Raw genomic sequence first — 144,179 nt, 5'->3', positions numbered from 1 at the left:
ACTGCTGCTCTTACGATGGTAAATATATAACGGTAATGTTGATGTGCTAGTGTATGTAATACAGGACTATTATTGATGGAAAGGATAACAGATAGATAGACGAATACACTTATTCAGTAATAAAGGCCATCGACCCACAATACAATATCATTTATAAGGTAATATCTGCATAAAAGGGTATTTTTATGAAATTAGCGTTTCCTCATTTCAAAAATCTATGCTAAATATAGTCCAGTGTTATGCTGGATATATGAAGAACATGTGCGGAATACTATTCCCAATAATTTTGATCCTATGAGACTCTTCAGATTTTCTTTGGGGAAATTCATTCATTCATTCATTCATTCATTCATTCATTCATGAGCTGGATACATTTTTCAGTTGTTGGTTAGCATCGCAATTATTTTGGATGTCTTTTTTGCTTTTATTGATAAGTGTGTTCACATAAATGTCTAATTTGCTGTGGAATATTATTGTTTCTTCCAATCTCAACACATCATCTAAAGTTATTATACCTATTTTTATTCATTAACTCAATATAATATTAGTGAGATATGTTTGTTTGTAGATGTGATTTAACACTGAGCAATGATAAATATTATTAATTGTTGTTGCACTTTGAATTTTCCAAGGATGAATGCCAGTCTTCATATAAATAATAATAAGCTTTTGTTGAAATTCACTTAAACAAATGTCATTATCTCCTATATTGTGTTGCATCTTAATATACGAAATCCTGAGCGAAATAAAATATTCTTAATTGAAGTGGCCCATATGTATACCTAAAGCATCATCAATGATAACAGAATGTTGACTCATTATCGCAAAAAAAACATTTGAACCAAGATAATATCACATCATCGTAACGTAATTACTAAACGTTGCCCTAGTAGAACTCATAATGCCCTTGTATTTGTAAACAAAATCTATTTAATATGTCTGACCATTGAGCAACCAAAGTTACCTTCATAGTAAAAAAGACAAATACATGTATTCCTTTGGGAGCCGAGATAGTCTTGGTTAGCATTATATACCGTGTGACGTTTAAAATGTTATATGGGGACGATTAGCAGTCCTACCGAGCTTGAGGTTGATTTATTCCCCAAAATCCCCCTTTGTGTGATGTATCAATCTGGCAGTTGGTAGTTACTCGTGTTACACACAGAGAATGACTCAGTTTTACATTAGTCAGCAACTACAATATCGTGACATAGTCTTGAATTGAGAACCCGATTGTGTCCCCCTTTAATTCTGAAGATCACATGGGTTTTTCCGTGGTGAATACTTGTATATGTGAATAGTTACCACTTGTTGGTTGGCTTATTGCAGGGACCAATTCTTGCTGTACAACTAATACATCAAGAACCACAACTATAAAAACATCGACAGCACCAGCAACGGGAAGTTCTGAAATGATGTCCTCAACAGACATTACAACCGAAGGTGGCATGGACAATTCATCAACCTGGGAGACAAGATCCCAATCCTCGACCAAAGTGACAATCATACAAACAATACCAACAGAGAATGCTACTCCAGCAACTACTTTCAACACCACGAGTTACTCTTCTCAAGAACCAGCAGTCATTTCCACAACCCCGCAAACGTCAGCATCCCAGTCAACTTTTGAAGAAGTATCTATGTCAGATTCTACTACAACTCTGACAACAACGTCTACTGAAACGACAGTACAAACAACATCACCAACTACTACTGAGACGACAGTACAAACAACATCACCAACTACCTCTGAGACGACAGTGCAAACAACATCACCAACTACTACTGAAACGACAGTGCAAACAACAACAACAACACCAACTACGACTGCCTCTACAGCTCCAACGACAACTGAGAAGCCAACCGTGTTTGAGCCTACCGCAGTGTACAGACTGATGTTTGAAGCTGTGGAGGAGGAGATGGAGGGCGAGGAGGAGAATCTGGTGCAGATTCTGAAGCTGGCCTGGGAAGAAGCTAATGCTCTAATCTGTAAGACAGTGTACATGTTAAACACAGGCCTGTATGGGGTTACAGTATGTTTTTGAATATAGATGTGCAAGTCCTGGAAATGCTGTTAGGTACTAACAATATAGGAATATGAACACACAATGCCATTTAGAAAGCGGTCAAATGTAACTAGAAAATGTACTTTACTAAGAAAGTGTTATCCCAAATATCACATTTGTTAAATATAAGAATATAGTGTCTTTATTTATAGTGTCATATAATTTTCTATTATTTGACGAATTTTGATATACGAGTACTAGATACCAAATGACACTGGGGAGAGATTTTGATGATTGTGCAAAATCATACTAAGGGTATTAATTTGAAAATCAAGTTCATGTTTGAGGTCATCTTAAAATTAATAGGATGCATCTCAGCAAAGGAAAATATCAATATGCACTATTTTAATTCGACTGAAAATATTTCGATCTTTACATTTTATATACAAAATCGTTATGAAATCACTTCTTACATATTGCATTTGTATGTGGATCTAAATTTAAGATTAAGTGGACGAAAAGTCTCGTACACAATGTAAAGTTGATCAGACATTACACGTGTTAAGTCATTCATGTGTACGTACACAATGTAAAGTTGATCAGACATTACACGTGTTAAGTCATTCATGTGTACGTACACAATGTAAAGTTGATCAGTTGACACGTGTTAAGTCATTCATGTGTACGAGAGGCGTCGCTTGATTGGATACTTTCACTTTCACATTAGGTATCGAGTATACCATCAAACCGTGGTGATATGACAATGTTGCAACATGTTAAATTAATTCTTTTCACAGTTCCAGATCAACATGGCTACAACATCAGCATTTTGAAGATGAAAGGTGCCATAGGAGAGAAAGGGTAAGTATTTCTAAAATCTCTTTATACATATATAACATTTTGAGAGACTTGTTGACAAGAAAAAAGGGCTCCAGAATATTTTATGATAAACTCAACTAAGCACAACTAACTTTCCTTTGATGTGTGATAAATGGGAAAATGAACTTAATCAAAGCATTTTATAGAATAATGTTTTCTCTAATTGTAGAATGTGTACCAATGATGTTAAACTAATAGATTTCCAGTACAGATTCATAAATAGAGCTCTATATACCAAAAAGGAATGATTGAAAATGCATTATTGTGAAGGAATTTTGGTTAGAAATTGAAATGTACCTTAACACGAAATTTGCATATAATATTCATATTACCATTCTGGATAAGTTATTATGCTACAACAAAAACAACTACCTTTTCAACCATATATATAATTCTTCTTGCAAACACATACATTCACCAGTCAAACATTAAGAAAACTCCATTATGCTTTTCTTTTTTCCTAAAAATATATGTAAAATAGAAACAATTATCGCAATGAAAAATAGAAGTAGTATTAGATTCGACAGAAAATGGAAGGAATTATCAGCCAACTTATTATAATTTCTCATGCGATCAGTCAATCAATATAATATTTTTTTATGTACATACCCATATCTGATCATGTTTTAAGATTCAATGAATTGCTATACTTACATATCTCATGTACCAGTGTTACATTTATGTCTACTGAATTGAAATAAAAACATTTTTGAAAAAAAAGAAAAAAAGTATTTCTAAAAACTCACTTTCTGTAAATAAGTGTGTCATTAAGAATCTTACATCTTTATATCTTAAATATACGTCTGTTTAAATTCACCTGCTTGAAATTATAGATGTCCTTTAAAAATTGAATTATAAAACATAAACGTGATTATACATGTGGTCATTGATATCTAATGCCTTTGAGAGGATCTATACAAGCATTTCGACGTAAGGAATATGAAACAAATATCATCAATTGCAGGGTTTTAGTTGTGGAGATCTCCTACACTGTAAGCATCAATGTTACTGAAGTCGACGTCAGCCGCCTGGTCACACCAACCAAAGCTCACCTTACCAAGGCCCTTCAGGGACGCTACCACACGGAGCTGTATACCGGCGTGACCATCCTGTACCTGGAATACAGCTTCTCTCTCTACATCACCGGGCGGCCCCCATTGGTCGACCAGTATCTGGAGATAAACCAGGATATTTACGACATATGGAATATGACAATGGGTATGTTGGGTTTCATCGTCGTATAAACATGTAGTATAACGGTGATCTTCGATACGTGGATTCTGCTGCTGGTTGAGGCATCATTGTACGTTACCAGTCACCATCAGCGATTCAAACAGTCAATTAGAGTGCCAAAATAAATGGATAGAAATAGATCCTAGTACTGATATTTCTATCTGGATAAATATTTCTATTATATATTTCAAAACACTTTAACAATACAGTAAACCCGCGCAACAGTACATCAACAAAATTATATGTTTATACAAATGTCTTAAATGGGTAATATACATGTATGCTCAAAAGGTACAGACTGAAGTAAATTGGTTTTAGTTATTTCAAGTCATGTTAGTGATGCTCACTGAGAAGTGACTGAGTTAAAATTTAATTCTTTTTTACTAATGTCAGTGTTTATTGTATTGTTAAACTGTTTTGACAATATTCTATTATGTTATTGTTTGAAACAATTGTTCAATTGTTTGCGCAGCATACTAAGCAGCATGACCAATTTAGCAAACGTGTGTTGATAAAAGAATTTAAGATTTGTAAAACATTGCCAATCATTCCTTCAGGTACAGAAACCTTCAATATAACAACATCAGCCGTAGAGGAATACATCGGAGTCAATGGGTAAGAGTATTTACTTTGCACTACAATGATCCCACTCCATTACCATGGAGTGAGTGAGTGAGTGAGTGAGATTTTAACAATAGTGCAGTTATATTACGGTGGGGGACACCAGAAATGGGTTTCACACATTGTACTCATGCGGGGGATAGAAGCCGGGCTTTCGCCGTGACGATTAAAGCACTTGGTTACCCACGGCCACAATAGAAAGTAATGTGAAAGGTAAAATGTAACAAGGAAACGAACCGTAACATATGAAGGATGCACATGGCTCGTACCCTGTGTCATCACTTCCATGACAGTGTTTTATGTGTGTGATTATATTAACTTTGGCATCAATTTGATAAGGAACGAAGTGTGATTTCAAAATATTTTGTATATTTTCCTCCAAGTAAACATAAAAACGCTGCATAGTATTATATCATCATACATTTGACACATACAGCTCACTCAACTGTGTGCACCTTTCAGGGAAGAGATAACGAGAATCTACTACTTCCTGTACGCCAATGACACCATGATACACCCGGCCGTAGTGACACAGCCAAACGTAACCTCGCTTGTAACACTTGGCCGCTATGAGCTGTATCAGCATCAAGAGGTCCGCAGTATTGTCCGCTTCAGCCTCACCTTCAGTATCAACATCATAGGAGAGGTAACCAGCATGGACCAGGGCATCATTAGGGACAGGATTCATCTGACATGGAACGGTGGGTGTCATCTGAGTTTGAGTAAGGCAGTAGGGTTTGAGGGCTCTTTTAGCAATATACCAGCAATATTCCATCGGGGAACCCGTGAAGATCTGGGTTAGAATTGGCCTTCAGGCGACTATCGGCTGGTCAGGCTCGCTGACGTGGTTGATGCATGTCATCGTATCCCTACTGCGTAGTTCAATGCTCAATCACTGGAATGTCTGGTTCAGTAGCGATTATTTACAGACCGCTGTCATATAGCAATATGGTCGCTATATGGCTGAAATAATGCCGATGCGACGTTAAACTTGAACTCACTCACTCAATTACTGGATTGTCTGGTCTAGATTCAATTATTGACAGAGCGCCGTCATATAGCTGTAATACTGCTAAGGAGGACGTTAAACAACAACCAACCAACCAACCAACCAAACAAACAAATGAAACACAGGGACACCTGAAATGGGCGTCACACATTTTACCCCCGTGGTGAATCAAATCTGGGCCTTCAGGGTGACGGGCTACCCAACTCTCCATCTGGAGTATCGTCATCGAATGCACAACTACATAAGATGATTGCATGATTACCATAGCCCAATATTTCGGTAAGCAGAGGGAGGCTGTTACCATCTGATCCGGTTGTTTTCATTCTAAAGAGACTAAAGCTACTTAAACGTTATATTCAGTAAGTTTATCATGATGATTGATGTTTTCTTTTTCAGAAACAGACATGCTTATTACAAATGTGAACATTATCTTGCTGAGGTGTGAGCGGTACATTGAACCTAATGGGTGAGACATAAATTAAATCGTGTGTGGTAACATTTCTATGATGTAATATACATCACAATACCCGGGTTTGATCTTTTATATACATGTAACCCAAAATCAGTGTCACAAATTTCCTAGTTTTAAAAAAGCGGTCCGATTTTCGATCAGCTGTAAAATATAAAAAATCTGTGTGAATAAATGGTGGTCGTTTTCTGATCATTCCAGCGATTTCATCACAAAGGTGATCTACAAAGTAACATCTGAGAACTCCACAGTATATTCAGTGCTGCAGTCGCCCCCTAACACAACAAGATTCGACGTGAATCTGAACGTCAGCAACACACGTGGAGAGGTCTTCAGACTCTATCATGAAGTGGAGTTATTCCGCTACTCCTTCCATCTTGGCCTGTACGTCCTGGACAAGATCGACACCACGCATGACATCGACAAACTGGTGGAGGGGCTCGAGAACGCCTGGAAAGCGGAACTCATTACACAAGGTGTGGAGACAATTAGTACACTGCTAAGCAAAAGAAAGTATACACTTGAAAATTAGATTTGACCCCAACTATTAAAACGTTACTGGGATGAAAATAGTCGCCGAAACACTACAAACGTTAGGTCCAAAACACAATGGCCGTATCAAATACATCTCCATCCAATTACCATTTCTTGTTTGTTTCATTTGGACCACCATCAAACACGAGTGTACAGTATTTTCTGCCCGGCAGTTTACGTATCTTGTAATAAGGCTGTCATTGTCATAACTCGACATAAAATCGAGCTTTCTGATTTGGTAGCGTCTGTAAACGTCTGCAGGTCGGACTGTACGAATACAACGACGTCATTTGTTTGATAAGACGTCCCGAGAAAACCGTGGAACACGTACTGAATACTTCGGTATGTGTGTCAAAAGCGGACAAAACGAGATGTTACAGGAGTTGAGTTTCCATGCTCCCTTTGACCTCATGGTGAAAAATAATATGTATATCGTAAATTCCCGTAGACATGTCTAACTCCTTAAATCTTATTTACTTAATATTATCTGTGTCGATTGAAGAGAGCTAATGACCACTGAAATGGCCAACTCGTCACCCTATTAAACGTAATCAGTAAATGATAAAGGAAGCTAGTGACTGACATCCAAGGGCTGGAAGATCTAAAGTAACATGTGACCTATATACACATCAACGGCACTCCCCTTTCTGCAAAGGGCACAAGGTTGTAACTGCCAGTTAGGACATATGTGTAGAAAACCCTCGTGTGTAATATGTAACCCTCTTTAGAGGGTTAAGCAGCTCTTGGGTTAAACACTCGATGGCTACCTTTAGAGTCCTCATTATGATCCATTGATATTAAATCAAGATGCTGCCTCAACACCTGGTGTTTTATTACTTAACCTAAAGTACCAGGCAGCTCTGCTCTATTAACATTGACTAAAACGGCTACCTCACCCAACAGACTGTGAATATCCGTGAGAAGCGACTATGCTTGTCGTAAGGGGAGACAAACGGGATAGGGTGGTGAGGCTCGCTGACTTGGTTGATGCATGTCATCGTATCCCAATTGCTTGGTTCGATGCTCATGATGTAAATCACTGGATTGTCTAGTCCAGACTCGATTATTTACAGACCGCCGTCATATATCTGGAATATTGCTGAGTGTAGCGTCACACAACTAACAAACAAAACGTTGCCCAATAGCGGCAGGGTGAAAAGGCCCACCCACGGACACAATTACAGATCCTGCCAGACATTGTGTGAGTTATTTATGTGTACATGGCGTTTGAAACTACAGCCGTGCACACAAAAATCATATCAAATGTTTGATTTATGATACAGTTAGGAGATGCCTTATTTACTTATTTTGACATAATCCTCCTGACTGTCACAGGAGAAGTAGACATTAAACATTCGAGCCTTTCATTGCAATCCACATTTGTATCCGTTTCAAACACTTGTATAATAGGGAGGTATTGTTAAAGTAAATATATAACATTCCGTCACAATTTGTAAAATGTTGATCTTACAAAGAACATATGTGTTCCGCAAAAGAATTTGGTACCGAAAGAAGGTAAATATAACAAATAAAACGATAAAAGAAAATACAGTTATATTTGCATTAGCTGATTTCAATTGGGGTAGATTCTGTTCATTCGGTGACGACCTCGCGGTATATCTGAGTGTATGCATTTATATGTGTTAAATGATAAGGAGATTTAACGTTCATCGGACTTTCATTTGTAGTTAAAACTAAGTTATAACAAGCGCATATGAATACAGTGTATTGTCTACGTAAGTGTATATGTTGATCGTCCTGTTTGCCCAAGGAGCAATAAAACATTGTCACAGGAGTACACCATTTATTCAAACGCGTTGTGGCTGTGGTGGGTAAAGTGGGTAAGACGTTCGCTATTCATGACGAATGCCCGGCTTCGATTCCCAACAGAGCTGCATATGCCATGTGTGCTTTGGGTCCCCGAAAAGAATTTTTTTGAATATTGCGAAAAGCTAAATAAAATCCCACCTACAAAATCACAATAAAAAACGTTGCAGGCTATATCCAGCCAAAAACTAGTTTTGGACACAGCATTTTGACATAAACCTAATAATATTCCGATGTCATCTCTATGTTCTAAGTTCTCTGTACACAATGACCCTTCAAGCATTGTACATTACACTTGAATACTCTGTATTTCCCTCACCTCAGGGAGAATGAAACGTTGTGCCGGTAGAAGAGGCAACTGAGCCATTGATGTAAACGCAATACAAAATAAACCTGTATGAACAGAATCTTGTTACAAATGAATGTTTGCTGCAATTAAAAAATGGGATTAACTCGGATTTGAGGGCCACTCCTGGACTATTCACGGCGCAAATATCTTTTTTGATAAGTTTCTTTTTTTTTGGTATCAATCCCAAATTCGGAAAACGTTCGAAAGCGTTCGCTGGTCACGCCGAAGACCCGGGTTTGATTCCCCACATTGGTACAAAGTGTGAAGCCCATTTCTGGTGTTCCCCGTCGTAATATTCTGGTATATTGCTGAAAGCGGCGTAAAACCATACTCACATACTTACTCTGAACGTGATGGTTATAGTAAGTATAAGAAAATAGTATTTATCCCCTGAATGAATGAATGCCTGAATGCCTGAATGAGTGAGTGAATGAAAGAATGAATGAATGAATGAATTGTCAGCCTGTCGTCATCAATATTCTAGCTATGCTACGACAGTCAGGGATGCCACTAGTTGACAGCAAGATCAACAATCCAAATTTCATGTCAGTCGGCTATTTTGGCAACCAAGAATACGAGTAACCTCACATATTCTACACGGAATTCCTATGTGGACGTGTCGTTACGTGTCCATTGCCCGTTTTGTACATGTCTTATCCAGACCAGATGTGGGGGAAATATATGTATCGGAAACCACATTGTTTATGTTTTGTGATTCAGACTGGGATATCAGAAACTTCAAGGTCCGCTACGTAACGGTGAAGCAATACATTGGCGCAGATGGGTAAGTTGATCTTTTCAGCATGGATATATTGCGACAAAACCCTTATTTTCATAACAGTAAACCATATCTTTCTTTGAGCATTTTGACACTTGTTTAGAAAGAATGAAGTGTTTAAAATCAAATATTAAATCAGACACAATTAATTGTATATGAAATGTATACTAGTAATGTTTATCTACCTCGTATACAAAAGATAATAGAGTGATAAAGATATAATAATAACACGTATACTTAAGAGACATTTCTAAAAGTATAATTATGATAGACTTGTTTTTTTGGGTAATGTTCTGTTCGGGAGTGATGATGAGGATGTGGGACCGGGATGCTGGTCGAGTGGGTGTTTAAACCAGTAGTTATAGCGATGCTCATCAAGCCAAAACCCGGTTTCGATTCCCTCGATTCCACGTGCGCGTGAAGCCCATTCTGTTTGTCAATCTTCGTGATGGGACCCATTTACTCAGTCAGCCTTCCGTTCATTTTTGCAGCCGTTTCGCTGACATGTTGCTGTACTTCATGACCGAGAACCACCAGCTTGTAGACGGAACCCAGTACAAGGAGTTAGACGTCCCAGTGCTGCAGAAATACATTCAAGTGACCAAGATGAGCGGTGAGCGCTATCAACTGGTTTCTGCCCAGTCGGCGGACCTAGTCGAACTGAGGCTACACTTCACCATCACGTTACAAGGTGTCGTGCTGACACAGGACAGGAAGTTCCTGACGGGGGTCATATTAGGAGCATGGAAACAGGTGGAAGGAATAGCAGGTACACACTGAATTCGGATAAACGAAGTGATTTAATTTTAAATTCGAATTTCAACGTCTCTATAAGTTCCCATATGCGCTATTCCAAGAGGGGCAATTTTCAACAACAGTTTTCTGAAGTTAACACACGGACTCCAAGAGAATTTAGTTCTCGTACATTATTGAAATAAATATGTAAGAGGGTTAGATGGATTCGTTTTTTATGATGATACCTCATCTAACAAATTAAATATGTAACATCAAAGCCAGAAAGAAATCAATTTCAATTATCTGCCGCAACAGATTCCATTGGCCGTTAAGGGCGGTCGGGTAGCCTAGTGGTTAAAGCCTTCGCTCGTCACGCCGAAGACCCGGGTTCTATTCCCGACATGGGTACAATGTGTGAGGCCCATTTCTGGTGTTCCCCGCCATGATTTTGCTGGAATATTGCTAAAAGCGGCGTAAAACCATACTCACTCACTCATTGGCCGTAAATTCAAACTGTGTTGTAAATGATATGATTGATCCCTAAAATTCCGTTAGGACGCCTGGTGTTCGCGAAATTAATGATTCACATGATTCATAATATGGAAAACATTTAAATTTTGATAAAGGGTCAGTGTAACACTTTTATCCCTTTCCAGCTGTACTGAGACACGTGTACATTCGTGCAGTGGAGGAGATGGTAACGGAAGAAGGGTAAGTTAGCCAGGACAGGGGAACGCATGGCACTTTTCCAACAACCTATACAATGTCAGATGGAGAGTTCTGTATGTTGTTTGGCGCTTGTATCACTCCAGTTACAACACATCGACCTGTAAGTAGATCCACACTCCATGTAGAGTGGGATCCACGCTGACCAGCGCTTGACAACATAACAGCATTAACAACATGACCATCAGGGAGTCAGGGCACGATGACACAGGGCCTGTCAGGGCCCACATTACAACCATCCAATCATGATTAAGCACTCCTTACAACCAGGTGGTGTCATTGGGGACATTCCAAGGGTGTATACACAGTGACAGAAGTCCGTTATTTACATTTGAACGTTATATGAGACCTAGATTAGATAAAGAGCATGTTAAGTAACTTCATGTTTTCCATAATACATTTAAATGGACATATTTCCCTTCAAAATGGAAAAGCTGCGTTAAGTGTTTGAATATCTAAATATGGAAAAAAGACATAATCTATCGAGTGGTCGCAGTAGATATTCTACTGTTGATGAGCATCCTCTTCAATAGCAGTGGAGGTACATTTACGCGTCTGGTTCTTCTTCACAGGATGATTGTATCACGTCTCTTCTACACGTTCACAAGGACGGAAGCATCGCTGGTCAAAATCACCAATCCACTTGAGAAAGCTACAGCAACAGAGGGATTTTATGGAAAAGTTAAAAGGAATCTGTTTAGTCTGAGCTTCAACAAACACCAAAACTACAACTTGTACATGGGCAAGGAGACGTTATACTCCAGGAGATACACCTTCGATCTGTACTTTGAGACGGAGTTAGCTCGGTTGGATTTCGTTCGTGTTGAAGTACAGCTCAGCAAGTACCTGCAGCAACATTTGAGTAAGAATGTTTATAGATACTTTGTTGCGTTTCCAATAAATAGTGTTATTGTTTCTTGTGAGTGGTTGGGTAACCTAGTGGTCAAAGCGTTGGCTAGTCACGCCAAGGATCCGGCTTCGAGTATTTGATTCTCTAGATGTGTAGACCATTTAGTTGTTCTCCCTCATTATATATATGCACCATTGTACAAAACAGAGACATTCTCACTCTCTCTATTGATTTTAGTAAAGTATTGGATTACCTAGATAAGTGAAGTGTGAAGACCATTTTAGCATCCCCATGCACTTCTATGGCTGGAATATTGCTCAAAACAGTCACCTTCTCACTAGCACTATTGGTCTAATATAGGATGAGTAACACTTTGGCACACATAATGATATAGTGTATGCAGTGTTATAGTAGGCATATATCCAGTATGTAGGTGGTTGCATCTTTTGTACCAGATAGACGTCATGTTACTAACCTTCGGAAAATAAAATCGATGCAAAGTCAATGTAGAAGAAATGAAAAAGTGACAATGGACAGTTTGAAATACATTTCGAGGCAGGATCTTGCTTATTCAATAATCCAATTCGGTGTCAGTACCAGTGTGTATGCACCGCAGTGTTGGCAAAATAACATTACGTAAAACATGTAATATATTCATAACGAATATATTTGATGTCATTGTTTTGAATGTTAATGACAATTATCTGTGATTATAGACCTCACCAAGGACGTGAAAGTGAAGATAATAAAACAGGAGGAATATTTTCTTCAACAAGTGACGCAGTAAGTACAGTGTGTGGAAACAAAAAACTTACTAGAACCACAAGCACTCAATAACGCATAATTGTTAATAATATAAAATTCAACATTTTTAACACGATTCTTACAGGGGGACTGATCAATTGCATAATTGCTCTTAATATCAACGTGGGAAAATATTTTTGCTATCTTACAACATCAGTTGCTTTTTATATGCAACGCTTGAAGTTAAGATCGAGTCACACTAAAAAAAACCTGGAGGTACTGAGGAAACACGTGGCCTATATGCATCATAACGGAATTCACTTTCAGCTGTACAACACTGCAATCTAATGTGTTTAACAAAACAAACCATTGAATAGAGTAAACATTGTACCTCCATTCAGTTTTGTAACACAGCGTCTGCACAAGCCGTTAAAGAAATGGTCCGTCGATGGCTAGCTTTAAGTTGACCCTTTGTTTTTCAGGACGAGTGGTGTGGCCAGACCACGGCACTGGAGAATCTTCTATGTGATCCACCAGGATTCAGCTCTGGTGTACCCAGGATTACACAAGAAGGTGCAGGTGAAAGACCTGGCGAAGTCCTTCAGCGTCCCTGGGATCACCGGCATACTCTACAAACTGTACCAGGGGGAGACAACTCACCTACTAGACTATTCCTACCAATTCTTCCTTCATTTCCGCGAGAGAGTGTCTCCAAAAGATTGGTTTAAGATCAAACCCCGACTCGAGAAGGCTTGGCTGATTCAATGTAAGAATTATGATCAGTTAACACCAATCCCCGTACCCTAAACCACGAAACAAACACCATCGGAATATCCAAAAACATAAAAGTGTTTATCAGTCACTATCAAATAGTGGTGATACAAGGAGACCGCGGAAAGGTCAGCGTATCCTGCCCTCAGTAATGTTTCTCAACCCCAAGGTTGATCTCTTTAATAGCGAGGGAGGGAGTGAGTTTGGTTTAACTCCGATTTGAAACGTATGTCAGTTATATCACGGTGTGTCAGCTTGGTGAGAAAGGAAAGCCCGAAGTGATGCAAGTGTTGTACGATTACCACTTTTGTGAAATCCATGAGCATTAGTATGGTACTGACAAACCTAATGGACGCCATAGATGACCCTCCACCCCCTTCCGTTAGTGAGTAAATATCATTTGTATAGGAATATTGTCTGTTATCGAATATTCGAAAATAGTGCTGTCTCATCTTTTTTGCGTTGACAAGAACAAGTTTGTTTTCAGTTGACGTTAACGTTTCTGTGCAGATTCAGGAGGTGGTGGAAGTTATAAGTACGGAAGGGTAAGTTATCTTAATCACTGTTCATGTTGATGTATCCAGGTGAATATATACATTCCTGGGTGGGTTATCATTTAGACGTTATTATCAGTAAAAGACTTCAAACTTGTAAGAGCAACATCTTTCTATTATTTGTAACGACGTGTCAGGGCTACCTCTTGCATCTTTGTTTTTTCTTGAAAATGCCTGTCAAAGACTATGTACTTTAATATCATTAGAAAAACATTTTTCCAAGTGCAAAGTTTGCACATACATAATTATGTTTTACAAAATGTACAAACTACTTCTCATATGAGGAAAACATACTCTAAGGATCGACGTTTACAAAGTATTTTTTGCTGGTGAAGAGTTGATCAATCAAAAGCGAGATACAATGATGACTCTTCTGTTCCGTGTAGCGTTTCGTACTGGAGACTGGTGTATTGTATGACCGATACCTCCACCAACACATCCATATATCCTGGAAACTGGAAGAGCATGAATCTTGAGACTGTGCACTTGGACTTCACCAACATCTACGGATATACTTACACTGTTGTGGATTATACGCGTGTGCTGAGGCGAATCTCAGCCGCCTTCCGGTTGATCGCCAGTGAATCTGTGACCGAGTACTCCTCGAGTGTTAACAAAGCTCTCAGTAAAACCTGGTGTGACAAAATAAATGGACTAGGTAATGCACTGATGCATAATATACCTTGCTAGCAATAGTGTAAATTTAATAATATTCACTGTAACTGTAGAAAGGTACAATTGTTAGTCAGCTTTGTCGGTTCCTAACACTCTGTTCCTGTCTGTAGAAGAGTATCTTCGTACTGAGTGCAAGATTCAATGTATATTTGACACACTTGAACATATTAGTAATTAAATCAAGATTCAACATATCTTTGAGAAATTTGTTCAACATGTTTTATTCGTTATGTTGCAGGGTACTACCTTTCTTGTGACCATATGGAGATCGTGCTAATCAGGAGACCACACATAAAGTTGTCATCAGGGTAATAATGTTTTCATTTTCATAACTCTGTAGATCTAGTTATCTATCCTGATAAACTAACCACAATTGTGTTAGTGTAATAGCTAGCGATTAATATTAGAGTTTGTTATAATTACTTTTCACGCAACCCTTTTCACGCAATCTAGGATTTACATTTGTGAGGAAATGTATTGAGAAGTACAGCCTTAATTATATGTATGATCGTATAGTTCCTTCAATATTTTGATTTCAGTTCTTACTCAATTGGTGTTTCAGCATTTCAATATGGCGTTTATACTACTTCCTGAAGTATGATGGCATCAAAATTGATTTCTTGACGTGGCCCAAGTTCGACCTTGAGAAATTTACTCTTAACATCGGTCAGAGGTTCCCGATTAGATTCTACCATTGGTTCGACTTTGACCTCTCCTTCTGGAATTTCCAGTTCTTTCTCAGCTTCAAATCCAGAGTGGAGAAGAAAGACTACCCTTCCGTCACAGCAGCCATATTGGAAACGTTTAAGAAAACCAATGCAGGTACACATCATGTGTTGCAAATTCTCCATGTAACTTGAACACAGTGGGAATGTTGGGTTAGAACAGATCCCATCAACCTGTGCAAGAGGTCGTAAGTGGCGATTTAGTGAATAGGTTGGTCAGGCTCGGTGACGTGGTTGATAGCGTTTCAACGTACCCCAACGTCGTGGATCATTGGTGATAACATCAAATCACTTCATTATCTGGTTCAGAATCGATTAGTTAAAGACTGCTGTCATATAGCTGCAATAATGCTGAGTATGTGGTCAAACAACAAACAAACAAAACACATGTAACTTGCAGGCTTAAAGAGCTTGGAAACGAAATAATTGTGCTATACCGTCAGCCATGATGTCATTTTATCATCTATTCTTTTCCAGAATATTCCAATTCAACAAATATCAAAGTTGTTGTTGATACTCAGAATGAAGTCCTCACAGAGACAGGGTAAATAAATCACTGAATAAATAATACATTCACGTGCGTGTTAAATATATTTATGTAATTATATGTAAACCAACAGCTCTATTAACATAACGTGGAGGATTTTAGCCGTGTGTATCAGTAAACAGATTCCTCCTGATTAAATGGACCTGAGTTAGATAAGTAAATAGAAATGAAAGGACCGTTCTGTCTCACTGAAATAGAAATCAAATACTTTGGACAATGTAAGTAAGTACACGTTATCGCAGAAAATGGGAGTGGAAACTCGGCTACCACATTGAGGTGAATGGGGCAGTCATCAAACCTGAAGAAACTCACGTCAACACGACACAGATACAAACCATCCTGAAGACATCTAATACCAGCCTCGAGATCAACGTAGAGTCATCGGGCAGTAACACGTACACATCGAGTGAAAACCTCGGATCTATCTACGTCCAGTCCCCCATACACAAGGAGGACTATGCCAAGTTTAAAGCATCACTGGAAGAGTACTACAGGAACAAGACTGGTATGTTATCAACGACGCGCAATAGAAACGTCCTAGATAAGTCAAGGATAAACTTATGTTAATGTCTTTGAGTGAGTGAGTGAGTGAGTGAGTGAGTGAGTGAGTTTGATTTTACGCCGCTTTAAGCAATATTCCAGTAATATCACGGCGGTGGACACCAGAAATGGGCTTCACACATTGTACCCATGTCGGGATTCGAACCCGGGACTTCGGCGTGACGAGCGAACGCTTTAACCACTAGGTAACCGACCGCCCCTTATGTCTTTGAAGGGCATTTTGAAGTCATACATATAAGGAAGAGAATATATGGATGTCAACTTCTTTATTATGAGGAACACTAATGTTAATTAAACATGAAATTGCAATGCTCGTCTATTAGTTCCAAATTTAACCGTTAAAACCAAGGTATATAGACCTATAAGATTATCATATGGGGACGTCTATGACAAAACACCAGAAATTCACGACACTTTTCATTCTTTAAGGATTCATGTCAATCCGTTTCAGGTGCATCCTCCAACATCTCCATTGTTGTTGGTCCCGCAGAAGAAGTGATAACGATAGATGGGTAAATGGATCCCTTCACACTTGTTATGGTTATAATATTAAATATTTTGAGTAGGTATAACCTAATGGTATCTTTACTATTGACTTACTAAAATATATTACTGATTAATGATTAGGACAAATTGTTTAAATAAAATCTAAGGCAGGTTTTAAAAAACACCTTTTTAAACTTGATTTTCTACAAATCATCCATTTATTTCATGTACTGAATTATTATTTATGAACTTCTCAGCAAGTCGGAATGGAAACTCACATACTCCGTGAAAGAGAACGGAAAAACGATTCGCCCATCACCAATAAACACAACAGAGGAGAAGGATTTCCTGAGATGGTTTCATTTTAAGTCCAGATTCGGTTTGGAGTACAAGTTGAAGTTCGGCAGTACAACCCATGTCCTCAGCAAGAAAACAATATTTGGAATCAATATGAAGGCCAAGGTGTCAACCAGCGTTTACTCAGATATTGAGACGAAACTGAGCCAGGTCATCGTCAAAACTAACCCAGGTGAATATCACAGTTAACTCTCTCAGGCATTAGTTAGGTTGTGAACAGGGATTTCAATTATGTCGTGGCTTGTAAGGTTAATGTCGGAGGTAAAGCCCAACCACAAATGTAGGTGTTTACCATCTCACGAGACCAAGGCCATTGACGTTAATCAACTTTAGATAACGGCCACTTAGACAAGACCTATCAACAAAATCGTGGTGGGAGAACTGAGTAAGTTATTCATTGATGGAGCTGTACATTTCCAATGTATGTTACCGTTTAAGAATAAACAGCAACTTATCAGCTTATCAAAACATTCGCGAGACAACCACGTACTGACTCTGAATGATATTTACCGAATTCTCTGATCATTACTATCATTGAAATCAACTTATAAATAGGAAAGCATCTTGGTAAATGGTTTTAAATCTTTTTCAAAGACATCTAGAATAACTACTATCTGTCATTTATGTTGAAATGTCATTTTGATAAAACCAAGTTTGAAACACTCGGATAAGCTGCAAACCGGATAAGCAGCTTCTGTTGTCTCCTACCCTTTTTACGAGAGATGACCGTGTTTAATTAACAATGTTTCAGACCTGATAACGTCTAACACTACAAAGGTGTCAGTGAAAATTCTTGGCCAAGAGGAGCTGGTTACTGACTCAGGGTAGGTAGCACTGAATACGGATATGAGGAGTCAAAACAACACCTGTGTCCTGCTCCCTCACCTGATGAAGAGACAAGATGTTAAGAACTGAAACGTCACAAATGAAAATAAAGAATATGTTTTCAGCTAAGCTTTCTTATGATTACAGGAATGGTTATCCTAAAAGTGTCAACTACGTTTATAACGAACACGCTTATAAGGAACTGGCGGATATAGCGAACTTTTCTTGGTCCCGTCCATGTGCTCTATATATTCTGTATATACTAGCATATTTGCTTATAACGAACTACGGTTATAACGAACAAAAATTAGTGGTCCCTTTGAGTCTTTATAACCGTAGTTTACTGTATATAATTCATTTGGATAACACTGAGTAAGTACGTTGCAACATATGTATCTAACATACAGAAATGCAGAAACGGACGGAAACGTTCGACACGGCTTCAACAATAATCTCTGTGACAGTGGGGGCACAGGCGCCGCGATTCGCTGTACAGAGTTGCGTCCCTTGGGCACGCGAGAAACCTATGATTGTGGGTTCGAATCCCGGTTCGCCCCAATTATGTTTCTAGGTTTGTCAGCACCATACCCGTGCTCGTGGGTTTCACCGAAGTGGTAAACGTCTGAGACCTACATCACTTCGGGCTTTCCTCCCACATTAAACTGACACGCCGTGATATAACTGGGAATACTGTTAAAAGCGGCGTTAAACCCAACTCACTCACTCACTGTGCCAGTGTCTCTTCACTTTTGCTATGACTCTGCTTATTTCATTATAACAGAGATACTAAAATGGATACCTCTGGGTTTTTTTCACTTATTGTCACTTTTTGACGATTTTCATATTGTGTTTTCTTCCATGTTCCAGTGAGACGGTGTGGCGTCTGAACTATGGCGTGTACGTCAACGGTGCCAAGGTGGACGCCTCTTACCTCAAAATCCCCAGTAGGAAAGATCTGGAGAAGCTATGGGTATTCAAGGGACCGAATGGTATAGAGAACGGTTTGTCCGAGGTCAGTGTCGCAGAGACTCACACAACCGTCTCGCTCCATGAACTAAGACTCAACTGGCCAATGACACAGACTGACGTCACCAAAATCTCAGAAGCAGTACGGGCGTCGTGGGCTAAAGTCCTGAATGTTTCAGGTAAGATTTGAAAGTTTTTATAACTTTGTTTTCTCTGTTATCAGTCCTTACTTAATCGAAATGTTTACAGTGGGTTTTATTTAGATGTTCTATTGCACTGGCTGTCGAGACACACGTTTGTGAGCGACGAAATGTTGTATTGTGCCCCGGTCACCAATATTACAGTCACGATAAACAAGATGAACCAATGGTTGATAGTACGAACATCAACATTTTCAGCCAGTGATCTCCACATCCAAACTTTGCAACGTTTAAACATAGTAATGTAGACATAAGCGTATCCATGTGTGGCATGTGCATCATAATAAATATATCAATGACTCTAAATTATGATAATGTCTTTCATGTTACACTAGTTTTTGATGGCCAACAAAATCAGATGAATTTTGTTATGTTTTTCAGAGTCCGAACTGCTGATTGATTTCAAAGCATCAAATGAATACGTCATGAAGAACGGGTAGGTGTAATTTGTTTGTTTGTTGTTCAACGCCGCACTCAGCAGTATTCCAGCTATATGACGGCGGTCTGTAAATAATCGAATCTTGACTAGATAATCCAGTGATTGACATCATGAGCATCGATCCAAGCAATTTAGATACGATGACATGCATCAACCAAGTCAGCAAGCCTGACTACCCAATCCAGTTAGTCGCCTCTTACGACAAGCATTGTCGCCTTTTACGGAAAGCATGGGTTGCTGAAGACCTATTCTACCCCGGATCTTATCGGGTCGGTAAGTGTGACTGATTATAGTACCATATATTCTACACTGCATGTGAATGTATGTATTACACATGACACTAGAATGCTGATCATAATAGGTTTGAATGTAAATCAACACCAGTTTGTATTTAATGGCGGGTTTGTTTAAAATAACCATATTGTTTGTATACACGCTTCCCTTTACGGCACTTTTACTTACAGGAAGTCATCTTGGGGGTGGACTTATTCTCTGAAATGGAATTCAACAATTTTGACCCGCACTGACCTCTCCATCCACGAGTTGAAGCTGAAGCAAGAGCTGAAAGCTGGACTCGTGGCTGTTGTTACATCAAGAGGAGACAACTATACCTTGGTAGATGAGACGTCCAGCTTAGAATACGCCAAACACTTCCCGATATACTTCAGTGTAAAAGTTGCACAAAAAGACATTGAAGCGATGAAGGAGAAATTGGAAAGTGCATGGACCTTAAAGAAAGGCAAGTGCCTAAACTATGCAAGTGTATGTTATACACGTAAACGATAATATGGTGTATTCCAAATACGCAACTAGGGGGCATGGGTGGCCCAGTCGTCAAAGGCGCCGCGATTTGCTGTGCAGTGTTGCGTCCCTTGGGCACGCCAGAAACCTATGATTGTGGGTTCGAATCCCGGTTCGCCCCGATTATGTTTCTAGGTTTGTCAGCACCATACCCGTGCTCGTGGGTTTCACCGAAGTGGTAAACGTCTGAGACCTGCATCACTTCGGGCTTTCCTTCCACATGAAGCTGACACGCCGCGATATAACTGCAATACTGTTCAAAGCGGCGTTAAACCCAACTCACTCACTCACTCACATACGCAACTAAAATATACTAAAAACAAGTTGAGGATCACCTAAATCTTTCATATCGCTGTAGTTAAAAGCAATGTGAAGGACAGTGTTCCAGACCGAGGCTGGTCGTAGAGGTTACATCTTTCTTGAAACGAGCATTGACACGGTGTTACACGACCGAGGACAACTTTGAACAACTTTGTTTCAGGAATCAACGTAAGCATTGACATTTCTACCCAAAAAGAAGTGATCGACAAGTCCGGGTAAGTCGTAATTGTCTAAAGACTTTTTTAAATGAAAGTATTGGTAAAAAAAATGATGTCCTCAAGTAATTGCATTAATAAATTAAAATATCTGCCACATTGGAGATTCTGGGTTAGAAGTCGAGATTCCCTAGTAATCCTTTCTTGCCGCCCGAGACGACTTAATGGATCAGGTGGTCCGATGTCTGGCGGGTTGATACCCCGCGTTCCCCCTTAGCGTGTATCACTGCTCGAAATATCAAATGTCTGGTTCAGACTCGATTATTTACAGGCCGCCTTCAAATGGCTGGAATATTGAGTCCTTTAAACATCAAACACACAAAACAAATGACAAAACCTGGGTGATCATGACTAAATGAGAAAAGACTACTCTTAATACTGTGAACATTTCAGCAAATCGTACTGGGAACTGGTATACTTCGTGTCCACCACCAACACAACGGACACTGCAGTTGTGCTTGACTCAAGAGTGGAGGAATACAAGAATGTCACCACTCTACTAGCTGAAGAAATCGCCAGTGTGACAGACGTAAACGGACAGTCGTACACTGTGGTGACTTCTGTTGACCACCTATTCCGGGCAGACCAGACCTTCAGTCTGTTCCTCAGTGCCAAGTTTGACAAGAAGGTAGAACTGAAGTTCAAAGAAACAATTGAGAGAACAGTCAGACAGCAGCTGAAAGGTACATTCCCACTTGTGTTGGTATTCCTATTTGGCAGATGTGTGAAATTAAACAATGCTTGCATATCACCGAGGTTGGAAATAACACTGCACTATCTATACGCTTCAGGAGGCGTTAGCCGTTTTAATTCAGTACCGATCCTATTTTCAACTGGCAAAGTGCTTGGTTCTTAGAGTAGTTCAATCATCAGACAACTTAAATACATGACAAATATTGTCAGAATGTCATTATAGGGATTGCATTGTATCACTTAGACATTGGTGGTAACCATTGATAATAATAAATAGCAGAACGCTGTGGTTTGTTTTCATACTTATAAAATATTTCCACCTCTCTTTTCAGTTATGGAGAATGCAAGTATCACAGTGGATGTCCTGAAACACGAAGAAGTGACAACGAGAACATTGTATGTTTACCCCAGTTCAGTCTACTTTGCTGTACTTATTTATCTGAATTTCAAACTATCGCTGCGGTATGATGTGCATAGAATCCATGCTTAATATATGAATGATGGTCAAAATATATCAATTCGATCCTGAAAAAAAATGTTGTCAGGTTCGACATGATAGCGGTCTTGAAACAAAACACTACGTTTGGGGAAGCAATGGTTAAAACAGTGTCCTGACTAAAAATCTCAAGCCCATTTCCTGCCCCACTAGTGAAACCCGCCACAAACACATGTAAGGCAAGCCAAATGTTCACATGAAAAAACAGTCAAAATGGGAATTTCGATCAGACATAATTTTTCAAGAACCCCCACTAAATAACAGCAACAATTGCACTGATACCTACACTAACGAATTATTGTAATATTACTATACTTAATTTCGTGAAAAGGGTCTAATGATGACACGTTTACGTCTTGAATAGACACTCACACACCTACACTCCCCCCAAAATATGAAATGGTCGATCCGTTATCGTTCATATATCGTCTCCTTCTTCTCCTATAGCGAGAGTGCTTGGAAGTATCTGTTCTCAATCAAGGTGGATGGAAGGACGCTGAGCCCCCTGTCTACCCTGAACGGGACCTGGCCCCATTTTGAGCTGGTGACGTCCACTGGCCACCGCGTCACTATACTATCAAACCAAACAGCCACTTCTTACTTTGACTTCCGAAACAGCTTCTCATTCTACATGGAGAAAAATGTGTCTTTCTCTTCCTGGTTAGAGATAAAGTCAGCCCTCAACAGATCATGGTCCACCCTTAACGGTAGGTCCATGTTTTAAATGCCGTTTTATATTTGGGGTTAATGATGTAATTGTATTTTTAACACAACGTTGTTTGTATAATTTATATGTAAGCGCTTCATTGCATCGTCATGTGTCTGCAGCAATATTTAATAACTGGTTGATAATATTAAGCTGATTGTTTCATTAATGTACACGTATAAATAATCATAATAATTGGTTTACTATTTTAATACTTCAGAGTACAAAGCGTGTGCATGCCTGGATTTTGTTCTTGGATCCATACGTGAAGTTATAGACAGCAAGGGGTAGGTACCAGGCATATATGGCAAAAATAAACTCAATAAATTGAATAACAACGTTTATATGTTTATAGGTTGCGCATAATAGTAAAAGAATGACAATGATCTCTATCCATCTCCGAAATATTTCAATTCCACAACTCTGGCGTTTCTAAATTAACGGGCAAAAGAAACGCCACCAAAAAATTTCATACGGGTAACATTGTGCACATGTTGCATTTTTTAGTGATTAAATTCACTTCTCTCGCAAATCACGTGAAGCACGTGCACATGTTCACAGGAAATAGTTAGGTTGCATTCAGCTATGTGTTCCCAACTGTTTCGTGCTGTTTGGCAAATTTGTTGAAAACTGACGACCATTATTTATTTGTTGGCGTTTCTGTTGCCCCCTAGTTTAGGAAACGCTTCCAGTGACAACTAACTCTATTAACACACGGTATATACCGGTTTCCTTGCATTTCCTTTACTCGCTTCAGAAACACATTCTACAAGGTCCTCTACTTCATGAAACAAAATACCACAATGGTTGACGCCATGACAAACCGGAAGCTGAGTACCACCATCTTGAAATCGGAACTGAAGAACATCCGGTCAGTCCAGGGTCAGCATAACACTGTTGTGGAAGTGGTGGCTGGCGTGACCACAAGGGTAGATACTCTGTTTGGATTCTTCTTGAAGAAGAAGGTCAGGATCGACCATTGGTCAAGGATGGAGAAATCGATTGAAAAGGCTTATGAAGTGGACAACAACAAAGGAGGTATTTTATAGTATCTCAGTGTTATGGGTTTTCCGTCATCTTAGTGTCTAAAATATCTGTGTGATGCTGCACCCCCACCCCATTCCCCCGTTATAGCGCGACGAATCGCGATAATCATGGCCGTCCCAAAACGTACTATGTCCGAAAACCTATGATCCGATGATATATTCATAAAAATATGTGTCATGCAGAAATTCTGCCACAGCATAATTACTTCTGAAACAATGTGAATAGTTCCTAAATTTCAAATGAAGTATACTCTTCAAAAGCAATGACAATCATGATGAACTTTACAATTGGATAATCGAGATGTGACTCTATGTATGACAATGTATATGTCGTTTCCGTTATCAAATTACCACAAGTAAAACATTCAGTCATATCATTATAAGTATAACAATAATAAATACTATTTTGAAAATTGAAATACGTCGGGTAACTATAAAGCTACAGTGTTAACGGATTAATAAGCTAAATTGTTGTTTCGATTATTGAATTGTGTTTGTATGTCTATTTCCCTCTATTGCAGAATGCTGCACCTCAGTTAGGTTTTTGAGGCAAATTCCATACATTACTGTCAAAGGGTAAGTATTATCCATCTTTGGTAACGCTGGCAACATCTTGTCATAGTTGTTTAAGAGATTATTATTCAGTTTGTCAGTTTTGCTATTGAGTCAAACCTTCAGATAATAATCGATTCCAAATGGATGTATTTCAGACAGGTGTTGTGGAAGGTGGAGTATCAACTAGTGAGGGAAAACGTCACACTGGATGCAGAGGTCACTACTGGCGTCAACGTCACTGTCGTCCAATCAGAGATCCATGCTACTTTCGCTTCCGCTTCCGCTTATACTATTGAGGAATTGCAAAAACGCGAACTGATCGACTATCGTAACAAAGTGGAACTTTATTTCTCTGCTCCAATCGCGGAAGAACATTTGATTAAAATCAAACAAGCTGTCAACATTTCATACAGCGTAACTGTCAGTAAGTAAAAACTTGGGTTTTATTTTACCAAAATATATATGATTCGTTTTGTGGATTACCAGTTGCTTAACATTTAAATATGAACCATACCTTTTATAATTTTGAGACATGCTTACAGTTAAAGAAAACACCCTCATCTTAGTATTGTATAACTAAACGAGCGATACAACAGACTGAATACTTTTATATGCAGAAAATATACAATAGCTTTGTATCCCTATATAACTTTGGATAGTATACTATTTTCTGTCACCTTTCGTCTAGACATTATCACTATTGATGGTCATGTTTCAGCTGACATTCTCATCCTAAGCAACCAGGAGATGATTGACATCTCTGGGTAAGTCAATTTACACGCTACATGTATGTAAATTAAGTTTTTCAAATAGTGACTAGACCGCCTGAACCTCACTTTCAGTGCTCCGTGTGAAATGGAGGCATGTCCCAAACAATTTGTCGTGTAGATCATCATGTATTGACTAATTTCGATTATAAACCTTTATGTAGCAGTTTGGGCGGGGTCTTCTATATTCCTGCATCCTACTTATTACGTCATTCAATTTGCCAAACCTAGACCAAGTTCTTCTGAGTGTCTCTCAAACCATTCACTCCAGTTACAAGGATCTGTACACATGTTTTTGATTTCTACCATGGACATGTGTCTCAGCCATCTTTTTTTCACATACTACCATCTATCCATTTGCTGCTTTGATAATTCGATCGTGGCACATTATACTCCTCCAGTTTTCCTCTTATTCGTTTAACGCCCATTTGGGTATTTCCTGTTGTTTTGTTGTACGCCTGCGTGACACGGTTTTCCTCAGTTATACAGAGTTTTCATGAACTGATTTCAGGAAGTCGGTGTGGAAGCTTTCAGTGTTTATTTACGAAGGTGGTAAGGACAACGTTGTGTCCTATGTTCCTGGCTGGGGGCTGGCGACGGTCACTATCAATATGACCCGGCTGATGTCAGAGGTGAAGAGTCTGAAGATAGAGGCTGTCCAGGGAGTGGTAGAGATGCTGGAAATTACCGGAGAGGGATTGTGGCTCTATGAACAGAGCCTCAGCATACTTGTGAAGAACGTCATCAAAACAGTGGACATCGTCAACATATCAGTGGCACTGACAGACCTGTGGACTACAACGTTAAGAGGTTTGTGTGTGAGTGAGTGAGGTGGGTTTAACGCCGCTTTTAACAGTATTCCCAGTTATATCACGGCGTGTCAGCTTAATGTGGGAGGAAAGCCCGAAGTGATGCAGGTCTCAGACGTTTACCACTTCGGTGAAACCCACGAGCACGGGTATGGTGCTGACAAACCTAGAAACATAATCGGGGCGAACCGGGATTCGAACCCACAATCATAGGTTCCTGGCGCGCCCAAGGGACGCAACTCTGCACAGCGAATTGCGGCGCCATAGACGACTGGGCCACTCGTGCCCCCTTTAAGAGGTCGGTGAATAACTTGTCTTCACCGTAATAAATAATATTCCATATTTTTGTTTTATTTGCAAAGGAATGAGTGTATGTTGCCTAACATCTAATGAGAAATTGAAATTATGGACTGTGAATAACCAAGTCCAGGCATATCGTAAGCTGTAATTATCGCCACACGGGAACGATGACGTAATCATCCAGGTCACACCTTGTCAAAACAGGTCCTTGTTTTATGTTTGACAGAAACATATATGATACGAATTAAAAAAAATATTTGATAAAAATCAAAGAGAAGGTTTGCTACAAATCATTCATGCATGAACCTACCATTTCGTTATATTCCCCCAGAATCAGTAGAGGAGAAAGCTATTACTGTAGAGGTGTCAAGACAGGAGGAACTCGTAGACATAGATGGGTAAGTTGACCCCATTAATTCGGAAATATTGTTGTCATGGCGACTATTTTAAACATGTCTAAGTAGTATACCATGCACACGATTCGTCACTCTGGAAAAACGTTAATTCGAACGATTTCACGGAAACGAGTTTGTTAAAGTATGCGTATTTTGATACGACTTGGTGTATATCTAACTGGTAATTAGGTTCCCCCGCACGTATCGCTGTTCTTAGTAACCGGATTTTTGGAATGTATGTCATATCAAAACTTCCTCTTTCAGGAACACTATATCAAGACTCGTTTACTTCCTCAAAATTGACGAAACAACTTTGACCGCGGACGAACTCCCACCTCAGAACGAGACGAGAATACAGGCAACACTGACATCATGGTTTAAGGAGAGGTATGAAGTTGTCATGGAAACTGAAATGACGCTGTTGCGTTACGAAAGTTTGTTTGCGTTCTACATGGCATCGCCCGTCCTGCTACGGGACACGCACGAGTTTCAGCAAAGACTGGAGGTCGCCTGGAAGACAAAGTTTGGTGAGTCTTAGTGAACACACAGGCCAACAAGGCCTTCAGACAAATCACAACGCGTAGTGGTATAAGGGTACCTGCATTTCTCGATTATCGGCCGAAACAGATTCCATTAGGCGTAACAGGCAAAATAGAGGCTGAAATAATATGAATGAGTGAGTGAGTATGGTTTTACCCCGCTTTTAGCAATATTCCAGCAATATCACGGAGGGGGGCACCAGAAATGGGCTTCACACAATGTACCCATGTCGGGAATCGAACCCGGGTCTTTCGCGTGACGAGCGAACGCTTTAACCACTGGGCTACCGACCGCCCCTGAAATAATATGAATGGATCACCGAAAATCTGTGAATACACGAGGTGTTCACGAAACGGGTAAGCAAGTCCTTTCGTACCTTAAAAGTAGACACTGGAAGAAGATTATATTTGAGTCTCGCATACGTAAATACGTAAGTACAATTAAAGAGACTCGCATACGTTTTGGCGTGTCTAACGATCCATTTCAACAAACCATGTAAACTATATTCAACCACACAGAAGGTAAGAAGTGAATATTCTGTGAGATGTCATTTATCATTTCAGCATCAAGTAGTGTGGTTAATGTCACTTCACGGATACTCCTACAAGAAGAGCTTACTGATGGAATGTCGTTAAGGTATAATTATGACATGAAATAACTTCCCTGTTGACATCTCCTTGTGTATTATTACCAAGGTCACCGTAGCCATTGTCACTTGGTGCTCCGCTAGACCTCTGGTTAAATTTCGAAAGGTGGCCGTTCAGAAATACAACATGTCCATGTCCAAGCTGTCCATGTTAGGATGTAAATTCTAAGGGACGTAACTCTCAATGGCTGTTCCATTATTATTCATTTGAAGGTCAGGTTGTTTGTTGTTTGTCTTTTCTACAATATCAGATTGTTAGTTTGTCTTCAAGTGTTGGCAGCAGTAAAACTACTGTCATTAGATATTTGAATGGCATTTAGAAGTGATACAATGAAGTTATGGATCTCGACTTCTTTACAACGTTTCGGGGTATATGCTTACTGCTTCATCAGATGATGTGTGAGTAAGAATATACTCCGAAACATTATGTTCCTAATAATATACAAGTTGGCATACATAAAGTATCTCCTAGGATGTCGTTAATAGAAAACAACAACAAATATAATAACTAAAGACGAGCTAAAATTGCACTCTGTCGTTTCCAGTAAAAAGTTTTGGAGAGTGTCATACTCTTTAGAAAGAGACTCCAAAAAAGTTGACTCAAGATCAGAGGTCGGACTCAGCGTCACTGAGATCAAGGCAGTTCTCAACACCAAATTCACCACGACGTACACCAACTACTCCCATATCCTCCTGGGTGTGACCGTTGCTGAGACAATGTACCGCTACACGGACCTATTCTGCCTGCATATCAAAAACAGAGTGGCTGCCATAGATTATACAAAGTTCGAGACATCCCTTGCGATGTTCTGGAAAGATGACATAAAGGGTACTGCAGAACATAAGAAAGATAAAGTTTCTGTTAATGTTTTCACAGGGAGATTGGCACCGTTGTTAAAATTCTACACATTCACCAACACTGTAATTATGGTACCTTAATGATGTGACTGGAAAACTGTTAAATTGGGCGTAACACACCACACCACCCCATCACTGTAGATTACATAAAATATATGCACATGACTGGCTATATTAACGCTACCAGTTGAGAAAGCCGTTGTAAGAAGCGGTCGTACAATGTACATGCAAACGCTGCACCTCAAAATATTTCAACTTCGGTATTTTAAAACCAACCAACCAAAATTCTATAGGCCAAATATTTTAACAATTGTCGCACTGACAAGTCAATATCTAAAACCTATAAGATATCGGCTTGCATGAATAATGTTTGTATTGTAAATACCTAAATACACTGGTCCAGTCAATGTCCACCAAAGCACTCCAGAAATCCTCAAGAAAACGTTTCCTAATCTGATATATATTCAACAGGTGCCACAGCTAAGGTATGCAAACAAGAGGAAGAACTCGACTCCCACGGGTAAGACAGACAGCAATGGAAGAACCTTGTTCACGCAGACCGCATGACGGTTTAGTTTTCGTGCTAACGATTCGGAAACATTTTATGACAAAAAGCACTGATCTTGCTGTATGTTACATTTTGCGGGTTTAACGAGGTTTCGAAATGTTCACTGAATATTTAATGACTAGTACCCACTCCTTAACAAACTTAGGTCCCCGTCAAAATCACTTAAAGAACCATTATGGTGTTGTAAACAGACTTACTCTAACGTGAGCCGCGCTCGTATCGTTTAGTTGATCGGGGGCTTCAGATTTAAACATAATAATATGATATATTAAAAAAATATGAAATCAGCTGACTTTTATGTTTTCTGGTTTTTTTTGTTATCGGCCATAAGAACATCTGTTTTCACACATGTATTTGTTCGTCGCCTTCAGAAGAAAGCCATCGATGTTCGCGTATCGTTCATATTTTACTGTCTGTCGTAGTGAATCAGTGTGGAAGCTATCATATGTCCTAAAGAAGAACAACACCTTGGTATCGTCACAGAAGATAGTGCAGGCCTCAGCTGACGTCATAATGAAGAGCGTGAACGTCACGAGTCCTCGTGGCCTGACGTATACAATAGTTGACGTCACGGAGACGGTGAGGATGGAGGAAGTGTATCAACTATACGTCACGAGGAAGGTGTTCCGGGATGATGTCACTCATTTTACAGCATCTCTGCAGGAGACCATCGAAAATATTGTGCCAGGTTTGTCGTAATTTTGTTATTTTCATATCAATATCACCGAACACATATGACCTGATGTCGCTATGGCTCTTTATGTAAGGGTTTAGACTGATGGGAGCTTCATACATCATTGTAGTCGGGGATTAATGTTCCTTATGCCTTCTTGGAACCTAAATGGTTGGAGTATATTCGGAAAAGTGATCAAAACTTTACACTAATCCATCAAATATATTTGTTTAAATCCGCTTTAATGGATGCAGCTCTTCTTTAAATGTTTCTCAAAATCATTAGCACCAGAAGGTTGGAAATTCTCCAAACTGACTGGGAATGTCATATATATCTTATTCATCATATTTCACCAGGTGACAACTCAACTGACATACACGTTGAATGGAAGGGGCAGACTCAATTTAAACACAAAACGGATTCAAAGTAAGTCATTGATGTTTATTTCCATATATATTCTAACTAAACAACAATTGCGTCATCAGTAAAGACAAGGTTGTTTATGGATGACAACTTCTTTATTCTATTATGCTGGTTACCAACTTCTAAAAATGCCAATCAAACAGTCAACTGAGTCATCTACGAGACGACCAGGAGAGCTACTGAAGCCCTCATATGCTAGTTTTGACGTTTATACCTGATTGTCTATTTGTTGTTTAACGCCGCTATACGACAGCGGGCTGTAGATACTAGAGTGTGTCCCAGACAAACCAGTGATTGGTATTTAGACCAACGCCTCGTGCCTTCAGGGTACGGCGTCTCGCAATCACCGAGTCTGACCACGGGATTTATGTATGTGCCTCGAATGTCAAGCATTGGTTGCTGGCGACGTATTTTAACCCGAAATCCCCATAGGTTTATCAACAAATAACAACCTCGTGGTCTAGTGGTAGAGCGTCTGCCCGGAGGGTGGAAGGTCGGTGGTTCGTTCCAAGGCCACGTAATACAAAAAGACGTTAAAAGATGGTACTTATTGTTGCTCTGAGTGGTTCGTGGCATTAACGGACAAAACAAGGACAGGACCCTCTTGCACAAAGCGATCTTAGCGCTAAGATGATCGTAACTCCTTTACTTTAACATAGGCTTACGATAGTCTTAGCGCTAAGGTTGCTTTGTACAAGTGGGCCCTGGTCAGCTCGGAGACACTATACAGTGTCTGAGTGGGGTGTCCATGTTAAACTGCGGCATGGTATGTCAGTGTGTCGGCACTGAAACCGGCGTGAGTTTGGGACTAGCACAAGCAGCCACACGCGCACACGCGCACGCAGTGTGTTTATCATGCACAGTGTGGCTTGACAATGACATCTTACTGCATATGCAGAATAATGATTTTAGAGTGATCAGTGGTTAATATTAAGGCACAGTGATCATGTGATTGGCTATAAAGGTTTGCTAATTTGATTTGGACCCCTCTCTTTTCACACAGGAAATTCAGAGACTTACAGCTTCAGAAGCAACAATGATTCCTGATCGAAATCATCATCAACAGTGTTACTTTAGTTATTTTACTGTATCACCTTCTGGCGATTGGATGACCATTTTCTCTGTTTCAGGTCGACAGCATGGCGGCAGTTATTCCTCGTTAAGATGAACAATAAATACATCACACCCCTCAACTACGGTAGTCTCAACAAGGAAAAGATAACTCTCAACTTTACGTCGATCAGGGGAGATAATTATGATTTAATCAACAGATCGTCAGTGTCAAAGTATTTTGCTCGTGCCGACAAGCAGTTCAGTATCACAGTTATAGGTCGTATCAAAACCAGGGACCAAGTAAATGTGAAGATGGCATTACAAACGTCATGGGATAGGATATACAGTGAGTCGAATAGATAATTATTGATTATTTACCTTTTGTATCATTTGGATATGTATCCAAGAATAAGGAATACAACTGGCACCCAACCTTCTGCAAAAGGAAAATAGTCATGCTCATTTAAAAAAAAAAATCAATTTTGGTTGTCCTTTAACTCATGTCACGTATCACGCTTTCTCACATTTGAAGTAGACAACACGGAGGCTGTGGGTGATAATCTTGTGTTCAACCCTTGCTCTCGGGGAAGACCCGTGAAGGTCCGGGTAGAGAATAGGTCTTCAGCAACCCATGATTGCCGTTAATGGCGACTATGCTTGTCGTAAGAATCCACTAACGTGATCAGGTGGTCAGGCTCGCTAACTTGCTTGATGCATGTCATCGTATCCCAATTGCGTGGATCGATGCTCATGATGTCAATCACTGGATTGTCTGGTCCAGACTCGATTATTTACAGACCGCCGTCATATAGCTGAAATATTGCTGAGTGCGGCGTTAAACAACAAACAAACAAAACAGACCACTGGGGGAAACAGATAGTGTTTTGACTGGGCTTACTGATCTAACTGATCTTTGACTGACAGTTACTTTTTTTTAAAAAGACTCCCATGTGCAGGTTACATAATGCGTGCATAGTCTTTTATCAATATTTCCATATTTTCTTAGCATATTTCCCCAACAATTCAAAAATCTACATCTTATATATATTTACTTCTTAAAATTATCCATTTAATGAAAGGAGATCATGTCTACTAATTTCCTTTATACCATAACGCAGGGTGACTAGTCATGATTGAAGAAATGCATTATCATTTTAATTTGTCTATATTCCGCTTCCATTTACTTGTTGAAGGAACCTCCCAAATGTTCAAAACAATTATATTAGGATTTTGATAATGGATGCGCTGAAACAATAGTATATAATATAAATAAAAGACTCTATATGTCGGAAATCTGCCTTCTGTTTAAATCAGTTGAAATCTATAATCTTTCATTTTACAACTTTTGTTTACTTTGACTTGACCTTTCCCAGGTAATGACACTGTAACCATCAATATCCAGTCAACAGAGGAATACATAGGAGACAACAGGTGGGTGTGTCATACACGTTTCAACAGTAGTGTATTAGTGAGCTAGTTTGGTTATCGCCGCTTTGTAAGTACTTCGGTGATATGACGGTGTGTCAGCTTAGTGGAAAGCAGGTCAGAGACGTTCATTACTTGAAACCTAGGTTTAGGTTTCTGGCAGGCTGAGGGTACGGTGCACAGTTATTTGCAGATTATTACACCACTGGACTGTACATACACAAATATTGAATTTAAAATAAGCAAACAAAAATGTATTATCTCAAAAGATTAATATGTCATTTCAGAGTAAACACTATGGACGTCCTACCTCGTGTCTTAAGCTAGCCGAGTCTTTATTCCTTGTCTTATTAATATCATTTCATACAATATTATATTTCCTTGCAAAAAATGTCTCATCTTCACAAATTTCAGCATTATCGTGACACGGCTGTCCTTGTTCGCTCTGAGAGGGACCAACGTGATTGATCCAGACACAATGAAGACCCCCTCTTTACATGACGTCCTTGGTGCCATGAATGGAACAAATGGTCCTTCCCTTGTGGCTTACACTGGTCGGACGGTGGTCAGATACCAGTCCTGTTTCACGTTACTGGTTAAAGGAACTCTAAAAATGGAACAGCAGACAAATCTGCAGGACGTTCTTAAGCAAGCATGGCAGTATAAAACAGGTAGGTGTCCACTAGGAATCACTTCTAATATGTCAATAACGGTAGTCTAACTTTCGATCGTGTTCACCATGTACTAACTGGTTCGAGCCAATGAGGGAGACAAGGTGCAGTTAGTGGTTGAACAAGAGCACAAGCAAGTACATGTCACGTGTTTATATCAATCAAACAAGAATCCTTTTATGAATAGTGAGTGAGTGAGTGAGTGAGTGAGTATGGTTTCACGCCGCTTTTAGCAATATTCCAGCAATATCACAGCGGGGGCCACCAGAAATGGTCCTTTTATGAAAACATATGTGAGTGAGTGAGTGAGTCAGTGAGTGAGTGAGTATGGTTTTACGCCGCTTTTAGCAATATTCCAGCAATTTCACGGCGGGGGATATGTCGTTTCATACAATGAAGTTGTAATATGGTATATAATTATCCTTTGTGACAGGTGTGTACAACAAAATGGAGATTCTTGTCCACAAAACAGAGAAATTCGTCGGGGAATTCGGGTGTGTATACTAGTTACCGTCGTAATAATGTCATCTATACAATATAATGTCTGAAGTTTAAATACCGTGTGGCCAAAGAATGTTACTGTTCAGGGAACATAAGTTTCTATGGCAACGTTTCATAATGATGTACCTGGGAAACAAATTCCCAACGATTACCATTAAGGGACCGACCATTTGATAATCTGGGGGGTGGGGGCCTGTGATTTTGAAGTGAGATTAGATATATGTTTCAGCAACAGCTACAAAACCAGATATTTTTTGTATTCAAAACAATACGCCTGAATAGACTGTGAAGCATATTTTTTCAAGAATTTTTTTCGAAAAATTCAACTCATTTACCCATATTTCAGCGTTGGGCTGACCCAGGTGTTGTACACTGCAAGAATCAACGCGCGACTCTCAGAAGCAGATGACGACCTTCCGCCAACCAATGCTGACATCGAGGCTCATCAACCGGATGCGAAGTCATCTTGGAAAGTGTATTCTGGGAAGGTGTCTTACAGACTTGAAGCAATGTATAGCATTACAGTAGAGTCACTGATAATGAGAGAGGTAACATCACAACAAATTGTCAAACTGGAGAAGGCTCTACTCGGCGTATGGACACAGCAGTATAGAAGTAAGTATCTATTGCTCACGACGAAAACATACTAGTATCTCATGCTTCAGATGAACTTTGTTTCATTGGCGATGACGCACACGATGTTTTCTCGGTATTAAAATATCCTGTTGGCAGCGACTCATGAAAGTTTAGTAGAAACGGCGCCTGACAAATCCATAGGGTCTTATAAGTCTACCCACAAGAGATCTACTTGGTTTGGCCTTAACTCTCTTGCTATTAGATGAATTGGTACAATTTTCAACACATGTACGTTACTTGCAGATGAGTGTCTATCCTGCCAGATCCGCGTCGTGGGTGGGACATCATATTATGGATATAACAGGTACGTACATTCAAAGGGTTCTTTCAGTGCTTACACACTCCAAAGAATCCACACAGTTGGTTCGAATTACGACACGGCTAAAATTACTGTCGAGTATGCTTAGCTGTTTGATGGTGTCCATCTGGTAAGAGCGACTTGTAGCTAGCTGCCTGTGTGTCATCGTACCCATACGGCATGGATCGATGCTCACACTATTGGTCACTGGTTTGCTGGCCTAGACTACCGTAACCTGGCTGTAGCAATCGTACTGCAGCATAAAATGACACTCTCACATCGTGGTGACAATGTGTATTTTGAGTGATCTTTGCGCTTTGCAGCCTAGGAGGTGGTGGTTAAAGCGTTTGCTCGTCACGCCGAAGGCCCGGGCTCGATTCCCTACATGGATACAATGTGTGAAGCCCATGTTTGGTGTCCCCGATGTGTTACAGCCAATCTATTGCTAAAAGCGTCGTAAAATCATCTAGCTTACCCACCCTCTCTTTTTTAACCAAATAAACTGGAGTTAGAGCGTGTCTGTTCAAGCGAGTGACCAAAGTCACTAAGTTCATCAACAGATGTATCATCACGTTGATGAATAATTTCGGCTTGTTAACGCAACTTCTAACATCTTCTCCCCGTTAACGATTTTTTACAGAAATGTAATCATATCATGCATATGTTATTATTTTCAAAAACAGTTGTGATTGAACGCTGTGCTCTTGTCATTCAGCTCTGGTGTCGTACGTGTCTCAGATGTGTCCTACACCAACACGAGAAATGGTGACGTCATCACGCCTTGGGTGCTGAGTTCTCCAACAAGGGCAAACATGGCAGTCAACATAGACAGCCAATCAGCAGGAGTGTCTGTGTGGCTCCGTCCTACCTACAAAGTTAGAAACCTGTATTTGGTTGGCTACACCTCGAAGATCGACCTGGTTAAGTTACGGACCGGCATTCACAAAGCATGGTTGGGTAGTCTAGGTACGTGGTGAAGGGATGTTCTTTTACATGTACATGTTCATTTACAGAAAACTATGGTTATAACGAACTCAAAGGGACCACTAATTTTAGTTCGTAATAACCGTAGTTCGTCATAAGCATATATACAGCATACATACAAAAATGGCCTGGACTAGAAAATAAGTTTCATATATAGGTCAGTTCGTTAGTTTAAATGCAGTTTAAAGATTTTAACTCTTATTTGATTGGGAGGGGGTGGGGGCGGGGTGAGGGGGCAGTAGGTACAAAGATCAAACCTAGAGTTCGTTTTTTAAAGATTCTGTTATGTTCCATGGTCTGCCAGCGCTCGTGAGTTTCACCAAAGTGGTAAACGTCGTGATATTACTGGAATATTTTAACCAAACGCAATCACTGTATCACTAATAACACCTAATGTAGTTCAAATATTGCTAAAATCGGCATTAGAACTCAACGCAATCACTATATTTCAAGATTACGAAAAACGAGATACATTAATATTCGTATTATCGGACAGGTCTTTTTCCATTAATGTCACTTCTCTGTTCCTGTTCAGGAGAATCAACAAATGTGTCTGGTGAAATCAGTGATGTCAATGTTTACGTCGATAAACAATGGTAAGAATCTATACGAAACTGCACAACTTGAGTGATTTCGTTTCCCTGTTATCAAATATCATTTTCATACTGGCACACATCGGGAATTGACATTTGCTGTTATACTTCATCGTTACATGCATGTAACTTGGGGTAAAGAGAGACACGGCAAGGGCGGATCCAGAATTGTTTAAAAGGGAAGGGTCCAAAATATCAAAATCGTCCCTCAGATAATTTTACTGCCTATAACATACTACGTTTTGTTTTTAAAGGAGGGTTCAAGGGAGACGTATTTGGTGGGTTTGGGGGATCCGCCAATGCAAGGCTTGGGCAAATTGGTTGTCCTAGCATATCTAAATCCAGTCGTTCCAACACTTCATTCTTTGTCTGCTAACCCAAATCTAATGATGTATTTCAGTCTAACAACTGTGACCCTATCACATAGAGGCAATGTCTTAAATCGCATGACCTTTATTCCTTGACACTAAATGGGTCATTGACCGTGGAGCACAGCCTCCCCAGTACACCAGAACACGAATCCCTGAGAAGCCATGTTCTGTGTAAAAGACATTATTTTATCTTATAAAACAGCATAGATACTGGAATACATTAAACACCACGGTGTAAACCATTATTTGGTATCTGTATGGTGTCAGTTCACTCCAGGACCGCCTCCGTGGTCTAGTAGATAAAGCGTCTGTCTGGAGAACGGAATGTCGGTGGTTCGATCCCCTGGCATCGTCATAGCAAAATACGCTAAAATATGGTACTTGTTGTTACCCTGCCTGGCTCGGCATTAAGGGAATTAAACAAGGACTGGTCGGCGCGGAGTCAGTTTACTGTGTTGGGTATCAGTGCTGAACAGGGCCATGGTATCTCTTTCGGCATGCACTGGTAAACCGAGTTCGGTTTAACCGAGTTAAATCGCCTCATCTCATGTCAATTTACTCCAATCTCCGTGCATCCAGGCAGAAGCTCACAAGGGTTCAGTACTTTGTGTCTCTCAACTCCACCGACCCCGACCTACTGTTGCGGCCAGCACCGACGACTGACGACGTTAACAAAGCCCTCACCGACACCGGCATACAACAACATCTCTGCGACTGCGTGGGGCTGAAGCTGAGGAAGATGCATGTGAAGGGAGCCAGCGTGAACTACACTGCTGTTGCCGTTGCCGTGAAAAAGTCGTGGATCGACAAGAATAATGGTAATATCCCACGTTTCTATTTCTCACCAGAGTTTGATATTACATGTACGTGGAAGCTTAAACCGTTAGATTTTCATGGTTTGCATCCGACGAAATAAAGGTGATTCTGGGTCCCGTTTCACAAATCGACCTTAGCGCTACGAGTATCGTAAGTTCATGTTCAAGTGAAGGAATTATGTATTTGGCTTTTGTTTGTTTGATGTTTAACGTATTCCAGCTAAATAAGCGAGTCTGGTTAAGACATACCACTGATTGACACCACGAGCATCGATCCACGCAATTGGGATACGATTATATGCATCAACGAAGTCAGTGAGCCTGACCACCCGATCCCGTTAGTCGCCTTGTACGTCACGAGTGGAATGCTGAAGACCAATTCTAAACTGGTTCCTCGCGGGTAAAGGAGTTATGGAAGTCATATGGTTGATATCGCTTTGAGAAACGGTACCCTGATGCAAAGCCTAATTTATGGAGCAGGAAGATCAAATCTTTAAGACGGGAATGATTTACTGAATGATGCAAGTTTTACACCTTTTGTCAGTCAATTGTAGGTTGTAATTTAGGTCTTGTGATTGATGTTTTCTGCAGCCTCCTCGAGTCTAGAGACCTCCCTGGAAGTGAAGGTGAAACAGTTGCAGGTCAAGAGGACGCGCAGAGCTGTCACTCCCGCAGCAGAACTGGTAGATGACAAAGGGTACGTCTCTCTCGTATTTCATTCAATTGGGAATTGGGGCTTACAGTAATGAGTGAATGTTGTTTGACGCCGCACTCAGCAATGTTAGAGCTTTTACACTGCGGCCTTTAAATAATCGAGTCTAGACCAGCAAACCAGTGATCCACGCTTTCAGCATGATCACACACAACCAGCCACACAATCCTCTTAAGTCAGCTCGTACGACACGCATGAGTCTAGGAACTAAGTTGACCTACAGTAATGGAAGGTTTACTTTCTGTTTCAACCATTCTTATCATGACTCTTAATTATGGTCATTAATTTTGAAATCGCTGAAACTCTCCTTACTTACGTTTATCGTCTTTGATTTAATCGTCTTTACATTCTCCGAAATGTTCTGGGCTGGTTTGGCTAGGCAGTGCTTCTTGGGAGAAGTCCCATTCGCTGTCTGGGCTGCGTGTAGAGGGGTTAAGGGCCCTGAGCTGATGATGAGCCTTACCAGCCTGACTGTCCAGGATCATCAAACACTCTTTGCTGCATTTTTCATTTTAATCTGTAAATAATAATAATAATAATTATCATTATTTTAGGAAAACCGTCTCTCCAGCTGATTACACAGTGTCAATAGATGGACAGGCGCCAGACCCTCTGTTTGTGCAGCCACCTTCCCAGGAAGACATTGACCGCAGTCTCCAGGCCAGTGGGATAGACAACTGCAAGTGCAAGCCCGGCAAGGTCGGCCACGTCAAGCTAAAGGGCCCCACCAAGGATGCCGAGAAGAACGACGTTGCTGAAGCCGTCAAGGATGCCATTGCAAAGTCCAATCCAGGTACCTACAATTAGGGACACGAGAACAAATAACAGTAGGGTAGCTCAATTGCTTGTGTGCTGGCTTGCTTAACATTCGATTCTTTCATAGTGATAAATATGTACAATGACTGAACAGCCTACCCAATTATTGAGTGTATGTATAAAAACGGTAATGTTTCTCCGAAGGTTTTACATATTTGAATAAATATATCAATACGTTTGCAATATGGATGTGTGTCATCAAGTTATACATTTTGAGATAAAGTGTACCGTTTTGTGTTTTTCAAAGTGTTAATATGTGGAATGTAGTATGATTATATCCCCCTCTTCTCAGGCGTGAGCCCTGCAGATTTGGACGTTCAGATTCTTGACGTCAATAATCACGATGAAGACGGGTACGTAGATCTCATCCGTATAATGTTTGCTTCCACAGCCTCATGTTTATCCGTAGTGTTAATATTGAAAGGAAATGTGGAACAGAATACCAATGCTTCATTGGGATTTACATATTCAAAACGTTATATATAATACGATCTCAGGTTTCGGAATATCGTGAACGTTTATAAGAGACATACTTAGCTGCGGCCAATCCTCCAATACAGGCAGCTCACGCTGATCATCAATAGTTGTTTGGACGGCGTTCAATGAACAACATTGAAAGAAGTGGCATAAAATAACCTCTTCATTGCAATTGAAGAGACGGTGCAATCTTCCCTAAAATCGTCGTTCATTGGTAATCTGTAAAATATCATTACAGTTAAAAATAAATCTCCGATAAATTGACGAACAATTTTTTATTATCATTAACCTACACTGTTAATAAACTATTTTAGGAAAACTGATTACATTCATTTTATTTCGAAGATTAGGTCAAAATACTTTCTCGATTGTCAACAAAAAATGAACGTGAACGTCTTATTAATTTTTGTCCTTTCTATAAACTGTTTCATGTTTCAGCGGACCCGTCTCTGACGTCAAATATGCAGTCCGTCGGCATGACAACGGTGACGTTGGGGCATTGTCATCTCCTTCCGAGGCTAGCCTTAGTGAGGCTCTAAACGCAAAAGGAAAGTCTTTGGCGAGCGAACAAAAAACGCCAATTACACCACCAACGTCAGAGGTACTACCTCATGTGAACATTTATTGTAATATCTTCTAGTCATGCAGACGTGCATAGACACATAACATAAATAATTCTTTTGGAGTGTTCATATTCATATTCAGAGAGAGATTATCATGGAGGTACGGTGTGTTTTTTCTAAGCGCTGTGGTGTAATACGAAATCTGCTTACCAAGCTCTCCGCACCCATGAAGATTCCGGGGTAGAATAGGTCTTCAGCAACCCATGCTTGCCGTAAAAGGCGACTATGCTTGTCGTAAAAGGCGACTAACGGGATCGGGTGGTCAGACTGGCTGACTTGGTTGATGCATGTCATCGATCCTAATTGGGTGGATCGATGCTCATGATATCAATCAATGGATTGTCTGGTCCAGACTCGATTATTTACAGACCGCCGTCATATAGCTGAAATATTGCTGAGTGCGGCGTTAAACAACAAACCAACCAAGCTCTCCGCACTGGCGAACACCTGGTACCATGACTATTTGATAGTGGTTCATAAACGTATGCTTATAAATATATGTATATACTTGGAATCGTACAATCTGATTTCTGTTGATTGGGGGAAATGTTTTGTCGCGTTTATTTCGTATGAATGCTTTTGATATGTTATTAAAATTATTGTTTCACAACAAGTTCATTTAACAGCCATGTTTATTACTATGTTTGGTTCCAGAACATTGACTGGCAGGTGCCCACTGCGGTTCTTTGTTCCGTGTTTGCCTTCATTCTTATCTGCATCGCCGTATTCTACTTTGTATATGTTAGGAGGTACGTTACGTTTTGCGCCTTATTGCTAATTCTGCTAATATTTCTATTAACCTTGATCAAATTAATCTTAATTTCAGAACTTCTGTTTACATATCTTTGCTTATCGTTAAGACAGAGTTTTTCAAAACATATACAAAAAGACACCCACTTCATATGTTGTTTGCCTTTTTATGATAATTGTTTGGAGAATATCGGTTCATTTGTTTTGAAGTAAACGAACATAACTGTACAGGTACATATACATAATTACATATTACCATGTAAATAGAAGAAATGATAATAATTATAACTGCTCTTTAAACACAACCAGACACCCGTGAATTTCCGGGTTAGAAAAAGTCTTCACCTTCCTATGCTTGTCGTAAGTGGAGTCTGTGCTTATAAGAGGCCACTAACGGGACTCGCTGACTTGGTTGATACATGTCATCGTATCCCATTTGCGTAAGTGTGTGGAACGATGTATATGATGTCAATCACTTGATTGTCTGGTTCAGACTCGATTGTTTACAAACCGTCGTCATATAGCTGGAAATATTGCTGAGTGAAATTTTGTGATCTTATAATATGCTCTCCACCTATTACCTCAGTTCTGCCCATCACTTTATAAAGTAAGTATTAATACGATGGTGTATATACGACAAGAATTGTCAGACAAGTCATTTAATTTACGTACAAGAACAATGAGAGAATAAGATCCCTTCATTCTGTGTGTTTCTTTTCAGACATAGGCAAAACGCGAGCTTGAAGGAAGCCGAAGAAAACATAGAAAACAATATACATAATGAAGAACATTTTACAAAACCAGTCATTTTCAATAATCCAATGTATGGAAGTCACCAAGCAAAACACACGACTGTTGGCACCGAGGGACTTTAAGGACTTTCATATGTTGAATGTATATATATACACCAGTGAAGATTAACTACAACTACAGGGACATCATATTCACAGACAAAAAGGAGTTTGTGTTACCTTTTGTTAGATTATATGATTGTTACGTTGCTATTCTGAACATTATGGATTGTAATCCTGAAAACAGATGTATTACATTTCTTTGGAAACTAATTAAGATTTCTCTTACATGTTTATCCTTAATGGAGTGCATGTGTATGTACGTAAAATGGAAACAATCGCGGATGTTAATGACGTTCAATCACTTCCATGTTAAGCAGCAAGGTAGTAAACTATAGAAATGTCCATAGATAATTGGAAGTGTTCACTTGCTGTAGTGGAAGGAGTGTTCATGCATGTGTCTTATGACGGTGATATATCAGTTGTATATATGTTGTATGAAAGTGAGATGGGCGGTGGTTAGCCTTGTGACTAAAGCGTTAGCTCGTCACGCTGAAGGCCCGGGTTCGATTCCCCACATGGGAACAATGTGTGAAGCCCATTTCTGGTGTCCCATGCTGTGATATTGCTGGAATATTTCCTAAAGTGGCGTAAAACCATACTCACTCACTCACCCACTCACTGACTGAAAGTGAGATACATCTGTATTCAGTATTTCATTTAATGGTATACTGGTACTCGTATTGTACATTCTCCACGTACTTCCTTTTGAATTCACATAAAGAAGGTCTGCAGGATGTATATATCATTGTATTTCAATACATCTCCTTCAAAGCTGTAAAAGTAAACATATTCCCTTGTAATGACCTTCAAAGAAATACTGTCTATTTTATCTAAAGAATGTATTTCATGTGTTGTAGAATGTATCTGTTTCTTTGAAAACAAAATATTTTTACCTTGCTGTTTTGTGGTTTACCGATGCACCAATACCCTAGGACCAACCCTGTTTCCTTTCCTTTTTAACTTTATGAAAGCTTTGTACAATGGCATGTCTTCCTGTAACAATTAAGTGTGAATCTGGTCTTAATGTGTGCGTGTGAAGCCTCGTGTTTATGTATTATAGGTTATGCCTCATGGTTTAATTGTGCAAAGGCGATGGTTGGTGTAATTATATATAGATGAAGTCGTGTTAGCCCAAATTAGGCTTTTGAAAGTAGAAACGTTTCTAGCACTAAGAAGATAGGGGCACGAGTCAGTGTATGTCCATACAGAGGTATTTTACACCGGTAATGATTTGATGAAAAATGCGTTGTCTTGGAACATGTGTCCAATCAAGTTCCGTTACAGTGTATGTATCATGTAATATGTTTGTATTATCATGGTTGCTTACAAGACATATGTATGTGAAACAATATCCATCATAACATGTGTACATATGTATAATTCTCTTAACAGATGTATATAGTTATCGGAGTACAATAAAGTCCCAATGAAAAATGGATATATTTCATTTAAGTATGTTATATATTAAATATATCCCATATCATGTTTTGTAATATTATTTGAATGTCTCAAATGTTGAAATGTAAAATTATCATTGTTCTTTTATATTGTGCTAACCAAAAGATGAACTCGACAGAAAATGAATGTTATGAAAATGAAGTATTTATAAACAGAATAAATGATGCTGATTATTCTTGAACGTTGTTTTGATTTATTCCCCAACTACGCAAGATAAACAAACTATTTGACAATGTGTAACTGTGTAACGTTGAGCATTACACACCGCTTGTGTTTACACGTTTACCTTCTCTGCTAATGCATGTTTGTCCCCTTGCTTTAATAATCACTTAATCTGGAAAATCCTCCACCGAGATACCATAACGCAAATAACACAGGGGTTCCCTGTGTTCCTGGGAATCTATTTTTAGAAACTGACCCCAGCATGATAATGCTAAAGTCAACGTGTCCACACAAATGTCACTTGATTAGCCACGACTGACTTTGGTCAGTATTGAGTTTCAGTGCTTGTTTCCCAATTTAGAATCTATTTTTAACATCCAAAAGAAGGAGACCGTCTTGTATACGTGTGAAACCAAATTTATTTACCCAGTCTAAAATATTGCCTTGCTAAAAACTGTGATCAATGTTGGTTTCAATGCGTTTTTCCTGGTAACTGGATTTATAATTTAGCAAAGGTCATGGCTACATAAATATACAGTAAACTACGGTTATAACGAACAAGCTTATAACGAACTGGCAGATATAACGAACTTACTTTTTAGCCCCGACTATGTGCTGTAGTTATGTTGTATATATGCTTATAACGAACTACGGTTATAACGAGCTAAAAATAGTAGTCCCTTTGAGTAGAATCACATTTGACTATCGGTTTTGGTATGTTGTTTTTGTATTTAAATATACTTGACTGTCATATGGAGACAATGAATTGGATTTAACCCCGTCACGGTGGGTGTAATCAAGTATAGTGACGGGCGTAACTTGTGTTAATACGTGAAGTAATCGACGGAGTTTTATACACAATGTTTGATGGGTTATACATGTAGGTACATGTTATGATACTACTACTACTACTACTACTACCACTACTACTACTACTACTACTACTGCTGCATCTACTACTACTACTACTACTGCTACTACTACTACTACTACTACTACTGCTGCATCTACTACTACTACTACTACTACTAAAGATTGATAGTTTCGTTAAGGTTTCCTTTGAGGAGACTTTTAGGGCGCAAGTGACCTCTCAAGAAACTGAGTTCCCAAGCTTTTGTAGTAGCAAATTAGAATTAGCGTTCTCCTTGTATACAATGTAGGCGAAAACTGTTTTAAATTCACACAGTAATACAGCCAACTGTACTTAGCTACAGATAATATTGAAACATAACATGACTTATACTTAAAGTCGAATACAGACATATAGACATATACATGTTCTTGACGACTGATATCTAAATCAATGGTTGAGTTAAAATGCAAAAACAATCTCTCTGTATTATCATTTCATAAAGTAAAACTTTCCATAAAATACGCGATCTTTTCCATTGAGTATGCTAATGTCCATTGTCAAGTTCCTACAACAGAGTGTCAAGCCAACTATTATTCAGGAAACATTTTCTATCAAATACACGATGCAGTCGAGCACTTTTACCGTTTCATGAAAAAAGGTTTAATTAAAAAAAAAGTAAATTGAATAAAATGCAGGATCACAACTGTGAGCGCGACACGGTTCTCCTAAACGCCCATCATACGATATAAATAGGCTACAGACACGATGAGAACACATTTACATATACAAGGCATGCATCACAAATAGATCACAAGTAATTTTAACTCCAAATTCAACTGGAGCTAAAGGTGGCGTTTATATCCATTTTGGGTTGGCACTTCAGTTGGACTACCCATGTTTGAAAAAAGGATCATTGTCTTTACACCTATAGTTATATAGATAATACGCAGAGCCAGTTGAAAATCTCGGCAATGCAACCCTTTTTTCCTGGTCCAGACATTTTATTGAACATTTAACCCCAATGAACCGAATTATCTGCCGTAGGGGTGTCCATTGTCAATAGAATTATCTATATGAGTCTCTTAAGTCAACAGCAATAAAGCTATAATATCATGACTATGTGCAAGATGTACCACCTACACCAACGCCCTGTATTAGTGATTCAACCCCTGCAGCCATCCAGTTTACACTCAGGGGATGTTCAAGACAAGATTCCAATATGTGACACAGGGGAGAGTCAATCTATATTAAATTTACATAGAAAATGCCAGCTAAATATTAGAAATATTCCTGTAGACAGTGCAAACAGTGTTTACCTACTAATAGGGCTTGACATGTTCACCACTTTCGTGAACACTTGGTGTCATCACTAATTTTAAGTTTTCCATTCATATAATTTTCATGGCTTTTTTGCCTTTTACTCCCAATGGAATTTGTTACGGTGGATAAAAGAGGCTGATTTCATCATCATCATCATCATCATCATCATCATCATCATCATGTTGTTGTTTCAAAAGTGACTTCAACAGAATAACTGACAAGTGCTGAGCATCAAACGTATTTTATGACAATATGCCAGAAAGGTAGATTTCATTTCAACATAAAATTTCAAGAATTCAATCTTACCTACTGCCTTCGTTCAGGTTGTTATACCTGTGTGTCAAAAATGACTCCACCAGCTTAACAAAATTCAATAAAACATTATCGGCCCTGCCTGCGCGTTTGATAATTCCTATGGGAAAGCCATAACGTGCATGAAGACACCCACAGCATGTTTACCACAGTGCATCAGCCTTTCACAAAGAGCATTTGAATGCCAAATTCAATTCCAGTGGTGCTGTGCACACTATATCTTTAATATTACGTCTATAAGAGCAAATTTGTTCTTTGCAGTGCCACGTTGTAAATTGTTGAGACGGATGCCATGCCTGTGGTAGGACCTAACCGTCTTAAAGTAGTATTTGTGAATCTGATTCTACAGCTGTGCAAGTGTTCACCTTGAGGTGCAGATAAACACCATGTTGACGCGGGCTGCTGTTTGTAAATTTGTTGTCTCTTGTAAAAACGCATGAGGAGATTAGTAGGGTTCCTTTCTTGACATGTTTCTTCCAAATCTGTGTATTGCAAGAAGGATAGGGTAGAATGTTCCCGATTCCTGCTGGTGTTTGTGTGGTGAAGCCGCGACCTCGTAATATGGCAGCCTTGGCTTAATGCGAATAGCGTGCAATTGAGTTTGCAAGAAGTTTGTTGGTTGGTTTGTTGTTTAACGCCGCACTCAGCAATATTCCAGCTATATGACTATAAATAATCGAGTCTGGACCAGACAATCCAGTGATTGATATCATGAGCATCGATCCAGCCAATTGGGATCGATGACATGCATCAACCAAGTCAGCGAGCCTGACCACCCGATCCCGTTAGTCGCCTTTTACGACAAGCATAGTCACCTTGTACGGCAAGCATGGGTTGCTGAAGACCTATTCTACCCCGGAATCTTCACGGGTCTTGCAAGAAGTAGAGAAGGACATTTTAAAGATGCAGTTGAGCTCTCACCTCCCCCCCCCCTCTCTCACTCTCTCTCTCTCACCCTCTCTCTCTCACCCTCCCTCCTTCTCTCTCTCTCTCTCTCTCTCTCTCTCTCCACGATACTCTTTATTGCCTCTCGTATTGTCACTATCTCTGTACAACACTACCTGTCTCCTCCTCTCATTTCGTATCTCTCTATGGCACACTTTCACTCTCTACTGTAAAACTGTGTTAAGAATGTAAATACATACAAGACATATTTAGATCTAAAAATGTTTATGGGTGTGTTTAAATCCAAAACGCAATACACATCTAGTGTGTTCTATCTAAACACGTTTAGGGTCAAAACTCATGAAATGAGCCATCATCTCACAGCCTAAAAACCACCTAAATGCAACTTCACCATAATCTTAACATGGTCATAGACATTTAAACATGTTGAGAGTCGATTGTACGTTTCAGACTATGTCATAAGCATATTTATGAATCATTAATAAATAGTGATGATACCAGGTGTTCGCGAAAAAGTAAGATTAACCGTTATACGACGCTCTATACCGCTCTATTCTATTCTTCTCTCTCTACGACGCTTTATACCTTTCTACTCTTTTCTCTTCTTTCTCTACGATGCTCTATACCTGTCGACTCTTTTCTATTCTTTCTTTACGACGCTCTCTACCTGTCTACTCTACTTTTCTCTCTGCGGCGATCTATACCTGTCTACGCTTCTCTCTCTACGACGCTCTATACCTGTCTACTCCTCTCTCCTCTACGACGCTCTGTACCTGTCTACACTCTCCTCTTCTTTCTCTACGACGCTCTATACCTGTCTACTCTTCTCTCTCTACGACGCTCTATACCTGTATACTCTCTTCTCTTCTCTCTCTACGACGCTCTATACCTGTCTACTGTACTCTTTTCCATTCTTTCTCTACGACGCTCTCCAGCCGTCTACTCTACTCTTCTCTCTCTCTTTATGACACTCTATATCTGTCTATTCTGTTCTCTTCTTTCTCTACGACGCTCTGTACCTGTCTACTCTTCTCTCTTTACGACGCTCTATATATGTCTACTCCTCTTCTCTCTCTACGACGCTCTATACCTGTCTACTCTCTTCTCACTATCTACGACGCTCTATACGTGTCTACTCTCTCTACGACGCTCTCTACATGTCTACTCCTCTTCTCTCTCTACGACGCACTATACCTGTCTACTTTCTTCTCTCTCTCACTACGACGCTCTATACGTGTCTACTCTCTCTGCGACGCGCTATACCTGTCTACTCTCTTCTCTCTCTCTACGACGCTCTATACGTGTCTACTCTCTCTACGACGCTCTCTACATGTCTACTCCTCTTCTCTCTCTACGACGCTCTATACCTGTCTGCTTTCTTCTCTCTCTCACTACGACGCTCTATACCTGTCTAATCTCTCTGCGACGCTCTATACCTGTCTACTCTCTTTTCTCTCTCTACGACGCTCTATACGTGTCTACTCTCTCTACAACGCTCTATACATGTCTACTCTTCTATCTCTACGACGTTCTATACCTGTCTACTCTTCTCTTCTCTCTTTACGACGCTCTTCTGTCTTCTCCTCTATCTTCCTCTTCGGTGCTGGACAGGTCTTCTCAATTATTCTTTCTCTACAAGTTTTCAGTTGTCGAATCTACTGGTCTTGTAGAGGAATCCTATACCCTCCCGATTACTTACCATACCCGTGGTCGTGATACGGGTCCTTAACTTGTGTTCAATCTCGCATTAAGTTCACATGTCGAGACAGAGCTGCAAAAGTCATTCTCTCTTTCATCGTGTTATTTAAAGTCAACGACAGGGTTAGAGTAACAACTGTAAAACAGATCTCGGAAATTGAGCAATCCGATGTTTTCTGTGGTTCTATAATTCGTATGAGTCTGTCAATGAATGTGTCTGGAACGTTATAAAAGAACATAAACCAATCTATATACTTATCTGAGAATTGCCCAAAGTCTGTTTACAGAGGATTTCAATGTTTGTATTAATGACAAATAATGGACCAATCAGTACAAAACTTCATATCACAGTGGGTTTATTTCCTAAAGACAAGGGGGACACGGGTGGCCCAGTCGTCTACGGCGCCGCGATTCGCTGTGCAGAGTTGCGTCCCTTGGGCACGCCAGAAACCTGTGATTGTGGGTTCGAATCCCGGTTCGCCCCGATTATGTTTCTAGGTTTGTCAGCACCATACCCGTGCTCGTGGGTTTCACCGAAGTGGTAAACGTCTTAGACCTGCATCGCTTCGGGCTTTCCTCCCACATTAAGCTGACACGCCGTTATATAATTGGAATAATGTTAAAAGCAGCGTTAAACCCAACTCACTCACTCACTCCTAAAGACAAGTGCCATGGTCCAGACAGAACGACACATCCGACTCATTCAATACCGAGCTACCTTCAGCATTGCGTTGTGAACTTGTAATACATGAAGATCCTTCGGGAACAACTTCAAAACAGAGGCTGTTTATTCTCATGACCATGTCAAGACATGACAACGATGTTTACTCGGAGCTTTATTTTCGTGTCTTCATGGGCTTGTTAGTCGACACTTCGGACACTGACGAACACCAGACAAACGTAACGGACGTTTGCAGGCTTGTTAAGGCGTTTACATTAACCCTACCTTCATCCGTAATTCAAAATTAGGTATTTGTCACGGGAGCGCGTGATGAATTTTAATTTTCTGCATCATTGTTTGCTATGCAAAGTGAAGTGAGGCATCCAGCACGGAAATGCATTCTGGTGAAATGCTGCATACCAAGGTCATGATGACACATTGTGAGTAATTATTGTAACGCCTTCATCAATTGTAACTTTCAGGTGTACTAGAATACAAGACTTGAGAATTCAGCATCATTCAGTAATAACTGATTATAGACACTTATGGTTTTGCTTACATTGTCTCTTATATTATATATATTTCTGCCATAAAGGTCTGTATTTTAAATGAAATGGTTTTCAAATGGCGATTATACAGATACAGTATCCGTTTCCTGCTATATCTGTATTTATGGTGGCATGTATATTGTTAAGATATATATTTTAGTTTAATTTTAGTTTCTCAAAGGCCGTTAATGTCGTTAAATAATGTCCAATAAGCCTATAAACTTAGATAAATTATTTCCATTGCCGCACCAATGATAGATGAAAAAATGACGCGTTTTACTCATCTAGTATGTTTGAAGTTTTTATTTGGTAAATCTTAAAGAAAATGTTTCTGTTCCTTCGTTTCAATAAGTCTCAAAAGTCACTTGCTAAACTTCAATATGTACCCCACATGCAAATCCCCAACCTCCCAAAAGGCCTAATTTCGCTACCCCGATGTCAAACCCTCATCAAACCAATTGGTGTTTGTCCACTGTCTAGTGTAAATTGTCTATTCAGCGATTTCCCTGTATCATCTACACCTGTTGGATGGACAGTTCCCGCTGAATGAGTAGAGGGATAATGTCAATATGTCTGCCCCAATTCACAGACCAACTGGCTGTCCGCGGGCGTCTCCGTCCATGGACTGACTGAAACTGTAAACACAGGTTACGCATCTGATCTGTGGAGGACACGGCCGTATTGAGGTCATTTGATTTTGACCAAGTAGAAGTTTTGCGTGACACTTTGTTTCTAATCTGATTTATGATATTTTAAGGAATATCTTGTTCTTTTTAGACGTGTATCTATTTTGAGAAATAACATTACTTTGGGGGGCGTGAAGACTTTTGTTCGCATCACATCGAAATGTGGATTTTGTTTCAATGTTGGTGAAGTTTCAAATACCGATTATCCATCCTTGCACACTGGGAAAGTGACGACAGAGTCATACTAAAAAACGAGCTTTTCTTGTTCGTGTTGCATCAATCACAAATAAATACACATAGAAATCAATATTTAAAGCAATTGTAGGAAAACCGTGTCAATGAATTACTGTAATTTTATAAGGTTATACATAAATTATTAATAATTTTACAGCGTCGCATTAACTTGAAGTAACGTAATTATTTGATTGAGAAACAAGAGTCGTTATATCGAAGTTACAATATTGAATATAAAATTACAATATTGAATATCAAATGTTAATTACATGTATGGTGTTTGATTGTATGGTTCGATGTTGATATAACATTTGACCATAACATATTATATTTTCAAATAGAAAACATGATTTTATGAAGAACAGAATTACCCTGCGCGAACCCTGTTCGATGACGTCACCTCTCCACGTTAATGATGAGGTCACCTTTTGTTCATGTAAAAACGCGTCTGTGGGACAAAAAGTGGGAGCGTGGTTACACATACTGCTGTAAAAAATACTAGCTAGTCTGTACCTGAGTTTATGACCCATCCCAAAGTTCCTAATGTTGTGTGAAGCACACCCAGTAGGGTGCTGTGTCCATACAGGCTTGTTGGATCACGACCTGTGGGTGCATTGCTATTGTCAACAACAATGGGAAAATCCTTTTTCTGTGGTTGTATTTTCGCTATTGTATACGTATGTGTATGTAGGTAATGGGTGATGACTTAAAATCAACGTGGCTTTCATCTGAAAAGAAATTCACATTTAGGCTATGATTCATTGTTGCTTTTGACATACATTCTTGAGATTTTTTCTTGTATGTTCATTTAAAAGACAAACGATTTTTTAAAATAGATATCAGGTTTTCAAAGTTTGTCATTTATGAAATTGTAGCTGTGTGGGCCTCCTGTCTTATTTCGCAATACATTATATGTGAATGGTATATACATGTACCATGCCATGTTATAACAATCGTCTCTAGTTCTGTGTATATCATTCCAGTTCCATAAGTAATGCAGGACAACAGGTAGAAGTCTTGAGGCATAACTGAGTGGTTTAACCGCGTGTCACAATAAAACAAGAACATGGACCAACAAAGAAGCTACAAAACCCTTTCCATGATCATAAAAAGCTCTTCTTAAATCAGAGATCATTGTACCATTCCGACTATATCATAAGCATGTCTTTATGAATCACTATCAAATAGTGATGATATCAGGTGTTCGAGACAAGGTAGGCGTATCCTGTCCAAACAGTGGCAAGAGTCACAAACACATGCAAAGGCAAGGCAATTGTTCACCTGAACACGACAGCTAATCAATAAAGCTTCGTCGTATCATCATTGATAATAATGGATGAATGTTTCATCTTGTGTGAGTGAGTTTATAGGGTATTGCGCAATCTCATCAATATCACCCAAGAATCGAATGCTGATCATTAACGAGATGACCGAACGCCTTAACCACCGGACCACCTACTGCATAATCCTCTCATATATAATCCCTTATGGAAATACCCATAGTAGCTATCGATACTTTTTCGGTTGAATAAGAAGCCATAACTTCGATCAATACCTTTTGGGTTGAATAAATATCCATTATTCCCATCAATTTCTCTTTGGCTGAAAGGAAAACCCACAAGAAGATGAAAATACAAAAAACAAAAACAATACTTAGTTGAATAGATTTTGTAGACATGTAAACATCATCTTTAGACAAAAAACAAACAAAATAAATTCTAAATACATGTATATACTTGTCGTTATCCGTTTGTTTGAATATAACCTTTTGCAAGTGTATATATTTGATGCATTAAGCTAGTAGATGTCATGGTGACCACAACTTGAAGGACGTCATTGAGAAACACGACGTGTCCAAACGAATAAATCACGCTTCAGCAGTGTAATGTTTTCAGTGTATGGTTGTCGTGACAGCTCAGTTTGTGGTTTCATAAAAATTAATACCTCATCATCGGTCTCATGATGACAACTCACATTTTGGGCAAGTATGTATGGTAGACACAATTGTATGGATAATAACTTCTTTAATACTGTAAAAAAGCGACGTTGCTTGACAACGGTATAAGGATCTATACCGAAACGTCGCTTTTTTTACAGTATTAAAGAAGTTGTTATCCATAAAATTGTTTCTACCTTGTCTCCCGTCAACTTCTAAGTAATGCCAATCAAACAATTATATATGGTTTGTATCTACATGACATCTCCTATCGAGAACACAATTTGAAAACTATCCAAACTTGTACTTATCTTTCAAACCACCCATGTGACATGCAAGGCCTAGACGTAAGATACACATACCAAGATTACCTTATCTATTCGAAAACGTGTGAGTTGGAATTTTACTTAAGGTCGGTGCAAGTTAACAGCGGTGTTTGTGTGATAGCCTCGAAAGCAGCTAAATGTACGCTACAGCCCCTACTTCAAGAATGTAAGTGTCGACACGTCAGAACAAGGATTGTATGGTGTTGAATGGTTCACTACAAATCAGACAGTAAATCAGCCATCTCGGACCATATCAGCAACTGCCCCAATCACACCATACCTTACGTATTGATTTTTAATAACATTTGATAGCTGAATTGTTTGATAGGCATTACTTAGAAGTTGACGGATGACAAAGTAGACACAATTAATGGATAACAACTTCTTTATATACAATAAAGGCGGTGTTTCGGTATAAATCTTTATACCGTGTCAAGCAAGGCTGAATAATGAACATGGTACAGAATATATACTCACTGCCAAAAGAAACGCGAACCATAGAAACATAGAGAAGTATGTACGTTGAGAAGAGATGTTCCAATGTGTACTAATTAATGACAAAACTACCAGTCTCGGTGTCTTTAATCTTTTCGCGATATGATGCACGTGATTTCCCGCACGAGACAAATCGTGCATCTTGAGTCAGGGATCGATGACGTCACATGTGAGGCGTTCATGAGAATCGGTTCACACAATATACCAGTATGTTCTTTTGTGCATCAAACCATCTTATATCTCTTGAATATGAGTAAATCTTCATATATTTACCAACATATATGGTATTCGCGTTTCTTTTGTCGGTGAGTATATATCATTTTTTAGAAGGTGGAGGATTAACAGTAAAAACAATTGCATACATGTGAGAGATTAACATGAGTAGGTTAAGTGATGACAACAAAAGGATAATACTGTAACAGAGAACACATGATGAGGAAGCCAACAAGACAGGGAGCCAATTAAACAGGATTAAGTATACATAGGTGGAGTGATTATAGCTTAATGAGTTCATAGTTGGCGGATGGGATAAAATAGCCTTGATCTCTGTTGATTGATGGCTTGTGGTGGCGAATGTGGACTGCTTCTTTTTGTTTTTTTCGCGAAGTCAGGGAGGTTGTTGGAGAGGATTTGGACGTTTTCCCAGTTGATGTTGTGACTGGCGCCGTTGCTGACATGTTCCGAGACGGCTGATTCAATGTCTGATTTGATGGGTGAGGTGTTGGGCAGTTAGACGGGTTCTTGTGGATTAAATGGTGGTTTTGGCAAAACCACTCTATGCGAGTACTACGTACCAACAGATACAGGGCCTACCCATGGGGTGACCACTCTCTCCTCTCCTAACTGAAATCTACATGACCGAATAGCAAGCCCTCACCCATCCTACCCATTTGCCGGTACAGAAAAGTCGATAACACCTCTATCATCCTCGAACAAGACCAAGACACAGCCCTGCTACTACAACAACTAAACTACCAACACTCCCGATTACAGTTCACCATTGAAATAGAAAAGAATAACCAACTACCCTTCCTAGATGTCCTTGTCTCCAGAACCCAAACCAACAGAATCCAAAACAGTGTGTACCGGAAGCCACCCACACCGATCAGTACACTTCAACTCCAATCATCCCCTTAGAACTAAGACTGGCGTCATCGCTACCCTCACCAATCGAGCCATCAACCTTTCTTCTGCCGACCCCAAACCTGAGGACACCTTCGCCAAGTCCTCACTCACCACAACCACTATCCACCCAAACTCGTCGACAAAGTCATCTTCTCTATACTCCATCCCGAATCCAGATCTGCGACCTTTAAACCTGAATCAGCGACCTGCTGATCGCCCTCCCATTCATAGGAAAAGCTTCTCACATCATCAGTAAGCCAATATTGACACCTACTTCACCAGTTACACCTCACTCAACACCCTGCTAGGACACAACGACAGAAGCACAAACAAATGCTAAGAACCTAAAGGTGTGGTTTATAAAATTGACTGTGAACAATCCCATATAGATGAAACATCCTGCCCCATCAACACCAGATTTAAAGAGCACAATACTTTAACCATCAAATCAGACATTAAATCAGCCGTCTCGGACCATATCAGCAACTGCCCCACAACAGCACCTGGGAAAACGTCCAAGTCCCCCCAGGCAACCTGTTGTTACTGTTAATCCTCCACCTACTATAGCTATATACTGCACCACGTTCATTATTCAGCCTTGCTAGACAACGATATAAAGATCTATACCGATTTGCTATCCATAAAGCGTGTCTACTTTAACATCTGATAGTATTTGCTAGTTACTACCAGTAGAATGAAATTTGCTTATCCTCATTGCGAACACCGGGTGTCATCACTGATTTCATTGATCCAATCACATTATTTTCATCAAATATTCGGCAGATTAACGAGACTTCTATTTTCTGACTTTAACGTATTGAAAAGCAGTGTGCCAGCCGAATAGTGAGTGAGTGAGTGAGTGAGTGAGTGAGTGAGTGAGTGAGTGAGCTGGGTTTAACGCCCCTTTGAACAGTATTCCATTTATATCACGTGTCAACTTAATGTTGGAGAAAAAAACGAAGTGATGCAGGTTTAAGACTTTTAACTCTTTGAAACCCACCAGCATGGATAGGTGCTGACAAACTAGCTCAATAGTAACGTCTTGATGAAAATGTTCATTTCTGATGTGAACATGTAACTGGAGGTTGACTCAGGTTTGTCAGAGTTTGAAACTGAAGACCAAGGTTCGATACCTGGATATGACACATTTCGTACGTCATATATAATTTACATTAGGTGTTTCTCCCACCTGTTCTGGTGGAAATTAATAAGAATATCAGTAATAATAATGCTCAATTAGGCACAAAACAACATTGCCCTACTCCCAGTAACTGAGTGGAAACTCCAGGTCAGCATGCAGCCAATAGATACCTAACCTCTACGTCACTGTTTGTGACTATACAGGTTCAATCTGTGCATATGTTAGTTAGGTTAAAGAGTGTGTTCGTGCAGTTGGTTGGTTGGTTTGTTGTTTAACGCCGCACTCAGCAATATTTCAGTTATATGACGGCGGTCTGTAAATAATCAAGTCTGAACCAGACAATCGAGTGATGGATATCATGAGCATCGATCCACGCAAATGTGATTGATGACCACCCGATCCCGTTAGTGGACTTTTACGACAAGAATAGTCACCAGTGTTCGTACAGAGATATATAAAATAACACTGTGTAACTTAATTGTAACATTCATTAACATGTACAGAATTGCTATACTGTTAATGTAAAAACAACTTCCATCTGTCCAACTTGCCTCATTGAAGACCTCTGTGGTAAAAAAACCTCCTTGTTCTCATCATTGTTTTTTAGTGATCCATTCCGATAATTTCACCTCTAATGGAATCTGTCTTGTGCCGGATAATTAAGACTGGTTGTCCTCTGGCGTTAACGTTTTACATTTTCATGTTCGTGCTTATTTATCTTATTTTAGAAAACCACTTCTCAGTACATCATCTTAATGTATCCTCTCTGCAAATCTCATCACGAGAATTAGTCATACCTTCTTTTGGAGTAAGTTGGTATAAAACGTAACTTAATATAAAACTCCAGAGAATAATCAGTCTCAACTTTCTGACGAAACCGATTCCTTTGGTGAAACGCAAAATGTTGCAGCAACAAGTGTAAAACTCATATTAAAAGATCAATCTTATTCATCCTAAAGTACATGTCAACGTCATCATCTCAAAATATCTCTCGTTCAACACAGCCCCTGTATCAGATTACCAGAAGGACAACATGACCATGGCTGTAGCGGAGCTGTGAAGATTGTTTCTAAGCAGGGAATGTCTGTATTGTGAGAGGCAGTGTTTTCTCAAAGAGTAAATACGACCGTAGTGGACCTTTAAGCTTTTCGTAAATACGGAGATCCTTTGTGAACAAACTGTTACCACGCTCGTCCGAGACAAGGCTAAGATCAGGGGCGGGGGCTGTATCGTTCTTCTTCATATACCAAGACTCTGCGTGATGTGTTTTAAGTCAGTTGTTTATCATTGCAGTTATATTGCAACACGACGTAGCTTTCTTAGTTACTTTGACCGTGACTGATAATGTGTTTCAGATCATTAGATACAGTGCTATGTCGTTGTTTAAAGCCAATGAGACTTGTTATTGTGCAGAAGGATTGCTAAAGAAACTGGCCTTTAATACTACTTGATTATGACGTTTGTATGCAAATGTTTTACAAGAGTTTGTAATAGTGGGGTCTTCGTATCATGTAATCAGATATGAACGAATAAATGTGTACATCAATTCTTTATCACTATTTTCTTAATTTTATTGAAACTGTTACATTCTAGAAGGAAGTTGTCTTAGATACATAGTTGATAAATTTCTTTCGTTAAAATTATGATTATTACAAAACAATAATGCCTGATATTATATTTGCTTGGGTAAATGATTTCGGTGTTGATAATTCACCTTAGCTTTTTAAAAACAATTACACACAAAATTAAAGTAAACCTAGAAAATGACTGCTTCTTGATAAATCAATCCTGTTCACTTCAGGAAAATGGATGTCAAACTGTTGCCGTTGTTGGAAAACTGTTTGCTACCACCCGTGTCACTTTGCAAAAAAACATGCCATGTGCAGAACGGATCGAAAATTTAAAAAGTGTTGACAGATGAAGAATTTAGGAATTCAAAATATTCCATGTGTCAATTTAACATGACGCTTGATGCCATGGAATGAACACCCCGGCTATCCTTTGTAGCAAATAATTCCCAATAACACACATATGTCAGAACCGTTATGTTTGTTTCAAGTGCACCTCCACGCCGTAATGTTAAATTTGTGGAAGGTACAAATTGGAAAACAAGCTGTTCCCTACATCTAATCCCTCACCTGGCGGTATATCAAAGCGTTTCTACCTGCCTGAAGCGCGCTATTTGTCTAGTGTGGGGCTTGTTCGAGACTTGAATCTGTTACCGTAGATGAGACCAGCTACAGCGATTAGCTTAAATACCACAGCATGATGAAACAGACTTGTGCCTGGATCACAGCCGTGGGTTTGGTTGTTGAACGGATTCATTGTGTTGTGTACACATGTCGAAATGTTTACATAAAGTTACATTTGCTAATGAATAGTTATGAAGTCTAAGAGGCTGTTCCTATCGTTGTGGATATTTTTTACAACAAATCGTGACATTGTCTGGTTATATTTGGACCAAACCACAAGCCTAATGAAGTTGACCTTTCGTGTTACGAGAGAATTTTATGACTCTTTGTACTAATTAGTTTGTTCACTCCTCTTGGTTTGAACCTAGAACCAGATACGTAGAAGATTTGAAATGAAACTACAAATATTTTTGGACATTATGATCGTTAACTGAGAGCGACATATACATATTCAAGCCTGTATACCCCTTCTTAACATTGTAAATTCGAATTTCAGAATTTAAACCTTAAAATTAATATATCTTCGTGATTTCTTGTTTTTGTGGTTAACAAATTCATACAAATAGTTAAAAATATATGGTAATACGTTTTACGATATGAAAATTGACCTTCGACGACAACATTGAAAATCAATTTGGGTATAATATTCCTCACTATCTTTCACTTGACCTGTCATGGCTAGTCTCTGATGCTTTTACTAATGAGATTGTATCTGCAAAAGAAAAACTTCCTAATTGTATTTTACGATTTAACCTTTATCGCCCATCTTGCTATGTAAAGCAGACCACCAGGGCTTACGTTGTAACCTTGACGTCGTTGGCGTTGCTCAAATAAAGCTTCTCAACGGGGCTGGCATGGTTGTGAGTTTTGTAACTTACTTAAGGTTTAGAAAGGACGAGTCAAGTAAAACACACACGTGTAAAACAATCATCTTGATTTTACGATTGTTGAAATACGGTTTAAACCTCATCTATAATTGAAACAAAGTTTGAAAATTCTCAAAGGTAAATGAAAAGTGTAGATGTGTCAATACATCTGCAATTATATTTACGTGTGTTACGTCAATATAAGTCAAAAACAGGATTAAATGTAATATTCGTTAAGGAAAAACTTATTTTAAGTTTAACTCCAGCATTACTGTTGCCAATAATCAAACTGTCTTTTCCGAATTTCTTCACCTTGCGAAATCGCCAGTTGTAATTTTTAACAGCCAAGAACATTATTGTGAATGATGAGGATGAACCCTGTTGCTATCTTTTAACGATTCGCATTGGAATATACGTAGTGATTTCATACTGTATGTGTTGCCACGTGGTCTTAGTAGTCGCAAGTCGCCACGCCAGGATCCGACGACCGTCCGTTGAAATACCTGTTCCACCCGGGTTGTGATCCTGAGTTCGTTTAACCAACAGGACATGTTCCGTACCACAAGGATGTCATTAAACACGTCTCCAACCTGCGCCCCTTTCTCCTCAGCTGACAACACGTGTGACTGAAATACTATTCAAAGTGGCGTTAGACCAACCCATTAACTGCCAAACTGTAACAAAACGGAACACATATATAGTTGATAGAGTCGTTTATTTACCAAAACCTGACGAAGAATTTGAGAATTATTTTTGCTGGAGCAGGTACTGATCACAGCATTGGAACTTCTATGTTCTGTATCTTGTTCAAACGTAGGTAAGCGCAAAGATTTGGTGTCCTTTGACACCATCAGATAGGACATTTCATCACTACACTTTCACATATGTGATGGCGTATGCCAAAGATTCCAATTTATACGTCTATAATAATAGTCCCTGTGAGTCACCTCATTGCATTACGCACCACCCAGCTTAGTTTGAAACACTGCCCCAGCTGTCAATGGTCAGGGTTCAAAATGGAATCGTTAAACTTGCAATTTGTAAATTAACCACATCCTTGTATTCCTATTTCACAACACATATTTGTGTAACTATTATGCAATAAGATTAGAATTAAACTTACATATTAATCAGACCTTATCCATGATCAGCATCGCAATCAGGTTTGTCAAAGCTTTCGTCCTTCCGTTCTGAAAATATATACACCTGGAGCAGAAAGTGTTACTAAAATCCTGTTTGAAGTATTATGATAACAAGACACAGGTGGTTCTGTTAATGAGTATCAAGGTCAGACTTTTTAAGTGTACCATTTACTAGGAAACCAAAACGTGTAAGTTCAAATGAAAGCAAGGTTATAACCTTAAATGATAAAACCCATCCCACTCTGCACCGTCTCACAGTTTCTGAGGTATTGAAATTTACACCGACTACAGCTCTTTCTCAAATACGAGTCGATGCGGGAACTGGGATGTGTATTTGAAGAGTCTCCAAATCCCCTCGTTATAGCGCGAATGGAACGCCGGATGCTCTACGGTATCGACATTTATCAGGTGTGTGAAAAACATAATAAATTTCTTTGAATCAACTTCAAGCATTCAAGCGAAGTCATTATACAAACAGTAAATCTAGTAGTGTTTTTTAATGAGGGGGAGCCGGCGAGAGTCATCCCGCACCTCTCTCTATTTGAACAATGACGCGTACGAGGGTGGCAGCAAAACTATGCGTACAGCATCATCAATGGGTGGATACAAAAAACGGTGACGTCACAACTATTGCAGTCGGTCTCAGATTCAGAAGTAGGAGGAAGGAGAACAAACGAACGGCGACACATATATAGTAATATTTCAGGATACGAACTTGGATTTACTTTAATAAGTTTGAAGACAAGGACAACGAGCAGAAGGGAGGCTTGCGGAACGAGAGGGATGAATATTACTTTTATATTTCTTTTATCTTTAGCTTTAGTGTTACAGGTAAGTGACTTATAAATCTAATTGTACTAAACATCTTAAGTGTGGGCTTTTACACATAATATTCACTTGTTTCTGCGTTTTAATGGTTTATCTTTCAAATAACCAAGGTGTATCATAAGTAACGTTTTCTTTTGTATCAATTCAAGCTTTTTATCTCAGTGTTTCGTCAATAATTCTGTTGAGATATATTGCTTTGACGCTGAATGAATACAGATTCACTTACTTTACTCTTTCATTACATTAGATATTCAATAGGTGAAACCCTTTTGCCAGGCATGCCGAATTCGTTTAAAACTCTGCCCTTCTGTTTAGTCTAGTTTAACGTTTGGCACACATTTTACCTCAACTATCCAGTTAAATTCTACAGACATGCATCGCAGAGACGCTTCAATGAGAAAGCAGAATACATGGTGGATAACAATTTGTCACATATATAGCAATCACGCACTTGATCATAATTTAAATCATCTCCACAAACCATTTATAGATCCCTCGAAACACTATCAAGACGTCCTAAATTTCACAGTTCAAGCTTGTTAATGTGTTGAATTAAACTTTCATTTCGAACTACAGTAAACTACGTTTATAACGAACACGCTTATAACTGGCGGATAAACCGAATGCCTATTGGTCCCGTCCATTTGCTGTATGTATCTGTATATGCTTATAACGAACTACGGTTATAACGAACTACGGTAATAACGAACTAATACTATGAGTCCCTGAAAGTGCCCCTGATAAAAGATCAATTCCAATGTTTTCGAAGGGATATGAAGCATCATTTTGAAGGCGCTTTGTGGTCAGAACATAATAACAATGTATACCAGCACATAGACGTTCTTAAGGATGTGTGTTTATGGGAAAGTGGGAACAACGAAATCGATAGACTAGAGGACTTTAAAGTCTGAACGGGTCATTTAAGCAGATTTACATTGTTTCTTGTCATAATCTCACATGTTATGTCAGGGCTTGAACAATGAAAGTTAAAGGAGTGCCCGAGAACCAACAGAAACACACACGTGTAGTTCTCATATCACTGGGAGTTGAGCTACATAAGTCGTGGGATATTATTTTGTAGTGTAGTGAACAAGACATTTTTAAATTATATTTAGACGCATATCACGGTTCAGATACATGTATGGGCATATAGAAAATGCACATCAATATGTACAATGAAGATTATTTACAAAAGTGCAACAGTTATTAACATATGTATGTTTCTACATGACGTTTTGTGATATTTCAATTGCAACATAGTACAAATTTGGAATAAAAAAACACGATATAAAAATCGCCCATACGTAACTATATCATTGTTATAAAGGTTTTTCCTTAGCGCCGCAATGGCCTTTGTAGATGACTTGTTGTTTTGTTGTTTACAAGTTATCGACCAGTCAAAAATCTTATTTACCTAATTTTCCAGATTCTGAAGGTTTCTGGTTCAAGCGATTTAATATTTACTCAGCATTCCGCGATTCAACGGAAGGCGAAAAAAATCCAATATTTAAATTTCAACAATTTTGAGAAATGGACCAAATTTACAGGCTAACGTTGGATATGTATATCTTGTTTATAGTTTAAATGCTTGACCGATTTTGTGGATATTTAATATATTTTTGCCTTTTCGGCCACAGGTACTAAAATAAATCTCATGCTGAACATACAAGTCTTATAAGGAAATGTACATCATCAATTCAACACTGACATTCGATACTGATTGGCTGCCTCTGCTATTGGCATCCCCCATGATGAATTGTACAATGAAATAGTTACACTAAGGCTATATAATGTAAGGCCCGCTTTGTATTTGACTTCCCAAGTGTTTATATGTGTTCTTGTCACCGAACAGTGATAAGAGAGCTCATCTGAAGGAAACAGGAATCAATGGAAAAATCTCCTCTGTTTGGGAGAGCTTTTATAAACATTGCAAGCATTTGAGACTGCATAGCAGGGATGTCTTCCCCCGTCCTTGCCCTGTGTCAATTATTTGTAATAGATTACTGGCTATTTCGTTATATTCGTTGTCCTGACGATTTTTATAGATAGTAGTGTCCATTTTATGTTGATTTTAGTCTGGTTTAATGCCAGTGAATAGCTGACATCAATTTATCAATCTGGTTGAGAACATGGCGACAGAAGGCAATTTCCCGCTACACGAATAACGTGAATAATGTGTTCATTGTTCACAAGAATATTGATTGTATGAACATGATAACTTGGAATGAGCGGGGAAATGTATTTGTATTTTTCGACTTTACAATAAGAGGGTTATTGTAGAATAAGCCTTCAAGTTTACCGGGCATCTAAATATATACCTGTTCATTTCAGTTCAATTCACCCCCGATGATACCATGCCATGGCTATGGTCGTACTTAAAGATGTCTCAATCAGAAATACAAGAACCAACATTTACATAAACTGATTTCGTTGAATCAGGAGTTTGTGTTGGGGGCAATTATTTTGTCCCCTGTGTGAAGACATTATACCTTGCAATAGTTAATCAATCTGGGTTTCTCTCTTCAGATAACGCCATGCTCAGGAACAGCCAAACTGATGATCCGTTTCGACAGTTTTCAAAACGCAGGCTTTCTTAAAGAAGATGGTAAATGTTGTGATGGAGAGTCGAGGAACGGCAACTGCACAGGACAATGCGACTACGGCGTCAACATATGCCTTTCGAGGTGAGTTTGGCGGCCATGTTGAATATCGGAATAGAAATAATCAATAAGCGGAAGATGAACACATTCGCGCTGCAAATCATTTAGGGTTTGTTCTTTTAGCACCTACGTCATCATAAAATATACTTTTATAATGTCGATACAGCATCTGGTCAAACAACGTCTGTATATAGACGCATCCCTTAAAACATTCAATTATGCTATCTAAATATTTCAGGGTGTCAACTGATTATTTAAGCTCTGGTGTAAACCACTTTACATCTACTAATTAAGGTGCATTGAAACCTTCCTAATTAGTTTACTGTTTAGAATTGTTCAACATAAATTTTTCCATGTTTACATTTACGAGAATTTCACAGGGTGGAGTAGTTGCTATTCCAAACCAGATTCAGACTGTTGACATAAGCTCATGACACTCTACAGCAAACCTCCGTTTGAAATGTTAAACAAGTTCCAGTAATGTATGTGTTTTGTCGGTAGCTTCATTGCAACACTGATATGTCGGTACCTGAATGCATCTGCATACCCTGGAAAATACACTACACATATCGTGTAAATTTATAGTCATAGTGTGAAAAATAGAATAACTTACAAGCATATTCATTCAAATAGGAATATAGAATACGAATGGGATAATGACGTTTCTGTACTTACACTGATCCTAGGTATGTCATAAACTTGTTGATATTGAAATTAAGAACACCAGATGTCTCCATGCATAGTTTTGGCTCCCGGTGCATCAAAGATGTTGCTGTCGCAAGCACAACGTTTATCACATTTCAGTAGATTAAGTTGACATGTAGGGAGGTAGGCAGAGCATGTATGTGTGTGTGTGTGTGTGTGTGTGTGTGTGTGTGTGTGTGTGTGTATGTATGTATGTATGTAGTTTTTTCTGTCTGTCTGTCTGTCTGTCTGTCTGTCTATATAATCTATCTATCTATCTATCTATCTAGTTTTTTCTATCTATCTATCTAGTTTTTTTCTATCTATCTATCTATAGTTTTTTCTATCTATCTATCTATCTATCTATCTATCTATCTATCTATCTATCTATCTATCTATCTATCCTATTAAAACGTTGTGTACGAATGGATACCATCACTGTGTTTTACCCTTCATGGTCGTCAAACAATTCTTCTATGGCCGAACACTTAACAAATATCGCACATACCACCTGTATGCTTTGCGTACGCCTGCATACAACTGCATCATGTATTTAAAAAACAACCTATTTAAGTATTATTTACCTAAACGAAACTCCCAACATGACTAATGCAATACATTAATTAGAATATATTCCGGCCCCGCACTGCGCAGGGATGTTTGGTGCAGCGGGTACTGGGTAGGGCGTAACCTTAACACGTCTGGCAGTGTAACGAGCTTGTGTCACTTCTAACACGAAGCGCTGCTCTTGTGTTCAAGCGAATGTTCTCACGCCTAGAACATACACACTGGGGCTCCCAATCACTACCAAATGCCCTAATCCGGATCTGTTTGTATTTAACCCAGCACATCCGCATCAGGTGTTTGACTCGCTAAGACTGTATTCTTTACGGGATAATTGGGTGATTAGCAACGGGGATGCGCTTTATATGTATTGCAGACTCTTAAAAAGTAAAGATTTACAAAAGTATTTAACCAGATTTGGTAATAGATGCTAAATCATGACATGTCTGTGAAGGCCTTATGTGCCAAAATAATTGCAATAGGTGCACAATATTTAAGGTATTTTCTGGTGTATGAAGGTCATGCGTTTCATCAAAGTTTATGTATTTGTTTTGTATGTATGCTTAAAAGCTGATGCTCTACAGATGCGTTTTGTTATAAATACCGTATATATAACACGTCATATTAGATATAAAGAAAACCGTGCTGTGAATTTGTCAGGCTCAATAAAATGAATTAAATAGTATATACTATAATATAGTCAAGTTATGCCATACCCGTATTATACCTCATCAACGTCCTCGGAAAGGTTACGTCGTCTTCATACCTACATACTAGGGCTGGGACGGGTAACTCGGGTACCCGGGTCGGGTGGGTACCCACAGGACTACCTGGACCCGTGGTTAGTCACGTGTTATATTGTTTTATGTAAAAAATTATCAAGAACTCTATAGTTACGCAACAAGTCACTAATGTTCGCATTTCTTTCTGACTGTGCACCCATTTCTTCTGTTTTTTCATATGTTTGAATAAAGATATAACTTAATTCAGCTTCAGTGTATGAATGACCAGATTGTTTAATACGTGTATCTAAATACGTTTTGCCAGTGCTATGCTAAAAATGTTCCTAATCGGATATTTTGAGACATCTCCTGATGTGGGTACAGTGGGTATCCAGTGGGTCGGGTAATAGGGGGGGGGGGGTTACCCGGGTAGTAGATTTGGACTCGTCCCAGCCCTACTACATTCATTCCATCGTCATTAGCGGTACATTCCACCCATCACTACCCGCGTTATCCACCCCCTGCTTGTCATACCCCAAAAATCTCAACTAAAATCGCTCTCGCTTCTTAAACTGGTGCTGGCAAATTGATATATTCTAAAATAAAGGATTATATTCAAGGGCAGTGTGCATTTCTGTATGATGTAAAAAATTACCTTGACTCCAACTTTCAATGTTGTTACAGAAATGCTACAGGGGATCCATGTGAGATTGAGACATTTGACGTCGGCAGCGTTGACGTCGACACCAGCAGTTTCAACTTCCCCCTGACCTTCATCAGCGGCTTCGCCAACCCCCTCCCCATCACACTCGACTTATGGCAGGTGGGTTACCGTAGATACCCTGAAGAGATGCCTGCTTCAGTGGACATTTCACTGAAGATTATTTGATCTTATTAATTTACAATTAATGTTAAAATGGTATCATTAAGTAATAGTGAAATTTAATTTGATAAAACGTTTGTTTCCAAAGTCTGTTAACGTTGATAGTACATACATTTATTCACCAATTGCAAATCCAGCACGGATATAAATCCCTTCTGCTTGACTATATAATATATATTTGCGCTTCTACATTTAATGAACATTCTATTACCCTACAAGCGCCACGTCAGTATAATAGTATAAACGACAATATAATACTCAATAATATACAATACAACTTCAGTAAACTACGGTTAAAACGAACTCAAAGGGACCACTAATTTTAGTTGGTAATAACCGTAGTTCGTTATAAACATATATACAGCACATAAACAACAAATGGCCAGGACTAAGAAATAAGTTCGTTGTATCGGTCAGTTCGTCATAAAAGTGATCGTTATAAACGTAGTTTACTGTATGTGGTTGTGTAGGGAGACATCATCGTTACGGTCAACATCTACGACGCTGATACTCAGAAGGAGGAGAGGGTCGATAGTTTTAACTTCACGTACACCAAGCAGGAACCCATCTCCAGCAGGTCGGTCGTCAGGGGAGACTTCCAGGAGTACACTCTGGCAGGGAAGAGGTCCATTCTACCTACAGGGTGAGAGATGGTTTGTTTGTTTATAACTTGTTAAACACCGCGCTCAGCAATATTTCCGCAATATGATGACGGCCTGTAAATAAAAGAGTTTAGACTTGTCAAACCAGTGATTGAATTATAATCAATGGCACGCAATCTACCAATTCACCGAACCTGACCACCCGACCAATTTCGTCGCCCTTATGACTAAGCACCTGGGGACGTATTCTAACCTGGAATAATGGACATGCAATATTTAACATATACGTTATACAATAAAGATATTTCATGTGTATTTCCCAGTGCATATGGACGTGTTGGTAATATACATGGTTCTTTCATGGTATTTCCTTGTGCATATGTTAGTGTTATACATGTATCATGTGCTTTTATGTTCCAGACTTGACATAGCTGTGGCCATCCAGTGCGACCGCTTCTTCTACGGCGATGACTGCTCCATCAACTGTGTTGAGAACGATGACTGTAACGGTCACTACACCTGCAATTCCATCACCGGTGCCAAGATATGTAACGAGGGCTGGGATGGTGACAACTGTAGCATATCTGTATCGGATGATCATGGCTGCTTTTCATGTAAATATCAGTAATAATTACATTTCCATAATCAAAAGAAAATTCTACTAAAATACAGAATCCACTGTAATATGAACAACTATCAAATAAAGATGAAACCAGGTGTTCGTGAAAAGGTGAGCATATCCTGCCCCACCGTTGCACTTGTCACAAACACATGCAAAAGCAAGTCAATTGTTCACAAGGAAAAACACACGGGAACCTATGTTACATCATAATAGGGAATTGCATAGGAAATGCATCGGTCATCTGTCACCCTAACTTCTCAACATCTCAAACAAGGCTGTATAGAAAGTTTACTTTACCCATGACCATAACCGTCATAGTCTCAACCGACCCGTGAAGATACTGGGTAGAATAGGTCTTCAGCAACCCATGTTTGCCGTAAAAGGCGACTATGCTTGTCGTAAAAGGCAACTAGCGGGATCGGGTGGTCAGGATCGCTGACTTGGTTGATGCATGTCATCGATCCCAATTGCGTGGATCGATGATCATGATGTCAATCACTGGATTGTCTGGTCCAGACTCGATTATTAACAGACCGCCGTCATATAGCTGGAGGACGCGACGTTAATCCCCACTTCACCTAACCTCACCTCATATAGCTGGAATATTGCTGAGTGCGGCGTTAAACAACAAACCAACCAAACCATAGTCTCAACCAACGTCCCCTTTATCGGTACTTATCGAGAAGTGTCCCCGAATAGATTTAATAAAAGTATGACGTGAATGGTCTTTGCAGATGTGAGGCTTAGGAGTTACCGGAACGTTACGATACTAATCGTCCTTATTTCATTTTAGCCCAACAGTGCTCTAACAATGCAGAATGCATCAGGTACGGCACAAATCCCTCTGATTTCTACTGCTGCTGTGCCCCCGGATTCACGGGAGATAACTGCGAAATTGACGTAGATGAGTGTAACTCCAACCCTTGTGAGAACGGAGGATCGTGTACACAGGCAGAGCCCAACTCCTTCGCCTGCTCCTGCCCTGTCAGGTATGTACCTGCACTGACCATAGTGAACATAGTGTTTTAAATTCACACAGTGATAAGCTGTCATAACATGTTATAGAAATAAAAGCGACAAACACGTATCCATAACCAAACGAAATCTCTACTAAAGCAGAGTCCATTATTCGATTCCAACTATATCATAAGCACGTGATGATAAATCACTATCAAATAATGATGATACCAGGTGTTCGCGAAAAGGTGAGCGTATCCTGCCCCATAAGTGGCACCCTATGTTACAAATATGCTTACTTGCGCCATATCAGTTCACTTTGTAGTACAGGCACATTAAAAGTATTGATTGTATTGTTCAAGAATTTATATCCGCGAGAGATTGTATGTAATCAAGTAAAACTACACTTTCTATAGTGAATGTGTAAATAAAGCATGTGTATCTTGTCTGTAATATTGACATGTCATTCCTTCTATTTAAGGTTTAAGGGTCCGAACTGTGAACTTCAGCGGACATGTGACGACAACCCTTGTATGAATGGTGGCGATTGCAGATCAGTTTTCGGTTCTTTCTTCTGCATATGTAACACGAGGTTCACTGGCGAGGTCTGTGAAACACCCATAACCACAACCACCGAGTCGACAACCACCGCTACCACCACTCCGGCCTGCCCGGCTAACTTTTACGGATCATCCTGCTCCGTGTACTGTGAACCAAGGAACGACTGTGGCGGTCACTATTCCTGCGACAGCCAAGATGGAAACAGGATCTGCAGCCCTACCTGGGGAGGTGTAAACTGTACCCAGAGGACATTCATTGATGCCACCTGTCCATGTCAAAATGGAGGTCAGTGTTTTGAAAGCCAGTGTTGCTGTCCAAAAGAATTTACCGGTTCCCTTTGTGAATTCAGAATTCGTTGTAATGCTGATCGGTGTTTGAATGGCGGACAGTGCTACGAGGAAGCAAATGGATTTAGATGCGAATGTGCCCGCGGCTTCACTGGAGAAAACTGTGAAACGGAGTTGACAACCTCCAATCCTGCAGCAGCATGTCCTAAAGATTACTACGGACCTACCTGTTCTGCATTCTGTAGATCCCAAGAAGATTGCTATGCTGGCCAATGGAACTGTCACCCCATGACGGGTGAAAGGTTATGTCGGTTTGGCTGGATGGGCGAATTTTGTAACCAAAGGGATCCAAGAGCTCGGCACGATGTGATCTGTCCTAACAGTCAGTGTAGGAATGGTGGTGTCTGCACGAATGCTACTTGTTGCTGTCCCATAGGGTATACGGGTAGTCTCTGCCACATCGAGATTTTGGAGTGCGCCAGCAACCCGTGTAGGAACTCTGGTAGATGTGAGGACCTAATCGGTGATTACCTTTGCACATGTTCTCAAGGCTATACTGGAAGAAACTGTGAATACTATGTAGGAGGAAATACCATAACTCAAGAACCCGATCTATGCCTGAGCGTTAATTGTCAGAATGGAGGAACATGCGTTTCTAATTCAAGCACAGAAACCATCTGTCTCTGTCCTGAGGGATTTCGGGGTGACCTCTGTACAGAAACCACATCACGCCCATCTTCCACTCCAGGTCAAAATAGTTGTCCTGAAAACTACTATGGCCAGAATTGTCTAACCTACTGCAAAGAGGAAGATACTTGTGAGGGAGGACATTATTACTGTGACCCAAGCTCTGGCAGAAAGCTTTGTAGAAATGGATGGATTGGAACAATATGTAATTCAAGAGTCCTCCTGCAAGAGATAGATCCAGAATGCCCTGCCGTTGGATGTAAAAATCAAGGACAGTGCTTCAATGGATCATGTTGTTGTCACGCCACTGCAAGGGGGGAATATTGTCAAGAAGAGATCCTCGCATGTAGCAGAAACCCATGTCAGAATAGTGGAACCTGTAAGGATCTCACGGGTGGTTACAACTGTTCGTGTTCTCCTGGATATAGCGGGATCAACTGCGAGACGTTCATCGGCTTCCCTCCGGGATATAGCTCCACAACCTCATCCTCTGTGTCCACAGGAGCCACAAGCAGACCAAATACCCTTGAAGCATGCGATGAAGTCAAATGTTTAAATGGGGGATTCTGCGTGCAGGTCGTCCTGCCGTTTTCGTGTGTCTGCATCTATCCATTCACTGGAGAATATTGTGAAATTGATATGTCCATCACGACCACCACGGATTCAGGTCTTGTTACAGGACAAACTCCTACCTCTGTCATCCAGACCATCTACCTGAGGGGCAACGTCAGTGACAGCAGCCAAGCTGCACTTGAGCAGATACTACAAGCTGCCTTGAATAGGTCCATTAACAGTACGTCAACCATATATATTATTTACATAAATCTGTGAAGACAGGGTTTGCTTATTGATATTCTTTCAATGTGATGTTTTGGTAAAGGTGTTTGCATCCACAGCTGCCACTGAAAATTATAACATCAATCTGACAATGTGTGTCATTATCTCTCAACATTGTATCAGTCTATATCCTTATTGCTTGTATCTTTAAATGCTGTATATCTGTCCTCTTCTGTTTTAGGCTCTTCCTGTTGTGTTCTCGTCTACATCTTGCAGAAAACAACGTATATGGGCCCAAGAGGGTAGGTTATGTCACCTGTTTGACACACCTTTCATATACCAAATGTGTTCGGGAAGACTTGTAATGACATATAATACAAGTTACGGCATATACGATTATAGATTTACAATGACGTGTCTTATGGCTCGGTGGTCTTTGGGCAACGAACAAATACTTTTTATTGCCAAAAGTGGCGAGTGCAGTGTCATCACTGATATTCAGTGATCCGTCCATATAATGTTCATCACTATTTTGCCTTCAACGCCCATTGGATACTCGAGACTGGTTATTCGCTGGCGTTCAGCGTTTATATCATGATGTATTTGTTGTTTGTATTTGAGATTCAACATGTATGTCTTCCTTCACCAGGGACATCATTGTTGGATACGTTTACAACTTTACTCACACTACCGGAAGTGCAGCATCTGGCATGACACCGGAACAGATTAATAACTTTTCCAACGAGGTAGACATCGAACTGCAGAGAACTAACCCATTCAGTCAGAATGGAGTACTAGTATACAGGGGCCCTAGTCCCAGCCTCGTTAACTTAAGATATACCTACACTACTGATTTCGTCGGGGACATACCTGATTCTAGACGACAGGCTGTCATTGCTGATATTGAGGCAGCGTGGAGGAATGCCAATCCAGGTAAAGATTGTCATGTGTCAGTTTGATATTGTACATCAATTTATCTTCAATGGTTTATACTAGTCATGTCTTGTTCCAAAAGCGACCTGTTATACGACTATCCACCTCTTTGTCATTGTGTCGTTTCTACAGTCGATTTGCTATAACAGAATTGTTTACATGACCATGCATTTATTTAAAGACGAATTTGATGTGTATTTTTTCAGTTGACAAATAATGTTGATTGCATTTATTGTTTATGTTCAGATTGCAGATGCCAATTCAGTGCTGATATAGTCCAAACAGAAACATATACTGGCGATTACGGGTATGTCCTTTTACTTGAAAAAACAAAAACAAAACTGTTTTCTCATTATAGGCACGCCTTATATACTTGAATTAACTGAGTTGAATTCTTTTTATTATGAAAGGAATTAAGCATAATCTATTTTGTTTCTCGTTTTTTTTTCAAAATAACAAAAATGTTATTTACATATTAGATAAGTTCGTTTCACACATGTTGGCTATGCAATTCGTTACCAATATATTGATCACGTTATTAAATGTTACATATATCACATCTTATTATTTTCTAAAAGACGTGTTTGTTCTTATTAATAGCATCAAAATAAGTCGCGTCTACTACACCATCACACGTGACGGCCGGTTCCAGGACCCAGTGACAGTGCAGCCTCCATCCAGACAAGTCTTCTTTAATACCGTGCAGGGAGGTGGAAGCGTCAATTCAATATATACTGGGTCCATGCTAGTCCCTTACAACCAACGCCACAGCGTTCTGGTGAACAGTGTGGTCGATATGGGGAGTCCTCAAGGCACTGCTATCACAAACGACATCCGATCAGCGTGGATCAGATGGAGGGACACAGACCCATCAGGTGGGTGGATGTTTTACCCTGTTAAGTATGGACATATAAACAAAATAGAACCTTCTGTTTTTGACCTTGTAGATGATGGTAACATAAATATAAGATCGCTTTTATTATTGGATCAAAAATAATTCGTATGTATTTATGTTTTCGATCATTTTGTGTCAATATTGATGTATCATTTTTCTTCAGTGCCACCTAACCTTCGTAACGCTCCTCTGGAAGTCATTCCTCTCAGAGCACAGAAGTATTACACACAGGATGGGTAAGCGTTGCTTCAGATTACATCCTACATCGTAAACATTTTCACCCTCATGATCAATATATAAGTTTAAGATCATTTACCGCTGGGTACCATCGTACAAAGCAATCTTAGCGCTAAGGTGATCGTAACTCCCATACCTTAACATAGACTTACGACAGTCGTACGCTATGGTTGTTTTGTACAATGGAGCCCTGAGCAGTATCTACAGAAGGGATATACATGTACTTTAGTACATAGAGATGCAATGTTTTAACTGCATGGTGGACAAGAGGGCTACGTTCACAAAGTAGTGAATACAATATTCAATATGTATGAAGAACTCCTTGTAATATACTTTTAATAAGTTGTTTAAAACTGCCATGTCTAATTACAATAGTATGCTGCGCACACAAAGACAAATCGGTACCTTCTGAGTGAAATAGAATATTGTGATAGATTTTTAACTGAAATATATGTCAACCATGCACACCGTGGCTTTACATGAAGCATGAAACAAGTATCGTTGTAGTACATATAATTTGCATTGCGTTGTATCTGTAACGATTCAAAATTGAAATTCATTTTAATTGATGAACTATTTTTTATATTCTCATAGGGGTTGTACACATTTTCTATCTATCAAAACATTTGGTAATCCGCCAATACCCAGATTCTAGTACCAAAATGGTTGCAATCTGGGAATCTATTCTTAATGAACCCTCCTAATTTCGGCGTAAAACCCTACTCATCCACCCAGTGTGATATCTACAACCTGGATACAGTAACCTACGTTCATAACGAACACGCTTGTAACAAACTGACGGATATAACGAACATATTTTTTCTTATATTGTATCTTGTCTTTTGAAGCATACAGATGACGAAAGTGGAATATTTCGTACGGCTGGGCAACACCAATATTGTGTAACAAACTGACGGATATAACGAACATATTTTTTCTTATATTGTTTCTTGTCTTTTAAAGCATACAGATGACGAAAGTGGAATATTTCGTACGGCTGGGCAACACCAATATTGTGGGACCCCAGTCGGCTAATGTTTCTGTCAGTGGCCCGATATACTGCACCGATGAGAACTGTGGAATCCCGGTTCCGTTTGTAGATGTCAAAGGTCACCTGACATCAGTTCAGCTTCAGATGCTTGGAAATAGACTTAACCCTTCAGGTAATCAAACAATGGCCTGTTCTTTTAGAAAATTGCTTCCGCAATGCAAAGAGATACCGATTGACATCTTAAAGCAACACATGAACGTATTAGCTGTTTGTTTGTATCAATAACATTAATTCATTTAAAAAAGAGTATTTTAATATTAGAGTTTTCTTACATTACTTTAAAGGTTGTTTATTCGTTATATATTTCAGACACCACTGGGATAACCATCAGCAGTGACCGGTTCATAAATTCTGATGGGTTCGTATGAAAGCTGTTTTCCTTCTTTTCAAGTGGCACTGGAATCGGTCTTTAACATAATTAATTATGAATCCACGGCCCCGTTGTCTTTTGAGAGTGCATTAACTAACTGAATTGTTAGTTAAAAACCTCCTGACAATGTTTCCATTTAATTTACCTTGATGATAGAACAGGCAGAGGTAACTGATTTCACGTACGCCGCAATGCTCTCACAATTCATCATAGTTCAAAGAATATATTTGTAAATGCGGTTATCAAAACAATGATATCAATAAGTTAATTGCTGTAATGGTTACTTTGAGTCCGAGGCGAGAAGCTAACCGTTTGAACGATAAGACACCGGTACAACACCAATTCCAAGGTCCTAAAATGATAATGCATGAATTCTTTTGAGAATGATATATTTTACACACGATATCAAGACATTGACATTATTCGTGGACAAATGCAATGAAAATTTTACAATTACATTTACAGCGAACCGGTGACAAGAGTCTACTATAGGCCGCCCATATCAGGACCCGGAGTCCAGTCCACAGCGATTGGTCAAGTGAGACTAACTCAAATATTAACTGATCTGAATCTTCAACAACCTTCACTTCCACTGGACAGATCCTTCTCTTTGTACTTTGCTGGGCGTATTGGTGACAACAATAGAACTGCTATTGAACAGACAATCCTAAACGCTTGGGGTAAGTCTATAAACGTATCTATCGACCCGGTCGCTCTATCAACTATATTACGTGAGTGAGTGATGTTTGGCGCCGCAGTGAGCAATACCCCAGCAATAACACAATACACGCTGTACCCATATGGGGAATGGAACCCTGGTTTCGGTGGGAAGAGTAAGGATACCCCACCAGTCCTGGATGTGTATGTCAAAAAGGTTGTTATAACTTTTTGCAAGAAAAAGTTATAAGAAGTGAAGCGCTCTTATGATTAGCATTATGTTGAAGAAAGTTCTTAGCTGTACAGTTATCGTAACTATCATACTAAAGCATCAACAAAAAACCACAGCTTTTAACGAGTGCTTTGGTCACATTTTGGGGTGCGCAACAGTGCCAAGAGTTGCTGTCATTTTAATTATGATGATAGTGCTTCTGCTACATAAATATACTCACCACCAAAAGAAACGCGAACCATAGAAACATATAGTAAAGTAGGTACGTTTAGAAGAGATGTTTCCAATGTGTACCAGTTAATGATAATACTAACAAGATGCCAGTATGTTCGTTTATGCAAACCAATCTAATATCTCATGAATATGGGTAAGTCTTTATATATTAAACAACACGTACTTAACGTTTGGCGGTGAGTATATAGAACTGATGTGTATATGTGTATATTCTATGTATACTGTGCGAATATCAAGAAGTGTACGACACTGCTTTTGTTTCAGCTGGGACTCTTGGAATTTCGCCAAGTGTTCTGTCAGTCAACATTAACAGCATGAACGACAACTACGTCAGCACAACAAGGTGGGTCGTGTGATAATAAAAGATAATTAACGGTTATATTCAGTGTTAGCTTGTTTATTATGTATTTGCATATAACACACGTTTGATATTAATATTCTTCTAACAATGATATTCAAATTGAATAAAAACTATTTTTCAGCGATGGGCGAAGGGTGCGGGTGACGCAGGTGATGTACACAGTATCAATTCAAGGGGCGGACTCCCAGTGGACACGCTTTGAGGGAGTCGAACCTGGGATGCTAGGCCGGTATATCACATCCCCCGGTCTCGTCCTGGTCCAAGGGGAAGTAACCAGTGTTCAAGGGGAGACAACCGGGGCGGGTACCACGGAGAGAACTACGTCGCCAGGGACGACTCCAACGGGCTCCACCTACTTGATACAGACTATATATCTGAAGGGAAACATCAGCGACGGTAGTCAAAACGCTGTAGAGGAAATACTGTTGAATGCTTTCAACAGTTCCATGAATGGTAAACCAAAGAAATGTATTTACCCTCTGATGTAAGAAGGACGATCTACCAAACAACCACTTATACTTAACCAGAAGGGCATATCTGTCTTTCATTAAGTGGTTATAGTACATATCCAAAAGGATAGAACTTGATAAACATATATTCACCCTTTCAATTAAGTGTTAATGACACTAGTCCAAAAGGGTAGAACTTGATTAACACACTAACCTTTCATGTTAGAGTGCATATCCAAAAGGGTAGAACTTGATAAACATATATTACCCCTTTCAATTAAGTATTTATGGTACATGTCCAAAAGGGTAGAACTTTAAAAACACATTAACCTTTTTACATATCCTAAAAGGTAGAACTTTATAAACATACTTACCATTTTATTAAGAGTATACAATACATCGTGTTCAAAAGGGTAGAACTTGATAAACATACTGACCCTTTCATTAAGTGTTGTAACATATGACAATGCCATAGATAGACAGCAGGATAATTTTATGCTTGTATTTCAGGATCATCCTGCTGTTTAAGGCTGTACATAATCGAGCAGACTAACTACATAGATCCAAATGGGTACGTGTTTGCTTGATCCTTCTTCCACAGTGATTTCCCAATGTCTTGGGGGTTATGGATATCCAAGCAACCTGAGGAATTCTCTTGAAGAAACCGGTCGTGCTTAGATCCAAGGTCGTTAGGTTCGAATCCCATGTTTGTTCTAATGTCAGTACCATACCTATGCCAGTAGGCTTTAACAAAATGGTAAACGTCTCCTTAAAGTTGTCTAAACATCGGTTAGAATTGGACTAACTGGTTGTAAGAGGCGACTAAATGATGGATCGGGTGGACAGGCTCGATGACTTGCATATCATCGTATCCCAACTGCGTGGATCGATGTTCATGATGTCAATTACTGGATTGTCTAGTCAAGACTTGTGTATATTCGGACCGCCCTCTTTAACATACAGCGGGACCATCTGCGTCTTTAAACAACAAACATAAATTCATAAATATCAGCACAAACCAAGAAAATACTTGACACAGATATTTTGGAAGAAACGTTGGAAACAATGGGGTTTTTTTTGTCCAAAAAATCTTCCCCCTGTTTTAACTATATTTAAGAAACTTTGTATGGTGTCATTTCATACATTAAATGTTCTATTCAACAGAAACCTCATTACTGGATACCGTTATAACATTAGCAACTCAACAGGAAGTCCCCTGGATACAATGACCCCAGAGCAAACCACGGTCTTCACAAACCTGGTAAACAATGAACTTCAGAGGACCGAGCCCTTCTTAGAAACAGGCGCTATCATCTATACAGGGTCTGTGCAAGTACTGAGACCCATAGAATTTGCCTATACTGTGGACTTCGTTGGCGATATTCCCGATTCCTGGAGACAAGCTGTGATTGATGTTATAGAGACGGCATGGACAGACACGTACCCTGGTAAGGATGATCAGTAAATAAAGAGTGTTGTTTGTTTGGAGTTGACTTTGGAAAACAATCAAACAAGTGTACAAACAAGACTTGACGTCTTTGCTCAGCTGAAATTTTGAAATTGGTTGAATTTCTGATAGGAATATAATGCCCGTGTATGCTTAAGAAAAGATGAAAGTAATACCCATTGTGTAAGATTAATAACAGTGGTTAATGTTGCAGAGTGGTTTTGTTGTCAATGTTTTGTCCACGTTAAATGCCCTTAGCGCCTGACCATATCTGAAGATGTTCCCTTTGTTTGTAGGTCAATACCAAGCCAACATTGTTCGTATGCAGGAGTTTACTGGAGATTATGGGTAAGTACACTGTAATCTGAGATGTGACACTACCCTGTAATGAGATACACAAAACTACACTACACTAAAGTGTACAACACTCCACTGCGCAACACCACACCACACCACGCACCGCACCGCACCGCACTACCTACATAAGAGTACACAATACTGCACTGCACTGCACAGCGACGCAATGCACTGCATTGCACTTAACTTCCATAAGACATTATGTATATAGCACAGTATGCTCGACTGGAAACACAAAGATACTGATACAATAAAAGGTTTGCTGTTAGACCTAGGGTAGTAACAATGTATCTAATTGCAATAATGTATCACCCTCCATCACAATCACACTTCTTGTACCACAGCATCACTGTGACCAGAGTGTACTACACCACTACAAGCGACGGGCAGATTCAGGACCCTAAGATTGTGACATCGCCAACCAATGATGCATTCACCAACGTGGTACAACAAGATACCGATGTTAACGAATTGTACTCAGGGTCGTCCCTCCTACCGTACAACAGACATCACAGCGTCTTCCTGACAAGGGTCGTGGATATGGATAGTGATCAAGGCGTTGTTGTCAGGAACGCTATAGAATCGGCTTGGATCAACTGGAGGAATACAAACTCACAAGGTTAGACGAATATTTGTTTGCTATTTTAATATATATTCATCACATTCTTGTCAAATATGAAAATTAACTTCTTTGGACTAAAGGTAGTTTCACTTTTTAAACAAAAAACAATTTCCTAATGTTTGTGGATTTGGTTTTGCTTTCAGTGCCACAAAACCTCCGAAACGCCCCTCTGCGGATTGTTCTTCTGAGGCCTGAGACTTACTACACACAAGACGGGTAAGATGGTGAAGACACCAACGGTTATGTCTCGTCTTTACATTACAACACATGTTCAGGGACACCTGACATACAGCCACACCTCCTACTCTCAAAGTCCTTCAATACGGCTCAGTGTCATTGGTTTAGGATGTCATGTTATCCTTCAAATTATGTTTTCTAAAGTACTCCCGTTCTTGGGGTGTTCTCATCAGGGCGATATAATTAATCTTGGCCCTGCTCTTGTAGAAGACAACTGACAAAGATTCGGTATCTGGTTCTGTTGAACAACACCATCGTTATTGGACCACAGACAGCCAACGTCCCACTCAGCAACGTCATCTTCTGTGATTGTGAAGCACTTCCGGTTCCATTTGTCGATATCAAAGGTCAATTAACGGTGTCGCAATTACAGACACTTGCATCAGAACTGAATCCATCAGGTACGTTGAAACATATATGTAATGACTGATTGCTGTATGTGTCATAGGTTGATTCATGAAACAAACGAAATAAAAAGACATGTCTTACATGGAAGACTATATACTGCTGAAGCAACCCTTCGTGGATACATCGGGGAATATGGGGAGATTTGTTATATATTTCAATTGTAATTTTTGAAACCTTATTTTCTTTATTTCAGAAGTATCTTAACGTTGTAATCAATGCAATAATATTTCCTCTTTATTGTTCCGACCCGTGAAGATTCCGGGGTAGAATAGGTCTTCAGCAACCCATGCTTGCCGTAAAAGGCGACTATGCTTGTCGTAAGGGCCGACTAACGGGATCGGGTAGTCAGGCTCGCTGACTTGGTTGATGCATGTCATCGTATCCCAATTGTGTAGATCGATGCTAACAATGTCAGTCACTGGATTGTCTGGTCATATAGCTGTGCGGCGTTAAACAACAAACAAACAAACAAACAAACAAAACAGACTATATTGTTCCCGTTACCATGACCAAGCACATTAGTTATAACTGTATTAACATTAACTGAGAATTGATTTACTCCCATTTGGGATTGTTGACGGACTTGGGGACGACCTGTGAGCAGGTCTAGATAAAAACATGTCATTGGTAGATATTATCGTATTATTATTTACTTTATTTCAGATGTAGACGGGACAACAACTAATACAGAAGTGTATTGGACTTCATCAGGGTATGTTTCCATAGATTAGTTTTATCTCGGGTGAACTACTGAACATAAAGTACTTTACTTTATCATCCAAAACTGGCTCCCACAGGAGATATCACTTGGATGAGATCAAGCGATATCTACACTGTAGATATCGCTGCAATGAAATTACATCACAATGCTTTGCAGACCATTGTGACGTCACTGGTTACCATGACGTCATAATCAAATGACATCACTAATGGCTCTGCTACTGAAGCTGTTAGCAGTACTTTTTACACTGAAGACACTGCTAATTGCTGTCTACAAATTGAAAAAGTTGGAAGAATGGTGTTGGATGATAAATAAAATCTCACCCGAGTGTCTTTTGATATCAAATATATCTACACTCGTTGATAAAAGTGACAAAAATCCTCGGCAAGCCTCGGACTTTTTCCACTTTTTTCAACTCGTGTTGATATATTTGATATCAAAAGACACTCGGGTGAGATCCTCTATATGTTTATTCAGTAAAATGAACAAGGCACAAGATGTGCGATAAGCTCTGGAGACAACGAGTTTAGCGAATTAGCAATATTCCGGCTTTATCACGAAGGGAATAATCAGAATTGACATCACACACTCTTACCGTGTCTGTCTCACAATCCCTGAACAATATTATTTCCTCATTCGCCCTTACTGTATTGCTAAATAAAGCAAAAGGTTCTCCAAAGGTTTGGGTTCTCAATCTCACACCTCACTGGGGCTCCTCTTCAATCTAAATGGAGTTGCTTGTTTTTATCAAATTATATATTTTCAGAGATTTAGCGTTTGTCTAACGGTACCCCATCTTCCCGAGGCTAGTGAGTTAACTGTGAAAACTGGACTTTTAAAGTCAGTTAGCTCCATTGTCTCGGGGATATGAGTGTACTCATATAGGGAAACGAGTTTACATACAATGGCATTGCTGTTTCTTATAACACGAATAAATGTTCATAAATGACATATTCATTAATATGACATGTATTTCTTCACAGCGAGCCAATAACACGTGTTTACTATCGACCTCCCATATCCGGGCCAGGAGTCCAGTCCACAGCAGTCAGTCAGCAGCGACTGGATCAGATACTGACGAATCTCAACCTGGAACAGCACACAAGTCCTATGACAAGAGTATTCACCACCTATTTTGGTGGAAGAATTGGCAACAGCAGCAGAGAGGCCGTGCAACAAGGCATCACCAGTGCCTGGGGTAAGATCACTATAACGCATACATATTTTAGCAATGAATGTCTGTGATACATTTAAGTGGCGCTGGCTACCTGGAGGACACGACATGCTTAATCTTTTCGCGAACACTTGCAGTCATCACTACTTTTCAGCAATACATTCATATCTTTTTCACTTCTATTTTGCCCTTTACGCCCATTTGAAATCTGTTTCGCTGAATAATCAAGGTTAGTGTATGCCATTGACGTTTTATTAGTTTTGAAAATTCGAAGAAAAAAACACAATTGATTGTGTACTTTTTTTCAGCGATCCATTCATATAATGTTCACTGCTATTTTGCCCTTAATGCCCATTTCAAATCTGTGTCGCTGAATAATCAAGGTTAGTGTATGCCATTGACGTTTTATTAGTTTTGAAAATTAAAAAAAACAATAATTGATTGTGTACTTTCAGCTGCAGCACTCGGCATACCAGTGTCTGCTATATCTACAAACATTATTACCATGGACGATAATTACTTCAGCAGTACAAGGTAGATTGTTGTTTTCTTAATAATTGTTTATTATTTGTAAAATTTGAAAACCTATTCAAGTGGACTGGTTATTTCCTTTTGTAGCATATATTGTTTTCGTATTTGGTATTTCGTCAAAAGATGTATTTTTGGCATTTTGTAATCAAGAATATTGTTTTCCTATGCCACGATATTTGTTAACTAACATTGCAACGAAACTGGTATTTGAATTGAATTGATTGTGCAATTTCCATTGAATTACCAGTTGAAACTTAATTCCAGCAACACCCCAGTGACCCAGGTAACATACAGTGTATCCATCCAGGGGGCAGACTCACACTGGACACGGTTTGTGGGGGTCAATGCTGGCACACTTGGGCAGTATTTAAATTCAACTGACCTAACCATAGTTGGCGGGGCAATAATTAGAACACAAGGAGGAACAGTGTCACCAGGGCAGACAACTCCGACGACCACTGTACAAGGGGGGATAACTGTCAGACCTACAGTTGGCACAACAACACAGACAATCTACTTGACGGGGATCATCACCGAGGGCAGTCAGCCATCAGTGGAGGAAATTCTTCAGAACGCGCTGAATAATTCTAACACTGGTATTTTGACAAACGCATTTTATCACACATCCTTAATGAAAATTATTATACTATAATATATAAATAAGGATAAATATTTTATTAACATGGCATTATTATAAATATTCTGTCAGTTAAATCTCAAACATGCCATTCCATGCTTTTTGTTCATTCTAATAATGACATTTTGGGATTAGTTTACTTAAGTGTATCATCAAAGACATCTACATGAAATATATTTGCATTTAATTTCAGGATCGTCATGCTGTTTGAGGCTTTACATCATAGAAAAAACAAGTTATTTGGATCCATCTGGGTAGGCTGTGTTTCATATCATCATTATATGGAAAAATAACTTTCTTCGGTGTACATCTTTATTTCTATATTTCTATATCCATTTCTGACAAAACTTAAGCAGCGTTGCCAGTGTCAACTGAGACACCGCAAATAGCTGTACAGAGTTGCGTCCCTTCGATTCACCAGAACCCTCCGTTTGTCATCACCCGACTCGTGGATTTCACTTCATATTTTCGGTCATTCTTCACACATCAATCTGCCACACTGTGATGTGTCGTTTGTATTAAAATGTGTGTACCATATTTAGAAATAGTCCTGTTGAAGTGAAATGCTATTAATTGAACTATATATTTCATATCCTAGAAACATCGTCACTGGATATATTTACAATGTGACCAACTCTACAAGTGGCATGCCCGTTACCATGACACCCGAACAAACCAGCAACTTCACCAATGAAGTCAACAACGAATTCCAGAAGAGTGATCCCTTCAGAGAAATGCCTGGGGGAGTTGCCATCTACACGGGCTCCGTACAGGGTTTGAAGAGTGTAGGACTCGCTTACACCGTGGATTTCATTGGAGATTTGCCTGAATCCAGGAGGCCTGCTGTGCTCAGTGCCATCGAAGAAGCTTGGCATCAATTAAATCCAGGTAGCTAACTCTTTATGATTGACGGTTATGGGTAGTCGTATGCCTTTAAAGGTTGGTTATAGAACAGTAAATGAAATGCATGGTCTTGATTAAAAACTACAATATTACCAAGGTGAGCCATGTACATGTACGTTAGTTTATTTTTCTTGACCGTTATGTGTATTGGTTTTGAAGGTTCTACAGTAAACTACGGTTATAACGAACTCGAAGGGACTTCTAATTTTAGTTCGTTATAACCGTAGTTCGTTTTAAGCGTTTCGACTGAATTTCCTCTGTACAAGAAAATGCATCCACTTCAAAGTCTATAGCCTAATAGCCTATAGCGTGTTCGTTATTAACGTTATTTGTTTCCTGTATTTCCATACATTGCACCCGCTTTTCATGTAAGACTTTTCACTGACATTGCAACCAGAATGTATTATCGGGAGCACATTTAACCTCATTGAAGGAGGAGCTATGCTCCATAGTCCATTGCCCACGTTCAGTATAGACGTGGACATTGGTGCTTTTTGTGAAAACTGAGACGTAGTATCGAAGTAATTAGGGTAGTCATGAACTTTTAGATATATATATATATTTCATAAAATATTCAGTTGAAGACACAATAGTCTTTTTTAACCGATTTGGAATTTCGTTTCTACGACTGCCACTTTGTTTGAGTCTAGTCCCCAACAGGCCAGTTTGCAGAGAGTTCTTATGCTTTTATTGATGGCTGCATATGCCAGATTCAGTGATGAATTCTTTGTCATGTAATGCCTATGCACATTGTTGTGTTAACGGCCTTCTATTTGTGTTATAGCATTGTGTTTTCATCTTGTAGGTTGTGGTTGTCAGTTCAAGGCCACCCTGCTTCAAACACAGGAATTCACTGGGGATTACAGGTAGACAATGTTACTATTAATAAGTCAGGCAAAGTGAGCCATTAGATATATCAGAAACGTTTAATTCAAAAGATGTTCATGATTTATGGAATTCATTTTAAATGAAAAGAATAATAATCAGTAACGAACAATATATACCACTCCAAAGAAGTTACATAACCGATTCCGTTCATATCACTATAATTAATCTGCCATGACGCTGAATTGTACAATTGACACTGACTTTTTCAGAGATTTATCATGGATGCCGAAAGGATTTTGTCGCTTGTTTTAACATCTTTTGAATAGCATATGTTAATGCATATGTTAATGTTAATGCCGAATCTGGACCAAACAATCCAGTAAATAAAATCATGAGCATCGATCCACGCAATTTGATGACAAATCGATGACATGCATCAACCAAGCCTGACCACCCGATCTCGTTAGTCGCTTCTTACGGCAATCATAGTCGCCTTTCACGGCAAGCATGGGTTCCTGAAGACCTATTCTAGCCCGGATCTTCACGTATAGGTTCGGATTTGTGTGAACATGAAGTACTCTTTATACGTCAAACTGGCCACCCAATGAGTATTACTTTTTCATTTTCTTCCAATTTCTGAATGTCCCTGAAAAACATTTTAGACAGTAAGAGCGGAGAGAAGTACTCCTTGATCTTTGAACGTTACAACCAAATGCCATGTTTTGTAAATGCCTGTCGAACACAGGAGAGGTGACTACTAGCTCTTATATTCCCACTGCTATATTCCAGCACGACGGTGAGCAGGGTGTTCTACACCATGGCAAGGGATGGGGTGATTCAGGACCCTGACTCGGTTCAGCCACCCTCTGAAGCCGTCCTATTGAACACTCTACGGCGTGACACAAACGTCAACTCGGTGTATGTCGGCGAAACACTCATTCCGAGCAACCGGCGCCACAGTCTTCTGTTGAACAGAGTTGTGGACATAGATGGCAACGACAGAAGACTCATCGAAGACATAATCACAACGGGATGGCTTAACTGGATTAATCTAGGTATAAAATTAGGAAAAATTTCATTGTTGCACCTATGGGACTATAAACAACGGACCTCTGTTATCAGTGACGAGAATAAGGCGTGGTAACAGATATGTGATCATTACATAGCCATAACGCTCAATAATGTAGCACAATGTGGCATAGATTCAATTATTTCGATCATCTGTTATTTATGTGTGTGGCTCAGTCGTGTCATCTAAGACGCTATGCAGAGTTGCAGGGTTCGAATCCCGGTTCGCCCTGGTTACGTTTCTAGGTTTGTCAGCACAATGTCAGCTCGAGGGTTTCACCAAAGTGGTAAACGTCCACGGCCTGCCTCAATTCAGGATTTCCTGCCCATCAAGATCGCGCCATGATAAAACTCAAATACTGTTTAAAGCGGCGTAAAGCCAAGTTCACTTACTCACTCATTTAATATGTTAACTATAATGGTTATTATTACAGTCCTCGGAAACCTCGGCAGTGCACCCTTCGAAGTGGTTCTGCTCAGACCGCGGATGTACTACACACAGGACGGGTAGGCAACTTCACCATGTCCTAGCCTATTACTGCTCATCCTTTACGTTTTGGGAAATTCAAATGACCTTAACATAAAATAACGGGCAAAAGAAAATATACACACATGTTTGATGCTAGCTTAAAATGAAACAAACAAGAAATAGTTAATCGATGGTGATATATTTGATAAGGATATGATAGTTGTGTTTTGTATCTTAATTTTTGGTGATTGTTTTCAGCCTAGAAACACTTTAAACGTTAGTAATTCTTTTGTCAAATGCAATTTTCATTTACTTTCTTTTCCTGGCAGTTTACAACAGTATTTACTACGAAGATTCTTTGTTCTAGTCACTGACTTCTTTGGCCAAATTCATTTTGACTTTGATTTTAAATCAAATTGTATCACACCAAAGTGAATGTTCCGTGACTTCTCGTTCATGGCATCATGAATGTTATGTTATCTGATTGATTTATCTGTATAATCTTAACACTATTGATAACAGTCTTACAGTAGTACTTTTTGGTTTATTGCAGAACACAGCTGTCAATGGTTCAGTACTATGTCGTGGTGAATAACACCATAGTCATCGGCCCACAGACTGCGAACCTCACTTTAACTGGCTCTTTGGTCTGTGACTGTGACGCACTTCCGGTTCCGTTTGTTGATGTCAAAGGGCAATTGACGTTAACCCAGCTACAGACATTCGGATCATACTTAAACCCGTTTGGTAGGATATTGTTGTATCATTTCAAGATAACTTCATAATGTTAGCATTTCTTTCTTCAATAGCCAATCGCGGGTTGGCAGGGTCCTCTGATTGTACAATTTGTTTCCACATCCATAAAGTCGTGGCGTTGTTATGTCAGTGCCACTGTTATGATGGCGTTCTCTGAAATAGTAAAGAAACCTGGAGATACTGCATCATAAGAATTTCAATTATGGAGTTGTTAATCGTATCTTTTTTGTGTATCATGAAACACACGAATGAAATTACACGTTGCAGATAGGACTGGATCGACCATCAACACAGAAACCTTTCGCAACACTGTCGGGTATGTATAAATATATATTTTATACATCGAATATTTACATTATTTTCAAGCAATCAATACACATGGTGATTTCTAGACGTCCAGTAGACAGTGAAGACTGCATACAATAACACACTTAAGGGGGCATCACTTTCCAATGGGGCTTATCACCTGATTTAGAATAGCAGAAAAATACCCTTTTTGACATGATATGTTTGGGAATAGTAACAGTTAAGTGAAGAATGAAATATCTGATCATAATAAGATTTTGCTCTAAAAAGAACATGGCTGTCCAAAGAGAAGAAATATCCGAAGATAAGGGTACCTTTTAACTGTTATAGGTTCTGAATGAATCTTGGTGATGTTAGTAGTTTTTTTCTAAATTTAACCAATTGTTCACAGAGAGGAAGTGACAAGAGTGTACTACAGACCACCCATATCAAGCCCAGAAGTGACGACAACAGCTATCAGTCCAGAAAGGCTGACCGAAGTGTTGGAGTTCCTGAAGCTTGAGCAACCCTCGCGTCCAATTAGAAGAACATTCAACATGTACTTTGGTGGAAGCATTGATGACAGCCAAATTAGCACCATTGAAGAAACAATTACCAACGCATGGGGTGTGTTTATACAACATTAGTAAAAACGTGTGTGTGTGTGTGTGTATGTCTGTGTTGTTTTTTTTTAAAACAGCACTTAGTACTCCAGCTGCATGATGGCGGCATGCAATTAATCAAGTCTGGACCAGACAATTCAGTGAATCATTTTATGGACAATGACCCACTCCATCCGGGTAATATGACATCCATTCAGCCAAATCACCGAGGATGATCAAACGTTCCATTAAGCTTCTAAGGACTTGCATAGGTTGCTAGTGATCAAGAATAAAGTATGACCTGATGAAGTACATATAGGACATATTGTATTTTAATTTGACATTTATATGCACATTTTCATTGTATTTTCAGCCACCACACTTGGAATACCTACCGATGCTGTGTCAGTTAGAGTTGATACAATGGATGACAACTACTTTAGTCGTACAAGGTAAGTTTCCCTACGTGCCACGATGTTAAGTCCAAATAATGGCACCAAAGACCTCCATTAGTACTTAAAACTACGTCCAAACTTTACATGTCTAATTTGCATTGTAAGATAAGTGTTAATGTCGGAAGTCAGAACTCTGCATACATATTATGAGTAGATCAATGGAGTAAGTGCAAAGTGCATTGAATGTGTACGTCATATACAAGGGAGTGAGTAAGTGAGTTGAGTTTAATGCTGCTCTTACCCACGATCCAGGTATAATGCTGCAGGACCTAGAAACATAATCAGGGCGAACTGGGAATATCATATATTAACGATTGCTCTATATTTTGCAGTAAGTGCAACATGCATTGAATGTGCATATCATACCTTTAACACAGAGAAATTGAAGATCAAGAGTACGGTTAAAAAATGTTTTGTCTCCTTTTCATAATATTTTATTATTTTCAGCAACACTCAAGTAACCAGGGTAACATACACTGTGTCCATCCAAGGAGCGGACTCACACTGGACACGGTTTGTGGGGCTAAACGCTGGGACACTGATACCTTACTTTAACTCACCCGATCTTTATATTGTTGGGGGAGCAATAATCAGGACGCAAGGGGGAACACTGCCAACTTCCACGATAAGCACAGTGTCAGGGGTGACGACGGTGACGGCTAGTCCCACAGCTGGCACGACCACAACACAGACCATCTACTTGACGGGCAACATCAGCGAGGGCACTCAACCTGCAGTGGAGGAAGTTCTGCAGAATGCCCTCAATAAATCATCAAATGGTATGATAATGAAACTGTACTATTATGAAGTAGTAATTTTTTATCACATATTTATTTTTTATTTTTGTGTTTTATGAAATGAATCTAATTTTTGGCAGTGGGTCAAGTGGTAAAATATCTTACCAGCTTATATATAAGGTGTGGAATAAGTCAACGAGTGTGCTTTTACGCCACTTTTAGTTATATTCCACCAATATCACAGAGAAAACGCCGAATTGGCTTCACACATTGTGCCGATCTGGGGAATCAGACCTTTGGTGTGACGGACGAACGCTTAATCACGAGGCTACACCACCGCCCCTTACAAAGCGTGGGAAACAAATCACTGATCATATACCTTCCAAGTCTAATCTGTTTCGTCGGACAATCAGGACTGATTATTCTCTGGCGTATATAACATTGACGCTATGTATTTAACGTTGACGGGTGGTGAGTATTCAGTTTGCTGAAGTGAGACTGATTGATTTCAATATTTCTGAATTTTGGATTTGTTCATGGCCATGTCATTTCGTGTATTATTTGATAATTTTCAGAGGGTTCCTGTTGTTTGAGACTGAACATCATCGAGAGGACCAGTTACATTGATCCCTCTGGGTAAGTCGTCTCATCGACAGATTATGAATATGTACCTCTAAATGATAGCTTGTGACTGATATTCAACTGATAATTTCCCTTTTCGTGAACCCCTGGTGTCATCACTGATTTTGTTCATTAATAGATTTGTCACTGCCGTTTTTCCTATTACACCCAATAAAAGCTGTTTCATCTGATAATCAAATCGGGTTATCCCCTGTCATTGACGTTATATATTTAGAAATAAGACACTTTGGAAACCCAGTTAATTACATATTTGGTAATACCATGGCCTGGCACCACAACACTAGTTTTGTTGGTCCTGAATTGGCTTTTGACGTGAACATCAACACTGTTTAATTCTGATGTAAGATGCAACAATTTATTATTTAATAGGCTATTATTTAGTTATAACATGTGTATGACTTAATGGAAAGATGTTATGTGTCTATCATGATAAACTCCATGTTGTATAGTTCAGTAATTCAGCTTTCATCTCCCACAGTGTTGTTCTTACGGGTTATCGCTACAATGTGACCAACTCAACAAGCGGCATGCCAGTTTCTCTCACTCCCGAGCAAACAACAAATTTTACCAGAGAGGTCAACAACGAAATTCTGAAAAGTGACCCTCTTCTGGCAGGAGGTGTATATGTGTACACAGACTCCATACAGGGCCTGAAGACCACAGAACTCGCCTACTCTGTTGACTTGATTGGACGTATACCAGAGTCGAGACAAAATACTGTTCTTGACGCAATTGAACAAGCGTGGCAGGAAGCCTATCCAAGTGTGTATTTTCTGTTGTACATCCCATTAATTGTTCTGATATATGTTCAGTAATATCATATGTAGATGTAGGTGCACCTTCCCGAAGCAAGGGAGTTAACTGACTATAAAAGTCCTGTTTCTGGCCTTGCTGAACTAGGCTTGAATCATGGAGTCATATTTTGGCTGGACTAACAAGTCTATGCATAGTCCAATCAAAATCATATAACAAATCGACACCCGGTTCGTAAACTGCCATACAGATTTCAGTCGTTTACAGGATTTACAGGATTTGCAAAGCATCATTTGCACTCGGCATCAACAGATAATTTCCATATCTTAACATGTTTTTAATCAAGATGCTTACATGACACACTTCGCGAAGTAAGACCCATTTTATCACAATACTTAGTTTGATTAACCATCAGATCATCTTGACTGGGGACCACCATTTTGTTTGAAGCAAATGGAATTCATATGAGAGGTGGAATCTGATTTTCAATAGGAGGGACATAGAAGGGACATAAGTCGTAATACCCACTAGCGGCGCTACGATCGATTTTTACAAAACTGAATTTTAACTGTCAGCTAACTACCTTGCCTCGGGAAGATGATTTTCCATTTGTTATTTTAGAATCTATCTGTTTAAGTCACCTGTGTCATTCTGGTTTTTTCAGCATGATATTATATTTCCAGAACTTAGCAGATACTTTTCATATTTCAAGCTCATTTACATCAAGTTTAATCATTTTGTGACCAACACGTTTTTCTGTTCTATTGCAGATTGTAGGTGCGTGTTCAAGGCAAACATAGTTCAAACTGAAGAATTATCTGGTGATTATGGGTATGTTGATAACCAAGAAACATGTCTTTTACTTTGAATGCATATACATAATTGTATCCCCTTAGCTAGTGGTACCCAGTCTTACAAGAAGGGTTTCACCAGTGAGTGAGTTGGGTTTAACGCCGCTTTTATATCGCGGCGTGTCAGCTTAATGTGGGAGGAAAGCCCGAAGTGATGCAGGTCTCAGACGTTTACCACTTCTGTGAAACCCACGAGCACGGGTATGGTGCTGACAAACCTAGAAACATAATCGGGGCAAATCGGGATTCGAACCCACAATCATAGGTTTCGGGCGCGTCCGAGGGTACGCAACTCTGCACAGCGAATCGCGGCGCCTTAGACGACTGGGCCACCCGTGCCATGGGTTTCACCAGTGGCATATGTGTAACCTCGAGGACCAATGCTGTTAGGACGCAGGTTAAAATAGGTCACTCACTCTATTGTTTGTGGGAAGTGGTGACTAAATAGCATTGGGTTGTCAGGTTTAGATGATTTTGTTGATTGTGTGTCAATGTGCCCGACTGTCTGGGGCGTTGCTCATTATATCAACCAAGTGTTCCCATTTCCCCCACGCTTGTCTTACAAAAATAAGAATGGGGTTATAACAATGTCGGAAAAAAATTCTGGTAGTGTTTGTGTCATGTTTCGACAGTGTGGATCAGCTGCTGGTTAGCAAAGGCTTGAAACTCAACATGATGAAGCTGAAACAGTGCTGACTGTGGCATAGAACAACAAACTAACTAAACTGACACATTAAAATAAAAACATTATCCATGAGATATGATATTTTCAATACTATGTGTCTGGGAAGTTTTGACAATTTGGATGAACTTTATACTGTTTTACTTTTCTCAAATCTTTTGATTAGCATAGGAATTCTTTGGATATGTCAGTTTGTACAATGTTTTTTACATTCTTTCAGCATCACCGTGAGCCGCGTTTACTACACAGTGACAAGAGATGGCCAGCCCGAAGACCCCAGCACCGTACCAGCTCCATCACGACAGGATGTCGTCAACGCTGTACAGCAGGACGACGCCGTGAACCAAGTATATCCTGGGTCCCAGCTCATCCCCTACAACCAGCGTCACGGGCTCTTGCTGAACAAGGTCGTTGACATGGACAGCCCTGAAGGAACCTACATCAGAAATGCCATTCAGACAGCATGGATTGACTGGAGAAATGCAGATCCTTCAGGTGCAGTTTACATTGAATTAAAATACCCTGTTCGGTAATATGTAATGTCAAGTGAAATGCCATAGATGTTCTTATTCATGTGTATGTCAATAAGGGAGGTCCGGTAATATGTAACGTCAAGTGATATGCCAAGGATGTTCATATTCATATGTGTGTCAATAAGGGAGGTTCAGTAATATGTAACGTCAAGTGAAATGCCAAGGATGTTCATATTCGTGTGTATGTCAATAAGGGAGGTTCAGTAATATGTAACGTCAAGTGAAATGCCAAGGATATTCATATTCATATGTGTGTCAATAAGGGAGGTTCAGTAATATGTAACGTCCAGTGAAATGCCAAGGATGTTCATATTCATATGTGTGTCAATAAGGGAGGTTCAGTAATATGTAACGTCAAGTGAAATGCCAAGGATGTTCATATTCATATGTGTGTCAATAAGGGAGGTTCAGTAATATGTAACGTCAAGTGAAATGCCAAGGATGTTCATATTCGTAAGTGTGTCAATAAGGGAGGTTCAGTAATATGTAACATCAAGTGAAATGCCAAGGATGTTCATATTCATATGTGTGTCAATAAGGGAGGTTCAGTAATATGTAACGTCAAGTGAAATGCCAAGGATGTTCATATTCGTATGTGTGTCAATAAGGAAGGTTCAGTAATATGTAACGTCAAGTGAAATGCCAAGGATGTTCATATTCGTATGTGTGTCAATAAGGGAGGTTCAGTAATATGTAACGTCAAGTGAAATGCCAAGGATGTTCATATTCGTATGTGTGAGAGTTCTTCTATGCTGTGCACAGCCGACGGTGTGCATGTCAGGAAGGTGTGATGTAAAACAAGGCTGAAGTCGACTAACCTTCAACAAACTACATCACAAGGTCCATCTCCTGCTGGGGAAGTTGTAATTTTGTATCAAGCTTTTAGACTGCTTTTAAAGTTTGTTAATCTGTCAGTATATGTTCAAGGAGTTGGTCTTTTTTTTAGTTCCTGCATCTCTTCGCAACGCTGAACTCGATATCCTAATGCTTAAACCACTCAAGTACTACACACAAGACGGGTAAGTTGTTGCTGGTGGCAGTTAGGCGATAGAACTCGGGAATTTACCAGTTCATAACTTGTTATGTTAGACATTTTAATAGATAAACAGGGATATTGAGATAGTTCATACTAATTACTTATACATAAGTAATTGATAAGTGTTGTTTATCATGGAGTAATAGGTATATCCTTCTCAAACGTTGAGGGTATATAGTCCTACAAAATAACATAAGCTGTGTAATGATAATATCAGTAATTATATTATACAGTGTACAGATCACTTATGAAACCAGTATATAATATATTAGTTGATTAGTCAATTCTCCCAGTGACGAATATATTGATAATTGTAACTAAAGGTTAAGCTATACCAATTCAACGTCAGTACTTCTTTAAATGCATCACAATACATGGTACTCCTTTCAGACGTCAGCTCACCAAGATCGAATATTTTGTACTTCTCAACAACACTGTGGTTATTGGACCAAAGAGAGCTAACATCACATTGACTGATCCTCTGTTCTGTGACTGCGAAGCTGTCCCAGTTCCGTTTGTAGACGTCGACGGGGAACTCACCCCCCTTCAAATGCAGATACTTGGACTCAGTTTAAATCCTCTTGGTCAGTTGAATCTTTAGACATTGTTGTGCTTTGAATGTCTCTCTTCATTGTTATAGCGAGAACATAGAAAATCAATCCATTATGGTTGTTGGTTGTTGGTTGTTGGTTGTTTGTTGTGTAACGCCGCTCTCAGCAATATTCCAGTTATATGATGGCGGTCTGTAAATAATCCAGCCTTGACAAGACGATCCAGTGATTGATGTCATGAGCATCAATCCACGCAATTGGGATACGATGACATGCATCAACCAAGTCAGCGAGTCTGACCACCCGATCCCTTTAGTTGCCTCCTACAACAAGCATTGCCATCTTTTACGACAAGCATGGGTTGCTGAAGACCTGTTCTACCCAGATCTTCACGGGTCCAATCCATTATGAGGGATATAAAAAATGCCTTATTCATGTCTTTTTGCCCCACAGTTTAGCTAAATTTCCATAATAATGTTGAAGCGTTTATGATTATTTTAGCTGTAGTGAGTGTCTGAGTAGTTTGATGCTGCGTGTAGCAATATTCCAGCAATACCACGGCGGGGGAAGCCAGAAATGGACTTCACATGTCCCGATGTGGGGAGTCGATCGAGCAAATGCTTTAACCACAAGGCTAGTCCTAATTTAGCTCAAGGACACTTTCTAGAAACGTATGCCCAGCAACATCCCATCCCCAAGAAAGGGATACCAATATTTGCTTTGCACAACCTGTAGTATCTAGTTATTACTTTCCATTTTTTGTCTTGTCAACCTTATTCATTGGTTTATTTATCTTATGACAGATACAAGTGGAGTCACAATTGAAAGAGAAAACTTTGCTGATACCAATGGGTGTGTATCTTTATGTATTTGCTTAACATCAAGAGAATTGAAATTAAAGAATGTAAAAGTAACGTCAATCTTCTATTGACACATTGTCTATCATTTGGTTTCATAGCAACGCATATTATTTCCATTATGAACAATACGGTATTTTAGCACAACTATGTATTATTAGCATCATTTTGTTTAGCTTAGTTCAGATATAATTAGATATATCATTTTAACCAACAATGCCACTTCAGTAATCTTCTGTAAAGACGACATAAGATATATTTTCATGGACTAATCATGGTAAAACTTCATTTTCATAGCGGGCCAGTGACAAGAGTGTACTACCGGCCTCCTATAACAGGCCCCGGCGTTCAGTCCACAGATGTCAGTCAGCAGAGACTGAACCAAATACTGACCAATCTGAACCTCCAGCAACCTTCAGACCCGATAGACAAGTCCTTCATACTTTACATTGGCGGGAGACTTACAGACGATGATAGAGATAACATTGAGGCGACAATCAGGAGTGCTTGGAGTAAGTAGCTGTTTCAGACTACTACTACTACTACTACTACTACTACTACTACTACTACTACTACTACTACTACTACTTCTACTACTACTACTTCTACTACTACCACTGCTACTTGTACTTCTACTACTACCACTACTTCTACTACTACTACTACTACTACTACTACTTCTACTACTACTGCTGCTGCTGCTGCTGCTGCTGCTGCTACTACTACTACTACTACTACCACTGCTACTACCACTGCTACTTGTACTACTACTACTACCACTACTTCTACTACTACTTCTACTACTACTAATACTAATACTAATACTAATACTATTTCTACTACTACTACTACTACTACTACTACTACTACTACTACTACCACTGCTACTTGTACTACTACTACTACCACTACTTCTACTTCTACTACTACTACTACTACTACTACTTCTACTACTACTGCTGCTGCTGCTGCTGATGCTGCTGCTGCTGCTGCTGCTGCTACTACTACTACTACTACAACAACTACTACTCCAACTACAACTACCAATTAAAGCGAAGAAACCTTTTCCATTGTCATAATAATCTCTGCTGAAGGCACACAGTTGTCAGTGTTTATACAGCATCAAGGTCATCCCGATCAACGGCTTTGATCGAAACATGGATCAGAAGAACCACAATAAAATATAAATGCTCCAAATAACATTTGGCAATTGATTCAATATTCTCGGCTATATCGAAGTTTTACGTTATGAGATACCACAAATGTCATCATTTCAGTAGAAAGGCCAACCTGCTTCCTGAATAGGGAAAGAAATGGATCTGAATTTCATTTTTCTTTTACAAACCTAGCGTTATTCTGTACATAATCAGATGGTTGCATGTGTTACATTTACAAACTCGCATTATATAAGTATTTGCCTTTTTACACTTTCGACAGTAAATGTCTATAGTTATTGCATAACAAGCATCACCATCATTGTGGTTTTCAGGTAGCACGTATAACCTACCAGCCGGCGCTATTTCGGTAAAAGTAATCAACTTGGATGACAGTTTTGTCAGCACGCCAGGGTAAGTGTCAATTTCAGTTGGTATGTTTTAAGTAAGTAAAGATAAGATATATGGTGAGCAACTACTTTATTACAATCGTTCATCCATATATCTTATCCTTACATAGTACTCCAACTCCTAAAAGCCTGTCAAAGAAGAACATTTCAAGTAGTTCGTTATAACCGTTTGTTTGTTATGTTCATGTTCGTTATAATGTATCTATAAGAACTATCGTTCACAGAATATACCGTAAATCTTGAAATTAATACGAGAGTGAATGAAATGCAAAAAATGCGAGTGGTCTTTGCTCACATTTATTAACTAAGCATTTATGTCTCCAAAATGACTATCTACAATAAGACGGCCTCACTGCACACTTTGGCTAGCGGAAATACCAACTTGAACATATACACAAACACGGTTTATTGAGCAGCAGTTGTAACAAGTACAGAACAATGTCATTTAAAGACTAGGAATTACACAATTGGCATCCGGTGAGTTATCACTGCTGGGGTAGTTTTACCCATGCGTGTCGAACTAGGCATCATTGATTGATTTTGAGTCACGTTTTTGGCTAGGGGTCAGCAGTCGTATTTATTTGGAGACTCATTAATTTCAAGATTTACAGTATGAAGTTTATAAACAAACAAGGTGTGATTGAAAGCAGGATGTAACAATAGGAAGCATATTGTTAAAGGATTTATTAATTCCAGAAACCGTATAGATATAGAAATCTAACACTTTTTTTCTAGCAACACGCCGGTGACACAGGTGAAGTACACCGTGACAGTTGAAGACGCCGATTCCCATTGGACACGGTTTGATGGGGTGGACTCGGGAACACTTGGTCGGTATTTCACCCCCACAGGGTTCACTGTGTTCCAAGGAGAAGTACAAAACACACAAGTTACAACTACACCGCAAGGCATGACGCAGTTCACAGGAGAAACCGCTACTCCAACAACACCGACGGGCACGACCAACTTCGTCAGCGTAATCTACTTGAGAGGCAACATCAGCGACAGCAACCAGGCAGCAGTGGAGGGCATTCTGCAGAATGCGCTTAATAAAACAAAGAACGGTAAGCAATCTCAACTAAGAACATTGGTTGTTGTTTAACACCGTACCCAACAATATTATACCAGTACTAGGACGGCAGCCTGTAAATAATAGAGTCTGGACCAGACAATCCACTGATGAGCATCGATCTACATAATTGGTGTACGATGACATGCATCAAGTCACCGAGCCTTATCAACCGATCTGTTAGTCACCTTTTACAACAAGTTGCTGAAGACCAATTCTAACTTGGATGTTCACTGGGTATCTCCACGAAGAAATGAAATAGGGAGTGAGAGGGTTGCATGTGGGTTTAACGCAGCTATGAACTCAGGACTGTATTTCAGTAACGTCACGGCATTCCAGCGTAGTTTGGAGGTCATGATGCTGGTCATGGCGTTTAGTATAGGCGAAACCCATTGGCGAGGGTATGGTGACGATAAACCGAGGATAATAAAACACTTTTCCCAAAGATATTTTCCATGCATATCTTCATTTGGAAGGGCAATAAAAAACACATTTACCAAAGATATTTTACACGCACATCTTCAGCTGGAAGGATCTTAAAAAAACATTTTTCAAACAAAAATACCCAAACAGTTTGTAATTCGATCCAAGAATGAAACAAATGATAGCATCCCAGTGATCAATCTAAATGAAAGGTGATATATTTGAAAAGAATATCCTTTTTTTAACTATCCCTTTTCATCAGGTAACTTATGTTTTGTCAGTTAATGGTTACCTACTTCTTGTATTGCAGGTCCATCGTGTTGCATAGAGCTTCACATTATTGAGAAAACAACATACCTGGATGCATCTGGGTGAGTAGTTATAGTTCAGTGTAGATATCGAGGATGTCCAATAGAAATCTCTGCATCATGCAGAGTCGATTGTACGATTCCGACTATATGATGAGCATGTGTTTATGAATCGCTATCAAATGGTGATGATACCTGGTGGTCGTGAAAAAGTGAGCGTATCCTTCCCCACCGGTGGCACCCATCACAAACACATGCAAAGTCAAGTCAATTGTTCACCTGAAAAAAAAACACGGGAACATATGGAACAAGTAAAACATTGCATCGACATCATTTTTATCACTGATGTGATGGCAATGTATAACCGAAGGTCTTCGTGCCTTTTTGTATGTCTCAGTCCCCTCTGTAAAAGCATACTCTACATTGCAATCATTACAGCCAACTGTCCTTGCATCATAGAGTTATGACACAAACTGTTCCCTTTTCCTGAATATTCAAAATTGATTATTTGATTGGGTTTCCACCACCAGGGATGTGATCACTGGCTATCGGTTCAACGCCTCCAATGGAACTGCCGCAGTCGTTTTGACACCGGGCGAAACTTCAAATTTCACAAATGAAGTTAGCAATGGATTGCAGACATCTGACGTCCTCCGAGGACAAGGAATTGTGATATACCAAGGCTCCGTCCAGGGCCCAACGGACACGTTCAGTGTTGATTTCGTTGGGGATGTTCCAGAAACACGAAAACAAGCTGTGTTAACTGACATTGAAAAGGCATGGATCAACACCTTTCCTGGTAAATCTTAACCACTGTCTTGTCTTACTATTTGGTTATGACTGTATAGGAATTTGATAAATTTAATGATGTGATGATATTGAACGTACGTTTCTTTATCAATGTACACAGCCTTCCAGTCTTGGTTTGTCAGTTCCATAAGTAACAAACTGATTTTTAAAACAAACATTATTTTATCATAGTGTTTATGAAGATATTTGATGAAGTTTTATGTGGATATTAATATTATTCTAGTAAAACGTCTTTTCCACGATTTTATTATGTAATGTACCCGATATTTCTCTTCATTTGTAGAATGCGGATGTGTGTTTCGTGCAAATATTGTTAAAATGGATGAATTCTCAGGAGATTTTGGGTAAGTGATAAGTAAGCCCTGATACCAGCTGCCAGCAATTCTACATGTACAAGATTTATTCGTAAAACAGAGCTGTTGGTGTGGAGTTGTCTACCTTTTTACATTATGAAAAAGTAAGAATAAAATATTCATCTGGAAAAACATTTGAATTAAGGGATTACGGAATTGTTCTGATTCTGCAATGATTCTAATCTATTGTTTGGCTTTCTTAATCTGCATGTTCACCCTAATAAGTGTTTATGATAAAAATAATAATATCTAATAACATAATAAATATGTTTCAGTATCAAAGTGACCAGGATAAACTACAGGATGACGAAGGACGGACTCGTCCAGGACCCTAAAACAGTAACGCCTCCAACACGTCAGGTCTTCTACAACACAGTGCAGGGAGACGCCAGTGTCAACTCCATCTACTCTGGTGCAACACTCATCCCTTACAGCCAGCACCACAATGTGTTCCTGAGCAAGGTGGTGGACATGAGCAGTGACGAGGGGCAACAAGTCCTGGATCAGATCAGATCAACCTGGATAACATGGAGAAACACTTCTCCTGCAGGTGGGCATGGTGATGGCTTATGAGCGTGTACTTAAAACTGCTGTGTGAGACTCATTTGTATGACGTGTAAGGCTAAAACAAATAATAGTCTTGGTTCCCAGGCACCGCCTGCAACATCATAAAGAAAAAAAACACCCCCAAAATCCTTCATAATTCCAAGTCCAATGCTACGCTGTAGTCAAATTCTCTATTCCAGTATTTTACTCATCACGGAACACATTTATATCGGGAGGCCCTTTTCCAGGTTGATTGTACACATTGTTTATTTGGTTACACAACTGTTTATTTGTTTACATTCTAGTATGAACACCAGCCCCCAATTTTGTTTTTAAATTATAAAATTAATAAATAGACTTTCCCCACCGGCACTATATTTTCAAAAAACATTGCCTGAGAACCAATTCTTATATTTTTTAAGCGCAAGTGTAATTTAGACAACCCAATGAAGAATAAGTAAGGATGTTTTTATGTGGTATTTTATTTTCATTTTATTTATTTTATTTAAACCAGGTCACTAACATATGAATATTCTTCCGTCATGTGGCAACATTGTGTTCCTGACTTGTATACAGGGATATCCAATGAGTTTTTAAAAACATAGGTTCTCTTTCAATTATGATTTTGTTGTTTCAGTTCCCGAAAATCTGAAATTGGCTCCAGTCGAAATGAAGCTTCTAAGACCACTTATTTACTACACTCAGGATGGGTATGTTCTGTGTGGAACTGGAAAAATGGATTATACAAAGTAGACACAATTCATTGATAGCAACTTCTTCTTTAATTACTGTAAGGGCGACATTTTGGTATAGAAACTTATACCGTTGTCAAGCAAGGCTGAATGATGAACATGGTACAGAATATATATGGTAGGTGGAGGACTAACAGTAGAGGATTAACAGTAACAACAATTGCATACATGAGGGAGATTAACATGAGTAGGTTATGTGATAATAACAACAGAAGGATAATACTGTAACAACATGATGGACAATCTTGTATTCTGTTCCATGTTCATCATTCAGCCTAGGTTGACGACGGTATAAGTATATATACCGAAACATCGCCATTACAGTAAATAAAGAAGTTGTGATGCATTAATTGTGTCTACTTTGTCATCTGTTAACTTCTAATTAATGCCTATCAAACAATTCAAATAGATTATATTTTTTCAGAATATAACCTTCACAGTTTTCTGGTGTACAGCTTTAGCAGCTATAAAATATATGTACTGGTATATAATGAATATAAGTGTTTCAAAAGAAAACTTCCCATATATTACAAATAGTTCTTATGCAATTAAGATATCTTCATGACATAAATCTCTTTTATTTGCATATTTCTAATTTTTGATTAATTTACTTGTAGAAGACAACTGACCAAACTGGAGTATTTCGTCATATTGAATGGCACCAATGTCATTGGACCTCAACAACAGACAGACAGTGTCACCTTTACAGGGCCATTGTTCTGTGACTGTGAAGCAATTCCGGTTCCGTTTGTGGAGGTCAAAGGTCGCCTCTCTTCTGCACAGCTTCAGACCCTTGGTTTCAATCTCAATCCATCAGGTAAGCATTGAATTCTCTTCCATGAAACATGCATGAAGTGGATATTGAGATATTGTACACCACAGTTGTAAATCACAGCACCATTGCTTAGATATTTCGTTTGATATTTTATGAATGATTTGTTTGTTTGTTGTTTAATGCCGCACTAAGCAATATTCCAGCTATATGATGGCTGTCTGTAAATAATCGAGTCTGGACCGGAAATCCAATGATTGACATCATGAGCATTGATCCACGTAATTGGGATACGATGACATGCATCAACCAAGTCATCGAGTCTGACCACCCAATCCCATTAGTCACCTCTTTTGAAAAGCACAGTTGCCTTTTATGGCAAGCATGAGTTGCTGAAGACCTATGCTACCCCGGATCTTTATGGATCTTGTACACATATATGTATCAACTTACTCCTATGATTATTATGAATGCTGATTTATCAGCCAACATATGACACATGTCATGTGTCATGTTCCAGATGGATCAGCAGTCAGCAGCGAGATGTTTTACAATTCTAAAAAGTAGGTAGTAACATATCCTTTAACCAAACATAACCTTCTCTATTCCAAATAGTCAGTGTACTTATCACATACAAATAATAACTATATGTTATAATATCATTGAATGTCTCCCATTCCAATGTTAAATGCATCCAGTGATATATCCTGAAGTAATAAGTCAAGATCATGTTTGAAACAAATATGTTGCACTTTACAGCGAGCCAGTCACACGAGTTTACTACAGACCTCCCATATCTAACCCGGATGTAACATCAACTGCTATCAATCAGCAAAGGTTAAATCAAATATTAACCAATCAGAATCTTGAACAGCCTTCACTGCCAACAGAGAAGTCGTTTACCGTCAATATTGCTGGGCGTACAGGAAATAATAACAGAAACGCCATCATTCAGATCCTCAAAAACCTTTGGGGTAAGTACCTTTGATGTATTCACTGTAGCTGAAACCAGTCCATCTTCAAAGTAGCCTAATTAGAGTAGCGGTAGCCACTTAATGTAATAATTACCATACAGTTACTAAATGTTGAGATCCATAATTAATATCATGATAAAATGTTTTGTTTTGAATTTGTTGTTTCAGTGTCCTCCAATCATTCTATGTAATAATGTATATTTATCTGTCGCAGTTACAACCTTCAACGTCCCATCTGATTCCGTGTCTATTGATGTCAAGACCATTGATGAGAATTATGTCAGTTCAACAAGGTATGATACAAAACAGCCAATTGGTAATACTATTTGTGTACATTAATACATATAAGTACATTAAAGCATGGTGTTTGGCATTATTGGTTTGTTCGGATTATCGATATTAGTGTAAATTCAATATGCCGAGGCCATTCAGTGGTCCACAAACTGACATAACGATAGTTTGTTTTGTTGTTTGTTTGTTGTTTAACGCCGCACTCAGCAATATTCCAGCTTTATGATGGCGGTCTGTAAATAATTGAGTCTGGACCAGGCATACAGTGATTGATGTCATGGGCAACGATCCAAACAAATGGGATACAATGACATGCATCAACCAAGTCAGCGAGCCTGACCACCCAATCCCGTTAGTCGCCTCTTACGATAAGCATAGTCATCTTTCACAGCAAGCATGGGTTGCTGAAGACCTGTTCTTCCCGGATCTGGTAGAAATAACATTGGTGAAATTATATATTCCTGATGTTGCCCATGATATTTTACATCCATTCCTAACTTATTCACTATTTTCGTAGTTAAGAAATAGATTTGTTAAGGGAAACTATTCTTTTCCAGCAACGCACCCGTTACCCAGGTAACCTACGCAGTGGCCATCCAAGGAGCGGATTCACACTTGACACAGTTTGAAGGAGTGGACCCTGGGACGCTCGGCCAATATTTCAGATCTCTTGGGATTATTTTGGTTGAAGGAGATGTAGTCCGGGTACAGGGTAGAACCACACCTTCATCAGGAACAGGACAAACCGCTAATCCAACAACACCGACAGGCACGACCAACTTTGTCAACGTCATTGTCTTGAGGGGCAACGTCAGTGACAGCTATCGGGCAGCCGTAGAAAAACTTCTGCAGAATGCACTGAATAAAACCAAGAATGGTAAGCAACGGTCGGACATTGTCAGTGACTGAAAATCAGCAAATTTTGTAAAAATAATAAAAAAGATCTTCATATTCCTCATAACAAAACGAAATGCCCTGACTGCCTATATATATATATATATATATAGGCGTTGATACTGTCTCTAGATGATTTACTGTAAATCTGGGAATTAATGCATCTACAAATTAATACGACTGCTGACCCCTAGCCCAAAATGCAACTCAATATCAATCTTAGAATTATAGAACTCTTGACCCCAGCAGTGATAACTCACCTGATGTCTATTTTGTAATTCCTATTCTTTGACTGACATTGTTATATACTTGTTACAACTGCTGCTGAATAAACCAGCTTTGTGTTTATATTCAAGTTGGTATTTCCGCTATCCAAAGTGTGCAGTGAGGCCATCTTATTGTTGACAGTCATTTTGGAGACATAAATGCCAAAGGCTCGGCAAAAATAGATTAACAACTACGCGGTTGATATTTCCCATATTAAAAAAACAGTCGTGATGAATCCTCTATATATATGTAAATCAGATACAAACTTATGTACATCTTGTATTGCAGGTCCCTCGTGTTGTATACAGCTGTATGTCATTGAACAATCAACAATCTTTGATCCAAATGGGTGAGTAGGAAAAATGTCAAATATGCATTTCAGATACATGTAACAAGCCAGATCCCTAGACAACTTTTTGAGCAATTGAGTTTTTGCTCTTGGGTTTCTATTTTAATTGGGTTATTACATTTTTCATTTGGTAACCAAAAATTTTTTCACTCTCTATTCATCACTCTATTGGGTTTTTCCCAAAATTAGCGAACATTTTAAGATTTAAAAAAACTGAAATAATGTTTTAGATGTATATAACTGTTCTTAATATATAGGCTTGACTCGGAAAGTGAATTAGCTCGTAATTGTATTTCGGAAATTAGCTCCTTTGTACGCATGCTGAGAAAGCTTCATGTGGTATTTACACAAGCTGTTTTATAGATTTGAGTTTTCCATTTAATGCATGCGTTTCTGTACGCAAGTTAATTGAAAGTAATTGGGTTTTGAATAGTTCTGGGGGTATTTTACGCAAATATGCAGCTTTTCTGTAGCTCTGACAAGCAATCAGTCATTCAAGCACATTATCCTGAAGAAAATCTTTATCAAGACCTTGTTGTTCTCTTGCAGTGATGTCCTCACTAGTTATCGTTTTAACGCCACCAACAGCAGTGCGCCAGTCATGCTGACTCCCGAAGAAATTGCAAATTTCACATACGAAGTGAGCAATGGTTTACAGACATCTGACGTCCTCCGAGGACAAGGAATTGTGATATACCAAGGCCCCGTGCAGGGCCCAACGGACACGTATAGTGTTGATTTCGTTGGGGATGTTCCAGAAACACGAAAACAAGCTGTGTTAACTGATATAATAAAGGCATGGATGAACGCTTATCCAGGTAGGCACCCTACTATTGTAACGTATAGTTTGTTTGTATTACATGAACCATCGACTAATGCAAGGGATACATTTTATTGATGTTATCTATATATTTAGCAACACATCCTTTGCCTGTAATTAATGCTAACAATTATGTTTTGTTTGTAGACTGCAGATGTGAGTTTAATGCCGATGTTGTACGGACGGATGAATTCGGTGGAGATTTCGGGTATGTTATTATGTATCAATTCTGACACAATTCGTGTACTACGTTAACAATTGTACCTAGATTTCATGAACAAAGCCACAATGTGTTTGAAGTCAATATGAAACGTGCGCGTCGTTAATAATCAGGTGGATAATACTATTTTCTTCATAACACAGCGTCAAGGTAACCAGGGTATACTACACAATCACTAAGGATGGACTCGTCCAGGACCCTAAAACAGTAACGCCTCCAACACGTCAGGTCTTCTACAACACAGTGCAAGGGGGCGCCAGTGTCAACTCCATCTACTCCGGTGCCACACTCATCCCTTACAGCCAGCACCACGATGTGTTCCTGAGCAAGGTGGTGGACATGAGCAGTGACGAGGGGCAACAAGTCCTGGATCAGATCAGATCAACCTGGATCACATGGAGAAGCACTTCTCCCGCAGGTGGGCATGGTGATGGCTTATGAGCGTGTACTTAAAACTGCTGTGTGAGACTCATTTGTATGACGTGTAAGGCTAAAAAAAATAATAGTCTTGGTTCTCAGGCACCGCCTGCATCATCATAAAGAAAAAAAGCACCCCAAAAATCCTTTATTATTCCAAGTCCAATGGTACACTGTTGTCAAATTCTCTGTTCCAGTATTTTACTCATCACGGAACACATTTATGTAGGGAGGCCCTTTCCCAGGTTGATTGTACACATTGTTTAATTAGTTACAGAACTGTTTATTTGTTTACATAATAGTATGAACAACCCCCCCCCCCCCCCCCCCCCAAAAAAAAAAAGGAGGAAAAAAAAAAGACAAAAGAAGAAGAAGAATAATACTAAATAATAGATTCTGCCCCCACCGGCACTATATTTTCAAAAAACATTGCCTGAGAACCAATTCTTATATTTTTTAAGCCAAAGTGTAATTTAGACAACCCAATGAAGAATAAGTAAGGATGTTTTTATGTGGTATTTTATTTTTATTTAATTTACTTTCTTTAAACCAGGTCACTAACATATGAATATTCTTTCGTCATGTTGCAACATTGTGTTCCTGACTTGTATACAGGGATCAGTTCAAAACATAGGTTCTCTTTCAATTATGATTTTGTTGTTTCAGTTCCCGAAAATCTGAAATTGGCTCCAGTCGAAATCAAGCTTCTAAGACCACTTATTTACTACACTCAGGATGGGTATGTTCTGTGTGGAATTGGAAAAATGGATTATTCTTGACAAAGTAGACACAATTCATTGATAGCAACTTCTTTAATTACTGTAAGGGCGACATTTTGGTATAGAAACTTATACCGTTGTCAAGCAAGGCTGAATGATGAACATGGTACAGAATATATATGGTAGTTGGAGGACTAACAGTAGAGGATTAACAGTAACAAAAATTGCATACGTGAGGGAGATTAACATGAGTAGGTTTAATAATAACAACAGAAGGATAATACTGTAACAACATGATGGACAATCTTGTATTCTGTTCCATGTTCATCATTCAGCCTTGGTTGACGACGGTATAAGTATATATACCGAAACATCGCCATTACAGTAAATAAAGAAGTTGTGATGCATTAATTGTGTCTACTTTGTCATCTGTTAACTTCTAAGTAATGCCCATCAAACAATTCAAATAGATTATATTTTTTCAGAATATAACCTTCACAGTTTTCTGGTGTACAGCTTTAGTAGCTATAAAATATATGTACCGGTATATAATGAATTTTAGTGTTTCAAAAGAAAACTTCCCATATATTACAAATAGTTCTTATGCAATTAAGATATCATCATGTCATAAATCTCTTTTATTTGCATATTTCTAATTATCAATTAATTTACTTGTAGAAGACAACTGACCAAACTGGAGTATTTCGTCATATTGAATGGCACCAATGTCATTGGACCTCAACAGCAGACAGACAGTGTCACCTTTACAGGGCCATTGTTCTGTGACTGTGAAGCAATTCCGGTTCCGTTTGTGGAGGTCAAAGGTCGCCTCTCTTCTGCACAGCTTCAGACCCTTGGTTTCAATCTTAATCCATCAGGTAAGCATTGAATTCTCTTCCATGAAACATGCATGAAGTGGATATTGAGATATTGTAAACAACAGTTGTAAGTCACAGCACCATTGCTTAGATACTTCCTTTGATATTTCATGAATGATTTGTTTGTTTGTTGATTAAGGCCGCACTAAGCAATATTCCAGCTATATGACGTCGGTCAATAAATAATCGAGTCTGGCCCAGACAATCCAATGATTGACATCATGAGCATTGATCCACGTAATTGGGATACGATGACATGCATCAACCAAGTCATCGAGTCTGACCACTCAAATCCCATTAGTCGCCTCTTGACAAGCACAGTCACCTTTTATGGCAAGCATGAGTTGCTGAAGACCTATGCTACCCCGGATCTTTATGGATCTTTTGGTTGAAGATGTTACTGTGTGTGTACACATATATGTATCAACTTACTCCAAAGATTATTATGAATGCTGATTTATCAGCCAACATATGACACATGTCATGTGTCATGTTTCAGATGGATCAGCAGTCAGCAGCGAGATGTTTTTCAATTCCAAAAAGTAAGTAGTAACATATACTTTAACCAAACATAACCTTCTCTATTCCAAATAGTCAGTGTACTTATCACATACAAATAATAACTATATGTTATAATATCATTGAATGTCTCCCATTCCAATGTTAAATGCATCCAGTGATATATCCTGAAGTAATAAGTCAAGATCATGTTTGAAACAAATATGTTGCACTTTACAGCGAGCCAGTCACACGAGTTTACTACAGACCTCCCATATCTAACCCGGATGTAACATCAACTGCTATCAATCAGCAAAGGTTAAATCAAATATTAACCAATCAGAATCTTGAACAGCCTTCACTGCCAACAGAGAAGTCGTTTACCGTCAATATTGCTGGGCGTACAGGAAATAATAACAGAAACGCCATCATTCAGATCCTCAAAAACCTTTGGGGTAAGTACCTTTGATGTATTCACTGTAGCTGAAACCAGTCCATCTTCAAAGTAGCCTAATTAGAGTAGCGGTAGCCACTTAATGTAATAATTACCATACAGTTACTAAATGTTGAGATCCATTATTAATATCATGATAAAATGTTTTGTTTTGAATTTGTTGTTTCGATGTCCTGCAATCATTCTATGTAATAATGTATATTTATCTGTCGCAGTTACAACCTTCAACGTCCCATCTGATTCCGTGTCTATTGATGTCAAGACCATTGATGAGAACTACGTCAGTTCAACAAGGTATGATACAAAACAGCCAATTGGTAATACTATTTGTGTACTTTATCACATATAGGTAAATTAAAGCATGGTGTTTGGCATTATTGGTTTGTTCGGATTATCGATATTAGTGTAAATTCAATATGCCGAGGCCATTCAGTGGTCCACAAACTGACATATCGATAGTTTGTTTTGTTGTTTGTTTGTTGTTTAATGCCGCACTCAGCAATATTCCAGCTTTATGATGGAGGTCTGTAAATAATTGAGTCAGGACCAGGCATACAGTGATTGATGTCATGAGCAACGATCCACGCAAATGGGATACAATGACATGCATGAACCGAGTCAGCGAGCCTGACTACCCAATCCTGTTAGTCGCCTCTTACGATAAGCATAGTCATCTTTCACAGCAAGCATGGGTTGCTGAAGACCTGTTCTTCCCGGATCTTCCCGGATCTGGTAGAAATAACATTGGTGAAATTATATATTCCTGATGTTGCCCATGATATTTTACATCCATTCCTAACTTTTTTACTATTTTCGTAGTTAAGAAATAGATTTGTTAAGGGAAACTATTCTTTTCCAGCAACGCACCCGTTACCCAAGTAACCTACACAGTGGCCATCCAAGGAGTGGATTCACACTTGACACAGTTTGAAGGAGTTGACCCTGGGACGCTCGACCAATATTTCAGATCTCTTGGGATTATTTTGGTTGAAGGAGATGTAGTCCAGGTACAGGGTAGAACCACACCTTCGTCAGGAACAGGACAAACCGCTAATCCAACAACACCGACAGGCACGACCAACACTGTCAACGTCATTGTCTTGAGGGGCAACGTCAGTGACAGCTATCGGGCAGCCGTAGAAGAACTTCTGCAGAATGCACTGAATAAAACCAAGAATGGTAAGTAACGGTCGGACATTGTCAGCAAATCTTGAAAAAATAATAAAAAAGATCTTCATATTCCTCATAACAAAACGAAATGCCCTGACTGCCTATATATATATATAGGCGTTGATACTGCCTCTAGATGATTTACTGTAAATCTGGGAATTAATGCATCTACAAATTAATACGACTGCTGACCCCTAGCCCAAAATGCAACTCAATAACAATCTTAGAATTATAGAACTCTTGACCCCAGCAGTGATAACTCACCTGATGTCTATTCTGTAATTCCTATTCTTTGACTGACATTGTTATATACTTGTTACAATTGCTGCTCAATAAACCAGCTTTGTGTTTATATTCAAGTTGGTATTTCCGCTATCCAAAGTGTGCAGTGAGGCCATCTTATTGCGGATAGTTATTTTGGAGACATAAATGCCAAAGGCTCGGCAAAAACAGATTAACAACTACTCGGTTGATATTTCCCATATCAAAAAACAGCCGTGATGAATCCTCTCTATATACAGTAAAGTACGGTTATAACGAACTCAAAGGGACTACTAATTTTAGTTCGTTAAAACCGTAGTTCGTTATAAACATATATACAGCATAACTACAGCAAATAGTCTGGACCAAAAATTAAGTTCGTTATATCCGTCAGTTCGTTATAAGCGTGTTCGTTATAACCGTAGTTTACTGTATGTAAATCAGATACAAACTTATGTACTTCTTGTATTGCAGGTCCCTCGTGTTGTATACAGCTGTATGTCATTGAACAATCAACAATCTTTGATCCAAACGGGTGAGTAGGACTTTTTGAGCATTTGAGTTTTTGCTCTGGGGTTTCTATTTTAATTGGGTTATTACATTTTTCATTTGGTAACCAACATTTTTTCACTCATCTATTCATCACTCTATTGTTTTTTTCCCAAAATTAGCGAACATTTTAAGATTTAAAAAAACTGAAATAATGTTTTAGATGTATATAACTGTTCTTAATATATAGGCTTGACTCGGAAAGTGAAATAGCTCGTAATTGTATTTCGGAAATTAGCTCCTTTGTACGCATGCTGAGAAAGCTTCATTGGGTATTTACACAAGCTGTTTTATACATTTGAGTTTTTCATTTAATGCATGCGTTTCTGTACGCAAGTTAATTGAAAGTAATTGGGTTTTGAATAGTTCTGGGGGTATTTTACGCAAATATGCAGCTTTTCTGTAGCTCTGACAAGCAATCAGTCATTCAAGCACATTATCCTGAAGAAAATCTTTATCAAGACCTTGTTGTTCTCTTGCAGTGATGTCCTCACTAGTTATCGTTTTAACGCCACCAACAGCAGTGCGCCAGTCATGCTGACTCCCGAAGAAATTGCAAATTTCACATACGAAGTGAGCAATGGTTTACAGACATCTGACGTCCTCCGAGGACAAGGAATTGTGATATACCAAGGCCCCGTGCAGGGCCCAACGGACACGTATAGTGTTGATTTCGTTGGGGATGTTCCAGAAACACGAAAACAAGCTGTGTTAACTGATATAATAAAGGCATGGATGAACGCTTATCCAGGTAGGCACCCTACTATTGTAACGTATAGTTTGTTTGTATTACATGAACCATCGACTAATGCAAAGGATACATTTTATTAATGCTATTTATATATTTAGCAACACATCCTTTGCCTGTAATTAATGATAACAATTATGTTTTGTTTGTAGACTGCAGATGTGAGTTTAATGCCGATGTTGTACGGACGGATGAATTCGCAGGAGATTTCGGGTATGTTATTATGTATCAATTCTGACACGATTCGTGTACTACGTTAACAATTGTACCTAGATTTCATGAACAAAGCCACAATGTGTTTGAAGTCAATATGAAACGTGCACGTCGTTTATAATCAGGTGGATAATACTATTTTCTTCATAACACAGCATCAAGATAACCAGGGTATACTACACAGTCACAAAGGACGGACAAGTCCAGGACCCTAAAACAGTAACGCCTCCAACACGTCAGGTCTTCTACAACACAGTGCAGGGAGACGCCAGTGTCAACTCCATCTACTCCGGTGCCACACTCATCCCTTACAGCCAGCACCACAATGTGTTCCTGAGCAAGGTGGTGGACATGAGCAGTGATGAGGGGCAACAAGTCCTGGATCAGATCAGATCAACCTGGATCACATGGAGAAGCACTTCTCCCGCAGGTGGGCATGGTGATGGCTTGTGCATGTGCTTGTCCTTGTGTACTAGAAGACTCATGTGATTAATTTTGTCCCCGATGAATTGCAAAATAAGGTATTTTTTTAAGATATTGGACTTAAATCATTTGCCAAAATCTAATAGATATTTTGTTTATGTATGTACCAGTATGGGTGGCTGATTTTATGAAACACTATTATTATCATTATCATTATCATAATTGGGGATATGGGTGGGCCAGTTGTAAAAGGATTCGCATTGAGTAGCTTCCCTTAGGGGTACCTTGATCCTGAATTTGAATCACAGATTCGCCAAATCGCCTTACCCCCAGGGTGTGTTAGAGTGGTAAACGTCTACACGTTGATTTTGAGCTACTACTGCTGCTGCTACTACTACTGCTGCTACTACTGTTATTATTATTATTATTATTATTATTATTATTATTTCTTGCTATTCTATTCACATCATGTTTCAGTGCCTGAAAACCTAAGACAGGCTCCCGTCGAAATCAGGCTTTTGAGACCTTCGATTTACTACACACAGGATGGGTAAGTACAATTTAACATGTGTTTTACGCAATGTTATAGGACAGCTTAATGCACTTATTCAAATGAAGGGTCGCAAGTTTATCACATGGATAATTATATAGTCATATGGAAGAGGAATATTGTACGCGTTTCGTGCACGACCAGGGATTATATACGTAAGCGAGAGAGAGAGAGACCACGGTTTATGATCGTGACATGCTTGTGTAGTGGCAATAAAATTTTCGAGTCCCGCGATTTGATTCGAACCACGGACCTTCTGATAAGAGGTTAACCCCGTCAGCAAGCTGACAAGGTAAGGATGTCACCTGTGGGACGACTCCACGCCCCGCTACAAATGCAAAGGTGCTCCCCAACTACAAAGTTCAGCTTCAAAGAATAGAAAAATATCTGTATATCTCAATAACATTGTTGAAGGTCCCAATAATGTAATGTTCTTCGTCCAATATTCTACTTCTGATTGAAGGTCTATGGGTAGTACTCATAGCTTAAGGAGTCATACAGATTATTGAGGTTTATTTTATTGAAACGCGCATATATATTTATATATATTAACAAGTTATTGAACCTTATATTGAATACATTCTGTTTCAGGAGGCAACTGACGAAACTGGAGTATTTTGTTATTTTGAATGGCACCACTGTCATTGGACCTCAGCCACAGACAGACAGTGTCACCTTTACTGGGCCATTGTTCTGTGACTGTAACGCAATTCCGGTTCCGTTCATAGAAGTCAAAGGTCGCCTGTCGCCTGATGAACTTAAGACCCTTGGATCTACTCTCAATCCCTCAGGTTGGAGTCACAGACATTATAAGGACATGTGTACCGAATATGACTCGATGTGATGGATTGTATGCAATAAAATATTCAGATGATCGTCGACTGTACAATAATTAATGGAAATTTATTATGATTATGGAAAGAGTTTTGTAGCTTAGATTAACATAAGTATCGAACTATCGAGGTCATAGATTGTAAATAATAAAAAAAACTTGTTTAATTTTGCTCTCTTTGAAATAGATTTTATTTTGTTTCAGTTGGATTGGTCACAATGAGTGAAATGTTCATCAGTTCCAACAAGTGAGTTTAAATATTGTATATCGCTGTGTATATGGAGTTTTTCGTACCTAGAATTAGGGGGCTTTCAAGTGGGGGTTGTCGTCTTATACACAGGGTTGAAGAGTTTTGATGTTTTCTCCCCAACACAAAGACATTACTGTGAGCACGTAACACCAGAAATACCATGTCAACAAATATTTGACACTATCAAGATATACAATTTGTAGCCATGCCTGTACATGCAATTACGTGTACTATGTCATGTTAAAATAAGCGCATTCATGTCGAAACAGTATGAAGTAAGTATTCTCATGATTGTAGATGAATAACGCCGACACCATAGAAAAATAAGACTCAGTTATCCCATAGGAAACAGATTTTGTTGGTCGTAAAAGCAAAATAGCATTGACATTTTTTGGAAATGATCTCTAAATTTAGTGATGACCCGGGCGTTCCCAAAAGGTAAGCATGCCCTATCTGTAGAATGAAACATGAATAATGTTTTTAATGAAATAATATACGAAATGCTTACAGCGAGCCAGTGACACGAGTGTACTACAGACCCCCCATATCAGGCCCAGATGTCACATCAACAGCTGTCAGTCAGCAGACTCTGAATCAAATATTAACCAACTGGAATCTGGAACAGCCTACAATGCCGACAGAAAAGTCCTTTGCGCTGAACTTTGCCGGTCGTATTGGCGACAATGACAGAAGTGCCATCCAACGAACAATCCGAAATCTTTGGGGTAAGTTGATGTTTATGCACATGTAACTTTCTTCCTCATATGCACTGCAAGTGTTATCGTGGAAAGTGAGTTAGTATGGTTTTATGCCGCTTTAAGCAATATTCAAGAAATATCACGATGGCGGGCACCTTAATGGGAAACCGTACCTGCGCCTTTGGCGTGAGAAGCAAGCGCTTTAATTCTTGTGGAAAGAATCATTTACTTAATTGCCCTTGGTACAAGTAACATTTGACAATTTGGTTTCATAGTACTGGTACATCACATCTTACATTGAATTATAACTTTACCATATCCTTATTTTTTGTTAATTGCTTATTATGTTTTGTTTGCATGAGCGAGTATGGTTTTACTCGCTGTACCAATGTTCGAAATCGAACCGGGCCTTCGGCGAGGCGAGCATATGTTTTGCTCTTAAGCTAACCACAATTCAATTCGCAAATAAATGATTATGAATAACTCCAAAAGGCTGATTGCCCAATCCACTTATAGCATACCACACCAGACAAAACTAGAGATGGCTAAATATTATTTAGACTATAACCACATGTCTTTCAGTTGACAATACAATTATTCACGTTAATATGTAGGGCTGGGACGAGTCTAAATTTACTACTCGGGTACCCACCCATCTATTACCTGACCCTACCCAGGTACCCTCTAGAGGTGTCAAGAGATGTCCGATTGTGAAACCTGGCGAAATGTATTTAGATACACGTATAAAACGATCAGGTCATGCATACACTGAAGTTGACTGAAGTCTTATCTTTATTCAAACATATAAAAGTCAGAATGAATGCGTCCATAGTCAGAGAGAAATGCGAACATTAGTGACTTGTAGTGTAACCAAAGAGTTTTGGATAATTGTTGTCACTAAACAGTATATCACGTGACTAACCACGGGTCCGGGTAGTGCTGTAGGTACCCGGGTGCTACTCAGTACCCACCCGACCCGAGTACCCGAGTTACCTGTCCCAGCCCTATTAAAATGGTTTATATTTTTCAGGTACTACATTCAACATCTCAGCCAACCGTCTGAGTGTTGATATAAAGAGTATGGATGATAGTTACGTCAGCTCAACAAGGTAACATCTTGACAATGGTATTCTGTCGTATTAATTTCATTTTAATGTTTTACCTTGTATCTAATGTTATGGCTACCATGAGCAATATCATACGTTTGGCAGCAAGGTCGTGTTTATTCTACCAAAATGAATCTTTATGACTTACATATTTACCGCACTGGTGGCGTAACACGTCACACTCACCCATCCCCTCCATTATTCAAGAATAAAAATGTCTTCATGCGATAAGAACATTGACCAATGTCGTTTTGAACAACTTTCTACGACTGGATACTGCATGGATACAGCTGCTTGATAGCTTCATGAATTTCCACCATACCACATACCACCATCCTTCTATTTCTTTGACAACACCAAAAGAATGATTCTGAGACGTTAACTCGCGACAGGTGATACAAATATGGAAGGCAAAACTGCTCTCATTCTTATTATTCTTGGGTGGAGGTCTTCAATCTGTTTGTAGATCTGTTGTGAATCTGTTTATAAACAGGGCAACATTTTAAACCGATACTCTTTTACAGCAACACACCTGTGACCCGGGTCATCTACACAGTAACCATACAAGGAGCGGACTCTCGCTGGACACAGTTTGAAGGCGTCGACCCTGGCACGCTAGGCCAATATTTCAGATCTAACGGCTTCACCTTGGTTGAAGGAAATGTAGAAAGAACCACACAGACAACCTCAGGAACAGGATCGACGGCCACAACACCATCCCCGACAGACACGACCAACCTGGATAGCGTTATCTATCTGACTGGCGACATCAGCAACAACAATCAGGCTGCTATGGAGGAAATCTTGAAGAATGCTCTGAATAAAACAAAGAACGGTAAACAGATCAATAAAGATTGTTATTACATCCATATGGGTTTCATGTTTATGTACATACTTATATAACTCTGCAGGGGTGAATAATAAAAATGTTTAGAAAGCATGCATTCTTCCATCTTCCCAAGGCAAGGGAGTTAATAGACTTTAAAAGTCCAGTTTCCACCCTTGCCAAACTAGGCTGGAATTCCTGGGCTCGACCGTAGCCCACCAGTGGTTATTACGAGTTATGTCCCTTCTAAGCCTCTTATATGGACCAATCAGATTCCACCTCTCGTATCACTTGCATTTGCTTCAAACAAAATGGCGGCGCCCAGTCAAAATGATCTGATCGACTTTCAAGATCTATATTGTGATAAAACAGGTTTTACATAGCGAAGTGCATTAAATCACGTGAGCACCTTGATTAAAAGCATGAACAGACTTTGAAAATATCTGTTGACAACAAGTTGGCAGTGCATATGCCTAGCAAATCCTGCAATCGACAGAAATCAGCATGACATTTTACAAACCGGATTTCGATTTCGGTGCGCGATTTTGATTGGACTATGCATAGACTCGTTAGTCCAGCCAAAATGTAACTCCATAATATCAGCCTAGTTTGGCAAGGGTGGAAACTGGACTTTTATAGTCAGTTAACTCACTTGCCTCGGGAAGATGGCATTCTTCTGGGGGGAAAAATTCGATGAGTACTATTTATTCATGAAAAAGTTAGAAACACTATTCAGTATATTAATATTTTGATAGCCTTGTATTGGTACTTGTATTGGTATCGATCGGTTCATAATGATTGTTAGTGAGTAAATACATGCATTGTTTTTTATACAAAATAACACAAATAACTTTATTATTCCAGGGCCTGCTTGTTGCATAGAGCTACATATCACTGACAAGACAAACTACTTGGACACTGCAGGGTAAGTAATGTTATGCATCAATAGATCAGAAAATATTGCAACAAAGTTTAGTCCCTTCATTGTGTTAGGAAAGTATGAGTAAAGTTAAAAATACTTTTCCTTCATGAACAGAAACATCATCACTGCCTACCGGTATAACGCCACCAATGGAAGTACTCCCATCGTCTTGACGCCCACAGAAAAAGACAATTTCACCAGAGAGGTGAACAACGAACTCCAGACATCGGGACTCTTCCGAGGACAAGGCATACAAGTATACCAAGGCTCCATACAAGCTCCCACAAGCACATACACTGTTGATTTCGTAGGCGAAATGACCCGAGCTGAACGAGGAGCCGTTATAACTAATATCGAGAAAGCATGGCGTAGCACTAATCCCGGTGAGTGTATTGACAGTGAACATATCTTAATAAATAAGGGCTCATAAAAGTGGTCAATAGTAGTGTAAGTGTTTAAACAATGTGCTGTGCACAGTTCTGCCCTCAGCCGTCTCGGATCCGCTTCTTTTGAGGTCGAGTCTCAGATTGGCAATACAATTGAATATCAGCATCTTACCCATTCTGGCTCGTTTTACCAAAGTGGCGCCAAGGGGATTCCAGTTTAGAAGTGGTCCCCAACAACATATTGTGGTGACCAAGTGGATTGGGTAGACCCTGACGTTGTTCACAATCGATCACTGGTTTGTCTGGTCCAGATTCGATTATTGACAGGTCACTCAATTTTTGCTGAGTATGGCATTAAATGACAAACAAGCGAACACCAAAGTGGTCTGGGTTCTTTGTTACTTTGTCCTTCTTGTCCACATTAAGCTAACAGTGGCCTGACAGTGCAAGTACAGAACAAGTGTATGCATTGGGATTTTTTCAGTGGTTACTTTTGATATTTCTTTTCTGAAGATGTAACTTTGAACTCAGCTGTCAATATCATTATCAATAATTTTCTTAATTTGCTTTTGTATTTTCTAGATTGCAGATGTCTGTTCAAGGCTAGTATTTTAACTACAGAGGAATTATCAGGAGATTTTGGGTAAGTCAGAGATGAGGCCCATACAATAGTTAAGCTTTCCCATTATATACTAAAAAAAGGTGTTTTCAACAAACGCAGACATAACAAACCAACTGATACAACAAACTACTTTAGGGTTGAACTGACTTTGTGTCTGAACTAAATATCTCCATGAACATGTCAAGACAAACAGTCCGAGTATTGTTTTGTAAATAATGCCATCAGAGAATTATTACATCTGATGTTAATTGTCCAAAATGAATGCCCACTTCAACAAACTACTTATAAACATGTATGTCTCTATGATCCCGTTTTTTCTCTTCTCTTCCTTATAACATAAATGTCGCTTATGCAAAATATAAAGGATATGAAATAGTAACCAGACTAGTATATATATATAACATGTATATTCTTGTATTCCAGTACCCTGGTAACCAGAGTGTTCTACACAATCACAAAGGACGGACTCGTCCAGGACCCTAATACAGTAACGCCTCCAACACGTCAGGTCTTCTACAACACAGTGCAGGGAGACGCCAGTGTCAACTCCATCTACTCCGGTGCCACACTCATCCCTTACAGCCAGCACCACGATGTGTTCCTGAGCAAGGTGGTGGACATGAGCAGTGACGAGGGGCAACAAGTCCTGGATCAGATCAGATTTACCTGGAACACATGGAGAAACGCCGACCAAGCAGGTGCGCAAAGATTTGCCTTATTTTGGATAAAATGATTTTTAATAAATTTAAAGCGACAAAACCTATTTCCATAATCATAAGAAATCTCCGGTAAAAGCAGAGTAAACTCTTCGATTCTGCATGTGTTTATGAAGCACTATCAAACTGTGCCAGTACTTGCGAAAACATGGATATAGTCAGTTTCATACTTATGCCATATTACCCTTGTCTTGTGAATTACATTATCGTTTCACATGATGTGTTGACATTCCCAGGTTATCTTGAAACGAACTGAATTAGATGAATAAAGGAAATGTGTTATTTTCAGTACCTGAAAACCTGAGGAATGCTCCAGTCGAGATCCGACCACTTCGACCACTGCTGTACTACACACAAGACGGGTAGGACTACAGCGCCTGTTATCATACGACTCTCTTTTCCACTGGGGGGCACGGGTGGCCCAGTCGTCTAAGGCGCCGCGATTTGCTGTGAAGAGTTGCGTCCCTTGGCCACGCCAGAAACCTATAATTGTGGGTTCGAATCCTGGTTCGCCCCGATTATGTTTCTAGGTTTGTCAGCACCATACCCGTGCTCGTGGGTTTCACCGAAGTGGTAAACGTCTGAGACCTGCATCACTTCGGGCTTTCCTCCCACATTAAGCTGACACGCCACGATATAACTGGAATACTGTTAAAAGTGGCGTTAAACCCAACTCACTCACTCACTCTTTTCCACAGATCCAAATGTATCAAATGTTTCTACATAATTGCAATAAGGACTGTTTGCACTTCATGACATACGTTTGGAAATTGGCTTAACCAAGAAAGCGGGGCATTCTGGATAATTAAGGGTTGGTTTCTACGAGCAACACTCTGATAAGCTCTTTGTTGAGTAATTGTTTAATCTTTTGGTAACTGGATACAACAGGTTCATGGAAAAGAAATTGATACACTTTCACTCCAACTAGCTTTGAAGGGATATTTTTTTAAGTTACATTTCATTCATTTCTTCAGAAAAAGGCTGACAAAACTCGAGTATTTCGTCATTTTGAATGGCACCAATGTCATTGGACCTCAACCACAGACAGAGAGGGTCACAGTGAAGGGCCCGCTATTCTGTGATTGCAAGGCAATTCCGGTTCCGTTCATTGAAGTCAATGGTCTCCTTTCATCAGATCAGCTTAAGAGCCTTGGATCTAGCCTCAACCCCTCAGGTCAGTTAACGAATAAATGCATGTGATACCAATACTAGGATATATTATCTTATTGAAAACAGCCCACATTGAAATGAATCTTTCCAATTTTCACTAGACTATTGCAAATGGTATTAATATGCATATAGTAAGGCATTATGCATTTTAATAAATGGGAGTACTTCATTTTATAATTGTTGACGATATGCTATATTTTGTTTCAGATGGATCTGACACTATAAGCGAACTTTTCATCACTTCCAATAAGTAAGTTTTAAACTGCATATTTTATAAATGCATATTTAAGAGAGTATAAAAGTCTAGAAATATGTGACTCTTTAATATTACAAATTTCTTAATATATCTAGTTTTGCCATAAGCAAAGTAATACCTCAAACTGATTAATGACTAAAATACATATAGTTATATAGTCAATGAAGAATTTTATAAGTTACATGTGTTCCTCTTTTACAGCGAACCAGTAACACGTGTGTACTACCTACCCCAAATATCAGGACCGGATGTGATGTCAACAGCCGTTAGTCCGCAGAGAGTAAATCAAATATTGACCAATCAGAACTTGGAAGAGCCTACACTGCCAACTGAAAAGACCTTCACCTTGAACTTTGAAGGAAGCGTTGGAAATGATAAGAGAGCACAAATCCAACAGACCATTAAAAATCTTTGGAGTAAGTTGATACATGTATGTGTGCACTTAGTGACATCTGCTGGTCCAACCCATGATGGTCGTAAAAGGCGACTTTGCTTGTAATAAGAGGCCACTAACGGGATCAGGTGGTCAGGCTCGCTGACTTGGTTGATGCATGTCATTGTATCCCAATTGCCTGGATCGATGCTCATGATGTCGATCACTGGATTGTCTGGTCCAGACTCAATCATTTACAAACTGCCATCATATAGCTGGAATATTACTGGATTGTGGTGTTAAACAACAAAACAAACAAATTTTCACTCAAAATATTCTAACAAATAACTGAAATATTCATTTACTTGTATTTTTCCACAAAGGCATGCATAACTTACATATTATTATGTGTATTAGTTATGATGTATTTAGACCACTCAGAAAAAACAAATATAACACCAATCTTATAATTTAGATCATCAGAATATACTTTACCCTACAAGGTTTATAAAAAAAAATTCTGCATTTCAGTTGGTACTTTCAAAATCCCCTCTGATGCCCTGTCTGTTAACATCAAAAGCCTAGACGACGGTTACGTCAGTTCAAGGTATGGTGGCTTAGATAGATATAACATCTAGCAATACTACAACTGCAGTTTCTATTCAGCAGTACTTCCTTATGTGGGCCCGGCCCTTCAAAAACCATGTTTACTCTCTGTAACACAAATTTTCTAAATAAATGTAATAACAATGACAGTTATTTACTCAATTTCACACATGGCGCTACAAATATGATTCCAGTGCTTAACCCAAACTGAGAATGGACCGATTTAAACTTGATCATTCATAGGTATTGATAGATAATACAATCATGCCGATCACGGAAGAAATGGATTATTTCAAGATAAATACATTTATGTATGTAGATGGACCATCAGTTCGCTGTCCTTATTACTTCAGTATTCATTCATAGAAGAAAATCTATTTTTTTAGCAATGCCCCTGTGACCAGAATGACCTACACTGTGTCCATCCGGGGAGCTGACTCCCGATGGACAAGGTTTGAGGGCGTGGACCCGGCTCGATATTTCACAACGCCAGATCTTGTCGTTTTTGGAGGTGAAATAACTAGAAGAGGATCTGGAACAAGTACGTCAACAACAATGCCTACACCTGGGCCGATGTACCGTGTTGGGGGTATCTATTTGAAAGGAAACATTAACGACCTCGATCAGCCAGCAATAGAAGCCTCATTACAGAGGGCCATGGACAGAATCAACAGTGGTGAGAGGAACTACGTTCTTTATAATGGCAAGATTAATTTGCCCTCGAATAGTATTTTAACTACTAAGTGCACACATGTGTATATAAAACCTTTATTTCTGTCAATTGATATTGATAAGTCTCATATATTTGTCTATATCAGTATATATATAAGTCTCATATATAACAATCACGTAGAATGTGTATGTCCTGACATATATAGTGTGGAAACGATTGCAAAGACACAATCTCTTTTTAAATTTTTGTTGTGCATTTATGCCTCCATTATTTGATTTTTTCACAAATTAGAGTGGTTACCTATTAAATGTTACATCCTTGAAATTTAATGTTAAAGATGTTTAAGAATCAGGATCAATAAAACATGTTTAAACATTATGTATTACAAATGTGTATTTGTTCACTTTCTGTAGGATCATCCTGCTGTGTAAAGATAGATATTCTGAAGCGGACAAACTATATTAACCCTGCAGAGTAAGACATTGTTACATTCAGCAGTTATAACAGTATCTGACATACACTTATAAGTTGGTATGCCGATACATATGTGCTTAACAGACCACAATAATCCATTACATAAATGAGACTGACATGGCGAACTTCAGCGATTCTCTGAGACTGTTTGGATACTTAGTGGTTAATGCAATGAGTTGATTAATTCCCTTCTCCCCCATGCGTGTCATGATATTGCTATGTGGCATAAATAGTGCTAAAAGCAGCGTAAAAACCAACTCCACTCAGACAGTCTTGAAAAGGGGGCATTTGACAAATCTTCTTGAGTCTATGATGACTGCATGTTTTGTGGTTGTTTGCCTCACATACTAAATACAAAAATACCTTAGTCAGTGTAATCACTGTATAATCAAGGGTAATATGTTGAATGGATCAATCGGTGGTAGTGTAGCCCTATGTTTGAAAGAATCGTTCAGTACCCTCCAACAACATGTACAATGGGTGTCCCTTCTGTGATATGGCTGACCTATTGCTAAAAGCACAGTTCCCAAATAAATGGCTTGCATTATATAAACTAAATAGAAAGGAATTGTCACTAATTGCATTTCTATTCCTGCAGAGAGACAGTTGTAGGCTACCGGTACAACATGACCAACTCAACTGGAGGAACGGTGAACGAACTCACCCCCGAACAAAGCAGAATTTTGACTAATGAGCTTAACAGAGAACTCCAGAATGTGCCTCAGTTCCGATGGAATGGGGTTGCAGTGTACACTGGCCCCTCCGGAGGGCTCAGGAACCTGGGAATCACCTACAGCATGTCCATCACTGGAACAGTCCCGGACAGACAAAACATCATTGATGCCATTGAACAGTCTTGGAGAAATACCTATCCTGGTAAAAGCGTTTTTCTTACAAACTGTAAATGTATATTTTTGAGAGAATGAACATTAAATGTGGTCGCATGGTAGCATTAAATACAGGAAACTACGTTAATAACAAACATGTCTATAACATATTGTTTTTTTGGTCCCATCCATTTGCTGTATATATGCTGTAGATGTGTTTATAACAAACTATGGTTATAACGTTCTAAATTTAGGGGACCCTTTGAGTTCGTTATAACCGTTGTTTACTGTATACCAAACTCTTGTTGTCTCGAGCATTGCAATGTCGAAGTATTCTTAAATCAAGGTTACCAACGGCCTGTTTTGAAACACCATATCAAACATTGTTCTTGTAACTTGACCCAACAGGAATCGATCTATATAGCATTACTTATTGTGCCTCTTACGACATTGTGTTAATAATGTTGTGTTGTGTTGTGTCTGTGTAGCTGTAGTGTTTTGTTTTGCCCTCTAAACATACCTTTCTTAATCCTCACATAAACCATGTCCTCTCCGCATGCACTGCCTCCATGTCATTGCCATCAAATGTTTGTATTCCTACTTTTGTTTTCCTTTCCTTCATTGCTTTCTGTCTTGTGCGTGTTCGTAATTAATGTTACACAATGTGTACCGTCCGCAATGTTTCAAATCAGTATAAATAATATCTCATGTAAATTCTACTTTGACAGACTGTGGTTGCCAGTTCAAAGCTGATATCTTTCTAACAAAACAACTCTCCGGCGATTACGGGTAAACTTTGAACTTATACATGGAAACTAAACGAGTGTTGGGTCATTATCTGACTTGTACCTTCCCAGAACCAAGGAGACGATTCATGGTTGTGTAGTTACCGTATCTGACGTAATAAGCACCCAGGGCGCTCTCAATATTAGAAATTTGGGGCTCTTATCAGAATATTATTTTGGTGAAAAAAACAGAGTTGAAAGATCGTAAATTTCGTGGTTAATGCTGACAGCCTGACATGTTTATGTGAATAAGTAAGTCGTGTGTCAATCGGAAGGGGTGCTAATTGGGATTGTTCAGTAGCCAATATAGCAAATATCGCAGTGGGCGCTTATTACATCAAATAAGGTAACCCTTAATCTGCTTGTCGTAAAACATATTCCATGATATATTAGAACAAGATTCTATGATTTTAATTGTTTCTTATATAAACAAAAAAAATCACATTTGGAATATACTGTTTAGATCTTGTTTTATCACACGTTTCATAATTATTATAAGTTATTCTACTCAGATTACATTTAATTTAAGATACAGATTGAAATGAATTATGTTAATTACGTCTATTAAAATGTTCATAACTGTTCTCTCCCGCCAAATTTCAGCATGGTCGTGACCAGAGTATATTACACCATCACACGGGATGGACAAGCTCAGAATGCTGAAACTGTCCCCTCCCCTCCCCGAGAAGTACTCTCGGCAGCTGTAGACAACGACAAAACACTGAACCCCCTGTACTATGGGTCCACCCTACTTCCCTACGACCAACATCACAGTGTGGTGCTCAATAGGGTTGTTGATATGACCAGTGAACAGGGTCAAGAGGTCTTACGCACATTGCAGACAGAATGGAAGAGATGGCAGAACACAAACAGTGCAGGTATGTAAGATGTTGTTCCACTAGATTTACGTGATGTGGTTGGTGGTTAGGGCTATGGAGAAATATTTTTAAGAAGTAAATACTCAAATTACACATTTTATAAGACAGAATCGTTACGTGTTGGTTCAGAATTTTGATATAGTCAACTCTATTCAATTCAACTGGATCTGAAGCGTATTTATGCTCCCAATTGTTTTGGATGCAGTAGGTGTATTTCATGATTTCGGAACATTTATCTGCAAGTGTGAAAATGCTGATACATTAGAATCAATATTTTACAGTTCTTGTCATTGTTTTTATCTTGTTTACTCCAAGTGGTGTGTATACATGTAGGTATATTTATTCAGTTCCAGACAATCTACGTGCACTGCCTTTGGAAATTTTGCTACTGCGACCTCAGAAATACTACACACAAGCGGGGTTAGTATTAATTGATATAAGAGAGCTATGGGATCAATCGTAAAGAACAATGAAGAACGAATCGTGGTTTCTTTCATGATAAAACATTGTTCTGTCATGACATCATTTCTGGAGATTCGAACATGTGCATGGAAAGTCATGATGTCGTAAATGGGGCGACACTATTTTTTAGAAGGAAGTGTCTCGTGAGTTGTTCCCCATAGATGTAGCTGGACAGTGCAATGAACGCAATGGCTAAATACTGGCATCCAAAAGTGGGAGAGATATTACAATCGGTATTGGGAGAAAAGGTGCAGATAATCGACGTGACAATTGTAAGAATACCAACCTTAACCCCCATGTACATAAAATGGACTTGTCCAACATTGCCAAGGTTTGGTTGTATTAGGGGTGTCATCATTAATTAAATTAGGGTAAATATTTTTAAAGCTTGTACAATTTATTGACATCCTTAAAAAGACTTACAAAATGTTGATATCTCATATAAGAAATAAGCAACTGGAACGAGTCGTTTATTTCTTAAATATAACACACCGGTGCTACTGGTATTAACACTGGACAAAATAAATCGTGAGGAAAAAATGAGTTGTTCCGATAACAAATGTCTTGAAGCAGTTGCCGAAACAATAGTCCCTCACCACAAATCCTATCCACGTTGATCGGTAAATGTGATTATCTGAATAGGAATATCAAAAAATAATTTGTTGCTCACTCTATTACCTCTTTTTATCTTCAGCACTTCCGTAACCAACGTTGAATATTTCGTCAAACTTGGTGATCGATACCTGATTGGACCAGACACCAGCATCAATTTGTCAGGCGGCATCTTTTGCGATTGTGACGCCATCCCAGTACCTTTCGTAGATGTGAAAGGACAGCTACAGTGGTCGAAGTTGCTTGAACTAGGAACTAGTCTCAACCCTGCAGGTAAACAATTTAATCATGGCGAATTTGTTTTCACTTCGTAAAGTTATCTGCATGTTATCCGATAGTCCAGTCAGTACATGCACCCGTTGGGGTGTGGTGTGGTGGCTTTGGTGACCAAGTCGTTTAAGGTGCTGGATTTGTTGTGCAAAGCTGTGTCTTTAGATTGTTGGTTGTTGGTTCGATTCGATTCAGATTCGTCAGATGTCTCCAGAATCATACCAATGCTCATGGGTTTCACCAAAGTGGTAAACACCTAAGACCGGAGTCACTTTCTCCCACAATAAGCTCACACACAGTGGTACAACTGAAATATTTGAAATGCTTTGTAGGTAAAACCTTGATAGTCATTTAGAAATCGTATTCGTTATAACCACATTTTATTGTGGATGTGTTTTTGCAACCCTGATGTAAATACATTTGTCAATGCAAGAGAATAACCATTCTAGATTTTCTGCTGATACAGTTACGATAAGTTGAATACAGTCCAAAAGGATGCTGACGTGGACCCCATATTTAATCATCACTCGTTATGCTACAGATTCCCAGTCACCCAAACATGAATAATCTTGTATCTTTAACTGATGAGTGAGTGAGTGAGTTGGGTTTAACGCCACTTTTAACAGTATTCCAGTTATATCGTGGCGTGTCAGCTTAATGTGGGAGGAAAGCCCGAAGTGATGCAGGTCTCAGACGTTTACCACTTCGGTGAAACCCACGAGCACGAGTATGGTGCTGACAAACCTAGAAACATAATCGGGGCAAACCGGGATTCGAACCCACAATCATAGGTTTCTCGCATGCTCAAGGGACGCAACCCTGCACAGCGAATCGCGGCGCCTTAGACGACTGGGCCACGCGTGCCCCCCTTTAACTGATGAAGATATAGGAATAAGTTCGGTTTTGAGTCTGGTTTTACGCCGCTTTAAGCAATATTCCAGCAATATCAGGGGACTCCAGAAATGGGCTTCACACACTGTACCCATGTGTTGAATCGAATCCAGGTCTTAGGTGTGACGGGTGAACGCTTTAACCACTAGGCTACCCCACCGCCCCTTTTGGATATGTACTTACTGGGCCATATATATGTATAACAGTATTATCCTGATGCTATACATTTGTTTCAGACACTACTGGCTCAACTGTGGATAGACAAATGTTCTTAGACGGGAATGGGTAAGTTGTTTGGTTTAGTTGTTCATAAAGTATGATTAGCGACAGATAGTCGTATGGTTAATATATAGCATTGACATCTTGACCAGCTGTACTCACAGTTCGAGTAGGTTAACACATGGTTTATATCTTTTGCTCTGATCTTGGTTTCCAACAGTTTTACTATAAATCCTGAAGTCTTGGTTATATAAATATTATTAGTCCTAGTATTAACAGCGAAGCAAGGATAGAGGGCGACCTCAAAACCAGCAGATTCATTTTTATCTCGTTATTGGGTTCTGCTAATTTCGTTTTCGTGAGTTGCATCCTTTAAGAATGTTTAATCAACAACTGTCATTGTTATATTACTAGGGAACCAGTTACACGGGTGTTCTACAGACCGGCAATAGAGGATGGAAACGTTCAGTCAACCGCACTGAAGCCGGAAAGGTTGGATGAAATTTTAACCAATCACAACCTTGAACGCCCTTCACTTCCAATAAAGAAAACATTCACCTTTAATTTTGATGGCAGCCTCGGCGATGACAAAAGAAATACAGTTGCGGACGGTCTCCTGAACGCCTGGAGTAAGTCATTTGGTTACATTTGAAAGAGTTGAAAGATTAGTAGTGGCGCTTACTTATTCTCTCCATGCAGAACAATTCTTAGAACAAAATCATTCCCGGAATCAAAAGAAATATTTCTGGAAGCAGAGTCCATTGCACGATTCCAACTCAAAACAGTTCTTTTTTTTTTGGTAACACCCAGTATAATTAATAAAAGTGTAGGCAGATAAACATATCAACTTCAAGGGAGGCAGATACCTTCCATTACACGATTCCTTCGTGGATGTCGGGGACAAGAGAACCCCATGACACCTCATGATTAAAATGGACGTAAAGTATAGCAAACATGGGATGACTACAATGCGATGTGATCAGTTACGTAAACTGCTTTGCAAAAGAAAGTATACACCGATGTGTGTTGTGGCTAATACTGAAACAAAAAAACAATGGTTATTCGATGGTGATGTATTCCTTACGTTTTGGGTCTAAAGAATTTGCGGCGTTTTTTCAGCTTGTATAACATTTTGCTAACGTTTGTAATTTTAGGTCAAATCCAGTTTTGAAGCGTATACTTACTTTTGCCTGGCAGTTTACTATGAAGAGTAACCATATAGACTCCAAGCGCTGACTTTGAGGATTGTATTATATTGAGATAGTTGGTCTTACCACCATAGGGTGCCAGGATGTACCTGTAGGTAGAATTTGGAGTAAGCCCACACTTGTAGAAACTAGTTGGTCCTATTGGGACATTTGGGAACTATTGTTACATATATTTTCTGATTTGTGCAGGTAGCAGTCTGGGGATCCCCAAAGAAAATGTATCAGTCGTGGTCAGTGACATGAACGACAATTTCTACAGTACAACAAGGTATGGCTGTTTCTTCTCTCGTACATGGTATGTCATGTAACTGTATTGTGTAGTCCCATTTTACCACGGATGAAAAAAGGAACATATTTTCAATTGGTTTATCATTGAAGAGGTGAGGAGGTGAAATTAGGTTTAACGTCACGTTCAAGAATGTTTCACATATATTTTGATGTGTATCACTGACAAATAGCGAGTACCACACAAGTATAAAGTCACACACGTACCTTCTATTCGTGCAACCGCTTGTTCCTACAGCAAAAGATACACATAATACAATAAAAGCATAATACACATACTGTATTCGACGTAATAAGCGCCCCGCCCTAACAATCGCCCACAGCGATATTTGCTAATATATTGGCTAGTGAACAATCCCAATTAGCACCCCTTCCGATTGAACAATGCACACAAGACCTATTTATTCGTGTATAATACGCACTCGTGGGTAATACGCACCCTCACTTATGGGCAATTAAATTCTGGAAAAATATATCTGTTGTATATAAACATTTCAGGCTGTCAGCATAAACCACGAAATTTATCTTTCAACTCACCAAAATGATATTCTAATAAGAGGCCCCTATTTCTAATTTTGAGAGTGCCCTGGGTGCTTATTACATCGAATATGGTACTGAATATTTGTGACTCGCCATGAGAAAAAGGGACCTTGTAGGTAAAAATCGCCAGATAGATCTATGAGGATTGTACAACAATATCTTATTTTTCTTGTTAGGTAGTAATGTAATAAAAGCATTAATCAAAACATTTTAGCATGCATTTCTACTTTCCATTAATCACGCCGTGATATGACTGGAATAATGTTAAAAGCGGCGTTAAACCCAACTCACTCACTCACTCACTCACTTTCCATTAATCAGTCATTATATCTAAATTATTGCAAGTTATTATTTCAAAACTGAAAATGGGATTTTGCAGAGAATTGGTCCACGTTTGATGTCAAGTATCTCTGTAATGGATAAGAATTGAAACTTGTGCATTGTGTTCCTGGGTTCCTGAGATACTGTAGTTTTCAAATATAATGAGAAGTCATAATGTGATCTTTTACCCATGAGGTCCCTTATCTCATGGTAGGTCAGGGGCGGTCGGGTAGCCCAGTGGTTAAAGCGTTCGTTCGTCACGCCAAAGACCCGGGTTCGATTCATGGGTACAATATCTGGTGTCCCCCGCCGTGATATTGCTGGAATATTGCTAAAGGCGGCGTAAAACCAAACTCACTCACTCACTCATTGTAGGTCCCATTTGTGTGTATCATGTCTATTCTGTGTAAACTGTGTGTATTTTATGTAGACCATGTATTCGAGAGTATGTGACTTACAAAGACTTTGTGTTATCTCATCACTAATTGTCCTCAGTGCTGACCAAGTGACGCAGGTGACGTACACAGTGGCCCTTCTGGGAGGCGACTCCCACTGGACGCGGTTTGAAGGGGTGGACGCAGGAACTCTGGGTCAGAAATTCAGTACCACCCCTGAAGTTACTCCATGTGGATGCTTAGCCCGCGAAGGTCGTGAGATAATGGTAACAGGCGTTGTGGGTAATGATACTACTGGCCTGGAAACTGCTCTCACTAAAGCCTGGATGCAGGCCAACCCAGGTAAGCCAAGCTAATCATTGTTCAGAAACTACTTAATCATATCCTGTATTTCTCTCATGTCACCAAGAATGTTTCTTATCAAGAGTGTTACTATCGCTGACTGTATGTAAATAAAAGGAACAAAAACATTTCCATAATCATAATCCCTCTCTACCAAAAGCAGACTCCATTGTAGGATTCAGATTATATCATAAGCATGTGTTTTGTCAAATTACTTTGAAATGTCATTACTTTTCAGATTATACTGGTTCGCTGACAGTCGGAATCAAGAAGGTTGAAGGGTGAGTAAAACGTTTATTGCCCGAACCGATGTATAATGTTAAATTACATTCTGATTCATGTTATAAGGATTTGAAACATGCTCATGATCTCTCACAACTCTCTGTCTCTGTCTCTGTCTCTATCTCTCTCTCTCTCTCTCACACACACACATATATATGCGCACACATACATACACAAATACAGTTACCAATATGGTACCTTCCGTAATCACGCATTAGATAATTCAAATATAATATAGTTCAGACGTAGTTTACAAGAGGCAAAACTAGGACCAACCTAATCGTATGTTTGTAGTTGAGTGTATCCTCTGCACATGAGTTATAGATTTCAAGTTCATGAAAATCTTTTCATCACAGGGATGCGCCAACAAAACTCCGGTATATTGTGACACCAGCCGGAGGTCCATCAGCTTTTACAGAGAATGACTTGACAACACCACAAGATGATCTGATAGGAAATGAAATATCCCCCTTAGACTTAACAGTTTACAAGGGGAAAAATGACGATGAGTCAAATACGGTGAGTGAGAGCGGTACCTATGAACATGCTATAACGACTGTTAAAAAACTCATATATATACACATTTATATACACATCGGAGACTGATATGCCTTCTTGGTTTTGGTTTCATACGTAGCTGAATACAAGTGTAGTTTGCTTACTGTTCACTGGATATCGACTTTCGGCAAGGTTTTTAAGAAATGTAAAGTGATTTGGGGTAGTCCAATTGATGATACATTTATTCTCAAACAATTTAAGATTCCAACCAAGAGTTTTATATTCCTATACATCAACATTGACTTAAGGAAGAGAATTTATGGATGTCAATTTCTTGATAATGAGGAAACACAACGTTTCGGAGTATATGTTTACTCCTTACGTCTTCATTCACCTGACGAAGTAGTAAACATATACTCCGAAAATGTGTATTTCCCCATGCTAAAGAAGTTGACATTCATAAATTCTCTTTCTTATGTGTTTCACTGCTAAATGGCATTGAAAGACTTAACATTGACTTATGTCTTCTTTCTTTCCCAGGACTCACTTGCTCAAAATGATGTTAGTGCTACGACTATCGCAAATCTGTTAGAGCATCCGAGTTAAGATCGTCTCGTCGTAGCGCTAAGATCGCTTTATGCAAGTTGACCCGGACTCCACACATCAACATTAACTGACTTCTTCACTCTTTTCAGTCTGACTGGGCCATTCCACTTGGGATCGTCCTTGGTCTACTATTGCTATTGATTATCATCATAGTGATCGTGTTGGTGATACGAAACAGAAGGTGAGTAGTCCTTATAATAGTGTAGGTTCACCTGCTTCATCTGTAGCTTGTTCTGCTTCAATTAATTGTTTGTCATCGAGCCACCTCAGCTCTCTTACCATGTCACCCATCTTATTCTGGATATCACTGTCTTAGAGATGGTGTTTTCTGGAACATGTGTGTCAAGAATTGTCACTCACATAGTCACATTTTCTAGAAGTCAACCTGTCACATTTCGTCAAAGTTTGCTTACACCTCCATGGTAATGCCTTGCAGTGCTACTTCGAGTTATGAAGTGAAATTCAGAAGGAAGCATTGTTAAACTGGGTCATTCCGTGCCGAGCTTCCTGTCTTGCTTGCAACTGCGCATGCACAAACAGCTTCCGCTTCCTGTTTCAGACACCGGATGTCGCATACGCTTAAACAGAAACCCGAGGAGTTAAACGGCTATGACAAGCAACATTTCTCAGACGAGCCACACTTTAATAACCCCACCTTTAATATGGAAGATCCTGAAATCTCGGAGGGAAAACAGAGAACCTATATTGTAAATGAGGAACAAACAATGGAAGATATCAAATTAGACAGGAGTACATGACGTGACATACATAATTCATAATGATTGCTTGTGAGTAAATACGTAAATTCTCCACACAGACACTATGTTTTGGACAAAAAGCTTGCGTTTTGAATTCTAGGAGTATATTATATTTGAGTTGTTCAAACATCAATCCATTCGGTATTCATACCCTTCCACAGAATTGTAACGCAAGTTTGCAAAATATATGTTAGTTATTGGTATTATATAATATATATATCTGCACATTGAATTTCATATATACTACATGCTCAGAGATGTTTTAGTCAGTGCTTGTAAGTATTTATTTTATCACCATAGCCTTTTTCATGCACGCTGAAGCTATAAAATCATCGCACCAAATGTTATTCCATATAGGCAAATGTGCAAGTCGTATGTGACTATACCCCAATTAGTTGGCAATTGAAACTTGTCTAATAATGTACAAATCCATATAATCATGACAAGAGAAATAATTTTTAACATGAAACTTTGGTCACTCTCTTATCATAGACAGTATTATAGAGTGTCCGTTCTTACTATTTATTGATGTAATATTTTTACATTAAGCTATATCGTATTATAGCTAGTATGTATAAACATTGATAATTTATTGTAGGAGACGACAAGCTCGAACGATTGAAAATGATGCCTCAAAATTTCAAGAAAGGTCTTACGACAAGGAGCACTTTACAACCCAGCCTGTTTATTTTGAAAACGAGGTGTACTCGGAATCACAAGGATTTTATGTCGTTAATGCTGACGAAAGCAAAAGCAGCCTTTAACTGACAATGTACACAAGATCCTTATTATCATCTCATTCTTTTTCTCAACAATTACATTATGCATTTTATGTCCAATGTTCCATATTTCTTTGTTGTATGTTTTGTTTGGACATTGACTTTTCATAATCTTTTTTTCTCTGAGGAGTCATTTATTGAATCAATTATGTTTATTGATATGTTTCTTACTTCAGCAATTTCGTTTAAATGTTACATGAAATATGTTCAAAATGAAAGAATTACGAAATTGATTCTTTTGTAGAGTGTAAATGGTCTTGCCAAATGAACGCTGGTCGTTCCCTTGATGTCTATGATTGTAATCTAGTCTACATGTATAATACAAGATGTACATATGTTTGTAAATATCCCCGAGCTTTTTTCTAACATAAACCACTTTTATAACAGTTTCCTAGTTTCCTATTTTTTCTATCATTACGTCATGACAGGGGACTGTTGAGTGACCTAGTGGTGAAATCGTTCGCTCACATAGCCGAACAGGCTCTATTCTAATCTGAGTGAAGCCTATTCTTGATGTGTCCCGCTGTGATCTCTCTCGAATGTATCTGAAGGCGGCATTATGCTATACTCTCGCACTCAATTCTTGAAATTAGTGGGGTTGCGAGCCCATTGTGTGGTACTGGTACCGGCAGAACTACTGGTAGAGCAGGACATGCTTGCCCTTTTTGCGAACTTCTGGTGTTTTTGATTTTGAGTGATCAGTTCATATACTATTCATCACTGTTTTCATTTTATGAAGATATTCGAGACTTTATTTTCTGGCATTGACAGTTTGAAGTGTGTGTGTCACCATTATTGTCTAAACTTTACACCCAAACAGTTGGAGCCCAGACACAAGGTAAATTATATTGCAGAACTGGTACCATCTTTTTCGATTCTGTGACCATTTAACCATTGCATGATGACACCTGATGAACAAAGGGCTTGGATGGATGTTGTTTTAATCTCTTTGGATCTACACAGTATTTCACCCACTGGGGACCACGTCTGTGGTCTCGTGGATGGAACGTCTGCTTTCATTGCAGAAGGCCGCTGGTTCGATCCCCCACGGTGTCGTATGAACAGACGTTTAAAGGTGGTATATGTTGTTACCCTGCCTGACATTAGGGAATAAAATGACTACTGGTGGGCTTGGAGTATAATGTGTCTGAGTAGGGTATCCATTTTAGATTGCGGTATGACATCACAATGGGATAGTACTATAAAATAACGGCAGGAGTAGTACTAGTAGTATAGTGCAGGAAACACACACACACACACACACACACACACACACACACACACACACATATACACACATATACACGTTCATGCATGTCACTGTAATAGTGCAATAATCTTAAACGTTACGTTATTAGAATATAGTGAGAACGTAGTTAAAAAGAGACTGCATACATGCACATCACTATATAAGTGCAATAAGCTTGAACGCGACATAAAACCTAACTTGACCTTACCTCGGCTCCATGTGCTGTGTATGACGTCATACAGAAACAGGTCACTCCTTCCGAGGAAGCTTCCCCACAAGGATTATCTGTACCGTGTGTCATCATTGTTTTCCTTTATGTTTGTTTGTTTGTTTGTTTCTTGTTTGACGCCCGCACGGCAAAGCTTCAGCTATATGACTACGATCTGTCAATAATCTACTCTAGACCATACAATCCAGTGATTAACGTCACGGGCATCGATCCACGTAATTTGGATACGACTGCATGTAATCAACTAAGTCGGCAAGCCTGACCTCACTTCTTATTTCCAGCATGTAGGGCAGACCTGACAACCCCTCATCATGACAGTGGAGGAGATTTGCCTTCAAAATGGGGGAGATTTGCCTCCAACGGGGGAGATTTAAAAAAGTGACAATAACACTTGAAGAAGATAATTTACAAGTTTAATTATGGCTCAGATAAAGGCATCATTTTTGTTTTTACTCGCGGGACAATGGAGGAACATTTTAAATTAATGAAAAATGCTGTCTTGCGAGAGAAATAGTCTCTCATGCAGAAGACTGGGAGATTTCATCAAACTGCGGGAGTCTCCCGCAAAATGCGGAAGGGTTGACAGGTCTGATGTAGGGGTCCTATTGTCTAACCCGAATTCCCACGAGTTTCCTTATATGAAGAATGAGGTAGATAACAACTCTAGTCCCATCACACTATACAACACCCAAAAAAAGACTTAAATAGCATGTATCAATATCGTTAGTGTCATACTGATGTCACACGCATGCATCGTTACGCGATGTTATTACTCATTAAGTATATGAGAGCTATTCGGAATTTTTGTTTAAAACAAATGCTATATCTGTCAACACATCCGCATTGCACTGCTAATTGGGTGCATTTTGATAATCACGTGATCTGTTAATATTAACTGATTTTTGTTTTACGCATTTTATGTATTTTATGTATGTGTACTATTTCGGGATAACTCTTTTATATCATATAATGCTTCGTTTTTATAACAAAACGGTACAGAATCCATCGATGTGGCGCTCGCGGTACCAACAGCGGAATCCCTTGAGTTATGTGTTCGGCGTTCCCAGGATTATCTGTTATCTAAATGTGGCGTTCCCGGTACATAACCAAATTGTCAGCTCGTTAACCTTCAACAATAGAATATAACTTCCCTAAAATACATATAATCCGTCATTTATAGCACATTGTTCTCACTTCTTACGGTAAAAGCACACACGATGCATTACTGAAGTCACCAAATCACATCTACTTGCATTCATCACAATATCTTGAATTATTATTATTATTATCATATACCGAACAAAACAATGTTAGGATAATTAAATACTATTTGGGGGGATATGTCTCTGTTGTGAAGACTGAGCACACAATTTCATAAAAAAATATTCCCTGGAAAGATCAGTAATTTTTTTTCTCTTTGTTGTGTTCAGGTTGTACCATCCATTGTTACCTATCGTAATACGTTATCTGTGCCAGAAAACATAAGGCCAGCGACAAAGCGACCCGAAAGTCGCCCTTTACTGCTTGAAGTGGGCGGTGGTGTAACCTAGTGGTTAAAGCGTTCGCTCGTCACGTCGAAGACCCGGGTTCGATTCCCCATCTGGGTACAATGTGTGAACCCATCTCTGGTGTCCCCCGCCGTGATATTGCTTGAATATTACTAAAAGCCGCGCCAAACCATACTCACTCACTACTTGAGGTATATTTTGATATGGCAAATATTTTGATAAGGTGTTCAGAATGTCTGCAGGTAGTGAGAGAGTGTGGTTAAACACCGATTTGAACTGTATGTCAGTTATATCACATGGTGTCAATATGACGTGGCGGAAACACCCGAGATGCAGTACTTAGAAGTTTACCAGGTGAAACCCAGGCACATGGGTATGATCTGACAAACCTGAAAGCATAACTTGAGACAATTGTGGATTCGAACCCACAATCATAGGTTTCTGGCACGAAACTTTGCACACTGAATTCTGGGCCCTTAGAAGACAGGCCCTCGGCAGTTAATAAGAACTGTTATAATATAATTTTAACGTCCATTAAAATAAAGGTAAACAGGCGATTAAAAAGACAATGACAAACATGTTACTATTTTGGAGTTTGTGTTTTAAGGCAATATCGATCAGCCTGATACAAGATCAATTAATCAGGAGGAAAGTACAAAACGCGAAAATGTATTGTATCTGTGAACAAGGTCGTGTGGACCCGTGAAGATCCGGGGTGGAGTAGGCCTTCAGCAACCCATGCTTGCCGTAAGAGGCGACTAACGGGATCGGGTGGTCAGACTTACTGATTTGGTTGATGCATGTCATAGTATCCCATCGGATCGATGCTCATGATGTCAATCACTGGATTGTCTGGTCCAGTCTCGATTATTTACAGACCGCTGTCATTTTGCTTGCATATTGCTGAGTGCGGCGTTGAACAACAAACAAACAAACGCTCTCTTAAGTCCTTTCAGAGCTAGACACTGATTCAACACCACCCCTTAGATTTCTAACTGAAGTAACTTACTCATTTTGAAGGCGAGATGAGTCTTCAAGGTTAAAACAACCCTGATACATTTTATTGTGTTTCAATTATTTTCTAAAATATTGTCGTCACATTGATACTCGTCATTATTTTATCTGCTAGTGATACGTGGCCTCATTTGCAAGATTGATCTCAAGATCTATACAGGTACGCACGTTTTGCTGACAAAAACAAAAACAAGGTCGTGCGACATGGGACCTCACACAAAAACCAAAGAAAACATTATTTGCGTACACGTTTTATTAAAACGGCTCAACACATAACTGTAAACAAGTCCTTAGATTCTCAAATGTACCTAGAACATGAAAATCTTGTAATGTTAAGGTATCATTCGGAAGAGATAAGATTATCTTTTTCGACTACAGAAATCAAGAATGACATCACATGATAAAGAGTTTATCACGCTTGTGTGATTTGGGGAATTGAATATATCCCATATTAGGAATAGACACTATGTAATTAGCTTGCCAAGGCTCGCTAAATAAAATGTTTATTCCTAATACAGGATATACACATTCGCTTGATAACCTATCTGTCAATATAGTCAATTTAAGGCTGAAATAGTATGACTCACACACAACAAAGTAAAATTTTACAGGGATATGTATGTACAACCTTACACCTATTCATTTTTAAGTAAACACACATATACTTTAGTAACGTAAATAATAATAAGCACAAAATGAATATATACAATTCATATGAAGTATATACGTAAATTTTGTTTATAGAGTATGAAATGTAAATCATGAACAAGAATATAGCCAAAGCTGAGATACAGCTCTATTAGCGTGTGAATATAACGCCCATATATTTACCCGCACGTGGGTGTACATAGAAAGTATGGCCACAAGGGTTACCAAGTATGCAGAATCTACATACAATATACATCTTAAAATATATACAGATTGACGAAATAACCAATAAAAACCATACAACTTGGTTCAGTTACCAGCATTGCAAGCACTCTTTCGCTATTACAGGACTGCAAAACCACTTCTATTCCCTTTCCCGTCATTGGTGACGTTTACGTACATCCAGTCTCGTCACCTGGACAGAATCATCAGGAAGAATTGTCACACGAATGTTCAAATCTCATCCCCGAAGGCCTCTCTTCAAGTTCTGCCAAAACACGGCATTCCCCTCCATGTCATCTGTGAACTCCACGTACGAGTCCCGTCTCATCACCTCCACTATATCCATCGGAAGATCCTTCACAGGAATGTCCTCCATGACTACAACCAGCAAGGTGTTCCTTCCAGTGTAGATACTCTCCATCTTGGCCATCTCCATCTCGTATCTACACCAGTAGCTCTTCAGGAAGTTCCTGGTCAGGATCACCACAGTCTTTCTGCTGGAACTGATGGCTTTCAGGATGTTGGCCGCGATGGCTTCTCCCGGGAGAAAGTCTCTATGGTGGATGCACAGACTATAGTTCTCCTGGTCTTCCAGAATCTCGCGCATTTCCCTCACAACGAAACCGCGGTCTTCATCAGCATACGAAATGAAGGCATCAAATTCGAATTCATGTTCTACATCTTCAGCAGGGAGGTATCCTCGATGTCTATTTCGCATTAAGTGGTAAAGATACCTGAGCTTCCACCTGTACCTGAACACAACGCCGGCTATATATAAAGCCAAGACTAACACGATGATGCTAAGAATGCCGATCATCAATCCTACATACGAAGCACATGTTTTTTCAAGTTCAAGAACGATGTCATGTATGTTTGTAAGATTGATATTTTTATGATTAAACATGCATACTAGACCTTGCATGTTAAGAAAGATGTTTGAATTCTTATTTATCCATTGCAAAGATTTTAAAGTGAGACAATTACATTGCAGGAAATTGCCCTGAAAATCAACACTCAAATTCCTACTGTTGAGTCGGTCAATTTGTAATGCCAGATTTATTGGAAAGTCTGCAAATAAATTATGAGAAATATTTACTGTCCTTAAATTATGCATATGTTCGATGTCAGCATTCCAAGATCTAAGATCGTTGTGACTAAGGTCTAAGTATTTAAGGGACTTCAGTAACATGAAATTAGACCTTGTCAGCTCCTGGATCTTGTTATCTGTCAAGTCTAGATGTTCTAATATACTAATGTTAAACTGTATGTCTTTCATTGCATAACCAAGAAAATTCGTCCCAAGCTTTGCTGTTTTCAAACGGCTAAGACTTTTGAAAACTGAATTATTTATATAGTCACAGAAATTATGAGAGAGATCTATTTTTTCTAGGCTTTCAAACCCTTCAATCGGTCCTTCCCATTTTGAAAACAAATTATGAGAAAGATCAAGTTCCTTAAACGTGGAATTGCAAAATGATACTTTTTGTATACGGAAACTCAATTTGGATCTGCTGAAATTGGCAAATATAAGCTTCTGCGGTAATCTAAATGTACAACCTGCATAGTTCATATCCGACCGGGAACCCGACAGTTTCCTGTCTAAATGTATAATATTTTCATGTGAAATACTTAAATTGTGTTGTGTCTCATCTGAAGGAAAACAAGTTAACTCTTTTCTTGAATATTTAAGATACAAATTGTTTTCATTCTGATTGAAAAATTCAGCGGTTGAAGCTGACTGTCCAGAGATATCAGCCCATTCAATCTCCTTCAATCCCTGACCTGTAAGAACATATGGACCAAACAGGAATAGATTATTTCTGCCTGAGAATCTCTTCAACCGAGGTAGAAGTCCTGTAATACCCATGTCAACGACTTCTATGCGATTATCATCGATGTGCAGTTCTTCTAATGTTATGTATTTAAGAGAAGCAAAGTCTTTGCACTTAAGTGCTATGCCTGTTCCACGATGCCTGTGTAGCCTATTTGCTCTCAGAATCCGAACTGTTTTGTTTCTAAGTCCATAGAATGCGCGACCAAGACGAATCAGTCCAAGGTCCACATTGTCAGAAACATCCAAATAATGTATGTCATTGCTTAAGGGCGAAAATGACGATTGTTCAATGTGAATGATTCCACAGTGTACCAGGGAAAGATTTTGCACATTAGACAAGTAGGTAAAACTGTAGTTTCGCACTGTCTCAATATCACAGGTTCCCACGAGAAACAGTGACGTGAGTTTTGTGAGGTGCTTGAAGCCTTTTCCAAATACGAAGTTTTTCAAACCATCTATGTGAAGTTCAGTTAAGTTGGTAAGGTCACTGAATACGGTATCAGGATAACGGTAGTTTTCGTTGCATTCAGTGTTACTTTGGAGAAACAATTGTTGTAACATCTTCTGGTTCCTAAAGAGTCCTTCAGGATAGGAGTGTTCAGACAGTAATAGCTTGTTGTGCGAAAGGTCCAGTATCAGCAAATTTATCAAATGCTCAAAGACATCCCTATCCAAGAATTTCAGTTTGTTGTATGATATATTTAGAGTAGTAAGGTTTGCGTAGGCATCAAAGGATTTCCTTATCAATTCATGAAATGAGTTGTGAGCTAGATCCAAAGTTTGGATTCCGATTGGAAGGGTTTTCGGGACGGTGGTTAGGTTTCGCGAGGAACAGTCGGCGTGTGTTTCTGAGCATGTGCACGGTTCACAGGTATCGACACCACCAGGCTCACCACCCTCACCAGCATCTCCAGAGAGCAGAAGGAATGCAACCAGCATCACCTGAAAACAGATGTTTCATTTACATAACCTTTTTTTATATTATATACTACTCAAAAGACGATCTTTCACATTGCTATAGTTAATATGTCTTGCCATAACTATTTCACTATCTCACTGCTAATTATATACTTAAAGAATTTAGAGAACACCCCAAATTAATTCTTCCATATTACTTTAGTAACTCTAGTGATATGAAAGAATCGTGTGATCTTTAACTTCTTTGGGGTATATAACTACATATAGCAGTGAGATTGGACGACATGGACGAGACCCGTGAAGATCCGGAACAGAATAGGTCCTCAGAAACCAATGCGTGACGTACAAGGTGACAATGCTTGTCGTAAGAGGCGACTAGCGGGATCGGGTGGTCAGGCTCGCTGACTTGGTTGATACAATGTCTTCGTGTCTCATTGTGAAGTTCGATGCTCATGATGCCAATCACTGGATTATCTGGTCCAGACTCGATTATTTACAGACCGCCGTCATACAGATGGAATATTGCTGAATGCGGCGTTAAACAACAAACAAACAACATGGACGACACTGATATCGTCACTGTCGGAAGTTGTGATATCAGAAGTTCAACACACTTGTTGTGGATTAATGTTAGGATTGCCGAAGCGGCACTGCTTCATCATGGCTTGAATGTTGATGAAATACACTTGGAACTTCAACTGTTTGGGTGTTCCTTACCATTTCTTGTCGACGTTATTGTCTGGTTAGATCCTTCTCTATTGATGACAACAAGTTGAAAATATACATACGGGGTTCGATTCGTGCACATTGTTTGAGAGAGTGAGTATGGTTTTACTCCGCTTTTAGCAATATTCCAGCAATATCACGGCGGGGAACATCGGAAATGGGCTTTACACATTGTGCCCCTGTCGGGAATCGAACCTGGGTCTTCGGTGTGACGAGCGAACGCGTTATCCACTAGACTACCCGGCCGCCCCCGTTTGAGAAGAAACAATCACGCAATATCAGTTTGAATTATATAATAAATAGAACATTTAACTATGACTTTCCAACACGATGTCTATCTTATCCCGTGACATGATTACACATTATTATTTTAATTCGTTGCTACGCAATTTATCGCATGGTTTTTAACAAGCCTAGTAAAATATTCCCCTTTGTATCGACACACAATATATAACGTCAACACCAGAGAATAACCAGTCTCAATTATCCGCCGAAACAGATTCCACTGGGCGTAAAAGACAAACTAGGGGTGACATTTACATGAATGCATTATACAGCGCTGACATGCCTAACGTTAAAGGGTTTAGGTGGGGTTTTTTATTTTCATGTTTCACATTTTGGCAACTTTCCCGTGAAGATCTGGGTTAGAATAGGTCTTCAGCAACCCGCGCTTGCCGTAAAAGGTGACTATGCTTGTCCTAAGAGGCGACTAACGGGATCCGGTTGTCAGGCTCGCTGACTTGGTTGATGCATGTCCTCTTATCCCAACTGCATGGATCGATGCTCATGATATCAATCACTGGACTGTCTGGTCCGGACTCGATTATTTACAGACCACCATCATACAGTTGGAATACTGCTGAATGCGGCGTTAAACAAACAAACAAAAAAAAACATTTTGGCAGTTTCATCGCTTCTGTCATTGTACATCTCAGTCGACAGCGGGTGATTCAAAGTCCAAATTACAGAAGACAATAAGGTTCATAACACTATCTGACTGGATCCGATCTTTAAGCTGTATATTTCACACTGTAAGGATATATAATTTGTTGTCGACCGGTCTCAAAGGGTATATGACGTCCCGTCAAGGGGTTAATAGGCTCTCCCACAGGGTACATCACACCATTAACGCCGAGGGATCGGTTGTCAAGAAATGTATCCTACCGGCAAACACCGCTACGAAACAGCGGGGCGCTGCGGAACTTCCGTCCTTGTTGCTAGCTCCGTATGCTATTGTTTACATACAAAATGTCTTCATCCGTCTGGCCAGCGAACCGTTTTACGGTCATTAGTGACAGATAACAGACGACGTAAACCATCCTGAAATATTAACCGGATACCCTCGGATAGGTTCGCTGAAGTGCATTTGATAGGCGTTCGGTTTTATAATTATATCATTGTATTAGCATTGGTAAGAAGTTCGTCATTTCGCAACAGGGTATGTGGAACCTTATACAGTAACAACGGTAACACGAGTATCTAAACACAAGGCAATACGGTAGGGTAGGTGGACGAATGAAGCCGTTTTCAATAGATTTCTATCACCCACCTGCATGTAATTTTACACGCAAGATTTAACTTTTCTCTGACGCTCTAACGGCATATTGACGTTCAATGTATTTTTTCGAGTTCAAATTTCAGCTAAAATAAATTCAGGTGCAAGGGACAATGTTTGTTTGTTTGTTGTTTAACGCCGCACTATATTCCAGCTATATGATGGGGGTATGTAAGTAACCGAGTCTGGACCAGACAATCCAATGATTGACATCATGAGCATAGATCCACGCAATTGGGAAACGATGACATTGTATCAACCAAGTCAGCCGGCCTGACCACCCGATCCCGTTAGTCACCTCTTACGGCAAGCATTGGTTGCTGAAGATCTATTCTACCCCGGATCTCCTCGGGACACAAGAGACAATGTCTTGATAACAGTGATTTCCTACTAACATGTTCATTACGGAAGCCTTTTAGGGTCATTTTCTTCTTGAAATGTCAAGATAATAAGTTACAATATTTACATTATAACTTGAAATTACAACTTAGAATCTTGAAATTTCAACTTTTTGTTTTAAGATACCAAGTTGAAATTTCAAGATATTACCTTGAAATTTCATCTCCGTATCTTGAAATTTCAACCATTTTAAGATACCAAGGAAATTTCAAGATATTAACTTAAAATTTCAACTTAGTATCTTGAAATTTCAACAGAACATCTTGAAATTTCAAGAAAAAAAAAATGTCCCTAAAAGGCATCCGTATGTTCATCAAAGGCGATTGGAAAACATTTAAATGGATTCATTAGTAGTAACAGTGAGAAGTCTTACCTCAGGTAAACTGGCCATGGTTGTGTCACGCCTTAGACCTTGTCGCTACTGCCTCTTCCTTTATGGAGCTTCTATATTTCTACCCCTGAATGGGGCTACCCCAGTCAGCTCTTTGTGTGGTATTTGGGTAGTAAGGTGTTTGGGAAGCATTCAAGCGTTAAGATACTTCCCTGGTTAACTCTTGTTTTGTGTTGACGTTAGCCTGTTTCCTTTTAAATTTAGATATCAATGAATATCGTGACATGAGGATGCAAGCTAGTGATATTCAATAGGGAGAGATGTGAAAATGGATACTTATCTTTTTGTGTATTTTGCACGACTCCTAACAAAGTGACATGATAAATGTACGAGTGTAGTTATGTGACATGGAGTCAGGAATTTCAAGAGAGATTATACTGCCGGGCAAAAGAAAGTCTACACCCATATTTAACCGCCTTCGTGGTCTAGTGGATAGAGTGTCTTCCCGGTGCGAACGTTCGGTGGTTCAATACCTTGGCGCGTCACACCAACATACGTTAAAAGATAGCACTTGTTGTTATCCTGCCTGACCCTGGGTATTGGGGAAATAATTGGATAAAACAAGAACTAATGGGATATCCATGGTAACTGCGGCATGGTATCGCAGTGGGTC

General features: G+C 39.2%; 4 protein-coding genes and 1 long non-coding RNA gene across 7 annotated transcripts; 4 read left to right on the top strand and 1 right to left on the bottom strand.

The window, feature by feature from the left end:
* Positions 1-30,195: 30,195 nt before the first annotated feature.
* LOC139479997 (uncharacterized) lies at positions 30,196-31,887 on the top strand. The gene is made up of 3 exons (XR_011654377.1): positions 30,196-30,270; positions 30,612-30,681; positions 31,809-31,887. It is a non-coding gene; the product is annotated as an uncharacterized lncRNA (long non-coding RNA).
* A 4,187-nt stretch (positions 31,888-36,074) lies between these two features.
* On the top strand, positions 36,075-42,625 carry LOC139479387 (uncharacterized). The gene is made up of 9 exons (XM_071262241.1): positions 36,075-36,228; positions 36,782-36,842; positions 37,790-38,028; positions 38,617-38,722; positions 39,292-39,530; positions 39,846-39,906; positions 40,469-40,631; positions 41,308-41,402; positions 42,125-42,625. The coding sequence occupies exons 1-9, from the start codon at positions 36,075-36,077 to the stop codon at positions 42,276-42,278; spliced, it is 1,272 nt and encodes a 423-aa protein (XP_071118342.1). The 3' UTR covers positions 42,279-42,625.
* Positions 42,626-60,964: 18,339 nt separating this feature from the next.
* On the top strand, positions 60,965-74,123 carry LOC139479386 (fibropellin-1-like). The gene is made up of 13 exons (XM_071262240.1): positions 60,965-61,149; positions 63,673-63,830; positions 66,461-66,599; positions 67,130-67,302; positions 67,682-67,875; positions 68,677-68,872; positions 69,322-71,168; positions 71,394-71,454; positions 71,802-72,085; positions 72,332-72,392; positions 72,686-72,960; positions 73,144-73,216; positions 74,066-74,123. The coding sequence occupies exons 1-13, from the start codon at positions 61,102-61,104 to the stop codon at positions 74,121-74,123; spliced, it is 3,567 nt and encodes a 1,188-aa protein (XP_071118341.1). The 5' UTR covers positions 60,965-61,101.
* Positions 74,124-74,185: 62 nt separating this feature from the next.
* On the top strand, positions 74,186-133,253 carry LOC139480469 (uncharacterized). Of its 3 annotated transcripts, XM_071263553.1 has the most exons (90): positions 74,186-74,380; positions 74,578-74,626; positions 75,104-75,318; positions 76,026-76,104; positions 76,244-76,575; positions 77,082-77,142; positions 77,736-78,019; positions 78,315-78,366; positions 78,720-78,994; positions 79,141-79,213; positions 79,442-79,635; positions 80,306-80,354; positions 81,347-81,561; positions 81,993-82,071; positions 82,333-82,664; positions 82,899-82,959; positions 83,304-83,593; positions 84,414-84,474; positions 85,226-85,491; positions 85,939-86,011; positions 86,527-86,720; positions 86,997-87,045; positions 87,427-87,641; positions 87,990-88,068; positions 88,519-88,850; positions 89,384-89,444; positions 89,929-90,212; positions 90,974-91,034; positions 91,957-92,231; positions 93,216-93,288; positions 93,696-93,889; positions 94,660-94,708; positions 95,011-95,225; positions 96,203-96,281; positions 97,013-97,341; positions 98,080-98,140; positions 98,608-98,876; positions 99,171-99,231; positions 99,516-99,790; positions 100,424-100,496; positions 101,156-101,355; positions 101,831-101,873; positions 102,070-102,284; positions 102,499-102,577; positions 103,133-103,452; positions 104,025-104,085; positions 104,635-104,903; positions 105,053-105,113; positions 105,269-105,543; positions 106,209-106,281; positions 106,940-107,139; positions 107,639-107,681; positions 107,878-108,092; positions 108,307-108,385; positions 108,951-109,270; positions 109,997-110,057; positions 110,554-110,822; positions 110,972-111,032; positions 111,188-111,462; positions 111,933-112,005; positions 112,597-112,796; positions 113,042-113,084; positions 113,598-113,812; positions 114,816-114,894; positions 115,416-115,726; positions 116,582-116,642; positions 116,754-117,022; positions 117,608-117,668; positions 118,071-118,345; positions 118,653-118,725; positions 119,338-119,537; positions 119,741-119,783; positions 119,991-120,205; positions 120,694-120,769; positions 121,155-121,444; positions 121,855-121,915; positions 122,514-122,791; positions 123,471-123,531; positions 124,131-124,405; positions 124,753-124,825; positions 125,562-125,752; positions 126,877-126,925; positions 127,274-127,488; positions 128,257-128,335; positions 129,709-129,950; positions 130,189-130,231; positions 130,589-130,751; positions 131,426-131,517; positions 131,896-132,124; positions 132,693-132,777. In XM_071263553.1, exons 1-89 carry the CDS (start codon positions 74,188-74,190, stop codon positions 132,092-132,094), a joined length of 14,085 nt encoding a protein of 4,694 aa, XP_071119654.1. In that variant the 5' UTR covers positions 74,186-74,187; the 3' UTR covers positions 132,095-132,124; positions 132,693-132,777. The 3 variants fall into 3 exon arrangements, with proteins under 3 accessions (XP_071119654.1, XP_071119655.1, XP_071119656.1); XM_071263554.1 differs by lacking the exon at positions 131,896-132,124 and having other exon boundaries at positions 132,693-133,253; XM_071263555.1 differs by lacking the exons at positions 105,269-105,543; positions 106,209-106,281; positions 106,940-107,139; ... (5 more) ...; positions 110,554-110,822; positions 110,972-111,032.
* A 4,728-nt stretch (positions 133,254-137,981) lies between these two features.
* Positions 137,982-143,566, bottom strand: LOC139479385 (toll-like receptor 4). Its single transcript, XM_071262239.1, has 2 exons — positions 143,549-143,566; positions 137,982-140,519 (listed from the first exon to the last, which is right to left on the bottom strand). Exons 1-2 carry the CDS (start codon positions 143,564-143,566, stop codon positions 137,982-137,984), a joined length of 2,556 nt encoding a protein of 851 aa, XP_071118340.1.
* Between the last annotated feature and the right edge of the window lie 613 nt (positions 143,567-144,179).

The sequence above is a fragment of the Haliotis cracherodii genome, unplaced genomic scaffold (genome assembly GCF_022045235.1).
Source record: "Haliotis cracherodii isolate W230 unplaced genomic scaffold, xgHalCrac1.p SCAF_4, whole genome shotgun sequence".
In the NCBI taxonomy this organism is placed as follows: Eukaryota; Metazoa; Mollusca; class Gastropoda; order Lepetellida; family Haliotidae; genus Haliotis; species Haliotis cracherodii.
This window is presented reverse-complemented; position numbering and strand designations above follow the sequence as displayed.

Excerpts from the sequence above, each read along its gene's own strand:
- LOC139479387 (XM_071262241.1), top strand. The coding sequence starts at position 36,075 with ATGGCAGTCAACATAGACAGCCAATCAGCAGGAGTGTCTGTGTGGCTC. Across the intron at positions 38,723-39,291 it reads GAACTGGTAGATGACAAAGG|GAAAACCGTCTCTCCAGCTG; the intron begins GTACGTCTCTCT and ends TCATTATTTTAG. Across the intron at positions 39,531-39,845 it reads CATTGCAAAGTCCAATCCAG|GCGTGAGCCCTGCAGATTTG; the intron begins GTACCTACAATT and ends CCCTCTTCTCAG.
- LOC139479386 (XM_071262240.1), top strand. The coding sequence starts at position 61,102 with ATGAATATTACTTTTATATTTCTTTTATCTTTAGCTTTAGTGTTACAG. Across the intron at positions 67,303-67,681 it reads AGGTCCATTCTACCTACAGG|ACTTGACATAGCTGTGGCCA; the intron begins GTGAGAGATGGT and ends TTTATGTTCCAG. Across the intron at positions 71,169-71,393 it reads CTTGAATAGGTCCATTAACA|GCTCTTCCTGTTGTGTTCTC; the intron begins GTACGTCAACCA and ends CTTCTGTTTTAG.
- LOC139480469 (XM_071263553.1), top strand. The coding sequence starts at position 74,188 with ATGACGAAAGTGGAATATTTCGTACGGCTGGGCAACACCAATATTGTG. Across the intron at positions 85,492-85,938 it reads GCTTAACTGGATTAATCTAG|TCCTCGGAAACCTCGGCAGT; the intron begins GTATAAAATTAG and ends TTATTATTACAG. Across the intron at positions 131,518-131,895 it reads TTGGTGATACGAAACAGAAG|ACACCGGATGTCGCATACGC; the intron begins GTGAGTAGTCCT and ends TTCCTGTTTCAG.